The sequence below is a fragment of the Acanthochromis polyacanthus genome, chromosome 14 (genome assembly GCF_021347895.1).
Source record: "Acanthochromis polyacanthus isolate Apoly-LR-REF ecotype Palm Island chromosome 14, KAUST_Apoly_ChrSc, whole genome shotgun sequence".
NCBI lineage: Eukaryota > Metazoa > Chordata > Actinopteri > Pomacentridae > Acanthochromis > Acanthochromis polyacanthus.
Window position 1 is genome coordinate 8531330 of NC_067126.1, and position 116323 is coordinate 8647652.

At 39.2% G+C, this 116323-nt stretch overlaps 2 protein-coding genes across 2 annotated transcripts; both read right to left on the bottom strand.

Annotated features, from left to right (window-relative positions):
• Nucleotides 1-22491: 22491 nt before the first annotated feature.
• pde1a (phosphodiesterase 1A, calmodulin-dependent) lies at nucleotides 22492-76136 on the bottom strand. Its single transcript, XM_022202926.2, has 16 exons — nucleotides 74865-76136; nucleotides 60161-60187; nucleotides 52407-52520; nucleotides 52126-52308; nucleotides 46451-46517; nucleotides 44765-44881; nucleotides 43634-43774; nucleotides 42735-42835; nucleotides 40621-40746; nucleotides 39646-39747; nucleotides 35082-35202; nucleotides 28765-28846; nucleotides 28289-28409; nucleotides 27980-28164; nucleotides 25589-25768; nucleotides 22492-25503 (listed from the first exon to the last, which is right to left on the bottom strand). Exons 1-16 carry the CDS (start codon nucleotides 75458-75460, stop codon nucleotides 25448-25450), a joined length of 2319 nt encoding a protein of 772 aa, XP_022058618.1. The 5' UTR covers nucleotides 75461-76136; the 3' UTR covers nucleotides 22492-25447.
• Nucleotides 76137-93007: 16871 nt separating this feature from the next.
• Nucleotides 93008-106369, bottom strand: LOC110950545 (dual specificity protein phosphatase 19). Its single transcript, XM_022193171.2, has 5 exons — nucleotides 106104-106369; nucleotides 102223-102458; nucleotides 100015-100061; nucleotides 98596-98748; nucleotides 93008-93847 (listed from the first exon to the last, which is right to left on the bottom strand). The coding sequence occupies exons 2-5, from the start codon at nucleotides 102443-102445 to the stop codon at nucleotides 93641-93643; spliced, it is 630 nt and encodes a 209-aa protein (XP_022048863.2). The 5' UTR covers nucleotides 102446-102458; nucleotides 106104-106369; the 3' UTR covers nucleotides 93008-93640.
• Between the last annotated feature and the right edge of the window lie 9954 nt (nucleotides 106370-116323).

Genomic DNA, 116323 nt, shown 5'->3' on the forward strand with positions numbered 1-116323 from the left:
GCCACCACCATGCTTCACGTCTTGATGCTGCCACCACCGTGCTTCACACCATGATGCTGCCACCACTATGCTTCACATCATGATGATGCCACCACCATGCTTCTATTCATGATGCTGCCACCACCATGCTTTATATCAAGATGATGCCACTACCATGCTTGATATCATGATGCTGCCACCGCCATGCTTTCCATCACGATGCTGCCACCACCATGCTTCACATCATGATGCTGCCACCACCATGCTTTACAACATGATGCTGCCACCACCATGCTTCACATCTTGATGCTGCCACCACCGTGCTTCACATCATGATGCTGCCACCACTATGCTTCACATCATGATGATGCCACCACCATGCTTCTATTCATGATGCTGCCACCACCATGCTTTATATCAAGATGATGCCACTACCATGCTTGATATCATGATGCTGCCACCGCCATGCTTTCCATCATGATGCTGCCACCACCATGCTTCACATCATGATGATGCCACCACTATGCTTCACATCATGATGATGCCACTACCATCTTCATATCATGATGCTGCCACCGCCATGCTTTCCATCATGATGCTGCCACCGCCATGCTTTCCATCATAATGCTGCCACCACCTTTCTTTACATCATGATGCTGCCACCGCCATGCTTCACATCATGATGCTGCCACCACCATGTTTTCCATCATGATGCTGCCCCCACCATGCTTTCCATCATGATGCTGCCACCACCATGCTTCACATCATGATGATGCCACTACCATCTTCATATCATGATGCTGCCACCGCCATGCTTTCCATCATGATGCTGCCACCGCCATGCTTTCCATCATGATGCTGCCACCACCTTTCTTTACATCATGATGCTGCCACCACCATGCTTCACATCATGATGCTGCCCCCACCATGCTTTCCATCATGATGCTGCCACCACCTTTCTTTACATCATGATGCTTCCACAGCCATTCATAACATCTTTGCCTTTAAAAGAACTCCAGTCCTTCTCAGTATACCAGCACAGTTTTTCATGATTCTTTGAGAACTTTCCTCAGTTCTTTTATGGATTCAGTCTTCTCATATGATCCCAAACAGACTCCATGACGTGAAGATTAGTCACCATCTCCTAAATTGTTCTTCTCGAGGTTAAATATAGTTTTCTGCACATTCGTGCGGCTTAACAGTGTATCCAGGATGAGATACCTCTCTGTTGATGCTGCTCATGGATAAAACCAACAGAATCTTTTGCTCAACTTCTAAAAGCCGATGCATTTTATCAGGGAGGCGACTTCCACTGAATACAAACGAGGAGATTTTTATTCCTGCTGCTCACCATTTGCTCAGATGTTTCTCTGGATTTTCAGGGACAGAAACTTGGTAACTTTTTATACATAACATGAGTGATTATAAAACGTATATTAGCTGTCAGTTCGGCCGTGTGACTCTACTGTAGTTAATCTGGTTTCCTCGGCTGCCTGTTTATCTGTCAGGATGTTGGTGCCAGATATGAACCCAGATCTGATTAATTGTGGACAGCAGCCGCCGAGTCGATCAATTCCTGCATCTCCACTTCGTCGTCCATCACGCTAATTGAAGAGCTCGTGATAACAATATATAAGCAGGAATCAGTCACGCAGACTTTGTTTACCGTGTTTGTTTTTGGCCGCTCGGCTCTAATGTTGAGCCCAAACTGAAACCTCTGAGTCTCTGAGGAGATCCAGGCAAAAGGTTGTTATTCTGCTTCTGAACTTTTCACTGCAGATCATGAATTATTCTGTTAGACACTTGAAAGTGTGATTGAACCTCGCTCGCACGTCTCCATTCACTTACTTTTAATGTCAGACCTCCTTTAAATTCTGTGAATTTTGATTCTACATTTGCTGTTCAAAGTGAAGTTGTGTCTGCTTCCATCCACTGTGGGCTAAAAAAATAAAAATCATGAACAGTTACAGACTCGTGTGTTTTACATGAGGCTGGTTATCTCTAATTTCATTACATCAATCATTAAAGAGCTGTTGACATTTTGCTTAACAAATTTGTCTTTGGTGTTTGATGCAGCATCATGATGTGAAGCATGGTGGTGGCAGCATCATGATGGAAAGCATGGTGGGGGCAGCATCATGATGTGAAGCATGGTGGTGGCAGCATCATGATGGAAAGCATGGTGGGGGCAGCATCATGATGGAAAGCATGGTGGTGGCAGCATCATGAAGTGAAGCATGGTGGTGGCAGCATCATGAAGTGAAGCATGGTGGTGGCAGCATCGTGATGTGAAGCATGGTGGTGGCAGCATCATGATGTGAAGCATGGCGGTGGCAGCATCACAACCATGTTAACCTGCCATTAAAACTATTAGATATTATCTGCAATTTAACAAAACAGGGAAATTCTGTAAAATGAATTGGAAAAAGTTATTTAACTTTTTTTTAATCTTCAATATCTGTGTTGTATTTGTTTTCAAATAGCAACAATACACAAAATAAAAAATATTTCTTGGTTATTTTATTTTTTTATAAAGTTAAGGTCAAAAACTATGAAAGGAAAGAAAGTTTAATCGTTAACCGGTTGTTTAATCAAAAATAAATTTAAAACTCATTTAAACTTTACATACACGGGAAAAAAACTTCTGCACAGAACAGATTCTGCAAAAAAAAACAAAAATACTATGTACAGAAAAAATGCTGAACTGCAGGCAGCGTTTCCACAAAGCAGAGAGGAGACGTCAAAAGGCATATTTTACTTTTAAAAATGTAGTTTCTGCTTCATTTTCTATATCTAATGTTCATTTAGATGACTTAGAATCCAACAATACCACAGAAATTGTAATTCAAAAGAAGCAACCTGAAAGTATTTTGACAGAGTTTTGCAATAAAATGTCAAAAAAGAATCTGCCTGTCTTCTTGTTTCTAGTCATTCCTGATCACAGCCATGATTAAAATATTAAAACATTTTCCCCTGTGAGTTTTTGTGCTGTCCAGGATCATGATTCGTTTCTTCACCTATCAGAACAGTTTCCAGCTCCCAACAGTGAAGGAGACTCTGATTATTTTCCAAATGCTCGACCAGAGAAGAGAAAATTGGCAGAAAATGTGATTTAATTTGACAGCAGCAAACTGAAAAAGCAACATCCCGTTAACAGATAACACCGAGAGCATGACAGATTTCTGCTGCTGGGTTTGTTAACTGGAATTATTTTATGTGATGACTCTCAAACCGTGACTGACTTTGGAGTAAAACGGGTTCAGAATCTAAGTTTAGAAACAAACACAGCACCACAGCTGCAGGACAGACAGGGCTGTAAGTAAATACGGTGGATCAAAGTGCTGATTCCTGGGAGGAAGAACTTTCAGAGCAATAACCCTGCGGCTGGGAGGCTGCGTAAAAAAACTTTAATTGAGAAGACAGGACTGCGCCGAACCGGCTCGAACATCTGCATGAAAGGAAATGTGCTGAAAACAGCATCAAATATTTAACGAGCGATCCCTCAGCAATCACTGTTGTCGGGGAAGAGGACGAGTAAACACACTTTGAGACTCGCAGCTCGCCAAAAAGGCACACAAAAAATAAAAACGTCTCATGAATATTTAGTTGAAAAGCAAAAAACAACTAACGTTGATTTGAACTAGGCCCATTTAAAGTTCAGCTTCCTCACATTTGGACTCAAATACAGGTGAAGCTAACAACAAAACATCTTTAAAAGGAAATGAGATTCAGTTATCATTAATGTTAAACAGATTTACAAGTTCAGAGAGATTAGTTGTACCATTCTTGAGGCCTGTACACTAAAAAAAAATCTCTTCAGAAAATAACTTAATGAAATATTTTAACATTAAATACTATAAAATTCTTCAAGATAAAGCAAGTATAAGTAAAAACTATAATATTGTAGCTGATTTAAATACAGAAAAACAGTGGAAGTGTGTGGTCGCTTTGAGAAAGAATGAATTAATATTAAAAATACTGATTTTTCATGTTTGTTTTTGTTGTTTTGTTTTTATTGTTTGATGTTGATCTGTTGTTGCTTATTGTTGTTTTTATTGTTATTATCATTGTTATTATAATGTTATTGTTGTTGTTTATTGTTTTGTTTTATACTTTTTACTGTTATAATTGTTATTTTTATTGTTGTCATTATTGTTGTTGTTGTTCTTGTTGTTGTTGTTCTTGTTTTACAGCTTGCAAATTAATATTGTTTTTCTGCGTAATTTAACAAAAGAGGTCAAATTTGTTAACAAAGCTTTAAAAGTTATTTAGCACTTTTCAGTCTTTGAAATACCATTTATTTCTTTCTGTAAAATAATATTTTTTTTGCAGATTTAAATACAATAAAAATAATATTTTGTGGTCAAATGGTGGGGGGGGGGGACAGGAAAACTATGAATTGTTCAAATACATATTTTTTGGATGAATTTAGACTTTTCAGCCTGTTTTTTTTAATGTTTGTGATTTTATGAATTATCTGTAAAACTGTAAAGCGGTTCAAAAAATTTGTTTATAAAAAGTTCATTTTTTTCCAGTATACTATGATGAATGTTTGACACATCCAGGCTTTAACTATTAACCTAATTTAGGCTTAAAATTGTGACATTTCATCAAAAATAAAATAAAAACTGGTTTAAAATTGAAACACACTCAATAAAATATTTGCACAAAACAGATTTTGCAGGAGGGGGGGCAAAAATACTGTTTTCTTCTGTACAACTAAAAAACTGTTGAACTGCAGGGAGTGTTTCCACAAAGTGAAGGGAAAATAAAACATTCTAGATCAACAAAATACAAGCAGCATGGCTCCAAAATGATGAACAGAGGAGAGAGTTGTTTGAAGATACATCCAGCATGGTGAAACATCTTTACAGAGGAGCAGAGCAGAGAGAAAAATGCCAAATTTGTAGAGGTTGTAAAAGTGTAAAATGTAAAATGTCTATAATTTGTGAAGCCTCCATCTTTTCCATTGTTGGCAACACATGGAAAAATCCTATGTTAATGCAAATTTTTTTTTTAAATTTGGCATTTTGAGGGGGATTTAAATGCAAGAAATTCAACATTTGTCCAGCAAATGAGAGTTCTGTCAGATGTCAGCAGATCAACTGATTGTTAATGTCATTAGCTCCACCTGTGTTTGATGAATCCGGACACCTGCTGTGAGGAAATGTCTGGCTGCAGGTCGTACAAAACGATGAGGATGAGACAGTCCTGCCTGTCGAGACTCTCTCAAAAGGTCAGGAAGCCGCCAGCGCTCATCAGTGCTTCTGTAAAATTACAGCCTGCCGTTATTATCATGGTGATTACAACATTTTCAAAGGGTCGCTCTGCTGATTGTCTCTGCTGCAATGCATGAGGAGATGTTGACGTTTGAGATTTATGTGGCCTCAAAAAAAAAGAGCTTCCAGGGCTCAACTGTAACACATCAAAAATACCAATTATGAGCTGACAGGCAGCTGCAGTGGTTGTGAAAGTCGGAGATAAGAGTCTGGTATTTTAAAACACTGATAGTGGTGGAATCAGCTGACTTCAGGGCAGGTCTGAGTGAAGGAGGGAATGATGTGAATCGGTTCCTTGTGGAGGCTGCTGCAGACATGGGCGTCTCTAAGTAGCACGTACTGCAAAAAATGAATGTTTTTTTCACAGTTTTAACAGGGTTTTTTTTTTTTCACCATTTACTGATATTTAAGGAGACAGAACCTTGGCAGAGTTATGTGATGATTGGTCTAAGTCTGTCTCTCTGCCTGTCTGTCTGTCGGTCTGTCTGTCTGTTTGTCTGTCTGTCTGTCTGTCTGTCTGTATGTTCGCAACGTTACTCAAAAACAGACAAACAGATTTGGATGAAATTTTCAGCGAAGGTCAGAAATGACAGAAGGACCAAGTGATTAGATTTTGGCAGTGATGGGACGTATAGTCTGGATCCATGGATTTGTTAAAGATTTCTGTATCATTGCGAGATAGCGGCACAGCGTCACTGTAACCATGACAACAAATGAACACCAGCTGCCTGCTGACGATCACATGATTGAGATCCTACTACAAATCCACCACTGCAGAATTATCAGGACTGATCTGTCAGAAGTCGTACAAGGAACAATTGATTAAATTGTGGGAGTGTTTCTGAGTCCCATCAATTCCTGCTGCCCGCTACATATTTAGGTCACGTGATTCCGTATCCGTACATAACGTACACATGCATAGCACACCTGTGCTCAGCACAAGGTCATTTTGTTTGTGGGTACATCTGTATTAAATGGCCACACTCTACAGTGCCATGATTTCTGATCATTGATAACTAATAAATAAATGCTGTATTTCTAAGATAAAATGACAATGCTATATCGAGGAATGAGCAGCCTTGGTGGACTACTGCGCTCTCTGAGTGCTTTTCTACTTATATATGTTGTGTTGAGCTGCAAAAAAATGTTGTTTATATTCACTAAAAGTGTCATCAATCAGTTTTTATGGACGATCCATCCATTCATCCATTCTCTATACACCGCTTTATCTTCACTAGGGTCATGGGGGGTGTTGGAGCCTATCCCAGCTGACTCGGGTGAAGGCAGGGGACACCCTGGACAGGTCACCAGTCTGTCGCAGGGCTGTTTTTATGGAAGATTTGGGAATGATTTGCCGTGATTTCTGCCATAATTTATTTTTTTAAATTTCATCTGTCGGAAATGATACGACTGAGCAGCCATGGTGGAGTACTGCGCTCTCTGAGTGCTTTTGTTCTTTACAGATTTTTACCTGTTTCGTTAAATTACAGAAAACAACAGCATTATTTCCAGTTTTTGTAAATGTCAATTTGTTTTTCTACACTGCTTATCTTATTGTATTAGAATCAGCTTAAAAAATATTATTGTACAGATATTTGCTGTTATTTGAAAGGGAAATTTTGCTAATTCAGGACTGAAAAGTAAATATTTTTTATTGATATTTTACAGATTTTGACTGTTTTGTTGAATTACAGTTAATAACTAGTGAAGTCAAAACAAATCAAAGTAAAAATATATTCATTTGTTGACTGTGTAGAAAAAATAATAGCCCAAATATATAAATATCGTCCACATCAAAAATACTAATTTCATTCTTTTTCAAAATTGTACCATAAATTACACTTTTTAATGTTATCAGATTTTTTTAATCCTTATTTTGCAAATATTTCCTTTTATTTTAAAGAAATCATGTGTATATTGAAGTTTTTTTTTTCAAAAAAGGTAAATAAAACCTGTAAAATAACAGTTAAAATAATTACCAGTTTTGTTAAATTACAGAAAATATTCAGTAAAAAAAAATTGATAAATGGGGAAAAAGTATTAATTTACCTTTTGACTGTGAAAAAAACTGTTTAAAATGCCATATTGTAAATAATGTACACATTAAAAATGTGTATTTTTTTTAGTTAATCATGTATTGTTTTAAAATGTTTTGAATCATAAAATGACATTATTTTTAAAATTAAAAATTAATTTATATCAGCCAGAAATATAATTTTACAGTTTTGCTGCCATTATTTGAAAAAGAAAAAAAAACTATATATGGATGATTGAAAAACTGGTAACGGAATCATTATGTAACAGATAATATCTAATAAAATTACAACAAAAGTGTTAGTTTACATGTTGACTTTAAAAAAACAAAAAAACAATACTGTCCACATCAAAAATCTGTATTTTTACAAACAGTATGTCCTTATTTCACATTGTGTAACCTTATACTGCAGTTTTACTGTATTAAATTTAAATTGCTGTTATTTTCATACATTTCTTTGAACATTTACAGAATGCTTTGGGCCGAAAGCAACAATCACTCCAAGCTGTTCACTGGTAAGTGGCTCATAGGAGAGATTTAAAGAGCCTTTTCTTATTATACGAGGTTCATGACGAGAATATGAAGGAGCTCTCTATACGTTGGAGTCACTACAGAGACAGAAACCTGCTGGAAATGTTATTCAAGGTTGCTTTGGATCACAGTAGAAGCTGCTCTGCTGCTCCGAGACTTTTCACATTGCTTTTTCTTTTCTTTGCTCCTGTGAAGCTCCAGCATGTTTTTACAATCCTCCCCCACTTCCTCCTCCTCACTGTTGTTTCTTCACTTTTCTTTACATCTCACAATATTAACTCACCTGTTCTGTGGTTTATCAGACGTTCTCTGAAGCATCAATGTTCTGAAACAGCCAAACATTTCTCTTTCTTGACACCCAGTTCCAGTTATCTGTGAGCAGAGGGCGGGAAGAAGCCTCATAATTATCTCTGCCGTCTCCACAAATCAACCCTGCACTGTAACATCCAGCTCCCACTTTGTTTCTCCTCCTCTTTTGTAGCTTTAAAAATGAGACAACCCCCCTCATCCCACACTGTCTGACAGTATTAAATCAGCTGTGTCCCCTTCACTGACTCCACGTTTGCACCATTCATGGTCTACATGCCTGGAATTCAAGCTGACGTCGTGGTAACTCTGCAAACTTTGGCATCTTCACTAGCTTTTAAAATCGAGTTATTTCAGTTTGGACGCACAGTGTGTACTTGTAGAGACAAAATAGATCGTAAAAAAAGGCTTAAAATCCTAATATAACATGACAGAGATTAATTATGCAAACTATTGGTCTGTGGAGCTCTTTAATTCAGCTCTATAAAATGTGTTTCTGGTTTTTAAAAAGAGACATTGTACAGATTGAATACTAACTAGATGCAAAGAAGAGGCAGCAGTAGCTTGGGTTTAAAGGTCTAAAACAGCATATTTTAAATAAGTTTAAAGGTAGCTAACTGTGACTTAAAGCAGCCACACACTTATTTATTCATCATTTTAGGCTTTAATACAATTTAAACAGATGAGTTCTACAAAATTCATTCCCAGGATAGTTGTCCTGATTGGACAATTCAGCTACAGAGACCAAAACTGTTTCTTGCACCAAGTTGTAAATATGTTTATTTAAGTTGGACATTTTAACATGGAGGTCTGTGAGGATTGAGTCACTTTTGGAACTGCAGATGTTCCACTTTAGGTTTATTTTTAGGTTGCTGCTTGACTAGAACTTACAAAAATAGAAATTAAACATGTATTCTATGGCTAAATATTCACATTTTTCCAAAACATGTCGAGATTAAACATAGTAGCATACAGGTTTTTCAAATAGAGTGTTTTTTAACCCCTGAAGCAAGCCAATAAGATAACTTTTATCGCCAAGCAAAGTAGTTGTAATAATGTAGTTTACTAACTGAAAAAGAAATGTAACTTTTTCTAGTTTATTACTGTAGGTAGTACATTCGGCAGCCACAAATGCAAATTGCACTCAAATTGCAGATTTTCTAAACACACTTTTGTGCATTTATTTTTGGATAAAGTGTTACAAAAAAACCATAGATGTGATCCTTGACACTTCTTGAGATGTCTGCACAGAACTTTTCAGTGTTGAGGAACTAAGACCAACTCCAAGCTCTATGCAGTCTAAGCAGATTAGCGCTCAAGTCTGTGCATCAAAGTCTAATTAGTCAGATGTCGGCTTCAAGCATAACGCTGCCATTTCACTTGGCTTTGTCCTCTCTTTTTACTACATTCATATGATCATTTTCGAGATCCCTTTTGTTACAGAAAACAACAACAACAAGCTCTGAGCAGCAGTTGAAAATTATTTTAAGAAGATTTAGATCATGCAATAAAGCAGCTTGGTTCAACTGGGGCAGCATCACTACATCCTGGGCTAAACACCACCCAGGATGATTATGGCTTCATAAAATACAAAAAAGTGTTTTGGGTTGTTTTTTCCCTACTGTAGCAGAATGACGTGCATTCAGACATTCTTCAGTGCTGTACAGTTGTCCAATATTCAGGTACATTCATCAGGAACTGAGCGAACACCGGAACATCTTCTTTTGCTTATAATAGGGTTTATTTGTAGGGTACAATTTTGATAAAGCATTTTAATTCTTTTGAAACACCTGCATTTTGGATTGGGTTTAACTACGCTGTAGTATATTTCAATTAGTCTGGCTCACCAGATGAAGGCTTCCAGCAGAATTCCACCATTTCTTCTATGAGCACTTGACTTTCTTCTCCCTTTTTCGCTGTCTTTGTACTGTCATTTTCAAAATCCCTTTGGTTACAGGAAGCAACAACAACAACAACCTCTTACAGAAGATTTGGATTGTGCAATACAGTAAGCTAGTTCAATTGGGGCACCATCACTGCATCCTGGGCTAAACACCACACAGGATGATTGTGATTGATTCCAGATATACTGGAGTGATTCATTCTCCTTTAAAGTTGAATGAGGTGCAGTCAGACCATTCTCCACTGCTGAATAGATGTCCAATATTCAGGCACATTCGACTGGAACTGGGCAACGACTGGGAAATCTTATTTTGCCTATAAAAGTGTTTATTGTTGGGGTCAGATTTGAATAAAGGATTTAAAGTTTTCCTGGTCGACTACATTTTAGATCAAGCTTCATTGTGTTCGAGTACATTTCAGTTTTCAGTTTGTTTGATTCACCACATGAATGTTTCAAGGGAAATTTAGCCATTTTCACTACACATTTCATTTAGCTTTCCCCTCTCTCTTTACTGTCTTTGTACTATAATTTTCTAGATCCTTTTGTTACAGGAAGCAACAACCTCTGAACAGCAGCTGGAAAATGTTTTAAAGGTTTGGATGGTGCAGTAAAGCAGCTTGGTTCAGTTGGGGCACCATCACTGTATCCTGGGCTAAACCACCACTCAGGATGACTTTGATTGGTTTCAAGAAATACAAACAAACCAGAGTGTTTCTTTGAGGTGCAGTCAGACCATTCTCTACTGCTGTATGGATGTCCAAAACTCTCGATATCTTCTATTGCTCATTACCTGCTTTATTGTTGGGGAAGAATTTGGAAAAAGGATTTAAAGTATATTGGGTTGACTGCTTTTGTATAGGGTATAGCAGCTGCTGTAATACAAGTGGTGCTTTAAAGAAGAAAAGCAATAAGTTCTGGACACCAGGACAAGAAAGTTAAACTGATTTTCTCTGTCAAACTGCTAAATTTGACCTTAGATATTTCATATTTCACAGGTCACAGCAAAAACTACAAATAATATGAAAAGACAGGTATCCAGCACTCACTTTTTTCTTGGTTAATAAGGTTTTTTTTTTTTTATTACCAATACAATCTAAAATGAAATGGAAATGTACTATCCCTTTTGTCTCCATCCTCTGCTCTATATAGACGTCTGTGCAGGAGGATGAGGAAGACACGAAACGATAAAATCAAATCACATTTATTGTTGGCAGACTGAGAGACTCATCCTATCAACTGTTTCCTCCGGAGGCAGACAACAAGAAACAAACAGATCATCTATGTGAAGAGGAAGAAACACTCCGGAGAGCTGATTTTCATCACGCTTAACTTACTGCTCATCGAATCCACGAGATACAGACTTTCAATGACTCTCTTTCTGCTGAAGTCGTGTGGGACTCGAGCAAATACGAGGAAGACGGTAAATATTTGATGAAAGAGGAGATTAATGAGGAACTCCACTGTATTCTTGGAGAGTAGAACAGATGTGTTAGCGGCGTGTTAACGTCACACAGCCGTTGACATCAGCTGCCATCTCCTCCCATCAGAAATGCATTTCAGCGACGAAGAATCTCTCAGTGTGGGACCGAAGCACTTCAGAGCATCTCAGATCTCCATCACGTCCCCATTCCTCGCAGCGAAGCACTTCATTCTCTGCTCATGAGCGTGTTGAGTGGAGATACGACACACGTCTGCAGAGCATTAGAATGGAGCTCACAGGTGGAGCTGAAGAGCTGCAGAACCTCAGAGCTCAAGTGTTTCCATCAGAGGTTCTTATTTTCAGCAGGAACAACAGAGCAGATATTCTCACAGAATAATAACAGAGCTGCAATCAGTTTCATCAGCTAATAATTTACCTTCAGCTACTTTCAAAACCGATTAATTGGTTTGAATGAGTTTTTCTGTGCAAGAACAAACTGAAAATATCTGGATTCCAGCTTCTAAAATGTGAATATTTTCTGGTTTCTTTTCTTTTCTTTGACTGTAAACTGAATATCTTTGATTTGTGGACAAAATGAGATGTTTCAGTACGTCATCTGGGGCTTTGAGTGATATTTAATATCTGCGACAGAACGATCCACAAGCACTGTGTGATTCTGTATTATTTTATTTATTAATCTATCGTATTTTTTTTCTACGACTTAGGGTCATTTTGTTAAAATCAGATTTCTTTTATTGATGATGATTTTATTATTCTAATCTATTTTTTTAGTTTATTACATTTTGTTATACATTTTTGTCCACAACCAATGATGATTTCTTTTTATCATCATATTTTATGTCTATGATCTATTATAGCTTTATTATTTAAATCTGTTTTATTTTCTTAAATGTTTTTGGTCTATGATGATATTGATTGCATTATTATAATTTGTTTTTATTTTATTTTACCATCAATTTTTTTAGTTTACAAATGATGATAAGTTTATGATTTCAGTTTTCTATCACAATATTGTTTGTCTATGACAATAATTTTATTTTCATGGATTTTTTTATTTTATTTTATTTTGTCAAATATTTTTGTCTATGACCAATAATGATTTTATGATTTAAATTTTTTCATTACCATATTTTTGTTTATAATTATGATTTTGTTATTTTAATATATTTTCACTTTATTTTATTATATTTTTGTCTCCAATCGAGGATTTTATTATTTTAATCTATTTTTATTTTATTTTATTTTGTAATATATTTCTTGTCTATGACCAATGATGATTTTATTATTTCTATTTTTATTACTATAGTTTTTGTCTTTGATGACAATTTCATTATTTTAATCTTTTTTTGTTAGTTTTATCATCATATTTCATGTCTACAACTGATGATGATTGTATTATTTTAATTAAATTGTATTTTCTGTAATTTCATTTCATTTCATCATTTTTTTTTGTCTACAACCAATGATGATTTTATATTAGTCTATTTTTATTTTATTTCATTTTATTGTCGTCTTTTTATGACCAATATTGATTTGATTATTCAATCTATTTGTTTTATTTCATTTTAATTTATTTCATTGTTTATTGTCATTGTTTTTTTGGTTTACAACCGATGACTTTACAATTGAAATCTTTTTTAGTTTTATTTTATTATATTATCAAATTTTATGTGTACAACCGATGATTCTATTATTTTTATTTATTTTTATTTTATTTTATTTCATTTTATCATTTTTTCTGTCTATGAACGATTATGATTTTATTTTGATCCATTTTCATTTTATTTTACTATTGCATTTTCAAAGTGCGTTTACATTAGGTTTATTTATATTGTATTGCGTGTCCAATGTGCTCTTAAATAAATGTTTTTTCATGTGAAAATGTGCCAGCTTTTGTCAAATGATGACAAGAAGTGGTAAAAACAATGCAGAGGAACTTTTTGGGAACATTTTGGGAAACAGTTGTTTGCTTACAGATCAACTTGTCGATTAGTTCATTAATATTCTCATAATCTTTACTTTCACAAGAAGAAAAACTCCACATCAACTGCCTTCCAGGATTCATCACAGAATGTAAAACTGAATCATTTCCCCATGAATTTCATAATACTTGTGTCTCGTTTGGTTTCTCTTTATCGTTCAGATTCTGTGTGAAAATCTGATGCTCTTTTCGGTCACAGTTGAGCAGAAATATGTCAAATTTTGATCCCCACATGTCCGACTGGCACCAATAACTGTTTGTTTTTGTGCTAAACATCATGAGTTTCCTCGACAACGAGTTCAGCTCTGGTTTCTATGCAGCTGCGGCTCTCGTTGAGGTGACTGAACGTGGGTGATGAAACAAACACAGTTAATAAGGTTCCCTTTCAGCAGCAAACTAAATGACCGCATTCACAATCCAATTATTATGATCCTGAGTGTAGCGAGGCCTCTTCCTGCCGCTCGGTTTGATGGCATTAGTCACGCCGTCGGCCCGAATAAAGAACAGACACACTGAGAGTCAACAATGAGACAGAAGCTTCATTCACATCCAAACACAGAGATAAGTGGCAGCCGCTTTCCTCACAGCATCACATCGGCCTCTGAAGTCCAGCCATCCCTTTCTTTTTGCCTGTTTCTGGTCATCAGCTGTTACCTGCTCTGGGTTTTTACACTCTGGTTTAGATTGTGCAGCAGCTCAGTGATAAAGAAGGTTAACAAAGGAAGCAGGATTCATCTGAAGGCTGTAAAACCAGGAATGAGTCTGAAATCAGTCACTACTCACTACATAGTTCTTTCTGAATGGTAGGTTCCAATAGTTCCACCCTGTACAGTCACTCAAAGTTTCCCACAATGCAGCGTGAGAAGTAGAGAACAGCTGATGGTCACTAAGCAACAGCATGTCCCATCATACTTTGCACTGAACCAGAATAGAAAACAGACGAGAGATGATTGAAGACAGTTTTCTGACGGTTATTTGATATATTGACATATATTTCACAGTCTGTAAAAATGTATTTTCTCATGTCAGCACGTGTTTTCTAGTGTGGAAGACAAAGAAAGCATGTATTTTACAGTGTTAAGACATAATTTCTAGTGTTAAAACCTGTTTTCTAGAATTAAGACGCATATGAAAGTGTTAAATTTTTGTATTTGGTGTATTTTACAGTGTTAAGACATTTTTTTTAGTTTCTAACTTAAGAAGAATTTTATAGTGTTAAAAAAAGATTTCTAGTCTCAAGAAGTATTTTATAGTGTTAAGACATATTTTATAGAATTAAAATGAATTTAGTGTGAAGATGTACTTCCTCGTCTGTTAAGACATTTTTTTGGTATTAAGACGTATTTTTTAGCGTTACCACACATTTTATGCCGTCAACACATATTTTATGCCGCTGAGATGTATTTTATAGTGAAAAGCCATGATTCATAGTGTTAAGATATATTTTTTTAGTATCTAGAGGTAGTTTATAGTCTATTAAGGAACACGGCAGAGTCATGTGACAATCGGTGTCAGGGCCGGACTGGGAAGGAAATTCAGGCCGGGAGATTTCCAATCAGTCAGGCCACTTCCGCCACCACAAGGGTTGTGTCACGTGGGATAATGCACCAAAATTTTGTTTTTTTTCCTTCCAAAAATATGTCTTTTACAGTATGTTATAGCAATTACAACACTACTAAACAGACAGTAAGTCTATTAAACGCAACCATAACGACAGCTCCATACAGTCCAGTACTTTTCTCTTCTGTAATCTCTTCACTACCCTCACCAATTTTTCCAATGTTTTCCTTTTCCTATTATTTATATAACATGTGGAATTAAAAAAATATATATTATTTTGTCAGCAAATCATTTAGATGTCAGCTGGTCTTAGCTAATAGTATATGCAAACACCAATGTTCATTTTATAACTGAAAATTGTAAGTCAACTGCCTATCCTACCTGAAGAGGGGGTCTCAAACGTTTTCAGGCTTCCTGCAACCCACCTGACACCTGTGGAGCTTATTTGGGCCAGACATTTTTTATTATATTTTGGCCTTTGAAGTATGATGACGCAATCCTGAGAAGAACCGACCGTTTGTAAACTTACTTGAAGTAGCAGCATCATTTATTTTCAACTGTACACTGCTGGACCTGGGCGGGGGTTGATGAAACATGTGTGTTATTTTATAACACTTTGCCCCTTCCTCCTCGAGCAACCTTTTTTTCTTCTCCATCTCCCTCTCATGTCCACCTTTTCTCTTCGTCTTTTCTCGTTTTTTGCCGCCAGCTTTCTCAGGGTGTTCCATAATCTTCACTCCTTCCACTCTCTGGCCTCACTCATATCACCGCTCTGCAGTGCATGCTTCCCCGTTCTCGCTATGAAGGGGCGGGCCATAAAGCAACTAACCAATCATGGCATGTTTCTTCTAAAAAAATGTCACTTTGACCAATCCCTATCCTTCTGATTTAGAGCTCAGAGCACTTGCTTTGTGTGAGTGACAGGAGGGTGGGCGTGTACTCTGTAAGGCTTCTGGCGCTGCTGTCTCTGGCCTGTCTGCCAAAAAGCCGATCAACTTTTTTTCATTACCCTGTCCAGGCAGGCCAATAAGGAGGCAGGCCACCGGGAAAAGTCCCGCCTCTCCCGATTGCCAGTCCGGGCCTGATCGGTGTACATTTGTCTGTCTGTCTGTCCGTCTGTTAGCAACATTACTCAAAAACAGACTAACCGATTTGGATGAAATTTTCAGGGAAGGTCAGAAATTACACAAGGACCAAGTGATTAGATTTTGGCAGTGATGCAGCTTATCATCTGGATCCATGGATTTGTTACAGATTTCTGTATCATTGTGAGATAATAAGTGAACACTACATCAGCTGCCTGCTGACAATCACATGATTGCAATCCTACTACAGATCCACCACTGTCTGAGAAGTACCAGTCCAATTCTTTCTTCTTTCGACAAATCCATATTTAATCTGTGGATACAAAAAAAAATACAGTTAGTGAGATTTCCCATGTGTTCAGACTTTGGGGGCACCCTGCATTTAACTGCAGATAAAGTTATAGCATTCAGAAGCAAAACTTCACTTATCGGTAGGAAATCATACAAAGACTGAGCAGCCTTGGCAGAGTACTGCTCTCTGAGTGCTTTTCATGTTCATAGAGTAATGGAATTTTCTGGTATTAAAACATATTTTATGGTGTCAAGATGTATTCTGTAGTCTGTTAAGACAATTTTTTAGTATTAAGACACATTTTGTGCCATCAAGACATATTCTATGGTGTTAAGATGTGTTTTTTAGTATCTAGATGTAGTTTCTAGTAAATTAAAATGAATTTTAGTGTTAAAATGTATTTTATGGTGGTAAGTCATATTTTGGAATGTTAAGACATGTTTTTTGGTTTCCAAATGTAGATTATAGTCTGTTAAGATGTATTTTTCACAGAGTTATGATTTTATAATGTTAAGATGCATTTTATAACAAGAAGACATATTTCATAGGGAAAGGAAGTATTTTATAGTGTTAAGACTGTTGCAATTTAAACTACTGCAGGCTGTGTAAAAAGTCATATTTGTCAGAGAAGATTTTAATAAACCAGTGTGTGACAAAGATGAGGACATGTGCAGGACAGTTAAAATCATGGATTCCATCGACCCCTCATAAAATGAACCTTTTAATAATGAAAGCACTGAACTTGCTGAAGAAATTAGAGCAGAGTGCACTGTCAGTCACATTATCTCCTTTAGCGTTCACAGACTGAAGGCTGCTGGAAACTGCTTATCTTTACTGTCGATTTGTAACTCCACTTCCTGCACAGTTCACCTCAACAAGCCTGATGACAGAGTTCAATAAACGGTCAGTGGCAGGTTTATACCCTCAGTCAACATCCACAGAGTCAGAATAGCTGGTTAGTTAACTTTGAAAATAACAAAACAACTGACATCAAACATCCTCATGTACAATACAAGATGGTCAGATTTCCATTTTCTGATATCAAAGCAGTAAATAAACCTTTTTATTGGTCTTTGTTCCTGACGATATTTGACCTCACTGCTAAACTTATGGATTCCTTTCATCTTCTTCTATACAGCTGAGTGTTTCTGAGTCCTAAATAAACACCAGATCCGATCTGTCACTCACACATCCATGAAGGGAACATCAGTGCAGTGATGCAGACACATTTTCCTGTTTTATTGCACCTGCTCTAGATTTTGAAGGAGGCTCCGGCTTCGTCACTTCAGCTTTTGTTTAAATAAAGGGATTCCCAGCTGACAAAAGGCTTTTCAAACAGCTTAAACCTTTGAATCTGAGAGCGGAGAGGAAAAGACCCTTTTCAGAGGAGACATGTTTGCTCACTGGAGCTGAACGAGCGGCAACAACCTGGTTTTTCTTCTTTTTTCTTTTTTTCTACTCCGTCTGTTCAGAAACCACCTGAGTCGATTCTCATCCTGCTGCTCGAATGAAGCTTAAGGAGTTCTTGTTTTTGATCACATATTAAAAACTGGACTCACTTTCAAGTCTTTTTCTTGTTTTCCTTCTTGGCGACAAAGAATCAGCCGTTTAAAAGTTCAGAGCAGCTTTTAGGTTCGGGTTTCAGAACAGATTCAGCAGCTGGAAGCCAGAAAACATGCAGAATAAAAAATCAGAGTCACTGCACATTAGTGGACGTTACCTGCAGGTGTGTTAAAAATATGTCTGAATAAGTTTATTCTTGGGTTTTACAGACATTTGCTGAATGATTTATAGTTCAAAAACTAGTATTTCTTTTTAAATAATACTTGTTGGATCCACTTCTTTTTCTTGTTCTCTACAGAAAACGTCAGATTAACTGCATCTGGAGCCCAAAAACACTGACAACAAAAGGCTCCAGAACAGACACTTGTGGTGCTCCAACGTCATTTTGACCGTAAATTAAATCAAATCAAGTGTAAGCAGCATGTTTTAAAATAACCTGACTTGTCGAAGGTTCTGTACATGCTATCAGACAAGCCAAAAACTTTTAAAAACCCCTAAATACATGACACTAAGACATTAAGAACACTAAAAAAGCCTCTGAAAATGTGTTTGTCTTGAGATTTTCCTTTAAAATGTGAATGTTTGGTGAAAGAAGAAGGTTTTTCCAAAGATCTGGAACTAAAGAAGCAAAGGTTGGATCTTCTTTAACCAGCGGTCTCACTCGAGGAACATTTAAAGTAGCTTTCGTGTGTTCTTCAGTCGTTTTGCTTCTTGCATTCGTTCTCATGTGATGCAGCTTTGTTTCCTGGCAAAATAACTTATTTCAGGAGTTTAATGAAGTTTTATTTTGTGATTATTATTTATCTTTCTTTCTGGTTTCTTCTCTGGTCTCTTTCACCATTCTTTGCTTTAGACTTTAATATATTGACTTTCGGCCTTTTGGGTGAACTTTGAAATGATTTACAGCTCTTGATGAGCTGTAAAGGTCATTTCACACGTTTAAAGATTATGTGCTGATGAAATTTCTGCTTAATCAGAAAGAAAAATTTCTCCCAGGACAGAGTGTTGGTCCATTTCGATTGTTTTCTTCTACTGACTAAACCAAATTTTCTCAATAACGTTGGAAAACATCAGATCAAACATTTTACAGCGGTCAGAAGTACTTTAGGCTTGTTGTAAAAATTAGATTGTGATTAAATCACAGACATTTCCAACATCTGTTGCTGGATTTTTTCTGTTCTGAATGTACTTGCTTTTCTTGAATTTGATGTACATTTGTAATTTATGTATTGTGATCTTCTTGATGTACTTGTTATCTTTTGAATTGCTCGACATCATTGCAAATGAGGGTTCACCCTCAATGATTCTCGAGTCTAAATAAATGAATAAAAATCCTTGAAACCAGTTAGCATCAATGTGAACAGTTAAGATGTGCAAACTGATCAGAAAGGTTTCAGTCACATGGAAGAAATATTGTCTACAAGGTGTTCCTAAAGTCTGGACACACAGGAAATCTCAATAACTATAATTCTTTTGCCTAAACATGGTATGATATGATATGACTTTGTGAAAAGAAGAAAGAGTTGAACTGGTACTTGGATGGACATATGGAAAGACAGCAGATGAATTTAAAGTCGTCATCCAAGAAGGATTAAACTTGATTTGAGCATGGTGGCGAAGGTGCTTAAAAAGTTTTTAAAAACAGGCAGTGTCATGGACAAACCCTGTTCTGGACGACCATATGGCTGAAATTCACGTTAGCCCCAAAAATCACTTCCCTAACCCTAATCTCAGCCTCAGCCCTGTCTTTCCATCTGTCCATCCTTCACATCCATTGAGAAGTACCAGTTCAGTTTTTTCTTCTTTCGACAATTCCATATTTAATCTGTGGATGCAAAAAAATTATAGTCAGTGAGATTTCCTATGTGTTCAGACTTCAGGGGCATCCTGCATTTAACTGCAGTTAAAGTTATGTTAACATTCAGAACCAAAACTTTTAACGTGCAGAGTATTTTTCATCTGTTTACGTCAAGCATTCTCAATTTTGAACTCAATCTCTGACAATATTACAGTTTTATTACAAGATTTTTACAATAACCCCTTATTTTCATTCTTCTTTTGACATGAAATTTGAGTTTTATAAAAACTCCATTGAGAAGAAGTGACCCTCAGTATCTAGTCATTGTTGTTGGTTAAAGGTGCATTAAAAGGAAAAATCTAAAGATTTTGGGGTTTGTGCACCAATTGCTTGTGATGGACATCATGCATCAGCAGCTTTTATTTTAGCTGCAGAAAAATGGAATTAGATAGTAAACAGAGTCTATAAAAGAGCATAAAACAGACTTATTAAGTAGTCTACTTGTATATTGTTCACATACAACCATCACAGAATAATTCCATGGTTTTATATTTCTGTATTTGTCCCCCCTGTACTTGTATGTGCTTACGCTTGCTTTCTCCGAAGCTGCTGCAATAACTTGATTTCCGGATCAATAAATCGAGTCGATGTGTGGGACACTACTGAGGCAAAGCATACAGTAAATCGAAGAATTTTAAGAAAGTGATCAGGGCCCAGCCTTTGGTCGGGGCCGTGCCACTCGCTTAGATTAGGTTGGCAGAGCTGACGGCTTCTCTGCTGCTGACACAAGCTCAGCCTGCTGGCAAAACACTGACAATCAGAATTATAGTCTTAATTCTAACGAGCCTGGACAGACTTCACAGGACTCTGAACTCCCAGTGAAGCTCTGCTGAGTCAGGCTGAGATCTGATACGCTAACAAACGACTTAGTGACACTAACCGTGGAGTAAATCATGTTTAATCCAATGAACGAGCTACTTATGAGCTTTCATCGAACCAGATGGAGTCAGAAGTCTTGTGGTGAAAGTCATCTGTGGCTCAGGAATTATAATTATCTTTAGATTTGTTTTTGTGGTCAAATCAAGACAAACAAAACGTAAAATTAAAGCCACTTTGTGTAGAGTTTGAAGATGTCTAACTTTATGATTCCAGTTGGCACTATTTTAAGGGGGCACCATCACTGCATCCCGGGTTTAGCTCCTCTAAAAACAACCGTGACTGCGTTTAAAGAAATAGAAACAAGTCAGAGTGGGTTTTTCCCACTGTGGCAGAATGATAATGATGTGAGGTCAGAATATTCTGGACTGAAGAATAGTCTAACTTCCTGTAGGATCTACTGACTTTATTTTGTGGTGACATACTGTAAAATAAACAAACTGGAATGTTCACAGTCTTAGTTTTTTTCAAACTAAAGATCGACTGATTATCTGAGCATACACTTATTAGACTGAGATTTTTCTTGAATAAAAATTGTAAAATAAATGATTATGATGCATAGCTACTCAACACCAAAGGCTAAATATTACAAAAAAAAGTATTGTATTACAATAAAGGTATTTCCTACGAAGTTTAATGTTGGCATTTGTGTTATTTTACATTTTCACATCAAGATTTTTATTGTCAGACCCCAACTTCAAACTAAAACTTTGAATTAATTGAAAATGTTATAGTTTTGAGCCTGCAATAGCTGCTTTTGACCACTTGGGGGCAGAAACAAGCTGCAAACAATACATAAAAAGTGCAAGCTGAGGACTAAACTGTGAAGCTTTTTCAAAGGCATGAAAAAGACAGCATCTTACCTGTCAGTAAATGCCCCTAATACCAAACGTGATGTTGATTTTGTCTTCAGTGGCTTGTTTGTTGACAAAAAACAGCCAAAGACGCCTTTGTTGTGGAGATTTTTTGGCACATTGTAAACAACATATTCACTTCCTGCATAATCTGCAAGTTACAGGATTCTGCTTCACAACTTTAAGGTGTGATTTAAGATTGCAAAGATTCTCATTTCCTGGATTTTTGGCCCGAATCAAACTGGTTTGTCTTGAGTAACCTGACTGACCCTGGTCATCTACAGAGGTGCAGGACTTTATATTGCGATGAGAAATGATCTGACAGTGACTAAAAATGTGACACAAAAGGAAAAAACAGCCAGCTTGAAGTTCAGAAGGTCAACCTAAAAGTATAAGAATAATTTCAAGTTAAAACAACAACAGGATAATCATGTGTAAAACTATTAGCGCAGCATTAAACTTTCTGTTTTAACAATATGACTTTTATGTATGAAACTAAACTGGTTGCTGCTTGTGTTATTTTTATCCCAGTGAAACATATTTTCTTCATGTTGTTGATGAAAGTCCTGCTGATCATCTGTTTTTAGGTGAACAGAACAAAAAGTGTTTTCCTGTGTTGCTGCAGCTGTTAATCAGGAGCTGATTGGCTGTAATTGCAGGCACCTGAAATGCCTCCAAACTGGATTAATCGGTGGATAAAAAGAAACAACTCATAAATGAAAATAAGCCTCTGCTCCCCCCTGGTGGAAGGAACAAGAACCACACATTGACTGTTGCACATTTAAGGGGCTGTTTTCACTTAAACTGCACATTTATATGGAATATTGTTTTGTAAAATAGATGTTAGAGAGTCAAATACACGTTATAACTCAACTACCAAATGTGCTGTTACCGTGTTTTGCCTTTGCAGAGCAGTAAAAGCTGAATAAAACACTCACAGCAGACAACTGGAGTTCTGCATGTTTAATACAATAATACAGAAAACAGCTGTACAGAAAACAGTGCGCGCACACACACACACACACACTCTCTCTCTCTCTCTCTCTCTCTCTCTCTCTCTCTCTCTCTCTCTCACACACACACACACACATCCAAAACCTCACACACACATAGAGCCAAAGAGCACACAACGACTATAGCACACGTTGCATTAACGAACACAGTGCTCAGAGGACCTAAAAGAGTTTCCACCGTCGGCCATTTTGGTTCCACCCTGCAGCTCATTGGCCGTTGCTATAGAAACCGGTGTTGCCCTCGTCACCATGGTGATACTACGGGCAGGCGCTGTTCTTTTATTCACGGGAAATGTGACAGTACAGGAGCTCCCGGCGATTTACAGGAGAATTCTTTTTCTGATCTGATCTCCACAGTTTCTACAACGATGGCAGAGAGGACAACGCTAAGCTAACCGATGGTCATACCGGCCCAAAGTACAACGAGACAACCGGTGTTGTTTAAAAAAAAAAAACTTGCTTCCGAGCAGTCGTGTGTAAACGTGTAAAGAAATCCACACTGATGAAGCCGGTGCTCTGCTCTGCTCTCTGAGGGTTTAAACATCACTGCAGCTTTAGTTCGTGCACTTTGACAGGAACACATCTCTGAAAGTCACTGCGACACAATTGTCAGAGTATCTGACCACAACTTGGATACAAATTTGATTGCAACTTCAAAATAAACAGGTGTGTGTCGTGACAGAGCTGGAGGTGATAGAGGAGTGGTGATTACATTAAAGCAGGGATGTGCTCTGATAGCTACGATCATTTAGCCGTTGATAAAATACCTGAATTTGTGAAGCTCTGTTTACAGGACAGAAAATGTGCTGCATTCATCCTGGAACTCCTCATTTCTGACAGTTGTTTCGGCTGATTCTCCTCTCTGATCAGCTGACAAACAGGTTCAATAAGTGGATTTAAAAATGTATGATTAAATAAGTAAATGTCATACAGGAGTCACGTTAGAGGGGAAAGAGCTAAAATCTTACATTACAAGGTCTAAAATTAAGTTGATAGGCTGTGGGTGCAATAATCAAGCTTAACTGTGTAGTATATGTATTGTATTGTATGTTTAATGTTCAGTGTCAAAGTCCTTTGTTTAAATATTTAAACTAAAAACTCACGTTAGTTTAGATAAAGACCAGCGGTTCAGACTCAGCAGTAGTAACAGCTAGTTCGCCTCCAGGTAGTGACCTCCCATACTGGAAGTCTCAAGTTTTGCAGAGGATTCAGATAATATAGTAAGGCTGCCCTGCTTGTTTTTACGGTGAATTAGCCATTTTATTATAGTTCTCGCATCCTTCCGTAAAAACACTTCCAACCACGAGTATTTTGATTATCTGCACGACCAGACCATTCTCTGGCTATGCGGGACTACAATCCTGTTGTTAGTCTAGTCACCGGATATAGACTGCGAGTATAATCGGCCGTACATTTCATGTGGCTTCCAATATTTTTGTGTTACTATTTTCCAGTTTCCCTTCACTCCAGGAAACAACAACAATCTCCCTTCCACACTGAAAAATTCAAGTTTTATCCTGCTAATTTTTAAGTCGAATTACCCATTCTAATAATGACAGTTCTCACCTAAGAAACAATTCCATCTGTGAGTATTTTTGAGGGGGCACTGTCACTACATCCTGGGCTGAGCTCCAGTGAAATTCGCTGGATTTTGGTTGATTTCTATGCGAATGTTCTTAAATAAACATCCATCCATCCATCCTCTATACACCGCTTTATCCTCACTAGGGTCGTGGGGGGTGCTGGAGTCTATCCCAGCTGACTCGGGCGAAGGCAGGGGACACCCTGGACAGGTCGCCAGTCTGTCACAGGGCTACATAGACAAACAATCACACTCACATTCACACCTACGGACAATTTAGAGAAATCAATTAACCTCAGCATATTTTTAGACTGTGGGAGGAAGCCGGAGAACCCAGAGAAAACCCACGCATGCACAGGGAGAACATGCAAACTCCATGCAGAAAGATCCCAGGCCCACCCCGGGGTTTGAACCGGGGATCTTTTTGCTACAAGGCGAAATTGCTAACCACTACAACACTGTGCAGCCCCTAAATAAACATTTTTAACATTTCTTTTTTTCCACCAAAAAATGTTCAAAGATTTCCCAAAAATGTTGAAAATGCGGACATCAGTAGTTTCACTGTGAAAATACCTATTTTTTTCCCACATTTTCAAACTTTAAAATTGGTCAGTTTTCACCCGCAGGACGAAACAGGGGTTAAAGAAATGCAGACAAGTCAGAGTGTTTTTCCCCGCTGCAGCAGAATGATAACGAGGTGAGGTCAGATCATTCTGTATTGTAGAATGTTCTGACTAACATCCTGTAGGATCGACTGAATTTTGTTCGGCAGTGTTGGCATCACAGATTAGGGCCTGAAAATGCTCTATTAGCTGAAGCCAGAACAAAGAGCAGAGCAGCAGTCACTGTTCACACTCAGAACATACTATAAGAGGTGTATAACAACACGACTGTGCTCGGCTGCATCCACAAAACCTCCATGATGCCTCCTAACAGCTCCATGACTCATTCCTCCTGATAACATTGCATTGTCCGCTCTTTGGTTTCCACCTGCCTGATTTCTTCCTTTTTCAATGTGAACTGCTTCCTCTGAGTCTCTAATAAAATCACTAAACATGTTGACCACTGAGAATGAACAATGAAGCTGCTAAGAAGCTGTTATCTGATAAATGTGATATTTCTTGGTCGGTTGTAAACATAAGGTCTGCTGGCCCTCTGGGGACCGCTGAGGGACTGCTGAGGGCTCACTGAGTCAGCTGCTGTGTTTAAACTAAAGAGTTCGTCCCTCGTCGTCACCGCACCGTGCCACCTGTCGCCATGGTGATCTGCCACAGTCAGATACAGTGGGGGAGTTCACCACCGAGCGTCGTCAGGCGTTTTCAGGCACTTCATCGTCCTCCCCCTTCTCCTCGCCCGGCCCCGCCCCTGCAACGGTTACCACAGCAACAGGTGAGCTCACCCAGAGGTAAAGTATTACAAAGTGTTTGTGTTTTTAACGTCACGCTCGTACCGTTCCAGGTCAGGTGATCTACGGGGTCAGCTGCCTCTTCAACTTGTGTTTCAGGTGGAGGGGGGTCCTCGGAGTTCTGTGATTGGTCGGAAGCGTGTTCGGCGGCGGCAGTGTGGACGGGCGAGGCTTGTGATTGGACCTCAGTGTTCTCTTTCTCCTCCTGCTCTTTATCGGCCAGCTCTGTTCATGACAAACACACAGCAATTTTTACGTTTAAACAGCAAAGATTAGTCAATTAGTACACTTGAACGATTACATAAACAATTAGCAAATGTTTGGTTAACTCCTTGATCATTTTAATCCAAAAATTCCCCCAGATGTGATTATTTCTAGTTCCCAAAGACTTTACGCTTTTGCCAATCATTAATATTGCTGTTTAAATTACATTAATGTTATATTATAACTATATTGTAATTATATTCTAGAACAGGGGGGTCAAGCATGTGGGCCACCAGAGGGTCCAATGACGCGGGACAACTTTGTAAAATGTGAAAATTAGAGAGAAGACATTAACTGTAGATTGTAAATTTGTAAAACCATAAATTTAAAATCATTTCTAGACCATGACAAGTTGCTTTGATCATAAAGTAAAATACTAGATTGTTCTTTTGTCGTTTTGCGTCTCATTTCAGTAAAATTTTGTCTTGTTTTTGTTGTTTTTTTGTCTGATTTTTGTCATTTGTTTAAAGTTTTTGTCGTTTTGTGTTTCCTTTTTGTCTCGCTTGTGTTTTCTTGTATTATTTTTGTCATTTTGCACTTTGCTTTATTTGCTATTTGTTCATATTTTTGTCTTTTTTTCTAGTTTTTGTCACTTTTTGTCTCGTTTGTATCATTTATGTAACTTTGTATCTCGTTTTTGTCATTTGTCCTTTCTTTGTTGCTTTGTGACTTTTTTGTTTCTTTTTTGTTTTGTTTCGAGTCATTTGTTTAGTTTTTTGTCATTTTGCTTCTCACCTTGATCGTTCTGTGTCTTTTCTGTAATATTTCCTCGTTTTTGTTGTTTTTTGTCTGACTTTTGTCTAACTTTTGTCTCATGTTTTTGTGTTCCCTTTTTGTCTCATGTTTGTCTTTTTATGTTTTGCTTTATCTGTTGTTTTGAGCATCATTTTTGCTTTTTTGTGTTTTTTGTCTCGCTTGTGTTGTTAATTTTTTTGTCATTGTTTTTCTCACTTTTGTCATTTTTTGTCTCGTTTTTGTCATTTGTCCATTTCTTTGTTGCTTTGTGATTTGTTGGTCTCATTTTGTGTCTCATTTTTGTAATATTTTGTCTTGTTTTTATTGTTTTTGTTGTCAGATTTTTGTTATTTTGACAATAAAATAAAATACTATATCACCCAGTTCCAGATACCTGTGACTAAATGTTCTGTTCTTTTGTAGACACTCTGTGATCTGTAAGTTGTAATGTGTAAATGATGAACTGAAGCACAATATCGTTGAATTGAATTTATTTTTCTTAAGAATTTTCAGGTTGTTCATTATGTTTTGTAAAAAGATAATTCCTTAAATGTGAACATTTTTCCACTAAAACAAAGGAAAAATGTGGAATTGTGGTTATTTACAGGTTATTATGCTCTGATTTTACTGGTCTGGCCCACTTGAGATTAAAATGGACTGAATGTGATCCTTGAACTAAGATGAGTTTGACCCCACTGATGTAGAAGTATGTTTGTGGCCATCTAACAGGCTTCGTTGTTGGTTATGCAAGTTGAGACTTTAATTAGTTAGGCCCACTCCAATTCATTGATTTATTTTGCCTTTCCAGATTCCTGCTTAACATGGTTTTAGTTATGCAGAAATAATGTAGATTTTAGTGTGAAGGACAAAACTAACAAGATGAAAACGATAAATTGTGTTGAACAGAGTGCAAATTGGGGCGCAAAGAGACACAGTTCAATAAATTATGCAAACAAATGGACATTTTTCTATTCAAGGCTCTGCAGGGATTTCAACGTCTTTTGTTTTTCACACAGAATAACATCAGTGGAAGTTTAATAGGATGAAAAAGCAGAAAAAGTGTACAGAATCTTTGTGTTCAGATTCATCTATACTACAGGAAGGAACCTTTGAGTAGCAACCTCGAAATTTCAAGTTTTGCAGAGGACTTGGACCAGGCAACAAGGCAGGCCTGTGTTTCAACGAATTAGCCATTCGTATCAAAGTTCTTGCGTCCTTCCAGCGAAACAGTGGAAGTTTTTTAAGATGAAACATCAGAAAAATTGTGCTTTGCAATACAAAAAGTCACCTTTTTTCCTGTTTAAAGTAATTGCACAAACATTGCATCACACATCAAAGCTGATGTAGAAAGCAATTTACATGAATGGATTTTCAGTTTTGTGTGTGTGTGTGTGTGTGTGTGTGTGTGTGTGTGTGTGTGTGTGTGTGTGTGTGTACCGTGCACAGAAAGCTCCTTCCATCGGTCCTTGTTGCTGGCGATGACACCAGACAGGTGGAGCCTCAGAGTCGGCAGGTCGATGGCCGTCAGAGAGAAGTCTGTCTGTCCGTCATCACTGTTGCCGTGGCGACTGCTGCTGTGTCTCTGCACCGACTCCACGGTAACCGAACCGCTTCCTGTAAGACTGGAACAGAGCAGAGCATCTCAGCGCTGCTGGTCGTTAGCATTGAAAGTGGAAACAGATCTAATTTAAATTCACTGATTCTGAATTTCTTCTCCTCTAACGGCAGCATGAGGAGTCGTGGTACCTGGACCTCCTGTTTCCAGTCTCTCTGGCCTTCCTGTCCTCTTCTATCAGAGGACCAATCACCTTCTCTGTTGTGTCAATCAGAACACTGAAGGTCGGCTCCACGATGAAGTCTATGAAACCTGCAACCAGAGAACGATGGATGGAGACAAAAAGCAACAACATTAACGATAAACAGGAGTTTTTTTCTTCTTAAAACCTAACAACTCACCCACTGATTACAGATCAGGACCAGGTTGCAACAGCTATTTGTTTGCTAAGTTTGTGAGTCAAATCCATCCAAGGCTTTCCTGATTCTTCTGCTTAATTTGGTAAATTATTTAGCCTGGTTGCTAAGTCACACCTGTGGCACCGTCTAATCAAAGACTAAGTATAGATGTCTAGTGTAGCTGTTAAATGTTAAAATAACTTGATGTATTATTGTCTTTTACTCTGTTTTACTTCCTGGTGCTGTGATTGGCCGATGCTGATTCTTACCTATCTGTGATTGGGCGATCATGGTGGCTTTGCGGTCACACAGAGGAGAAAAAGGAAGGCCGAGTTGCACCTCTTTGTCTCCCTGGAAAACATAGAGTCACCAATACATTGTTATATTCACCTCTGAGTGCTATTTCTGTCCATTTTTTTCCACTTGAACCAGTTGTTTGTGCTTCCATCCACCTGTTTGCATGCACATTTTTGACTTGCATGTAAAAATACTCTTAAACCCAGCAAATAAATCGTACTCTTTGTGGTTAGTGGCTGTACAGCATTAGTTTTATTTTGCAAATGTTCTAAACATCAAGTTAAAGTTGGTTGTGAACTCAATTTCTGGTAAAATAAGTAAAGGAGATGGTCAAGACTGCTGGGGAAATTTCAAACGAACCAAAATAGTTTCAGAAACACAATTCAAGTTGTATTCAAGTGGACGACTGTACTTCTTCTTGGCTCTGTTTTCAGACTTTATTAAATGCAGCCAGTAACAGCAAATAATGGCATTTTTCACCCTAATCAGGTGAGATACTACAAACACCAATAAAGTTTGTGGAAGGACTTTTACTAGAGTGAGTGGAGTTGAACTTTGAAGCCACAATGGCGGCTTGTTTGGAGTTCAGCGAACTGTGTTTCTGAAAACAGTTGAAGCGAGAAACAAGTCCTGCAGGTGCTGAATCCATCTTCATTATGAATCGACAACAGCTCGTAAATGTTTTTTTAAAGAGTCTGAAGAGGCATCGAGTAGTGACTGGATGCCCCTCAACCTTACATAAAGGAGGAGCGGGCGATGCAGCGCCACAATTTATTGCTTGGATGCTTCCATTGACAACCAATGGGAAACACTGAAATGACTAATCTTGTTTCCATGTACCAGCAGTATAGACATTTGAAGTTTAAGTCTAGTGGGAGGTGCTTAGAACAGAAAGAGGTGCAAAAGAGATTGATTTCCTTTTGCTCTGCATGGAAACCTCTGCAGCCTAAAGACTCAGTTTTTTATCATTCCCTCATCAGGACTCCAGAACACGACCAAAATGGTCGCACTAAATCTTCCTTTTTGCGACAGTGTGAGTTGAAATTTCAAATGGTCACATTTATATATCAGTATATCCTAAGTTTCCAGTGACTCTGTCCACTTTGCCTTTTGGTTCTTTTCTAGAGTTATCATTAGGTCTTCTGGAAATATGACTGCTAACTATTGCAGCTCTACTAAATCTTACAGCATGGTTTATTTCCTTGGGTTTGGGAAAAGCTAAATAGAAGGGCAACAAAATCTTTAAATTTGGCTTAACTTAACCTTCACAAATACAAAAAACTGATGATTATATGGTTGCTTTAGTGTCCATCTGTCACGCCCTCCCACTCTGGTACTCTGACTCTAATTATGAACAGCTGTGAAGGAGCCCAGCTGCTGGTGATCAGCAATCACCGGCAGATAAAAGCCTGACTCTCCTCACAGCTCAATGCTGGGCCATTGACTGTGGAACTCTGTCATGCATACATCGCTGTTTGGATTACCACCTTATGGATTACCTTGCTGGCTTTTTCTTCCTTCACCACCTCGGAACTCCTCGGCTGCTTGTCTCTCGGTTCCCCGGACTTTTGTGCGAATCACCTTTCCCTGTTAGTTTTAGTTTGATCACCACCACGGCCCAGTGCCATTATCCTCAGTCACGTTTCAGTTTAGCCCTGTCTGTTTGGTTCCTGTGTCTTCCATATGGAGAGTTTTTGTGTTTTGTTTTATTATTAAACCCCTATTATTATCAATCTGTCTGCCTGCCTGCTGTTTGGGTTCCTCTCCGCCCGTTCTAACACCATCATTAATGCGATCTCTGAAAAGTAATAAACTTCACCTGTTTTCATACATTTAAGTCCATAGATACAACTTCTGATGGTGCATGATTATAAAACTGTTATTTTAACACCTATACATCTTGCCATCACACTACTCACAGCTCTGTTTTATCACCTCGTGGTACATCACAGATTTCTCGTAGATCTTTCTTTTTTTTTTTTTTAAGGGCTCAAGTGGGATGTATTTGCTGGATTTTCTCTGAAAAATGAACTGCTGCAATGAATATTATAGAATGAAGTGAGGGAAGAATAGTTTTCCTGAAGATTTTGGAGCCAAAATTGCCAGAAAATGATCAGAGTTTAAACTAAAAAGCAGGTGGATTTTATTGTAGCCAGTTTAGTTAATTAGGGTTTCATTTACTCAAGCTTGACCCTCCTGTTAGGTTTGTTTCTCATGAACAGCAATGATGTTTCACAGTCAACTAATTATCCAAAACTGTCAGAAACCAAAAAATCCCAACAGACATTGTTTATATCTCATTGGTAACTCCATTAATAACCATTGCTATCAATATTAGTGCAATGGTGTTCTTTCTCTCACAGATCATAGTTCAATGACTCATTAAAAAAAAGCATGTTAAAACTTTTGTTAATGCACATTACAAAGACTTGCATTTAAAGTACAATAGTTTTAGATGACATTGTCACACCTGCAGCCTCTCCTGGAGGCAGCAGGTGTTTCCAATTCCAATCAGCGACAGCCGGGCGCAAGCAGGTGTCAGTGTCAACCACTTCCTCAAGACATAAAAGCAGACTTCATTCACTACTTTACACCAAACTGTGAACAACCAACAGTTCTTGGTCTGTTTAGCTCTCTGTGCTTTTAATCCTGGCTAATTCTTGTTTGTGCTCTCTTTCAGTCTGGACTCCTGCCTGCTTGTGCTTTCCTGGACATTCTACCTCAGGACTCCACCATCTGCAGCCTTCTGGAATTCTGGACACCCCACCTCTGGTTCTGACACGCCACCGTCCACCTCTGCCACACCAACACCACTCCACTGTCACCCTCTCCCACCAGCCAAGTACCCCTCAGCTCAAACCCCTTTTCCCACCCAGCAAGTTCTTCTACCCCTGAGCCAGACTGCTAGTTAACTTACCAGACTGGTAGGTTAGTATTGTGCTTGACGTTTAGCCATCCATAGGTTTGTATTCTCATTGTTTCTAGCATGCATTTGCCGGTTAGTGATCCAAAGGTTTGTATAGTTCTATTTATTGCGTTGGTGTGTTTTCGTGTCCTATTTTCCTGCCTGGGTTTTACCATTTATGGGCTACTGTTTCATGTTCACATTTCCAGTCCTGGTGTTATTAATCTGCCAGCTCATTAGAGGACTTCCGTTTCCCTTGCTGCCTTTCGTGGTTGTGTTGTGACCCTTCGTCATTTTGTTAAATTTGTAGTTCATCTTGTTGTCATACCTTGTGGTGTAAATAAAAGCTTTTACACTTGTACTAACTTGTCATTTCTCGTACCCTGAGCCTCACTAGAGAACCGTAACAGACATTGTTTATTTTAAATTTGATTTTGTTTTATGGAGCTGATAAATTAACATGAGACCTCTTCTGTGTAGGGTGCAAATGTGTGAAATGAACCATTTCCATTTTATTTTGGTTACATTTATTAAGATAGACCTGCTGATCCAGGAGGTCTAGCTGCTGCTCTTAACTGTCTCAGTGACATCAAACATTGGATTTCTCCGAACTTTCTTCATGACTTTTTAACTCTCCAAATCTACACAACAATCTCATTGCCAATAACCTTGGTCCATTACCCACCAACGTAAAGCTTGTTGCCATAAACCTCAGCGTTTGATTTTTACCTTGACCTCAGTTTCACTCCTCACATCAAAGTTATCCAGTCTTGCTTCCTCCAAATCAGAACAAGTTACAGTCAATGCTCACGTACTCAGACCTGGACAAACTTATCCATATGCTCATCTTCTCCTGTCTTGATTATTGTAAGTCCCTCCTTTCTCGTATTCCTGTAAAGCTACTCTGTCGCCTCCAACTCGTCCAAAACATCCATCTTGGCTTCCCCCCACTGGCTCCCTGTTCGTTTTAGAATTAAGTTTAGGATTTTACTGATCAAGTTACAGCTTGACAGGATCTCACCCCAAGCTAGGTTTCTGATCTGTTAACGTATGGGCCGGCTGGCAGCCTTAGATCCTTGGGTGGATCCTTCTTGTTCCAAAGTTGAGGGTTAAATGTGAGGGTGACCAAGGCTGAATCCCAAACCGCCCCCTACACACTATCCCTACACACTACCCCTCCGTTTGCGCGTTCCCGCGGAGGGTCCTCCATATTAAGGGCCGTCCCAAACCGCGTAGTGCGGAGGGGGAGTGGACTGTTCAGCCCTTAAATAGCGAGTCTGCATTGATGCTCACTCTGGACAACTTTTTCAGGAAGTGCAACGTCGAAATGGAGGAGGAAACAACATATTGATGTGAGTTCCACATGCGTCCATTATTTCTCCCACGCCTTTTTCACACTGACAGAACATCACAAAAAGAGTGGTGAAAAAAGATAAAACAAAAGAAACAAATCTTCTTCTCTGCTGACGTTTGATTTAATTCTGCACCCCCTGACACCTTAAAATTTGAACACAACTGACAGAATTAATTTATTCATTCATTCATTTGTTGGATTTGAAATGCCAGATAATAGGATTGGAAAAAATGTGAGTGAAAAAAGTGGGATGCTTTCGTCTTCTGGAAGCAGCAGCGATCCTTGTTAGTTGCAACCTGTGCCACAGCGCTACAGCCATGCACAGTAGGCGTCTTTGTGTTACCATGGCGATGACGTCTTCTGTTTTCCGGTGAGGCAACAGGGCGTCCCATTCCTGACGATCGTATTTATACCCTCCCCCTTCAATAATAGGTGCCCTCCACAGCTGCGAGTGTGACTTCTTTTGGAGTGACACTCGGTAGTGGAGGGGGAGTGTGTAGGGGGCGGTTTGGGATTCAGCCCAAGTCTTCTCCATCAGGACCTCAACTTTGGAACGACCTGTCTGAGGAGATCAGACTTGCAGAGTCAGTAACTTCTTTTAAATCACTTCTTAAGACCCCCTTTTATGGAATTGCTTTTATGTGAAGTGTATTTTTACCTTTATTTAGTCTTAGTGTTTAATTTTGTATTATGTCCAGTTTACCTTGATGTTCTTTCTGTTAGTTGCCTGGTTCTTTGGTGTGATGAACCAGGCAGCTCTAATTCTTTATTTCTTGAATTTTTTGACTTTCAATTTTAAACCTCATTCTTATTCTTAAATTTTCAAACTGTCCCAGTTGCCTTGTTTGATTTGCGTGCTAATCCAGTTAATTATTAATTTAATTTGTCATTTTTACTATTTATTTTAACCCATAAGAACCCACGGTGACACCAGTGTAACAAGCACTTTGAGTGCCACAGTCTCTTCCTGTAAAGTTTTATGTCTGAACTTAACTCCATCCATCCATTCTCTATACACCACTTTATCCTCACTAGGGACGCGGGGGGTGCTGGAGTCTATCCCAGCTGACTCGGGCGAAGGGAGGGGACATCCTGGACAGGTCGCCAGTCTGTCACAGGGCTACATATACAGACAAACAATCACGCTCACATTCACACCTACGGGCAATTTAGAGTAACCAATTAACCTCAGCATATTTTTGGACTGTGGGAGGAAACTGGAGTACCCGGAGAAAACCCACGCATGCACAGGGAGAACATGCAAACTCCATGCAGAAAGATCCCAGGCCCACCCCGGGATTTGAACCAGGGATCTTCTTGCTGCAAGACAAAAGTGCAAACCAATATACCACTGTGCAGCCCTGACCTTAACTCATTAAGTCCTTTAAGGAGAAATGGGTCTGGGTTCTTATGGGTTAACTGAGTGCTCTGACTTCTCTCCTGTATCGTGCTTGATTGTCTGTGTTGCGTGTTTTGACAGTCAAAGCACTTTAAGAACGCTGTTCTTATGAGTGCTATAAAAACAGTTAGCATTATTATTATTAAAAAGAGCAATTAGATTTCTTTTTAGACAGTTCTGTTAATTAGGGTTTCATTTACTCAAGCTTAACGGATCCTTTGTTGACTTCTGTCAGGACTCACTGCTTTGACTGATATCCTGGTTACTGTCGTCTGAATCACCTCAAAAATTCTGAACAGAAAAGCCCTGCACAAGATGACTGCAATTTACCACCTCAAAAAAAAGCAGATTTAAAGTTGAGTCACTCTTTAAACGCAGAGCTCCACTCTTCATTGCCAGCAGGCCTCAATATGTGGAATCCTATTTTCTAACAGACCTGCCATACGGGAGCTAAGCTACGACGGGATGATCACAGTTTAGTGAGCGCTCACTTATTCTGCCGTTTGACGCTGATCTGAGTTTTCCATTATGAAGCTCTTTTACTAGACTTGATGGGCATCTTTGTGAGGACAAATAGGAGACTCGGACTGAGGATTCAGATGAGAGTCGGGTTTAGTAGAAACATGAGCACCTGTCTGAAGAACTCCTCCATCAGACTGTGAGTCCAGCGGTAGTGCAGCGGCCAGGCTTTGGCGGGATGACTGATGTCTGCAGCGTGAAGCATCAGAGACAACGCCTTCACTTTGTCGATACTGCGGAGAGAGAGACGATAAAATAACCTGATTAAAAAATGTGCTTATTATAGAAAAGCTCTCTTGTCTTGAGGCCCAAAAAGTCGAGCATCTCCTTATTTAATTGTGGAGTTGATTAATGACACACATCTCTAAATCAGAATTCTGCTCTCTGGTTTCTTCCTGCTGTGTTTTGAAGACAGTGCTTCTTAATTTCACAAAAATTTTCTGCCGAGGAGAGTTTCAACAACCAACTACTTAATGCATTCTCAAACTTAATGTTATTTGTATTTCATTTTATTTTTTTGCCATATGTAAACACTCTGAAGAACTTTGTGGTGGCTCTCGTCCTACAGTTGCATGTACAAAATCCTCTGCTGTTTCCTCATTTTATTTTATTTATTTTAAACCGAAGGGCTTTTTTTTTTTATCATAACACACACAAATAATGTCCAAATGGTCTTTTCTGGAGAACGCCTGAGGAAAAAAAAGCTAAATATTATGTTTTTTCATGTTTTAAAAGAGTAGAAGACACAACATGAAGGAAACATGCAGTCAGCACTATTATCAGTAATTCAAATAAAGTGCAAAGAACATGGATTAGTTTGCATGTTGACTGTAAAAAAAGAAGAAAAAAAGTCAAGATGGTAAAAAAAAATGTGCACATGCTGATGTCCACAGCTAAATTCCACCTTTACTGGATTTAAATCTAAAAAAATTTTAAATAAAACACTGTTTTCAGATATTTGCTGTTATTGTCACTGATTTTTCAGTTTCTGAACAACATGGTGTCCTCTTTTTTTCTTTATTAGATTTTTCAACAAAAAAAGTTTTCCATAGAAACTCTCACTTTTATTCATGTGCAAACATAATTCTACAAGGGTTTTCTAATCATCAGTTAGTCTTTCAACACCATCAGCTAACACAATGTAGCATTAGAACACAGGAGTGATGGCTGCTGGAAATGTTCCTCTGTACCCCTATGGAGATATTCCATTAAAAATCAGCTGTTTCCAGCTAGAATAGTCATTTACCACATTAACACATTACGTCGGAGTTCCGCTCCTACGGATCGACATAGGCCGATTTTCACTGTAAGTCGGAATTCCAGCAAAAATGTAAACACAGCCGTTATGTGCGTCCTGATATGAATCAATTAATCAGTTCATCGGAAAAGTTGTGAATACTAGTGACTTTCATGCATGTATGAGTCCGTTTACAAGAACATAACAGAATATGTTTTAGTTTTTACAACTTGAGCGTTTTATTGTATCAAAATTCAACTCCATGGAGATGGCTTTCCTTTTCTTCGAAGCACTGCCATCAGAGTGTCTGACTTTAGCTTGGGAGCTATAATCCATCCATTCATTGTCTATACTCCACTTAATCCTCACAGGGTCGTGGGGAGGCTGGAGCCGATCACTGCTGACTTGGGGTGAAGGCAGGGGACACCCTGGACAGGTCAACAGTCTGTCACAGGGCTACATATACAGACAAACAATCACACTCACATTCACATCACGGACAATTTAGAGTAATCAATTAACCTCAGCATATTTTTGAACTGTGGGAGGAAGCCGGAGTGCCCGGAGAAAACCCACGCATGCACAGGGAGAACATGCAAACTCCATGCAGAAAGACCTCAGAAGGTCAGGACGCAAACCAGGGATCGTCAAGCTACAAGGTGAAAGTACTAAACACCACCACACTGTGAAACTCTTGGAAGCCATAATGAAGGGCAAAACGTGAGTAAATATAGCACAATCCAAGGAGGTGTACAACCAGTGAATCTAAACAAAGTTGTCCTATAGCACCACATGACGACATATTGATCTGCACCAGTTCCACGTAACCAGTTCTGACGTCACGCTGAAATGCTGTACATCGGAAACCAGGGGCCCCCTGTACAATGCACACTCTTTATAAGGCTTAAATTACAGCTAAAAATGTCCCTGAGGCTGCACAGTGACGTACACAATCTGCTCTGCTACAGTCTCCTGTATGTTGGCTGAGCAGATGTGTGTCTTTTATCGTGTGTTTTGACGGCGGTGTGCAGAATGTACAGTCGTCCTCCTGCTGCTGCAGCAACACAAGCAGAACCAGCATGTTGACAGGCTGATGACAGCGTCTTCCCCAAAATCCCATCCAAGCGTGAGCTGAGAAGCGTGACAGCTCTCCCCCCTCCACCAGCTCCTGCACACCTCCAGCAGCTCTGACAAACAGAGACGGGGAGCTAAACTCTGCTCAGACTCTGTTCCTGTGAAAGCCCCAACAGGCCGATCTGCTCCAGCAGCCTGCAGGACCTTATGCTGGGCCGATTCACCAAACTCCCACTCCTTGTCTCCATCAGATGGACGAGCCTCCAACACTCTGCCAGAAAGCAGAGTTCAAGTCTGTACCGTGCTGCAGAAGATTCTGATTTTCCAAGTTTCAAAGGTTAAAAAGCCGTTTTTTTTGTTGATTTTTTGGTTGCGATGAATATAAAATAGTTGAAAGGATCTGCAGGTGTAGGCTGCAGGTGTTAAATGTGAGACTTTCTGAGACTGAATTTAAGACCTTACTTTTAGAAAACATGAAACACTCACGTAAAAAAAAAAAAAACAACATATTTTCACTGGAAGCCATTCTATTGAAACACCCACAACGGTGACTCAAAAAGAGTTCAGCCGGTTCAGGTCTGCTGTGGCTGCAAACACTGAGGCTTATGTTACAGGGAGCTTTTCTCCCACAAAGTCTAAGCCGAAGAACTGAACAAAATAACACAAAAAGCTTTTTCATCAGCATTCATGATACTATATCTACAAGTCTTTCGGGTTATCTTATCTCTGCGGCAGGGTGCGGTCAATCTAAGGCGGCTCCGGTTATCCTGATCCTGCTGGATTCGCTTCTGTCTCATGAAAACCACCAGAAAGACCAACATCCTCCATCTATTCTGCAGCAGGTCGCTCTTACAATACAACACAATTAAACATGAAACTAATCCACATTGTTTGCAGTTTTTTTAAGATGCGGAGAGTCATACTCAGTTTAGTTCAGAGGCCACATACAGCTCTCAAGTGGGCCGGACCAGTAAAATCACAGCATAATAACCTATCAGTAAAACAAACGACTCCAAAATTTCCCCTTAGTTTTAGTGCAAAAAGTACAATTCTGAAAATGTTCACATTTAGGGAACTGTCTTTTTACAAAACATTACAAACAATCTGAAATTTCTGAAGAAAAATAAGTGAAAATTCAACATTATGCCTCATTTTATCATTTACACAATACAACTTAGTGTATCTAGAACTCAACAGTTTGCTTTACCATCCAAACAACCTGTCAAGATCTAGATATTACTTTACATTTATAGTTTTACATATTTACAATTTGCAGCTGATGTCTTCTCTGTCATTTTTAAACTCTGATAAAAGACGTCCTGCAGGCTGGTTTTGGCCCGTGGGCCATATGTTTGACACCCCTGTTACAGACAATTAATATTTTTATTCTGAAAGCAAACACAAGGATCTGCAGACACTCTGTACTTTCTATGTGGAACATCTTATCAACTCTGCACAGTAAATTTAGTTTGTCATGTCCACAACATCTTGTTCCTGTCCATCTTTGCCAAGTCATGAAAACAGCTATTTTTGTACAAAATATCCAACTACCACTGCAAGAATAGTGAGAATAAATGAAAAATAAACACACAAATGTTCCTCTCTGTGCTCAGCCACTTAGGTTAATAAAATAAAAATGAAACAAGGTCTGAAAGTCTCCTTTGGGAAGTTTTTGGTTGACCTGGAGTACAGTTCTCATGTGAAAATAAATCAACAGAAGTGAAATAATTGAAGTCTAAAACTCTTGAGGACACATTTAGTAATTTTTTTTTACATAAATCTTAATTACCCGGGTATTAAGATGTAATGCAATAATGATTTCATCTGAATGTTAGAAGAGAAATATTCAATTAAATTTGAAGAAAATCACATAAAAGTCTGACAATGTGGTTTGAAACTCGAGTCCAACTCAGTAATTATGATAAAAATCAAACCGACTGGATGGATTAAAGCATGTTTTTCATGTTTGTACAAGACATTGTGATGTTATCATTTTATCAAATTAACCATTTTTTCCAAGAAATGTTTTCATAATATCACAAATGTTTCTGTTATGAGACAAAATCAAGATCTACTTTGAAAACAAGGAAATGTTCTCATTAAAACATAATTTTATTGTTCTATAATGAGAACACTTACATGCAAAATGAAATAATTTAGTATATTAGTAATAATGAGAAAATATGATATTATAGTTTATGATATGTTGTTAAACAATAAAAAGCAGGTTATCAAAATGAGCGAGGAACTGATTAATGCTTTTTAAATCACCGATATTCTGTTCAATGATAAGTAACTAATTTATAACCGATAAAGAATATATTTTACAAACACAGTAGCTGAAACCGGTTGTAGAAACACTGACCTGTGTGTCTGCGTCAGAGCGTTCCTCATGGTCTTGATCTGCTGGAAGTGGCATGACATGTCAGTGGACATCACCATCTCGATCACCAGAGACCTCAGCTCCCTGCCAATAATCAATACACACAATCACTGGTGATCGGTTCCCATGACGGACGCCTCAGCTCTGAGAACATCACATCAGTTTATCAGCGATCAGACAGTGTGGGTGAATTTAAAGGTAAATCTTCATGAAATAAGCATTAAAGTTTAGGATAAAAGCTTGATCTGAGGTTCAGAAATATCTAAAAGTCAACCTAATATTTTTGTATAACATGTTTTTGAGGACATTTAAGCTGATTCTCAGTTCCGGACAGACTGTCTGAAGGGACAAAGAAGGTTTCAGTTTCCAGTCCTTCAAAAACGCCAAACTTAGTTATGTGGACTTCTGCAGAAGCACCAAAGACCTTTCTAACCCCCTGGATGTCTATTGACCGATTTATAAAAAGATTCATAACCTTTTCGCCAGCTGTGAATCTGTTTATGAATCAAAACACAGATGTCAATCCGTCACCTACCGGGATATCAATCAATTAAACTTTTCAAACAAATCAAATGCAGTACAGACGTCACAAACCACGACAAAGCATAGGATGGTAAAAATAGAGGTAAAAAAAGAGATAAATGCCATCAAAACAGCTAAACCGCTTAAGACAAGACGGTCTAAAGTAAGAAAAAGGTAAAAGAGTCTTTGGGGATTCAGGAAATATCATCAGAACAGCAGTGAGTATTTTTAAATGGCCTCCTGGGTTTTTTAAAGATCACACGTTTATCATTCCTATTTAAAGAACCTCTGTGAGACAAAACTAGACTTTGACATTTAGTTGTGTTCGAAAAACTCCATTTATACTTCTGTGAGTACAAATAAACTTAAGTTTAGGGTGAGGGAGTGCATGGAAAGTTCTCACAGAAGAACTAAAACAAATGTGTGAAAACGAACCTCCAGTCGTCCTTGTTCAGGTTGACCAGGATGTTCATGTCCTCCTCGGCCATCAGCCTGTAGGCAGCGCTGACGTGATGGTTCTCCAGCACCGACCGGTCATTGTACAAGATGGCCACCTCCGACCTGACGGACAGACACGACGTCCAATCAGAAACGACGTGCAGTCAGCAGTTCATATACAGAAGCTTCAGTACATTTGTGTTCTTGTTAATCTCTCGCTTAACAGATTCATTTCTGTGCTTTTGCTGGTTTTTCTACGCTGTCAGTCAAATGTTTTTCATTGTTTTATTATTTTTAGACATGCTTGCATCTCCAGGTACAACAGCATTACAGTATTTCAACATTCATTCTAAAATTTAGTACAAAAGTCCAGCTGAACTTCACTGACTTTGGAGATAATCTGACTTTTCTGTCACGATTTCTGAGTCCACTATCTTGACATTTATTGGCTGAATCGCTGTAAAAATCCCTGCAGACATTCACATTCCCTTCAGGATGAATTAAAACATCTTTTATTATCCCTATCTGCCGCAGAGTTCAGCTTTGATCTGGCATTGTTAGAAGCAGCCCCTCGCTTGTTTTATCATGTAGGGAAGAGAAACACGTCCTGATTCATGAGCTGAATCCATTTTTAATGAGCTACTTCTGGATATATTTTAATTACCGCCACATCATTTGCCAAACATGAGGCATTTCTTTTTACTATCCTCTTTAATTATTAAATCACATGGATGTTTAACCAAGAGACAGCTTATGAAGATGAATAACTATGAGCAAGAACGCTGTGGCACTGATAAGAGAGTTCGTGAACCCAGGATGATTGAGTCAGTACTTTGGGGATCAACAGTTTAGCCTCCATCATGCTTATTAATGCTAGCATGCTAACATGCTAAGCTGAAATACTGAGAATTTTAACCATGTTAGCATTTAGCTTATGTAAAGGTCACAGATCTGTCCACACAGACTCTTGGTATTGTTTCTTTGTTATCGGCTGATATTTTTCAAACTTAGATTAAAGATTTCATTTAGAAAGGTGTGTGTGTGTGTGTGTGTGTGTGTGTGTGTGTGTGTGTGTGTGTGTGTGTGTGTGTGTGTGTGTGTGTGTGTGTGTGTGTAAGAAAAAACAACGCCTTTCCACAGCTTGGCCCCATAATTACCCATTTTAGCCTTTCTGTTGCTCAGAAGTACCTGCTCCGGAGCGGATACTTCTCCTACTTATCTCTTCCAAAAAAAAAAAAAAAAAAACAGCCCTGAAAGAGGTTCTACATGGCTGATCCTCAGAGCTTCAGCAGAGGGTTGTCCTGAACTGAAGAGGCCTCTTAGATGAGAAGATAAACATCTTTAGGAACCACAAAACGAAAGCTTGTAGGATTACCATGACCTGGATGACTGAGAACCTACATAGACATTTTAAAGTGGTTTGTTTAGGTTGTGCTAAAAGGTTCCTTCAGTATACACTGGGGAACACTCATTTTGTTGCATTTAAAAAAAGACTTTTCTATAGTCAATTTGAGTGTGCTGATTTCAAATCTGAAGTCGGTTTTTGTCTGCAAGCTACAGATTTAATGGAATTTGACATTTTTATTTATTTTTTAATTTAAAAGAACACACTGTAGACGGCGTTTTGAACTGTCTAAAAAAGTCTCCATTCAGCAGGACTATAGTAAGGTACACACAGTTCTTTGAGAAGCCCTGGGATGTCATGGCAATGAACAAACTGTCTGTCTTCTGAAAAGAAGGTCACAAAAAGCTGGTCACGCTTTCTGAAATATGGTACTTTAACAGAGTGATCAACAAGATTTCTGCCTTGTAATATTGATGCCAAAAGCTCTGCTGCTTGCTTTGAAAGACCTAAATCCCGCACTAAAGCATTCAGTTCAGCCTGGGGAAGAGGTTTACGCAAGTTCACATTTGTACAATTTCATTAATCTCAAATTGCATACAAACTAGAGCTTGTAGAGAAAAACTAATTTCAGATTTGAAATCAGCGCCTAAAACTCCTTCAGAATCAGTTAAAATATCCAATGCAACTCAAAGTTACTGAAAAAGTGTTCCCCTGTGTCAACTTAATATAGTATGGAATAATCTGGTTGTGCTGCTGTTTACATTACCTGGTGTGGATGTGGAAGTTGTTGGTGGTTCCTGTGTGTTCGAAGTCGTGAATGGCTGCAGCGAAAACCATCGCGAGGATCTCCAGCTCGCTGAGCCAGTGCTGCAAAAGCACATATGAAGTTAGCTGAGACAATAAATTAATAAATACCTGTTAATAAAGGACCTGACACTGACAAACTGATACCTGTTTATATGTTTCTGTTTGTACTTCTGTCTTTGTGATAACATTTTTGGAAAATTAGGACAATTTGGTCAGTTTTCAATTTGGGACAGACATTTGAGTGGACTGTTTAAGGGTTCAGACTTGGTTTTAAGGGTTAAGATAGTCTTGCATAGTCACACCATTCTCCATAGTGCTGTGACAGTGCTGGAGAATGGTCTGGCTGCTACTCATTATGACCAAAGAGGCTAAAGAAAGCTCTGGCTTGTTTGTGTCTCTTTAAACCAATCATAATAGTCTTGAGTGGTGAAAAGGCCTCGAATGTGGCAACAGTGTTTCTGCAAAACAGCTACGGGGGAAATAATTGATGGAACATTTGAATGAAGGGGGACAAGCACTTTCCTCAAATGGATAATTCAGGCCAAAAAAATGTCTGCTTTATTACACGTACCATAATGATGGATGGGTACACGGTTTAAAGTAGAGTTTCTGATGTGGTCAGAAGAATTTCACTGGTTGAACTTGTCAAATACTTCAAAACCAATGAAAAAGCGTCTTGCATTTGTCTGAGAGAGAGATTCATCTGGATATATTTTGGCTTTCTCAATGCTGCTATAGATGAACTTAACAAGCAATCTGTCGGTGTTTTGTGTTTTATTTTCTAACGTCATCAGAATCAGCTTAATTGGTGAAATATGTGAACAAATATAAAGAATGTGTTTCAGGTGTTTGCGTTACCATCAGTCCGGTGTGTAGCATCAGGAAGTGGGCAGTCTGAGTGACGTCGGCGGCGTGGATCAGGTTGTGGTAGGGGTTCCTGTGTTTGCTGTAGCCGTTCTCCAGAGCCTCAACAAACTGCACCAGAGCCTGCACTGGGATCTGAACACAGGACTGAAGGTAGTACAGGTACCACATATACACTGCATACAAAAGATGGATGTAGCCGCCATGACATCCCCAGCTGCTGTTTCAAAGCCCTCATTTTGGCATTTTTGCTGTTGCCATCTAGGTTACAAGTGGATGTGATTGAAACCCCAAAACATACTCGGCTTTACTGTTCATTTTTCACGAAATGGGACCAAAATTCACAAAATCAAAATCATACTGCACTGAAGGAGACTTTCAACTAGTTATTGAGACCAAAAATCCACTGGGAAAATGTTTACTGACATAGCAAACCAAGGGAGAAGCAGCATCATTTTCTCAGACTTCTAAACTGTGACACTGTCAGAGGAGTCGCCCCCTGCTGGCTGTTAGAAAGAATGCAGCTGTACAGTACATCTGCATTGGTAATCTTTGTACAGTCTACGCTGTTACATCATGACCTCAACTGTCTTTGACATTTTTTATATCCATGTGTTGAAACGTCCTTCCACCACCTGCTCTTTGAATGTCAAATGAATATTAAACAGCACATAAACAAGCAGCTGAAGGTGCAGTCAAAGTCAAACAGTGAATTAATATGAATGAACATATTTATGGAGGGTGAAACTTTAAAGCAGACTCATCAGTATATTGGGATTTGTTGACTTTATGTCAAATTTTGAAGGTTTTAGGCAGAACATTATGAAATAGGCATCATATTATTATGAGAAGTGGGTTCTTGACTATTTTTCTGTTTGTAATTTTTTTCAGAATTGCTCTATATTGTTTTCATTTTCACGTGTTGTACATATAGTCTCGTAATTAGTGAGCTTTAGAGATGCTGTTCAGCAGATTTAGTTATCAGTTCACGGTTAGTTTTGGATTTAAAAAATTTAATTGTAACTTCTGACCTTTCCACACTGAGATCTGCCTACCTTGGCTCCAGCCACATGGACATTAGGCCCCACCCACCCACAGGTGTTAACAATATTAAGCTGTGTGTACCCTGAACCTGTTGATGAGGTCATAGCGGGTCAGCAGGTCGTAGACCAGGAACTTGAGGGCGTGATCTCCGGTGGCCTCGTGGAAGGAAAAGACATCAAAGGACCACTGATCCACCTCCTGTGAAACATTAATCCACCGGATCATTGAATAATATGTGACAGAACAGTATAGATACAGCAGGATTATGTCAGATCAAGCTGCTCAGTCGGTGCAATGAAGACTTGTGCCAGTAGAGGGCAGCGTCCTAATAATGTTTGAGGAGGAGGTGAGTCTGCAATTAAATTAATGACTGTGATTATTCATAATTACATTTGAAGTTGGTCGCAACATGATTCATGTGCTTTTTATCATGAGAGAAGCAGAATATTTATAGACGTAATTAGATTTATTTCAAGGTTTGCACAGGAAGACCTGAGGACATATATCACAACACAAACCATCAATCTACATTTTCATTTTCTACCTCGTTGAGTCCTTATTTTCCTCCTCCTGTCCTTCCTCTATTTCTCATTTTCCTCATACATCTCCTGCTTCCTGTTATCTGTCTCTTCCTTTTCAATAGTCATTTTCTCTACCATCTCTTTTTCGTTTCTCTTTCAACATCCTTCTTCTCTCCATGAACCTTTTTCCCCTCATTCTTTTTATACCTCCATTTTTTCATTCCAATTCTTGTTTTCTTCTCTATTTTCCTTTCCAATCTGTTTCTTTTATCATTGTTTCTTCCCGTCTCTCTTCGTCTGCCTCTTCACATCCTTTGATACCTTTATATTCCTTTTAATGTTCTAATTTTCCACTACTCCACGTTACTTTTCTTTTCATATCTCCTCCAATTTTCCACATCTTTTCCTAACTTCTACACTCTTCTTTCATTTGTTTTTGTTAAATTTGCCTCCATTTTTTGCTCTCCTTTGTTCTTTTGAATCTTTTGTTGCATCTTATTTCTGGTTTCAACCTCCTCTTTTCCTTTCAAAGCTCCTTCTTTTCATTCTGCCTTTCCTTTCTTTCCGTACTACATTTTTACCTCATGCTCTTTCGTACTTCTTTACTCCTTTCTCTTATTCCTTACCTCCACCATACTTGTCTTCATATATCTCCTCCAATTTTCCATGTCTGATTCCTCTTTTTCTTTCTTTTCATACCTCCTTCCATAACTTTTACCGTCTTCTTTTTCATCCCTTACGGTGCCTCCTACTTTCATTTTCATCCCTTTCCTCTCCTTCTTTCTTCTTTTTTGGTCTCCAACATTTTTCCAGCATCCTTCTCCACTTCCCGTATCTATTTTTTACTTTTCGTCCTCCTTTCTTTCTTTTTATACCTTCCTCTTTTCATTCATACATTATTCATACATTCATTCATCTCTCCTCTCTCCTTTTCTTCTCTACTTTATTTTCCTTTTCTACCAATTTCTTTCCTCATTTTCCTTCATCTGCCTCCTCACTTCCTACCATACTTAATTTCTTTATTTTTCTTTTCTGCTACTTTTCTCTACATCTTTTCTGCCTTTACTTCCTCCTCCTTAACTTTCACGCTCCTCTTTCACCCATTATCTCATCTGCCTCCACTTTCGCCTTCAGGTTTCTGCAGAAAGCAGCGCTGAGCCCTGCCTGAAAAGGCTGGTTTTGATTGCTTTTTGACTCCTAATCAAATGTCACTTTGTGCTAAGTGGACTGCGACAACAGTTTTTACCTTGAGAGCTGTCAAAGCCGTGGGAGGGTAGGTCAGACCCGCCATATTGGACGTCCGTCTGTACATCCTGTTGTCACACAGACAGATAAAAATATCAAATCACTCTCAGATACAGACAGAAGCATGCAAACACACACTTCTTGCACAGACCCACCCTCTCCAGCCGCCCTCACCCACAGTTTGTGACCAGGAAGGATTGTTTGTTACCACGGTAACCACGTTATAAACACACACGCATAACACTCGGAGCGAGTGCTGCCTTGGCGCAGGAGATATTTTTTGATTTCATGCGTCATTAAGCCGCAGCAGATGAACTGATACTGTTCTGTCAGTGCAAGTCATTGAAACTCTAATGATGTTGGACCTCATAGTTCCCCTATATGATCTCCATCCACCAGCCCGCTCGCACGCTAACATCGTTACACTTGGTGTTCGACCTCGTAATCACATCTGCGGTGAAGTTGGACGGATGTTTTCTGTTGTTTATTTTGTAAGAAAACCAATGGCTGTTCCGTCTTCAGGTGCTCCAGATTCCAGCTCAAGATAAAAATAACTGACGTGACTCAACAACTGAGAGTCTAACTCATGTTTAAACCCATCATCTGACAGGACTCAGGAGGCACCTGTCTGCCTTTTTATCGCTAAAATACACTACATGGCTGTTAGTCCCAACATCTAAAAGTGGCACAAGACATAACAATACATAAACTGCTAAAATACATCTTGGTGGTGAATGTTTGAGTAAGTCTATGCACAAAACTACTTAGATAGGTTTTAAGAAGATATGTAATTTTGGGTTAAAATAAGTACTTGGTTGAGATCATAGCTACAACATCAGACACTCAGTTAAAGATCTCGTTAATGTTAGAAGACTTATCATGAGGGAAGCACACAGTAAACATCATTCCACTTTAAAACTCCTGTGCATTAAAGACAAAAACAAAGATTCAAACGTCCAGGTTTTCGTACGTAACAAAGCTAAAGAGCCAATCGTGCATGGTGAAGTTTTGTGTATCTTTTTTCTTCTACAGAATAATTTTTCAATTCAAACATGTATGGCTGAATTACTCCAATGCTAAACCTGACATTGTGTTTTTGAAAAGAGTTGTATGTGAGCTGGTTTGCTGGTTTGCTGGAGCTGCAGCGACAAAGACTGTCACGCCCTCTCTCTCTCTCCGGTGCTCTGGCTCCGCTGATCACGAGCAGCTGTGGACGAGCCCAGCTGCTCGTGATCAGCAATCAGCGGCTGATAAAAGCCTGGCTCTGCCACAGCTCTGATGCTGGGCCATTGCAAACTGCTCTCTACATGCTGCACCCTGCTTCACGCACGTCATTCCCTGGACTCTGTCTCCCCTTGGATTACCTCATTCTTTATTCTCTAACATATTAAACCTCATATTTATTCCACCTGCCTGTCTGTCTGCCTGCTGCTTGGGTTCAAACCACCTCATTCATAACAAAGACAAAAGTGGGAACTTCTGAGACCTGCACAATCTAGATGAAGAAACTTAAATCTCAACCATTGTAAGGCAGGAAAAGAATCCTTTTCATGGAAAAAATACTTCTCTATATTGATACACAGATTAATTTTTAGAGGTTTGAGATGAGGAAACAGAAGAAAAACTGACTTTTATATATATTGGTTCATCCAAGAAAATGTTTTAAATTGCTAAATATTGAGGCAAAGTTTCATGTCTTAGTAATTGTCAGTCAATGTTTTGATCAATAGGGTCCCCCACAGGCATTTTGCAGGAAGACAATTTAAAATATAAACAAGCAAATGAGAATCTAACTAATAAATAATGAGTTGCCAGTTGTTTCCACATAAGACTATATTTGAGTGCCTGATTATCTGCCTGATTGGTCTTCGCCCAGACCTCACGATCTGTAAGTCATTGTTAGTGTTGTTTATACACAGTTTGAAATTTAAAAATGCAATTGGTGCTGCAAAAAATGCCTGAAAAGATTGCAGCACTGCACAGCAATAATTAATATGAAGGGCTACAAACCGCAGCCTCCCATGTTAAAATTCAGTGTTTTGTTGACCCATCCATCCACCCCGGCCTCCTCCCTGCACTTACTTCATTGTTCGCTCCCATCATAGTTACTACAGCCTCCAGAAGGCGCTCTGCTGATTGCGGAAAACCACTGGCTCCATCTAAATTTGCTAGAAGGTCACTGCTTCACCATGAAAAATATGAATGAGCCTTAAAGCTGGTGGACAAACGGCCACAGATTCTGGATGTGAGTCACTGTTTGTGTTGCAGCTACTCCCAGAGGAGTTGGACGGTTTGAGGTCAGGACCTCTATGTCAGGGTGGGAAATCTAATTCCCTGTGGAGCTGCTTCGTGCACAGCAGGGTTGTCGTGTTGTAACTGCACAACAGAGACAAACACAAAGTGCTGACATGGAATTGGAGCCACACTGTTGTCGAAAATGCAACTGTATTTAGCATTGAAAAGAGTCTTCTTTTAGATTACCTCTTAAAATCCATTTCTACCACTTGTCTTATTATTAGTATTACTTCTAGCCTTGTCATTATTGTTCTACCATCTATTTTCTTTTATTCTTTTTCCTTACTTGGTTGTGAGATTATTGCTTCTTTCATTATTTTATCTGGTGTTGGTGTATTGATTTTGTCCTTCTGTTTAGACTCATCATCCTTATGTTCTTCCTGAATAGCCATCTTTTCTTTTTTGCCCTCTCTGGTGCTTTATAAATTAAGTTATAATTATAAAATGTACAGAGGTAGAGGCTAAATCAGGGTAAACAAAAGCGGCTACCTACACGACTGTCCTCCATTAAAAAATGACCGCTAAGCTTGTGTGAGAAATAAGGTTATTATCACGACCTTTTAGTAAAACAATGGCTTTAGTAATTAGAAACAGGACAGAGTGAGGTAATTATGGAGCTTAGGGAGGAGTTGATTTAGATTTTTTGCACTTTATAGGGACAATAAAGTTTAATATAGCTACAAAGCGTGTAATTGATGCACAAACAATTTATATTCATTGCTAATTTTCTACCCTAGTACGTAGTATCACTAAAATAAATAATGCACTACTGAAATGGAAATATAAAAATAATACTGTTCTCGATCTTATTTGTGTTCCAGAGTTGACAGCTGTTTTCAGAGTAAGCAGATTCTCCAATTTTAAACCTACAATGTGGTATTTTATAGTTTGGCATGCCCGTAGTCAATCTGTTACTGTCTTGTCTTTGGAGAAGGTCAGGGTGGATGGATGGGTTGACCAAACACTGGACTATAACAGACACTGCTTTTCTGTTCTGTTTTAAGCTTTTACTTGTAACCACGACTGTTTCATAATCTCAACTATGTGTCTATCAATGCAACCTTGATGACTAATGTCCATATCTGTAACCCAAACCTTGACCTTTACCTGTGCTTTGTATTAGAGTGGCCCATACAGTTGTTCAGGATGGAAGACTAAACCTAGAAGAGTTATGGTTATTTACAATTCTCAGCTTGTGTATAAAAAATAAGACTCTCTGTACTGAATGTCTGGATTGATCTGTATTCACATCTGACGGTCTATCCCTTGTATTTTTAATAATATCCCCCCCTTTTATTCATGCTTGTTTGTCTCTGTGAGGCTTCTTTTGTACTGGCTACACGCCAGAAAGTCCCTTAGAGATATTAAAATCCACCAGGGGTATGATTCACTAGAGTAGAGGCACATTATATAGCTTAATGAATTGGCCTGCAGGAGTTTCTGGAAGCAAAACATGTGCTGAAAATGTAAAGCACTTGATAATGCATGAGCGAATCCCATAATATATAATAAGGGAGTAATATGGTGTAAGTCACTTCAATGTGAGAACACCTGGGAGCACAAACAGAGGCTGTGTTTAATCCATGCTTTATGGTGTGCCATTATTTTAACCCGTGATTAGGTTAGTCTCACCAGTCAGTTATCTGCTAATGGAGCCTGAAGCAGCACGGTTGCCTGCAGTTTAACACACACCAGACACTGATTTACAGAGCTGAGCTGCTGCCTGGCATATTTAGTGGTCATTAGCATCAGTAAGAATGGGAGCCTGATTGCTGGTGTGGCTTGTGGTGGCGCCTCTTTGCACGTGCATTTATTTTCACTGCCTTAAAAACCGTCATTGCAAGCTTTTAGAGAAATTAAAATGAATGAGATTTGGGGATTTTCACCACCACCTCTGTGCAGTATTTCCCAGCTTGCTTTCTGGTAGAGCTGCAAGATTATGACTGAAATGTTAATCCTGACTGTTTCGATATATTTTGAGATTATTTGTCATGTTTAGTTATTGTAGGAACAAAATGTTGTATTGTATTTTCACATTTAATACACAGAGAACTGGTTTTACTTCCAACAACTCTGACAGGTGTGTGAGCAAAGATTACCCTGAAAAGAATTAAACATCAATATCAGTCAGAAAATGTACTGGGGATTAGCCATGGTATCTGTTTACACCACCAGATGTAGCCTCCTACTGGTAATGACCAGAAGAGACCATTACTTGAACTAAAAGCAGGGCTTAACTAGTAAAGGGGCACCATGACAAAGTCTTCTGCTATAGTTCATGTCAAACTAGAGCTTGTTTTTATAAGATAAGCAGGTTGGCACAAGCAATCAAGCTGTTACACCAACATATGCCACGTCTCCGCTATCAAAAAGAGCCATCAAGGGACGCCATGGTAACTCAAATGGCTGAGCAGGCGAACCATAAACAGGAGCTTTATTTCCCATTGCAGCTGTCATGGGTTCAAGATTGACCTATGGCCATTTGCGGTCCTTTCCCCTCTCTTCTCCCCGCATTTCCTGTCTCTCTCCACTTTCAAACTATAGTAAAACGCTAAAAAGCACAAAATAACTATAAAAACTATATAGCCATCAACATATGGAACAAGATTGCTCAGTTGTAACATTTTCGACAGCTTAAATCTTGAAAATAATTGTTTCAGAAATCACGGCATCATAGAATGTAGCCATGAAATATAGAAGTACCCACAAATATGACCTTGCACTGAGCACAGACATGTGGTATGCATGTGTATGTTATGTACGGATACCGAATCGCGTGACCTAAATATATAGCTGATGGTGGGAATTGATGGGACTCAGAAACACCTCCACAATTTAATCAATTGTTCCTTGTATCATTTCCGATGGATACGTCCCAATAAGTCCGCAGCAGTGGATTTGTAGTGGGATCACAATGATGTGATCGTTAGCAGGAAACTGACAGTGTTCACTTGTAGTCACAGTGCAGCTATCTCGCAATGATACAGCAATCTTTAACAAATCTGTGGATCCAGACTGTAAGTCGTATCTTTGCCAAAATCTAATCACTTGGTCCTTGTGTCATTCCTCACCTTCCCTGAAAATTTCATCCAAATTCGTTTGTCTGTTTTTGAGTTATATTGCAAACAGACGGACAAACAGACAAACGTACGCTGATTGTCACATAACTCCGCTGTTTCTTGGTGGAGTAATAATTTTGACTTTACTGATTTGTGTTCTTGATTTCTCAATTTCTATCTTGCCGTATATTTTTTTTTTAAATGTAATTGCAACATTTACATTCTGACAATCAATCAATCAATCAATCAACCAAAAACCAAAATCAAGATTAACATTTATATTAATTGTGCAGCCATACTTCCTGGCAAAAGCAACCTTTACCTCTCCACAAATATCCCAGCTTGCACCGCATGGACGATGCTCCTGAATCTCGGCTTCTCCTCGGGACGCCGCTTGGCCACGCCCATCTTCCTGCTGAAGGTGCACGCCAGCCAATCGCGTACTTCAGTGGGCACCGACTCCGCCTGCAGGTCACTGAGCTCGTCCTCGGTGTCCAACAGACGCCTGCAGAACGGAAAGACGCAGTCACAGATCAAACAACCAACGATGACGAGGATTTAAGTTCTATACGACGGTCCATCCTGCAGCCTCCTCAGCCCCACCTGGTCTCGTCGGTGTAAACAGCGTCCAGCATGGCGGCGGCCAGTTCCAAGTTCCTGCGGAGCTCCTGCAGGTCCACGACGCCACGGTCCATCTGCTCCAGGACCCCCTTGAGCCTGGAAACACACAGTCAGTTACTGGAACATACAGACGGCAAACAAGCAAACACAGCGGAAGATAAAGTAAATAAGACAACACAAGCACAGCTTTGTCTTCTTGTGCTTTTTTGTTAAATCTGTTACAATTATGCTGTTTGGACATCTTGATTTTATTTGGACATTTGGTGTAAGAGGACTAACTGAGCTCACAGAACATGATTCCTCTACATGGATTTACACAGATTGCAGCTTCAAAAATGGCACTATGATTTTTTTGTGATGTGATTCTTAGATTTAAGGTTAATAAGATTCTTTTCTGCGTAGTATTAGTCTGTTACTATCTTATTCTCATAACATCACTTTGAAAGCAGCTTTTAAATCTTCTATTGTTATATTCTACAGTGAAAGTATATGTTTTGTTGTACATTTTCTGCATTATTTTTACAGACAACTAGTCAATTGGTTGGTAGATAAGCTCTCATCTGAACTAATTCTCATCTGCTACATCAACAGTCTTTCAGGATTCATCCCTTATTATTGGTTGTAGGAGGAACATACTTATGCTTTTATGTCTAACTTTACGATTTAACATTTACTTAATGTTCACTCCAAACTAACTGACTCTGAGTCAAAGAAGTCATCAGTGCAGCTGGATTTTGTTCCAACAAATGGCCAAATACTCAAGTACCTGCAGTTTGCTTATCACAACTCAACAGCCAACATTGCACATCGTCTCTAAACTTGGGCTGCAACTAATGACGTGTCGACGAATCTTCTGAGCACGATACGTCATCAAAAGCGGAAGTGAGCGCGCAATGCAACAGAAATCAGCGTCCAACCGGAGCGCGGAACACGGACGGAAATCGGCGCTGCATCGTGCATGTATTATGTATGCACGATACATCCAAACATCCAAACATGTTGAATTATATTTCATTCAGGGTAGTAAGGCTGCAGGTTGAGTAAATTCTGTGCACTGTGGAACATTTGGTCTATTTCATCTAGAAATAAAGATGTTCAATTTTCCACCATGACCAATCGATTAGTTTAAGAGTAGGGTGAAGAGATTGTCTTTGGTTCACCCATGTGTTGATGAACACCATGTGTTGATGTTTAACTGTAAACACCAGATTATGCTCTTCACTTTGTACAGACAAAATGTGAACTGTGGTTGCTATATAATTTATATGCTCATTGTTACATCTTAGAGGGACTTGCGTGCAGCTTGTGGTGCACCATAAACTTAACATACAAAATGCTTTGTCTTGCATTTTAAGATTGGAGAAATCACTCTTGTGCTGAAATGTTAGCTAAGCTTGGTATTAATAGTTTGTTCTGGAGAACCATCAAAGTCCTCCTGCCTCTTCACAAGTGTTTGTTTCCTTCAGTGTTAACTTTTTTGTTATTTTTATCACAGTGGAGACAAATTTGTCAGCTGGTATGACTGAGCTGTCATCTTACAGGCGGCTGCACAGAGAAAATTTAGCTCAGCTTGACTCATTTTTTAAAATATCCAAAAACAAACATCAAGTTTGAGGTCCCAGAGGGAGGAGCATGTCTCTGAAGAATGGAGTTCTGCCTCTGCTTGGCTCAGGGTGGAGTCGGTTTGCTTCAGGTCTCCAAACTCTGTCTACCTCAATATTCCCAGCAGTATGTTTTACTGTGGGTTTGATCCACTGTGATACGATTATCTCTCCTTACATACACACTCCTGTTACTGCCACTAATCTCTTACAGGGAATTCATCAACAAATAGGACATTTTCCATCATCTGCTGTGAAATGCTGCTGTGCTTCGACCAACCTGAACTGCTTGTCCTTGTTTCCACTCCTGAGAGCTGGTTCAGAGGCGCTACTTGTCCTCTTAGATGAACAGCCTTCTTTTGACAGGACTTTTGCTGATTGGAGTCCTGTGTTCTTTATTTAGCAAATCCTATTTCTGTGCTAAAGCTGCGGTTCCATCACACATTTAACAATGTGTATTGATCTTCCGATGATGGGATAACTTTCTGTTTTAGAGGCACTTGTTCTAGTTTGTACAAGGTGTCCTAGAACTCCATGAACTGCCCACTTAGAGACCTCAAGTCTAGACATGACATGACAGAGAGAAAGCAGCTCTTTGCTCAAAATAACAATCTAACTTCTGACATTTTTACTTGAAGTCATGTTTCCTGATATTACAGAACCACTGGGAAACTAATATTTAGTTGATTTATTTGAGCGTGCTTCTGGTGGGTCGATCAAATCCATCCCAATGTCATCTGATTCAATGGAACTAATGGAAACGTACTGCTGTGATCTCTGCCACTAATTTGATGAAACTGGTGTGAAAACAGAGTAGAGTCTGAGATATTACCTCATGCTACATGTCAGAACTTGTTTTCTATGTTTTTAAATGTCTCTAAATCCTTTAAACCTTTTGTACATTTCCTTTATTTTCCTGCTTTTACAGTAGCGAACACGACACTCGACTGAATGTGACTCCACGTATATAATGTAATGCTGCCTCCTGTGATCTCCGACATTCTGTACCTCACAAGAGCAACGCCAGTCGCCATAAATCCTCTCTGCAGACTTCACACACCTGCTGACTGACTGATCTTCGTTCTGTGCACCCACACAGCTGCTGTCCTGTTCACAACGCAGAACCAGAACATGAAAATCTGTTTCCTCCAGATGGACCCATGACACTCTGCCTCCTGTCAATCAGCCGACACCCACAGCAAACGACGGGAGTCTCCTCCAGGAAACAAACACGCCGTCTTATAGGATTTATACTCGCTGGTTCTCTGCCAGCCGAGACTGCAGCTAAAGCCAGTTTGATAAGTTCTCAGACAGCCTAAACATGGAAGTCAGTTTTACTTCCTCTGCATGTCCAAATATCACAAACTGAGCAGCAGCATTCAATCAATTATGCTGCTTTATGAAGCCAAATTACAGTATATTTGCCAAATTTGGACCAGAATATAACTTTTGGATTTGTTGTTTTACCATTTAAAATGCAAGTTTAAAAAAAAAAATACTACAGGAATGACAAAGAATGCGTAAACCACAAAGTCTGAGCTCCAGCTTCCTACAAAGCGAGTCTGAGTGCAGTCTCAGCTCTTGTTAGCCTTAGATGTAGCTAATTATTGCCTCATTTAACCTGCTTTCTGTAATAAAACTATTAGTTTTGATGCTCCAACATTTAAGGAATCCACCACACAAAGAATACAGTAAATTAGTCTAATAACTACTGAGAAAAGTACACTATAATTAAATCCTAAAAGCCTCGCTAGATCTTAGCTTTAGCTTAAGAAGCATTTTCCGTTACTTTGTACTTCTACTCCAGTACATCTTAGAGGGAAATAATAAACATTAAACTCCAATAAAAATATCTGACAGCTGTAGGTACATTAGAAAGTGAGGATATTGCACATAAACAGATAAAAAATACGTAACCCTAACCCTCTGTTAAATATTAAACTAGGAAATGGTAACAAGAAATTAACTGAGATGCTATTTTTACAATCAGTAAAGTTTTTTTATGTAAAATCTCAACACTTCCATTTCTTTCACTAGTTGCTGTAATTTTGTAATTATGCCATTTAATTATTTTTTAGCCGGTCCAGCAGTTTGTGGTTTGGACAAAACAAACAATGTAACTATAGCTCTGGGAATTTTGCAATCCATAAAGTCAACTGACTGACTAATGGAGTCTTATGTAAAATACAGTAGCTAAACAGTGTCAGAAGGGACCATTTTAGGCACTGAGTACTTTCACTGTTGACACTTACTTCACTTGCATTTTTTGATTTTGCTTATATCTGGATGTATGAATGGATGGATTCGGTCATGATTACTGCAGTATGGACAGGTGAATGGTGCAAATTTTTACAATGGAGGAGGCATAAAGACTGCGGCTGCGGCCAGGCATCCTGCAGTTGTCATGACATCCAAACAATTACTGTAAACTGGATGAAATCTATTTTAGTTGCCATGGGTACAGCTGGAGTCAAAACGGGAGATGCAGCGGAAGAGAGAGAGAAAGGACGAAACTTCAAGACTGAGATTCAAGAGATTCAAACATGTCGTGATCGGTTTGATTCAATGCAGCATTTGCATAAAGTGGATTTCCTGCTGGTTCCTCCAAGTTTTCAGATCCTTTACTCAACTAAAAGTTTTAATACTGCACTGTTACACCTACACGTCCTGCACTGAAACAGTTACAATTACTTTTCGAAGTAAAAGTATGTGAGTATAGTGAGACAAATGTACTGAAAGCATCAACTGTCAAAGCAGAAACTGAACCATGAGACTGTTGCATTATTATATATCAATGGTCGTGCATTCATCCAAAACAATATCAGTATTAATATAATAGCACAATTTTACTGTCCTAGTTGGTTGAGGTGGAGATGTTATAGAGTTGCGCAACTAATCAAAAAATTTATCACAATCATGATCGTGGTTTTCCACTATTAAATGAACATGATCGATTTTAATATTGATGACGCGGAGTGGAGACTAGAAGCTTCTCTCTGTGCTGCTAGCTAGCTAGCTTCTTCCATAGCCTGCATGTGAGGCATTTGAGGAACATCGGTAAATTGTGGCGTCCGCTGACATGCAGATGTTCACCAAGTCAGGTGCTGTACTAGTCATTTTATTGAGATTTTCTGTGATGATTCATTTTGATTCAAAAATTAGTACATTAGCAGGAATGTAGCACGGCATGAAAGTAAAGTAAATATTTTGTTACAAAATTAATGCATATGTAATAAATAGTCATGACCTCAATATTGCTCAAAATGCTGAGCAAAATTTTGATTGTCAATTTGCTTGTAATTGTGCATCCCAGTAATTGAGTGTAGGACTTGAAGCACTGGTAATTTTTATAATGGCTCAACCTGCTCATTGTTTTCTCATTGAAGTAACTGCTTGGTTTGTAAGAATTCTGAAAATAGCAGTAATACACTCCACTGTGTTTTGTTTAACCAACAGTCCACACCTCCAAATTATTAAAATGAACTGGCAAATAATCATGTCTAAGAACCTGGAACCATGAAATGTTTGGCATTTGTCCCTGGACGTAATTCATTATTAACAGTTGCCAATTAATTTTCTGTCTATTGACAAATCATTTTAACTGTACCTATAAACAAAACGTGACAGTATTGACCATGATAGTGTTTGGAAGTGGAACTGGACTTATTCCGGTGCACCACAAAGATAATCAATTGGATTGGAATCTGGGGACTTTGGAGGCCAAGTCAATATCTTGGGCTCGTTGTCTTGTTCCTTAAGCAGTTTTGGTGATATGATGGGGTGCACTGTCTTGCCGTTGCCTTGTGAGGTGTACTGGACACCAACAATGTTTAAGTGGGAGGGTGTGTGTAAAAGTAACATCGACATGAATGCCAGGATCCAAGGTTTCCAAACAGAACATTGCTTTGGAAGAAGATAACCAACATGAATCACTTAAACTGTCAGTGGTTTTAATGTTGTGGCTCACAGGTGCACACTTTTAGAGAAATTAATATATAACAAAGCATCACATTCATAAGCTCTTTTGTATGCAAAAATCTGAATTTGTAAAGTATCCAATGCAGCCAAATAATTGTCGTGGAGCTGAGCGGCCATGAAGTAGAGAATGGCACGACAAGAAATCGGTGCTTCAGTGTAGGACGAAGTAAATGTTCTCGTTAGGCAGCGTCAGAATGGTATTTGAAGGCTCTGCTGAAAGTGACTGACATCCCGTCATGCTGCTACTGTCTGATTCTGAACTGTGTGGGTGAACGGGAGGTTGGTCTTCTTTTCTTCTATTGTTGACACCTACACATTGCTCCGGCTCGCGGAATATTTTCTTCATTTGTAAATACAGAGTCGTGCAATTAGAGTCATGCGCCGTCTTCTGTGGCAAATGTCAGAGTGAAAACACGAAGAGGACGTCGCTCGGGTGTCCTGTTGGGGATCATCAGCTGCATGGGAGGACTGTGTTTGAAACAGCAACGCAACCCCAAATTCAGTGTCATACAGCACATTTATAGACAGATTGTACGACTAGAGACAGACAGGTGAGGAGACAGACAGGTGTGCGTAGGAGGAGTGAGAGCCTCTTTAGCGCTGTATCTCAGACTGTCGGCTTCCTCTGTGTTTATTAGTCATGTCGTGAGGACACACACACCGAGCAGCCACAATATTAAAACCACCGGCAGGTGAGGTGAATAACACTGATTATCTCGTTACAGTGGCACCTGTCAGTGGGAGGGTTATATTAGGCAGCAAGTCATGTCAGTTCTTGAAGTTTGACATGTTGGAAACAGGGAAAATGGGCAGTGAAAGAATCTGAACAAAGGAAAACAACAGAGTCAGAACGTCTAGAAACTGCAGGGTTGAAGCTGCAGGTGTTGTGGGGTGTATACTGTATGTAGCGGTCCAAGGAAGGACAACTAGCAAACCGGAGATAGAGTCATGGGCATTGAAGACTCAATGATGTGGTCTAATGTGGTAAACAACAGACCCAGACTGTGGAAAAATGGAAGAAGATGGCCTATAATGAAGAATCACATGTTCCTTAACATGGAGCAAAACGTCAAAGAGTTAAAGGATCTGCTGCTAACATCTTGGTACCTGAACAACAGGACATTTTCAGAGGACTGTCGGGTCCAGACCCTTGCTGTCAGAGCATCCTTATGGAAACCTACACATTCTGAATATATATTGTGTTTATATCTGTTCACACAACCACATTGTGAGGACTTGACTTTCTTTGGGGAAGAAGAACTTTCTTCTCAGTATGTAAATCATTACATTTTGCAGTTAGGACAAGTCACCAGGACTTAAATGCAAGTACAGCTGGAATTAATGATTTTTTTTAAAAAATTGATTACGATCTTCCTGTAGTGCCCTCTGGTTTAAGATCATCTTCAGCTTGTTTACAAGAGAAACAAGTTACTTATAATCCAAAATTATTGGCTGTACCTTTACAAGTTAGTCTGAAACTTGCTGAACTTAGAGACAAGAAGTGTGGGAACCGGAATATATGAAGTGTTTTATTAAAACGAGTCTAGAAGGGTCACTGTTCAGTGCATTTTTTCTTACATTTTTTGGAGATTAATAAATGAATTGTTATTCTTAAAACAACTGTCTGACACTACTCCTAAGAGACCACAGCAACAACTTCAAATGTGTTGTTTTGTTCAACAAATAGTTCGAAATTGCATAGTTTATAGTGATAGAAAACAAAGAAAATAAAATCTTAAGACTTACATGCTTATGTTGGCTTTTCGTAGTTCCTAATGATCCTTTTTTAAAATGCATTTCTTTTAAACTTTAATTATTCTGCTTGTTATCCTGTTTGGCTTTGTTTTATTATTTTATATAAAAAATCTCTTTTCCAAATTGCTTTTTGCACTTATTTTGTTGCTGCTTGACTGTTAACACATACATCACTTTGGCCAACTTTGGTTGTGTTTAAATCTCTGATGTGTTTGTTAAATGAAATTGTAGAATTGCAGAAATTGTGTTACATGAATTATAAACTTGACGGGATTGATTTGACTCTGTGTGTGTGTGTGTGTGTGTGTGTGTGTGTGTGTGTGTGTGTGTGTGTGTGTGTGTGTGTGTGTGTGTGTGTGTATAAGAACCAGACGTGTGTGTGTGTGTGTGTGTGTGTCTTACCTCTGCGATGTACTTTTATATTTCTGCCTGTAAACAAATAAAGAAACAAAGGAGTTGGTCAAATGAGCCAATCACGTCCTGCATTCAGACAGTCATCATCATGAACTCATTAATTCATTAAATTCACAGGAAAACTTTGGCACAGTGGCCATATTTGTCAATGCAGGCCACATGAAGCTCGCAGACCTAAACTAACTTTTTCCCTCAAACACAATCATTATAGAACGAAATAAGGAAACACGTTGCAACTTCTGTCAACCAAATAAAACACAATGTTGATGTTAAAGGAAATGGATGGTCCATTAAACGAATTTGTGCTTAGTGCAAAGTCGCATTCTCTAACTACAGCTCCGAAAAAGGCCCAGGGTTCTGCTAAGGCATAGATTTATGGACTAAAATAGAATTAGACAAAAAGAAGAAATAAAACTTGCAGGCAGCACAGCAACGTTTACACATGATCTGGACGGTCTCACAGGTTGGAAAACTTGTTGCTCTTTGTGTTATCAGAAATTGAACCATTCGGTCCAACAAAATCCTCAAAGTCAGTAAATGATCTTCTGTTCGTGAGTCAGACGAGGATTCTGCTGCTGCTCAGAGGAAGGTGAGCCTCGCAGCAGGGCGACGGAGCGGAGGTGAAAAGAACAGGTGCGCGCAGTAAAAACAACCGGAAGCTATTTGTTGGGAGTTTGGCTGCAGATTTTGGCTGCTTATCAACAGGAGTCAGAAGTCGCAGCGGCGGCGGCGGCTCGTGGAGGCGATTCAGGTACTTTAAAGCCTTTAGAGCCTGATTGCTGCAATTTGCATCCAAATTCGTGCTTCCTCTCTGAGTCAGAGCTCAACCGAATACTTTCAGATTCGGTCCATTAGAGTATTACCAACAGGAACGGCTGAAAGCTCATGCAGCGTACTTTCTAATTTGCCACAATGTGCGGAAATACGGGAGCTCGAGTTAATTCACTGAATCCACCGTGACATTCATCTAATTCATGTTTACATCTCCCACATTATAGCAGCTCAGCTCTTACAACATTATTATCCCCCAAACAGGAGCAATAATAATCCTAATATGGCTGACAGGGTGTTGTGGGGTCACAGTGCTCTCACTCCACAGTGTCAGACTTTGCTTACAGCTGATCTGTGAGCAGCTATTTATAAACAACACCATCCACTTACATTTTATGGTGCCGCACGCCATTTCTGACTCCTTTTTTCCTTCATTCACTCCTCTATGCGTGACGACCGACACTGAACTCAGCGCCTCGAGCTCGACATTTGAATCCGCTGATTAGTCCTGCCTCATGCTGAAGGGGACGTTTGCAGATGTAAGCGTACAGACAACCTTCTCCCTTTTTCCCCACAAGCATGAAGGCTGAAATCTTTCGCCATCTCGGATATCAGTATCCACTGATTGACTTTTTCCTAATTTGGGGACAATGTGAAGCCGCTCGCGATGGTTTCCCGCTGATGTGCGCGGCGCGGGAAGCCGAGCGGAGCCACATTGTGCAGCGAGATCGACGCCACCGGCTGAAGACGTCTGCTGTGCCACGATAAAGACGGAGGACAAATTAATGAGCAGCATTTCTAAATATGACTTTGTAGTGACAAATGGCTCGCCGGGTGAAATGTCGGCCCTTTCAGCTGCAGAGGAGCCAACCTCCTCGCTTTGATCCGGGCCCTGCAGGATGAATGTGAGACAGATGTGAAGGAGCTGTCTGAGTGTGGTCACGACGTTCGCACACAGGAGAGCTCCACTCTCAGCGGAACTATCCTGATAAAATAAATCAAAGACAACACAGAACCAGTCTGGGGTCGTTTTGTACCTCTTTGCTGTCGCCTAATATCTTTTTGCAGTCACTATTTTACGTCTCTGTAGTTGTTTGGTATCTTTTTGCAGTTGTTTTCTGATCCTTTTAGGCTGTTTTTGTGCCTTTGTGGTCCTTTTGTATCTTCTTGTAGTCGTTTTTGCAGTCTCAGTAGTCATTTTGCGGGTTTTTTGCAGTTATTTTGTTCTCTGTAGTCATGTTGTGTCACTTTTTAGCTATTTTGTGTCACACTGTGGTGAATTTCCATCACCTTGTGCACATTTTGCATTTCTGTTTGGACATTTTGTGTCTCTCTATAGATGTTTTGGGTCACTTTGTCGTCATTTTGTCTGTCTTTACAGGTATTTTGTGTCTCTGTATTTGTTTTATGTCTTTTTGAGGTCATTTTGTGCCTCTTTGCAGTCGCCTAACATCATTTTGTAGTCGCTAGTTTGCTTCTCTGTAGTTGTTTGACAGCTTTTTACAGTTATTTCATTTCTCTCAGCAGTTTTGTTTGATTGCTTTTATGCCCCTTTTAGGCTGTTTGTGTGTCCTTGTGGTCATTTTGTATCTCCTTGTAGTCGTGGTGGCAGCATTTTGCAGTCTCAGTAGTCATTTTGTTATTTTTTTGCAGTTGTTTTGTTTCTGTAGTCATGTTTTGTCATTTTGTGGCCATTTTGTGCCACACTGTGGTCAATTTCCATCTCCTTGTGCACATTTTGAGTCTCTTTATAGTCATTTTGTGTCACTTTGTAGTCATTTTTATGTCTGTCTAGTCAATTTGTATCACAATGTGTTCAATTTCCAACTCTTCAAACACATTTTTAGTCTCTCTGCAGTCATTTTGTGTCCCTTTGTACTTGCTTTGTGTCTTTTCACAGTTGCTATTTGGCATCTCCGTGGTTGTTTTTTTTTTTTTTTTTTTTACAGTTGTTTCCTTTCTCTCAGCAGTTTTGCCTTATAGTGGAGGTTTGATTAATCTTTTAGGCTGTTTTGTGTGTCTTTGCGGTCACTTTGTATCTTTTTTACGTGTTCTGTGGCACTACGTTGCCATGACACATATCATTCAAGACATTTCATGTCTCTCTTCAGTAGTTACGACAGCTTATTTTAGTCTAAAGAGACTGCAATACGCTGTCTATAGAGACTGGAAGACATTCCTTTTTGTGTCCCGCTTAAGTTGTTTTGTCTCTGTAGTCCTGTTGTGTCTATTTGCCATCATTTTGAGTTACACTTTGGCCAATTTCGATTTCCTTGTTAGCATTTTGTGTTTCTCTTTGGTCATTTTGTGTCTTTTTGTAGATGTTTTGTGTCACTTTGGACTCATTTTGTATGTCATTACAGGTGCGTTGTGTCACTGCAGTCATTTTGTGTGTCTTTATAGTGTTGTGTGTTTCTTTGTCTTCATTTTGTGTCTCTATAGTCATTTTGTGTCTCTATAGTCATTTTGTGTCACATTGTGGTCAATTTCCAACTCTTCGACCACATTTTGAGTCTCTCTGTAGCCATTTTGTGCCTCTTTTTAGTTGTTCTGTCTCTTTATAGTGGTTTTGTGTCTTTTGTGGTCATTTTGTGTGTTTTTGTGCTTGTTCTGTTACTTTGTAGACATTTTGTGTCTCTTTATAGAAGTTTTGTGTCACTCTGTTGTCATTTTATATGACTATAGTTTTTTATGAGCGTTTTGTGTCTGTACTCACTTTGGGCCTCTGTGACTTCACCTTTTGTCTCTTTTTAGATGTTCTGTGTCAAATTTTGTGTCTCTTTATAGTCTTTTTGTGCCTCTGTAGTCATTCTGACCATTTTGTTGCATTTTGTTGCTTATGTGTTTCTGAAGTTTTTTTAATAGTTTTTCCATAATCTGTGTCCCTTTGTCTTCATTTTGTGCATCTTTGTAGTTGTTTTCTCTCACTTTGTAGTGTTTTTGGATCTTTTTATAGTACTTTTGTATTTCTTTTGTAGTTAGTTTGTGGACATCATACATCGATCTGTAGTCACTTTGTGATTCTGTAGTTGTTTGTCCTTTTGTGTCATTTTGTACTAATGTTGTATGACTTCATAGCCATTTTGCAATATTTTGTACTTGGTTTGAGCATATCTCAGGTCAGTTTTAACAAATCTTACCAGTCACTTCGTACAGAGTGGTTGATTCAGTAATCCTGCTTGTTAGTATGTAAAATGTGAAAGTAACTTGACGGCACAGACTCGCCACACGAAAGGTTTAAGTATGAATTTGAACTGTTAGATGTTTGCTACAGAGAGTTAGAGTTACCTTTGTTTGACTTCTGGACAATAAAAAATGCTTAAATGCGAGTCAATATTCATGAACCTTTAACCTGATAATCAATACTTTTTATGCAACACGAGTCTCAGATCAGAGGGTTTATGAGTCATACAAACAAACTGATGTAATAGTGACGCTTCATAGAAATCTCTGTAGTTTGTTACCATTAGTAAATGAAGGATTACTGTTTTTCATATCAGCTTTAATAAAGTCAGAAGAAGCAATTTGGTTGATTTTGCAACTACTACTCAAGCAATGTAAGCGTTAAGACATGCATCAGTGGACCAGTAAAAAAACGCTGCTGGAATGCAGTTTTGTATCTACATATATATATAAACCCCACAAGTAGAGGATGATCATGTGAACGCTCCACTTGGCCTGAAATTAGCCAATCACAGCTCTGGGATCTGACCCCAGCAGCTAATCACAGCTCTGACACGTCTCAGCTTCTAAATGTGACAGCAGGAACCTGTTATTTCATGGTCGAATGGTAATTGTACGCTGGCCTGCGTGGGCAGATCAGCGCTGAATTACAAAGCGGCACACGGCAGAGGGAGCAGCGGCAGGTTGCTGCATTGTTTTCGTGGTCAAAAGATTTTTCAAAAACACATTAAAAAAGCACGCAGCAGCATCAGTGACAGGTGAGGACAGAGATAGTTTCTGGAGAATGACTCACCGCTCTGTCATGACTTTTCCAGGCTGACACTTTCAGTAACTGTGTTTTTTTCTTACTGATTTGATTTTGTGAACTCATCCTTGTGCTGATGTTTTATAATTTCACCTCCACATTTTCTTTCTTGCATTAATGACACTGAGAATGTGAAACAGATTTTTATTCTTCTCTGCGTGGCTCTGATTATGATGCACCACCGCAGGGTGCGTTTCGTGCCTTTTTAATGGTTAACTCCATCTAAACCGCCTACGTGCAGCCCAAGCGTCCTGACATGAAGAAAAAGCTCCATTAAAACGAAGCAGTTTGATGATAAACCAACCCCTGCGGTGCAAACACACACACACATATGCTGTGCAGGCATTTCAGATGTTTAGATTCTTATCCGTCACATAATATTACAGGGAAGCAACTCCTTCTGCAGCAAAAGGAGCTCAAACACACAGCCAGAGTCTTCACGTTCTATCTGAAGTGGACAGACTCAGTGTTCCAGTCTTATTGTTTTAATTCATTTTCAGGTGGCTGGACATCACAAAACTATTTTTCTGTTGGAGCAACTGAACTTCTTCAGCTGATTTCTGATCTATTTTACGCTTCAGAAAGCAGTCTGATGAACTCTCCAAGGCACATTTTCCATCTCTCGGTTTTAAATCTCCTCCGATTTTCCGTCTCACGGCTTCATCGCTCTGTCGCCAAAGTCCATCAATAAAAAAACAGCCGATTAAAAGAAACACAAGGCGTATGAAAATAACTAGATTAAATATGTATCACAATTTGTACAAATAAAGAAATAAATGAAAAGCTGTCCTGTTCTCTTTCTGTCTCCTCAGCAGAGAGTTTGCTGCATCGGAGTGCTCTGCTGTTACCAAGGAAACTAGGGAGGACGACAAAAAAGAAAAACCTGAACCTCTACACTTATTTGTTTTCCCTCCAAACAGCAGAGACCTCTGTTGTTTGCTGATCACCATCTCAGGTTAGCGTCTGTCAGAAGATTTCATAGGACCAATCGAGATAAAAATAAATACACAAGAGGCTACTTAGGGGTTTAGGCCACAATCACCAAACACACACACAATGTGAAGCGGCTGATTTCGTGATGAGAATGATGATCTCACTGTGGTTTATTTGGCCGTAAACTTTGTCAATGCTGCCGTGCTCCTCCAGTTTTCATTAATTTGCTAATTCGATGCACTCAAATTACCAATTAACATTCAGAAAAGTTGCAACAATAGCTGTCGGTAGCTGCCGCCTGCAGGTGGGGCGAGTTAGAACAACACTTTTCTACTTAAGGAGGTTGAACTTGGCAAGGTCAACGACGATAGGAGGAATATTTGTAAACGGAACTGCAGCTCGGCTGTGATAATTAAACAAATGTACCTGAGTGTGCTGTGGCAGAATATTCCACCAACATACAGTTTTTAAAAAATGTTTTAAATAAAGCGGAGCATATGCAAAAGAAAAACTAGACAGACCACAATACAGCTCTTGATATTTAATTTGCATATATTAAATTAGCGACTTTATGGCAATGTGTTAATAACTGCATATATAAAGGCAACCACAGTAACAAATTCACCTCAGTTTTGGAGTCAAGGTTTTGGTTCAGCAAAGAAAACAAAAGAAAGTTCACTTTTCTGTCATTTTTATTCAATTTATTCTTTCTGTATGAATCAACACCCTTAAATGCTGCCTACCATTAATAATAAAAGCCTCTGACCTCTTCACCCTCAAGTATGACATATAAGAAAATTAACAGCGAAGGATAACAGTGCAGTTTCAGGTTTTTGCCCCAAGAAAAACGCTGCCTGTCTATCTTTCTGTCAACACTCAGTTTAAATAAACTTTACGAGAATTGTTTTATGTTTCAGTCGACTGATCGAAGAAGTCTCAGGTTTGGGGTACAGGAGGGCCAGTTAAAACATGGAATGTGAGTTGGCTGAAGCATCAAAGGCTGACACAGCTAGAACGTTATAGACGACAACTGTTGGATCTCTACTTCAGAATTATTATTTAACTGAGTGAGGACATGAACTTAAAAAGATTGACTGTAAATGTGTAGAGCACAGAGGGACTAAATTGAAGTTTCATACCAACAGCAACGATTTGGAATGAATACATGTACCATAATTCCCTTCATAATGTCCAAAAAAATTCAAAGCTTTCGATTATTCTGACTTGGCAGAAGTAGATTTCTGGCATAAGAATTTCCCTCCCTTTCTCGAGGCCTTCATCTGTTGGCATGTTTTCAAAGTTCCCTTTGCCACAGGAAACAACAGTTAAATTGTTCAAATTTTGCACAGGATTTGGAAGCCTGCTTGGTTCTTTCAGTGAACTATTCTATTTTTTATGGTTCTCATCCCCCCGCTTGAAAATTCTCCACTAAAACATTTCTCTTGTCTCGATTTTGCCGGGGTTCCATTACCACATCCTGGGCTTTGCATAAGCACTATCAAGATTTTTTGCCCCCATCTGCTGATACTGTTTCCCTAGATAATATACACTTGAATTGAAGTACTGTACATTAGTAGTAGCACCTGGGTCTTATTGTTAAATAATACAGTGACTAGAGGAGGCTGGACAGCTGTGTGTCAGCAAACAGAGACCGCTGTTGGGGTTTAGCTAGTAAAGGGACACCATGACAAAGTCTTCTGTGATGCTTAATGACCGTGCTTATGAGTTCAATCAAATTGGGATGAAAAAGTCACTTTTGCAGCCTATTCCAAATGCCCACGCTTGAAACAGAAAGAAAATGTGTTTAGCAATACCTGTGTGGCAGTGGACATAAACAAAGGATCAGACTGAGGTTTATGCCGATACCAGTCAAGTAAATATCCCCTTGATGTTCCCAAAACTCAATCTTAGGATCACTAAGGACCTCCCAAGGCAACTGCAATTGGTTCAAAGACATATAAACAAGACTACCTTCTGACAAATCAGCAGCAACAGATGTCAACTCTGAGTTTAAATTTTACCTTGCAGTAAAACTCATCTCACTCTACAGACTTCGGAGCCAGTGATAAATTACTGAAAAACTGAGACACTGATTGATCAGTCTTTCCATGTCTGAAAACACGGCACAATTTTCAAACAAAGGAACATCTGGATAAACTTGCAAAAAAATGTGTTATTTCAGCTAAAGAAACATCAAAACTCAAATGATACAATCATTCGAAAATATTATCTTCTCCAGTGACTTTGACAGTGGAGGACCAGTAGTCAATCAGTAGTCATCCCAAAGTGGTGCATTGTTTCTTTTCAAATGCGCCTCACTGTTTTGGTGATTTTTAACCTGGAAGGGGCTACAAGCACTGAGAACATCTGCTTACACACAAACAACACTGTTGTCCAACCTCAAATACAGACAACTATTACATTTACTCACCTACTGAATCAGAAAATAAATCTCAGCCTGGCTACGTTACCTAAAGGCCTTTTTTTTCCTCACTAAGCAGAAGGAACCAGTAGAAAACCAAACAAACGTTGGACTGTTGTCAGTCCCCAATGATGGAGTTCCCCTAACCTCCGAGTTCAGTCTTTTCAGGTTCGTAGACGAGCTTCTGTGTTGAATTCTGCGTCGTTATTTTACACCTCCAGTGTTTCTCTCTCATTGAATCACTGCTGACAGAGAACATGCTCGCTTGCCAATGTTTATTACAAGATTTGGCAAAAACTGAACACTTGTCTTGGCGTCAGTTTCTCCAACCAACACACCAACTTCTGCTGGTAAATTTCTGTTTGATTTTTTCTCCCCTGTGATCTTTAGCTCTGCTGCCAGATAGTAACTGATACAAGATGCTATATAGTAAGTAGGGTCTGTAAAGCAGAGCGAGAGTTGCCAAGGGGCATAAATTTGTGTGTGTGTTTAATGGAAATGACTCCACGCTCATTTGATCCCACTACTGATAAGAGAAACTTTCAGTAAAACAAACACTGACTAAGATGCACGGATCAGTCACAGCGGTAAAACCACTCATCAGCTAACTGAATAACGCTAATTATCTCTTGATGGTGGCACCTGACAATAAGAGGGGACACATCAGGCAGCAAGCAAACCATCAGTTCTCGGAGATGTTTGATGAACTGGGATGGTAGACGACGGGCTCAGAGTATCACCAGAACAGCAGGTGTTATGGAGCATGCGAGGGAAAACAACCAGTGAACAGATGAATCAGTTATAAAGTCATGGGTGTCCAAGGCTCATTGACGAACGTGGTGAGTGAAGGTGCACAGAAAGGCAGAAAACCTTGGAAAAGATGGCTGCATGATTGTGTCATTCTGCAACACTTCAAACATTGTTCAGGAATGATTTGAGAAACACGACAAAGGTGTTGACACAATTTCCAAACTCCGCAGATGTCAATCTAATCAACCTGTGAGATGTTGCAGAAAAACAAGTCCGATCCATCCACCCTGGTATGGTTGCAAGCACCATATTTCCACATCAGCATCAGCCTGAAAATGGACCAATGTCAGATGGTGAAATACACCATATGACCAAAAGTACATGGACACCTAAACATATACACTACCATTCAAAAGTTTTTGGTCACTTAACCACAATGAAGCAACAGCAAATAAACAAGAAATACAATCTAGACATTGCTAATGTGGTAAATGACTATTCTAGCTGGAAACGGCTGATTTTTAATGGAATATCTCCATAGGGGTACAGAGGAACATTTCCAGCAACCATCACTCCTGTGTTCTAATGCTACATTGTGTTAGCTAATGGTGCTGAAAGGCTAACTGATGATTAGAAAACCCTTGTGCAGCTATGTTAGCACATGAATAAAGCTGTGAGGAAAACAGGAAGTTGCCTGGGTGACCCCAAAGGTTTGAACAATCATGTATAGATAGACCGATCAGGCCTAACATTATGGCCACCTCCCTAATATTGTGCTGGTCTCCTTTATGCTGCTAAATCTCCTCTGACCCAGTAGGGGATGGACACAGGACCTCTGGCAGTGAATTCTGTAGGTTCTGAGGTTTTCAGGGTGGGACCTACATAGATCCGGCCTTATCCTGGCACATCCCACAGATGCTCAATAAGATTTGGATTTCGGTGCTGAGGGTAGCAACAGGTATCAAGGACTGCTATTGCCATAGGGAGTTGGGCAATACAATGTTTAGGTGAGTGGTACATGTCAAACATCCACATGAATGTCAGGACTCAAGGTTTCCAAGCAGAACATTGCATTATAACAAGAAGATCGATGTTATTCACTTAACCTGTCAGTGGCTGATCGGTGTATGTGTTGGTGGAAGAGCCAATCGATCTGTGTGAAAACAGCTTTCCACATTTGTGTTTTCTGGTGGGGGTTGTTTCGCAGAGGACTCTCTCTTGTGAAAACAGCTAAATCTTAGTCGGCAAACAACAAATCTGCATCACAGCAGAAACCCCGGCTCACCGCATCATTAGCCGCGCTGTGTCATCGACGTTTAAAATGCAGCCATTGAGGCGGTTACTCTGCAGGGATTCAGCCTATTCTATGTCCCCCTGCTCTCAGGGGTGATTGTCACTGTTTTAATGCAGCTGGATTCATTACACAGCTGTTTCTGCTTACGTAATGTCATGTTTTTGTTGTGCAATGACTCAAAGGGTATGAAATTGAGATTCGATTGCGGCCCAGAAACACTACATGTTCCCAAACAGCTGTGCCCCGAAGAAAATCCTTATTTTATAATCCCTATGTGTATGGAAAAAAAAATAATAATCACACTGTCAGAAATTTGCCCCACTTTGTCTCATAGACACTGAAAAACAAAGTTGGCATTTTCAGTTTTACACATTCTGGAGGCCATTTTGGGGAAAACTCCATTTCGTCGGTGAGGAAAAACGTCATCTAGGTTCGACTGAGGCTGAAACGGTTCATTTATCAATCTCGCCTTAATCTTCATGTGGATATTTCCTCCAGATGTTGAACCTGGCTGCTCCCATTCAATCAAATGCTCTCCAGTTGGACTATTGTTGGAGAACGTCTGGCTCGCTGTTGGCTTTGTGCAGGGGGCATTGTCATGTTGAAACTGGAAAGGGACTAACATGAACGGCTGCCAAAAAGCTGGAAGCAGAGTATTGTCTGAAATATCGCTCTGTGATAAAGAGGAGGACTGCAGTCATTTCACATTTCCAGACTCACAAGGGAGAGTTTAAAGAAAAGAACGAAAATCAATGCAGCAGAGGCAGAGATTTGGTCATTTTCTTCCTTGGGGCCGGCATTACCCACAATGCTTGTTAACCTTCTGTGTTTCAGTCTTGCAGCAGTTAATGTGTCTCATTTCTTATCAGCCTGGATTTTTCTATTTGTACTCCTGCAGTCTTCAGTTCCAGCTGAGACACAGCAGGGTTTTATACACCTTTTTTTTCCAGGTATGAAGCGATATGTAGAAATGAACTCATTATGATGTCAGCAGTTTTTTTTTAAATGACAGATAATATCTAGTAAAATCAATGGGAAAAAAAGGTTTCATTTGCATGTTTATCGTAAAAAAAAACGCCCCAAAAACTGTAGAGTCTACATCAAAAATCAATATTTTTATAAATCCTAATTTGTTCTTTTACAACATTTGCCTTATTTCTACAGAAAAATTATATATATTAGGATTTAGAAATGGTAAGTAGTTTTTTAAAGCTTTTTTTGCAGAATTTTCCTATTTTGTTCTGTTAATGTACAGAAAATAACTGGTAAGATCCCAGAAAATGTACATCCATCCATTCTCTATACACCACTTTATCCTTATTAGGGTCGCGGGGGTGCTGGAGCCTATCCCAGCGACAGACTGGTGACCTGTCCAGGGTGTCCCCTGCCTTCGCCCGAGTCAGCTGGGATAGACTCCAGCACCCCCCGCGACCCTAGTGAGGGTAAAGCGGTGTATAGAGAATGGATGGATATTTTTGGACTGTGGGAGGAAGCCGGAGTACCCGGAGAAAACCCACGCATGCATAGGGAGAACATGCAAACTCCATGCAGAAAGATCCCAGGCTCAGGCCGGGATTTGAACCGGGGATGTTCTTGCTGCAAGGCGAAAGTGCTAACCAGTACACCACTGTGCAGCCGAAAAGAGATTTTTTATACAAAAAAATAAAACATACCATCATAAATCCTAAAAGTGGAGCTGTTCTTTCAGCTGTGTGGAGGTTGCAGTGGTTTGTCAGAGAGCCACTGAGAAACCAAACTGATGCACAAAGCTTTACTCCTCTTTGACAATCTCACGTTTGTGTGTTTGCTTTGTCGCTTCGAGGATTAGTGTCGATCCCATTCATAAATACGGTCCGTGTGTATTTTAGATAAAGCCAAACACGTCTCATCGCAGCCAGTTTTCTGCTGATGCGCACACATTTATCCTGCAGAAACCATCCTCGAAGACGGAGGTTCTGCTCCCATCCGAGGGTCAGAGGATAAATCTGATGGGTCACAGCATGACAGCCGGGAGAGAAAAATAGAAATATGACACGTCTGTCTTCATGACTCCACTCCAGTAGTTGATTTTCTCATAACTAACAGGATGAGTTTATATTTTAAGGTCAGAAGAGAAAATCATTTTGGTGTAGGAAAGAGGTTTCTACTTCCTTTCTTGTCTGACGACCAGCTTATTTCTGTGTTTCCAGCAGTTACTTAGCTTAGCATAGTGTCAGAACAGGAAACAGGAAAACTCTTACAGACTACTAAGAAACTACGCAGCTGGTTTTAATGTTGTGGCTGATTGATGTTTGTTTTTAATGTTAAATAATCATGTAAATCTATATACAAAGGTAAATTGAAGGCTTTTTAGGACCTCAGTAAGTCAAATTTAGAATAGCAAACACAAAATAATAAATAATAATAATAAATCACATTAAAAATCAGATTTTTTTTTAAACTTTATTTTATGCATATTTAATTTTGATTTTACTTTTAAACCACTTGTTGGTGTAGGAGTTAAGACCAGAATTTGACTTGCTCGTGTCTTTTTTAGAGTTAAAAATGTTTAATTAATTAGAATTTTACAATTTTTACGACTTGTCTTGTAAATTTGTGCAATGAATAACACTGTAGATAAATCAGTCAGGTCAATTTCTGTAATACATGAGATTGTAGGGTCTTAAATTTAATATTTAAATTAATCAGTAGCATCTACACAATAAATAAGACTGTAGGGACATAAAATTAATATTTAAATCCGCAGTAAGGCTCGTATAATAAATAAGATTATAGGGTCTTAAACGTCATATTTGAATTAGTCAGGTACATTTTTAATATATAATATATCTACATTTTTATACCAAATATTTTAATTAGCCTGTGTAATAAATAATATTATAGGGCTGTAAAATTAATATTTAAATTAGGCAGTGACAATTGTATAATAAATAAAATTGTAGGGTCTTAAATTTAATATTGTCCTGAATCAGATAAATTTCCTTAATAAATAACATTAAAGGGTCTAATGTAAATATCAAAGAGTCAGGTATTTTTTAAAATAAATAGTACTCCTTATGTTTATCCCTGAAATTTGTAAATTTGAATCTTGTAAATTTGCATAATAAATAACATTGTAGGGCTGTAAATTTAATATTTAAATTGGGCAGTAAAGCTTGTATAATAAATAAGATTGTAGGGTCTTAAAGTTAATATTTTAACTAGTAAATTAGTTTTCTAAATAAACACCATTAAAAGGTCTGAACATAAATATTTAAGAGTCGGGTAAATTTGTACCTATATAATACTCTACATTTTAATCCCTAATATTTATATTAGTCTGGTAAATCTGTGCAATAATAACAGTGTGGGGTCTGAACCTTAATATGCCAGTGAGACAGATAAAGTTCCAATATATTCCAACACTGTAGGGTCAGAAATGTAATATTTAATTACGTAGGTACATTTCTTTTATTGTAGTTTTATCCCTGATATTTAAGTTAGTAGCTGAAATTGCTATATTATCATAATTATTAATATTTGTTGTTTTAGATGTGATTTATTAATAATCGTGACTTGGCTTGATATATTTGACATACTTTTCAAAGTAATGTTTATTATAAAAATAAAAACCAACCCTATACATATGCAGATTTACCTATAGATTTGTCAAAATATAAAACCTAAATGTGTCCTATGCATTGCAGGAACCAAGGATAATTTACACCTTCATAAACAAAACCTTATATGATGAATTTTGTTCACTTTTGAGTCGAGTTCATTTGAAATCCTTAATTAAGACAAAGGAAATGTGTAAAACTGTAACACGAGAGTTTTAAATCCACATGTGTCGGTGTGGTTTTACAAAATGTATCATTAAAACAAGACACTTTATGGTGGTAAATTCTGAAAGTGCTCAGATGTGAGACCTCTGAAGGCTCCTCAGAGACCCTGACTGATGATGTAATGAGGCCCGAGCATCAACTGGACACCGAATCAAACATTTTCTCTGCCTTCATCTCCCTCTCTCTCTCTCTCCCTCCGTCTCGCTGCTGATCCGTCTATCTTTGTCGAGAGTTTGCTGCATCGCAACGCTCTGCCGTTACCATGGCAACACTGGAGCATGAGAAAAAAGGCAAGCAATTTCTTTTTTTTCTAAAACACCTCCTGCCTTCGCTTCAAATTCAAGACAGATGTGGCGACGCTGCGACGTTAAAGAGTCCGTCGCTGAGGAGAAACCTGACAGACGGACAGACGGGAAGCTGTGAACTCCTCACACACACACACACACACACACACACACACAGTCTCTCTCTTTCTCGCTTATGTTCAGCGATGTCGCACGCCCACCGTTCTCAACTCATTTTCAGTCACTCTTCAATCCTCGCTCAGCGCCAGCATCACCACAGCAACCGGGGCGACCACTCTGATGTCCATCGGTCTCGCGGCACCTCGCTGATCCCCACGGCATGATCAATAATCATCAATAGTGCTATTACATCATCGGCAGCAAATGTTACATCACCGGCCACCAGCTGACTGTGTGTTTACTCACATTCCTCTCAGCCGGATCAGCACCTGGTTGTTGTGGTTCTGCTCCTCAGCGTCCACAAAGTCCTCCGTCTGCTGTGCCTCCTTCTGCTGCTGCTGCTGCTCAGTCTGCTGGTCCTCAGACTGTGGCATCTCCTCACTCTGCACCTCCTCCTCCTCCTTCTCCTGCCGCTGCTCCTCCTCCTCCTCGGGCTGCTGCAGCTCTTCACTCTCCTGCACCTCCTTCTCACTTTCTTGCACCTCCTCTTCTTGTTGCATCTCCTTCTCCTCTTCTTCTTCTTCTTGCAGCTGAAACTCCTCCTGCTCTTTCTTTAGCACCTCCTCAGACAGTCCATCCTCCTGTTGCTGCACCACCTCCTCCTCCTCCTCCTGTTGCATCTCCAATTGCTGCACCACCTCCTCCTCTTCTGGCTCTTCCACTTGCTGCTGCTGCGCCTCATCCAGTTTGCCCTCCTGTTGCTGCTCCTCCTGCAGCTCTTCCTCCTGTTGCTGCTCCTCCTGCAGCTCTTCCTCCTGTTGCTGCTCTTCCTCCACTTGCTGATGCACCTCCTCCTGCTCCTCAGCTTCCAGCAGCTGCGCCTCCTCCGCCTCCTCGCTCATCTCGCTCGGGTTTTGCACAAGTGTTCACGGAGCAGAGTTTGGTCCCTGTGGAGAGTCCCGACGTCTCTCGCACCGAAGGAGTCGTGAAAACATTGACGCCGATCGCAGAGGAGAGCGCTCGAGTTCGATGAAACTTCGTCCAACTTCCTGTGATGTCACCTGACGAAGCCCGGCCAATCCCGGTCGATGAACGATTCGTAAAGGAAGCGACGGGTGGGGGTTAAAGGTCACGAGAATCTGAAAGTTGCAAAAGCAAAGAGGAGAGAAAGAACGAGGTGATCCGCCGGCTGCGACTCACGCTTGAGCTCTGCGCTCCGGCACTGCGGCGGCAAAACGACGCCGCTGAATGTCCCAGAGCATCGCCGTAGCAACGCAAGGACGGGATGGAGTGAGAGAGAGACAGTATGAGAGAGAGAGGGGAAGAGGAGTGATGAAGGAGGACAAAGAAGCAGAGAATGTTGCAGAGCGTTACCGTGGTAACTCAACAACGGTTGCCAAGAGTGATGGAATCCTGCAGCCGACAGACCTCCTCTTCGTCCTCCTCTTCCTCCTCCTCCCAAATTCAAACGCACATAACTTTACGCTCCATTCAGATGCAAACAGGCGTCTCAGTCCATCCTCCCCTCGCTCACCCGCTGCATCTGAGAGAGAGAGAGAGTGTGTGTTTCCAGTGTGTGTGTGTGTGTGTGTGTGTGTGTGGGATTTTTAGACAATGATGATGTAATGTTCCTGAAAATGAGAGTCACAAATCCTCTCCAGTCAAGTGGCAACAATCACAGTCAGTGTGCAGAGCTGGCGCCCCCTACAGGCTACACCGCTCATCACAGCCATGGTCTGACCAGAGCAGATTCTCACCGACAGCTTTCTCACAGTATGCTGTCTGTTTGTGTGGGAGTCTCTCTTTAAAGATGCCATTGTTTCGTCAGTATCTTAGGTCTTTTTTTAGCAGCCTTGAACAAAGATAGTTTCCTTCAAGTAATGCTGTAAAGCCCAAGAAACTTTTGGCACACCTGAAGTTTTAAGTAAACTGACCATAGCAAACATAAGTATTGATCAATTCATTGTATTGTTCAGAGACAAGGATCAATAGTGTAACAAGAAATATATTCAGAGAGTGCAGTATTCCGCCAAGGCTGTTCATTCGGTCATATGGCGCTGTCAGAAATGCTGCATTTTTTTTATTAGTTATTGATGATCAGAAATCACGGCACTATAGAATGTGGCCATTTAATATAGATGTACCCACAAACAAAATGACCTTGCACTGAGGACAGACAAGTGTTATATATGTACATTATGTATGGATACCGAATCACATGACCTAAATATGTAGCGTGTGAATTGATGGGACTCAGAAACACCCCTAGCCTAGCCACGCTAGACAACCCACGGCAACGAATTTAATTCTCTGCCAGGGTGGGTCTAGTTACCCTCCATAAGGCTCGAGGCTGGATTCTCCTAAAACTGGCCGGACCAATCACCATGAAGTGTAGAGTCAGAAGGCGGACGTAACGAAGTGACGACAGAGGTGTGACGATTCTGACAGAAACAACCGGCGCACAATAAACAGTTATCTTTCGACTCGGCTTTGGCCACAGCCCTTAAAGATTTGAAGCTAAAATTCAACTTGAAAGATAAACAAAGGACGGCACTGAAGTGTTTCATTGAGAAGAAAGACGTATTTGGACTTATGCCGACGGGATATGGCAAATCCTTAATATACCAGTTGGCTCCGCGGCTCCGCTGGTTGGGAAGCTAATGGGACTTAGCCACAATCCGCCGGTGCTCTAGGAACTACGTCAGCCTATTCGTTGCGTTGATTGGTTGTACACCTACCCAATTGCTGCAGAGGGATTTGATAGACAACCTTTTAGCCCGCCTCCCTCCCTGTCGAGCTTCCCTAGACCCTTGTGCCGTCAGAAACATGGGTGTAGCATGGCTAGGCTAAAACACCCCCACAATTCAAGCAGTTGTTCCTTGTATCATTTAGGATGGATCAGTCCCGATAAGTCCGCAACGGTCGATTTGTAGTAGGATCACAATCCTGTGATAGTCAGTAGGCAGCTGATGTAGTGATCACTTGTTGTTATACTTACAGTGTTTGTTATGCCGCTATCTCGCAATGATACAGAAATCTTTAACAAATCCATGGATCCAGACTATAAGCTGCATCACTGCCAAAATCTAATCAGTTGGTCCTTGTGTCATTTCTGACCTTTCCCAAAGTTTCCATCCAAATTTGTTTGTCCGGTTTTGAGTACTGTTGCGAACAGACGGACAGACAGACAAACCAACACCAATTGTCACAAAACTCCACAATGTTCCATGGTGGGAAGTGGGACTCTTTTTTTCAGAGAGGATTTTTTTGATGCTGCCGAAAGAGGTTGAAGCCAAACAAAAATCACCAGTGCCAAAATAGTTGGGGTTACATTTAAACGTGCGAAACAGATACTTTCGTTTTTTAAATGGTCTGAAATAGCAGGAAAATGCACAGATTTCTGTCAATAAAGGTTACCTGGAGTGATTGTGCTTATTGTCGTGTGTTGTCACCCTAAAAGTCAGCCTCCAAGCCAGGATAAAAACTATACTTCCTCACATGTTAGGTACCAAATTTTAGATGGATTTTTAAGTTCTGTAACGTTTCTTCTCCAACAAGCAGGTAAACAGGAGAATTAGCTGGATAAAAAGATGGGAAACTGGCAAACAATTTCACTCTGATCGTGCAGCTTAAAGTGGTATAACTGTGGGAAACAAGCAACATGAGCTTTGTAATTTGGATAATGACAGATTCCTTCCTGTGCTGCTAAATAGCCTAATTTTATCTCCTCCGTTGAAGTCATTTGAGTTTTTTTCTAATGCTTGCCTCAAAGGTAAGAAGTTTTCAGAAGTCCCTCCTGCTGCATCACATCAGCAAACTTCCAGATATATGAAGACAAAAATCTAATTTATCTCTGCTGCTTCTGGATGTTCTAATGAGAAAAATGTCAAAACCCAGCAACAGGGAACAACATGACAGAAAGTAATCATTGTCGTTGACACACTACCAGGCACTTTTATTACAATTATGTCAGTTTTTCTTCTGCTTTTATCTTCAGTTGTATAAAACTATATTACCAGTTTATCAGAACTGTTGCATCACAACTCTACAAGCGTGATTTCATGTGAATAAAAGAGAAACTGTAAAAATATTTCTCTAGTTATGGACTGGCCTCTTTATTAGGTACACCTGTTCAACTGCTTGTTAACCCAAACAGCTAATCAGCCAATCACATGGCAACTCAGTGCATTTAGGCATGTAGACGTGGTGAAGAAGACCTGCTGAAGTTCAAACTGAGCATCAGAATGAGGAAGGAAGGGGGTTTAAGTGACTTTGAACATGGCATGGTTGTTGGTGCCAGACGGGCTGGTCTGAGTATTTCACAAACTGCTGAAAAACTGGGATTTTCACACACAACCATCTCTAGGGTTTACAGAGAATGGTCTGAAAAGGAGAAAATATTCAGTGAGCTATGTGGACCAGAATGCCTCGTTAATATGAGAGGTCAGAGGAGAATGAACAGATTGGTTGGAGATGATAGAAAGAAAACAGTAACTCAAATAATCACTGGTTACATCCAAGGAATGCAGAATACCATCTCTGAATACACAATAATCTTGAAGAAGATGGGCTACAGCAGCAGAAGACCACACCGGGCACCACTCCTGTCAGCTAAGATCAGGAAACTGAAGCTACAATTCACACAGGCTCACCAAATCTGGACAACAGAAGATTGGAAAAACATTGCCTGATCTGATGAGTCTCGATCTCTACTGTGATATGCAGATGGTCAGAATTTGGTGTAAACAACATGAAAGCATGGATCCATCCTGGCCCTGCAGTTCAGGCTGCTGGTGGTGTTATGGTGTGGGGGATATTTTCTTGGCACACTTTGGGCCCCTTAGTACCAACTGAACATCGTTTAAACTCCACAGCCTACATGAGTATTGTTGCTAACCATGTCCATCCCTTTACGACCACAGTGGACCATCTTCTGATGCTACTTCCAGCAGGATAATACTCCATGTCACAAAGCTCAAATCATGTCAGACTGGTTTCTTGAACATGACAATGAGTTCACTGGACCCCAACGGCCTCCACAGTCACCAGATCTCAAACCAATAGAACCTTTGGATGTAATGGAATGGGAGCTTGGCATCATGGATGAGCAGCAGACAAATCTGCAGCAACATAATGCTATCAAGTCAATATGGACCAAAATCTCTGAGGAATGTTTCCAACACCTTGTTGAAAATATGCCACAAAGAATGAAGGATGTTCTGAAGGCAAAGGGGATTCAACCTTTTACTAGCAAGGTGTCCCTAATAAAGTGGCCAGTGAGTCAGTGTTCACATTGAAATGCTGTAAAAATATTTGGCAGTTAATTGAACAGATCATGCACATCTTATATTATTACAACTAATATAGAAATTTAAGCTGTCTTGAAGCATAGCAGCTTTAAAACCTGCATTTTTAGTCAACCAGGTTTCTTGTATTATTACCTGGGATTTGAAATAAAACAGTCAGCTAGAAAATGTGTCGAAAATTCAGGGTCTCACTGACACGTCACTGCAAAGACCTGCAGCAGGCAGCAGTTTATGTTCCAGATAAGAGGTCAGCGCATATAAAAGCACTTTCTCCCGATCGGCTCTCTTTGGAAAATGTCATCAACATTACAAGATCCGGCTGAGCTCGGTGCACAGATAGTGAGACGGGGGAAATAACAATAAAATAGCGATTTCGAAGCCATTTCATTGTTCCATGTGCCTTTGTAGAGCGATACAATTCTAAAACAGGAACGGATTACAACATTAAAGCCTTATAGCCTGATAATTTACCATATAACACGTGCAATATTTATAGATTATAGACTCCCAAAATGTTTTAACACCAAACAGCATGAAACACTGAACTGTCTTACAGCCACACAGCCTTTCTTTAATCATAATTACAGCTGGATTTTATGACTTGATCATGCATTGTTAAATAATTTGTCTTCTTCTGAGTAGCAAGGACAGGAACTGTTATTCTGCTAGACAATCTTGGACAACAAAGTGATATTTAAACCGAACATCTGAGCAGCTTGTACACAAAAGGACAGTGATATTGACAAGCGTGTTCATTTCGCATTCACACACTTTATTGCAGCTTTTCCTTCCTGATTCTGGCTGCAGCAGCTGTGTTGCTTTTAGCCTGAATTACATTTTAAATTTTTCCTTTTAGGATTATAGCTTGTTCTTGCTTTGAGAAATACATATAGTTCTACACACTTCTTTACAGCTAGTGTCAGTCTACTTAGTAGCTTGAATTGTGTTTTTATGTTAATTTTTCATTTACTTTCTGACCATTGAACACTGCATGGCTGCAGCTAAAGCAATAAAAATGTCTTATAGGCCAGAAAAACACATATTAATTTAGGAAAATGTACAGTTAATTATCGTCAGATCTACTCATAACAATCTGGTAGCGATGTTGATAAGCCTGATAACATTCTGCAGCTTTTTGCAGCTTTCCTTCCTGTTGGGTGTTGTGATAATAAAGACGACCGGGTTCATCAGCAAGAGTTATTTACTGAACGGCCAGGCAGGAAGAGACACAGCATGTACATAGCGCAAGATAACACCGAGTGCGCATGTGCAGACCTACGGGTAAACCAAAGGGTCAAACTAGAAACATTTGTCAATATTCTACATCCCCTTTCCTTAGTTAGTGCCCTTAGTAGAAAAATAGGCAAACACTTAATAAACAAAAGTACAGTAGCAAACTCATACTATACTGAATTAGGCAATAGTTAGCAATAACCATATTCCAACATTTCTTCTAGTCAGTATAATAACCACAACATACTATATTAGCTATTACAGGATGAATGTGCTTAGCTTAGCAGATCTAAACTCTGTACTTAGGGTTAGGTTTACTGACACGACCTGAACGGGTTCTGTAAAGATTGTCATTCACATTAGTAGCTTGCTCAGAAATAGAAACTCGGGTCCTAGGGCATTCAGAGTCCATGTTCTGTTCTGCATGTCCATGCCCACATGCCTTTGAGGGTCAGAACTAGTGTCCTGAAAACAGTCCTGTTGGTTAGACTGTGTTGGGACAGGTTCAGCGACAGGTAAGAGGTGTTTTCTGTTTCTCCTGTAAGTTTGTCCTTCTGACTGGACCAGGTAAGATCTGGGCTCTTTGCATGTTTCTTTCACAATTCCTGTGCGGTCAAATCCTTTAGGTGTTTGAAGCCCGACTACTTGTCCTTCTGTTAGAGGTTGAAGAGGTCGGCTTGTTTTGTCATAGTAGGTCTTTTGAGTGAGTCTTTTAGAGAGAAGTTGAGCATGCACATCCTCGAGCTTGAGCATTTTGGGTTCAAGCAATTCTTTGGAGACAGGAAGAGTAGTGCGTGTCTGTCTTGACATTAGCCTTTGTGCTGGAGATCTGAGTTTCGTGTCATGAGGTATATTCCTTAAGTTGAGAAGGTTGAGAAAGACATCTGTTTTATCTCTGTGAGATTTCTCCATGAGGTTCTTAGCACTACGGACAGCTCTCTCTGCAAGTCCGTTTGATTGGGGATACTCAGGGCTACTTGTTACATGAGTGAAGTCCCATTGTTTTGCAAAGTCTTTGAAGCATTGGCTCGTAAACTGTCGTCCGTTGTCCGTTATGAGAGTGTGGGGCGCTCCATGGACAGAGAAGTGACGTTTCAGTTTGCCAATGACTGTAGCAGATGTTAGATTGTATAGCAGGTCAATCTCGAACCAGCCTGAGAAGGAATCCACAAGTACCAGGTACTGCTGGTTGCGCCAGTCGAAGATGTCAGCTGCTAAAGTTGACCAGGGCAGCTCTGGGACAGGGTGTAAGTGAAGCGGCTCCTTCTGTTGGTGTGGTTTTGTGCTGTTACACACTGAGCATACCTGTACTCCTTCTTCGATATCATTCGTCATTGTAGGCCAAAACACAATGCCTCTCGCTCTCCGTTTTGTAGCTTCTGCACCTGGGTGTCCTCTGTGTAGTATGTCCATGTATGTCTTTTATAGGGACAATGGAATCACCGTTTTCTGTCCTTTCATGACAATGCCATCTTCAATAGTCAGTTCATCTCTGAAGGGAAAGTAAGGATGCATTGCATGAGGAAGACTGTGCAGTTTGTTTGGCCAGCCATGTTTGATTGTGTGATTGTGTGACTGAGCATTTGGAGAGTCGGATCAGTGGCAGTGTGCTCTCTTAGTTCCTGTAGACGAGCAGATGACACATAGCAAATTGACATTACATCAAAATCATCCACTTCATCCGCGAGCTGAGTCTGTGTGCTCCTGGGAGCTCTCGACAAAGTGTCAGCCAGATGCATTTGCTTTCCACTTTTGTACACAAGGGTAATGCTGTACTTTTGAAGCCTTAACATCATGCGCTGTAGTCTGGCAGGTGCAGCATAGATTGGCTTTTTGATAATCATCACGAGAGGTTGGTGGTCAGTCTCAACAGTGATTGGTTTGCCATAGATGTAGTCGTGAAACTTTGAGCACGCAAACACAACAGCTAGTAGCTCTTTTTCTATTTGGGCATACCGTGTCTCTGTGTCCGTGAGGGTGCGTGAGGCATAGGCTACAGGTTTGCCTTCCTGCAAGCATGCAGCACCAAGTCCATATTGAGAGGCGCCACATGTAAGGGTGACGGGTTTGTTAACATCATAGTATGACAGCAATGGGGGGTTCGACATGTGCTCCTTTAAAGTGTCAAAAGCACGTTGCTGCTGTTCATGCCATGACCACTCGGTGTCCTTGTGTGTGAGTTGTCGGAGTGGAGCAGAGATTTCACTGAAGTTGGGGATAAATTTCCCGAGGTAGTTTACCATTCCAAGAAATCTTTGCAGGGCTGAAACGTCAGTTGGCACAGGCATGTTGCTGATTGCTTTGGTTTTAGAGGGGTCTGCTTTTAAACCGTGAGCAGTAAAAACATGACCGACGTGACTGACCTGGTGAAGCCTAAATTTGCATTTGAGAGGGTTGAGTCTCAACTTAACTTCTTTGGCTCTGTTTAGCACCTTTCTCAGATTTGCGTCGTGTTCCTCAATGTCCTTGCCTCCGATGAGTATGTCATCCAGAATGACTGCGCAGGGGTAACCAGCGAAGATCTGCTCCATGGAGCGCTGGAACACCTCGCGAGCAGAGCTGATTCCGAACGGCATCCGCAGGAACCTGTAACGACCAAAACAGGTGCTGAAAGTGGTTAACATTGAAGATTTGTGGTCTAGCGAAATCTGCCAGAATGAGTTCTTTGCATCCAGGACTGAGAAAACTGTAGCATTAGACATTTGCGATGCGACCTCATCCACTGTGCGCATTGGGTGATGTGGTCTTTTCAGAGCTGTATTTAAGTCCTTGGGATTGATGCAGATCCTAATTTCCTTTTTGTCCTTTTTATTTGTGGCGACCATTGATGATACCCAGTCAGTGGGCTCTGAGACTGGTGTGATGACACCTAACTCTTGCATCCTGTCCAGTTCAGCCTTGACTTGGTCTTTCATTGCAACCGGAATGCGGTGTGCAGGACGAACCACAGGTCTCACTTCCGGGTCAAGTGTCATTGAATATGTGACTGGCAGTTTTCCCAGCTCGTCAGTGAAAAGCTCACTATATTCACTTTTGATTTGCTGAGTGAAGTCTTGAACTGTGGTGATGTTCACCTGATGGACTTCTTTATTGAGAGATACAAGTCCCATCTGTAGTGATGCACTGAGTCCAAGCAGTGGCAAAACATTGTCCTTGATAATGAAAAATGGTAGTGTGTACTGTTTGGCCCCTAGGTGGCAGCACAAGTCAACAAATCCTAGAGTCTTTATCTTACTACCACCATAAGCAACAAGGTTAGTAGGTTTAGTGCAAGGCTTTATTTGTTCAACTGTTTTCACTTTCTCAAACATTTCTTCTGAGAGGACATTGCATCTAGCACCAGTGTCCACTTTCATCTCAACTGCATTGTCATTAATCTGTACAGTAGTGAAAGCCTCTTCTCTTTCCTGTGACTGAGCACAAACTGTATCCACTGTCTCGTCCAGGGTTATGCCATTTACATAGTAGGTTTCACTGTCACTGTCATCTGTGTTGTCCATTTCCACCTGGTGAACTGACTTTCTTTGTCTTTGCCTGTCAAACTGAGGTTTGGATTTGCAGCACCTTTTGAAGTGGTTCATTTTCTTTCATGAATTACATTGTTGGCCAAAAGCTGGGCATTTGTTTCTCTTTGCCACGTGACTACCACCACAATTATTACAGTCAGTAATGAGCTGTGATGAGGTTTGTTTACTGTTAAACTTGGCCATGTCGTAGTCTCGTCTTTTCACATGTTTAGTCCGAACAGCATCCACATTTGTAACAGAGCTATGTGGGGACATGAGCGTTTTGTTGTGCTCTTCTGTCATTTCATGAATCTGGCAAACTGAAATGGCCTTAGCTAAAGTCAGATCACTGTCACATAACAGAACTTTTCTGAGGTGGTCATTATTTATGCCACAGACCAGGCTGTCTCTAATAAGTTCTTCGCACAGCTCGCCAAAGTTGCAGCTCTTAGCTTTGATTCTCGAATCGCTCACATAGGATTCAATGGTCTCACCAACCTTTTGGTGACGTGTGTTGAACTTGTGTCTCTCCATCGTTATGTTTGTTTGAGGGTTGCACATCTCCCTAAACTTTCTCTTGAGGCACTCCGGGTCCTCCTTGGACTCCGCCGGTGTGCGAACACGTCCATTTTCGCGGGGTTCATGCATCTCCGCTGCGTAAACAAAAGATCTCTCGCACTCGATTGCTTCGGGACCGGCCAGGTTCAGGAGAATGTAGGCTCGAGTCCACGCTGGCTTATCCGAGTGCGTTGCGGCGATAAAAATGTCGTATTCCTGCTCAAATATGCGCCAGTTTTCCGCGATGTTGCCATCAAACACTAGCGGGTCGGGTCGTCTGAAGCCGTCCGCCATCTTACAAAATCAGCGAGGTAGCACAATGGTCCTGCTCGTAAAAAAAAAACGTACTCACAACACGCTGTCGATTGTGAAAAATAAGTCTGAGACTTCTGACACCATGTTGGGTGTTGTGATAATAAAGACGACCGGGTTCATCAGCAAGAGTTATTTACTGAACGGCCAGGCAGGAAGAGACACAGCATGTACATAGCACAAGATAACACCGAGTGCGCATGTGCAGACCTACGGGTAAACCAAAGGGTCAAACTAGAAACATTTGTCAATATTCTACACTTCCTAAATTTGTTGCCATGTTGGCTTGTGGATGCGACTTGCACTGCTGTTCAATCAAGTTCTTCTTATTGTTGTTGTTTTGATTGTCATTTCTTCCAGTTTCATGATACAACACAGCAAAGGGTGACAAATTCAAAGGAGGAACCTGTAGAAATCAGCGGAGAAACACATGTGCAGATGCTTCCACACAGGCGCACTGCATGGGAAAATTAAGCAATTAGCATCTCATCATGCTCTGTGGCATGAATAAAAATGCTAATCAGGCCTGGCTGATGCTAATTTTGCAGTAAGACGGCAAGAGGAAAAGACCTAAGTTACTTTATAAGAGGGTTTATGGTTTCGTCAAGAATATTAATTAAATCACTGCTGTCCATCAGTTAAAAGGTGTCAGATCTGTTTCTGTGTGTGGGGGTTGTCCGGTTTCAATCACTTGTTTTGACAATTGTTATGTTTTCTATTATTATTGTAATGAGGTAAATAATTGTTATTATTCATTGATCTCCTTATTTATATCACTATCATTATCAGCATATATATTATACATCATATATGGAATATGCGCGAACACACTCGCACACACACACACACACACACACACACACACTCCCTCCTTCATACACACAGAGAACAGCTATTTCTGCTTTCATTTCCATTTATTTTTTACCTTTCTTTTCTCCCTGTTTCGTCTTTGTTGTATATATAATCGTTATTACTCATTATTATTGTTTGCTCTCTACTTTAACACTATCTTCTATATTGTAAAAGTGACCTGTTTGTATGTCTTTAATGTTCACTGTTGTAACAATAAAATTAAAAAAAAAAAAAAAAAAAAAAAAAAAGGTGTCAGATCAGTGCCAGCTATGGTAGCAAGCCAATCCGCATTTTAGTGATAAATTCATTACTGACTAAGCACATTTTCCAAACATAATAAATTAAAATACCTTTTTCTTTGTCTGTGTTGCGAAACATTGCTCTGCTTCCGTTAAATATATTAATACGACTGATTATTTTTAATTTCCATACGATAACTCATTGATTTGTCTCATGGCTGGTGTCATTTCAACAAGCTACACATATAGAAACAAGAAAAGCACTCAGAGAGTGCAGTACTCCACCAAGGCTACACAGTCGTTGTATGATTTCCGATGGATGAAATCTTTAAAAAAAAAATCATTGTCCACAGTGGTTGATCTGTAGTAGGATTGCAATCATGTGATTGTCAGCAGGAAGCTGATGTAGTGTTCACTTGTTGTCATGGTTACAGTAACACCATGCCGCTATCTCGCAATGATACAGAAATCTTTAATAAATCCATGGATTCAGACTATAAGCTGCATCACTGCCAAAATCTAATCACTTGGTCCTTGTGTCATTTCTGACCTTCTCTGAAATTTTCATCCAAATCCGTTAATCCGTTTTTGAGTAATGTTGCTGACAGGAAGACAGAAAAACCAACGCTGATTGTCACATAACTCCGCTGGTGGGGTAAAGATAGATTCACCACTGTGGAGGAACTTCAGTGTACTGTGATATTTACGCTTAGAAATATGGCTTTCTCATGGAATGCAAAGTGCACCTACACTACTGTTCAAAAGCTTGGGGTCACTTAGAATTGTCCTTATTTTTCAAAGAAAAGCAGTTGTTTTTTTCAATAAAGATAACATTAAATGAATGAATGAATGAATCCAGTCTAGACATTGCTAATGTGGTAAATGACTATCTGGAAACGGCTGATTTTTAATGGAATATCTCCATAGGGGTACAGAGGAACATTTCCAGCAACCATCACTCCTGTGTTCTAATGCTACATTGTGTTAGCTAATGGTGTTGAAAGGCTCACTGATGATTAGAAAACCCTTGTGCAATTATAAAAGTGTGAGTTTTGATGGAAAACATGAAATTGTTTGGGTGACCCCAAACTTTTGAACTGTAGTGTACGTGCACAGTTTTTTCCACTCATAGAAAAGAGTGCATGCAAAAAAACAACACAAATCTGGCACAAATGTGACATTAGAATGCTTCCTCAGTATAGCTTTGCCTGCAATGTGGGGCATTTAGGGAACATTGGTAAATTGTAGTGCCTATCAGTAAGAAAATATTCAATCTCTCATGTGTTTTGACAACAGTAGGAGGCCCGACTGGTGGACAAGTTAGTCTGCAGCCCTGTATGTAGTGACTGAGTTCAGACATACTCTTAATCTATGTCATCGTGAAATACAGCATCTGTAATGCTGCAAAGAAACTGGAAACTTGGACCAGGTGTGAAAACTTCCAGCCTACGATTTAACTTACCAGGTCTTGTGGTTTTTCACAGCACAGTGTCTCTGAACTCTCCTCCCGATGCTGCACCGGTTCCTTATTGAATTCTGCAGCCGACTCACGGCTTTCTTTGGCGATAAAGAGTCACCTGATGGAGGGAGACGAAGGAAAAGTTAGCGTTATAAGCCACAAAAAACCCCATAAATGACAGAGTTCAGGCCTTTCACATGCCTGTGCCTGGCAGCTCATTGGTTTACAGTCCCTCCCTGCTGAACAGGATTAGCACAGTTTGTTAATGCGTGTCAGAGCCCATGTGTGTCCAAACGAGCAGCTCTTGTGGTTGTAAACAAACCATCACGGCAACAGCGGGGCATCTGATTGGTCAGCTGGCTAATTGACTGCTAATTGGTTCTTCATAATCAGCACCAACACTGAAGAGATAATTAAAGATGACCGCGTGGGCGGGCAGGGGAGTGTGTGTGTGTGTGTGTGTGTGTGTGTGTGTGTGTGTGTGTGTGTGTGTGTGTGTGTGTGTGTGTGTGTGTGTGTGTGTGTGTGTGTGTGTGTGTGTGTGTGTGTCTCAGTAATATATTCAGGTCAAGTAGAACAACAAGAGCAGAGCTGATAGACATGTTAATTACCTCCGCCAGGAGGTTATGTAATCATCGGAGTTTGTTTGTCTGTTTGTCTGTTAACAGCATAACTCAAAAAGTTATGGGTGGATTTTCACCAAATTTTTACAGAATGTCCGGAAGAGCAAAAGTAACAAGCGATTAGATTTTGGAGGTGATCCGGATCACCATCTGGATCCAGGATTTTTTTTGAAGGACTCTGTACAATTGAGAGAGATGGCAATCTCTCTCAACAAACTCCGATGATTACATAACCTCCTGGCGGAGGTAAAAAAATAAAAATAATCATAAAAAAATAGTTGGATTTTTATAGAAAAGTGTCCTTCTGATGCAAATAATGTGTAAAATTCTACCCCCATGTTGAAAAAACAATAAAATCAGTGACTATGCAAATACATAGCCTGAATTTTATGCTATGTCTTATAACTTTCTATGATTTTTTAAATATATTTTTATTGCTCTAATGTGTGCTCTCTATTTATCTATGATTTTGTATTGTTTTTAAGCATTTTTATTTTTCTCATATTGTGTGTTTTGTTTGTTTTAATGGTTATTTAATCTTTGAATGCCTTATTTTGTCATTAATTTTTCTTATTTTTCTTTATATTTCTAATTCTGCTCTAGTTTTTTAAAATCAATTAATTAAAATTCTGTGCTGTTCTGAAAGTGTCTGTTTGTCTATCTCATGCTTGTGAACATAATAAGTCAGAAATACCTGAAGAGAATTCCTTCACATTTGGCAGAAACGCTCACTTGGACTCAGGGACGAATGAACTAGAAGGTCAGAGGTCACTGTGACTTCGAAAACGAAGCTGTTGGTCATAATTCAAGAATTTCCCGCACTAATTATGAAAGAATGTCACACAAAGGTCTAATAGGATAAAATGATGATGTGATCCAAAGGCCAACTTCAACGTCACGTCATATTATTCTGCAGATATACCTTCCTGGCCACAATTCAACGTAATTATGACCATATTTCACATTTGATCAGATACTGAACTGGCAGCATTAACGCCGAATGTCCACCTTGAAGCCGCATCGATCATCTGTGGTTGTGAAGCTTTTAGAATTTGTCACTTCTTGGCAGCAGAACCCATGTTTCCGGTTTTGTCTGGAGCCGTGCTTAGAATCAGCTTTATTAGCCGAAAATGCCTCCACAGCACGGACATGATGCAAACTACAGCTTGAGTGGTTGGCAGAGGATACAACCACAAGGCGTTGATTGTAGTTTTTTCCTTGTTCCTCCGTGACAAATAGTCAATAAGTCGATATTTAGCATCGTGTCAGCCACTTGTAAAGCACTTTAAATCATCCAGCGCAGCATTAAATTAATGTTTTCATGCTGCATTAATGAAAAAAGGGCCTTCTGCCACTTATTTGGATTAATAATTCATTTATTTTGCGTGAATATTTTATTAGAAAATAATGCTTCCATGTAGCTCAAAGTCAATTCACTGGTAAAAAAAAAAAAAAAAAAAATTCACAATAGTTCTATACCTTTTTTCATGTTTTTTTTAGCAGCGTCCATGTTATGCAACCCAATGATTCCACGTCAGTACCTGAATATATTACTACACTAACCACACACAACATAGTGAGTTTCAGTCCTTTTTCTTTATTCTTATTTGATTTATATTTTTCTGCCTACTTGCACACCATCAATACAGTTTTTAGCTTTAACATAAACATTCTGTATGCAGTCATGCCTTCATATTTTTTATCTTCTAGGTGTTCTGTTTGGATACCTATCTACATATTTGAAAAGTTTTTATATTTTTTCCATTACCTTTCATGTTGTGTGACCCCAAATCAGTGACTAGATTGGAATCTTTCTGGTGTTTTATCTGTTTTTTTAATCAGATGAGGGTGAAAGTAAATTCTGCGCCAATCAGCAGTTCATTGCTAAGGAACACTGTGTCCACATCTGCACCAAAACTAAAAGTTACACAGACAAACACGCACAAAACAAACTGTAAATCCACTGAGAGAGGTGAGACAGCTGAGAGGAGGTGACTGTCTGACCTGTCACTGCCTGGACTGGCTGGTCCTCACGTGGCGTCGCCGTCACCACCGCCATCTTCCTGTCCAGAACCGAGCAGGAGGAGCCCATCGTCAGCAGGAGGAAGAGGAGGAGGAAGAAGGAGACTCCAAAAAGCAGGAGGACTGTGTACACTTCCGCACCAACATGCTGCTCTGAGCAGCTCTCCGTCGCTCTGAGGGTTGTTGTGTTGGCCGTCGCTCTCTCTCTCTCTGGAGGGTGTCGAGCTCTCTCACTCTTTCAAACAGGAGGGTTTTTCCTCCTGTTGTGGGGACACTGCAATGGAAAAAAGCTTTGTGTTCTCAGTATAACCCCTGTTCCAGTTAACTGTAGTATAACCTCTCAGTGGAACCGTTACTCCAGCTAACTACTGAACTCTTAGTCTTACTTCCGGGTTGCACAGTGGCTTGGTGGTTGGCATCGTCTTGTCGAATTGCAGCTAGAAGACTGTGTCATGGCCTTCCTGGGATCTTTCTGTATGGAGTTTGCATGTTCTCTCTGTGCATGAGTGGATTTTCTCCTTGTACTCCAGCTATCTCCCTCAGTCCAAAAACATGGTGAGGTTAATTGGTGATTCTAAATTGTCCGTAGGTGAGAATGTCAGTGGGATTGTTTGTCTCTATGTGTAGCCCTGCCCTTGCCTTCACCCTAAGTCAGCTGGGATGGACTCTAGCCACCACCTTAATGAGGATTAAGCTGTGTAAAGATAATGGATGGATGGAATTCTTACTTCCAGTTAGAGCTTCTGCTTCCTGTCAGGTGACGATAAAGTCATCACGTCCCCAGATGGACGATGTGGTTTCAATTAGAGAAATGTAAAACCACAAACTCGATACCAAGAACTATGTAAGTGACAAAACAACAATGCATTAAGTTTAAACTGTCTGGCAGCAGCAGGAGTTTGGCGTTGGTCATGTTTTCACCTTGAGCCAGAAAATTCCACAACAACATTTAAACTGAGAATATATGTGCAGAATAAAGTAAACAGGATTAAGTATAAAGTGTATGCCATATCCTGTTTGCTGTACTTTATTCTGTCCTGCTGCTGCTGACTAAACGACTGTTTGCTCTGAACTACACCTGACTAACTGACCAGGATTGTTGCTAATGCTAATGCTAATAAACGTGACGAATCAGATCACTACACTAAGCTAGCTAACTAAAGCTATGGGAGCTGAGCCGTTAAATAATAGATGCAGAGTTCTTTTATCTGTTACAGCGACTAAAACTGATTCAGTAACTTGCAGTAACATAAATAAAAATTTAATTTGTCTGACTCACTGTTTAACTAGTTGACTTCAAACCTCATTCGCTCTGGTCTAACAAAAACTAACTCACTAGCTAACAAGCTAACTGCACTTATATACTTATTATAAAAAATATAGTGATAACTATATAGGTGTTGTGTCATTTTTGGTATCAGTGCAGGTTTATTCAGACCGAGGTCCTTAAAGTTACTATGCCTGTTAAAATACGTTGAAAAAACGTTTCTTAGGAGCTTTAAACTGTAGTTTTTTGAAAATAATTTGCTGTTATTTTACATTTTTCCCCCATATTTTTGATAAATGACAGCTCACAGACAAAACTTTGAATTTCAAAAAAAATATGTATTAATAATAAACATATCTATACAGGACATAATGTCCATATTTGCATTTTTCAAACAAAAAAAATATATTTCAAAATATATATATAAAACACGCACACACACACACACACACACACACACATATATATATATATATATATATATCACAGTCTCTCTGTTTTATTAAAATACAGGTAGTCAGAGTCAGAACAGCAGTTTTGCACTATTTTCCTGTTTCATAATATATTTGTCTGGCACGCTTGCTGCCCGACTTTTACAGTTTTTTAATGATTTTTTTTTATTTTAAATGACTTCTAGCAGTTTAGGACTCGGTTTAAAGTTGGGAGTATGCCATTTGCGCATTAAAAACATTTTTTCCTCCAATTTTTGTCCAATCAAAAGTCATTTTTTTGTTTGCTTTATATCCAGTTAGTCAATTTATCAATCAGTTACTAAAATAATCAATTCATGACATAGATTTTTTAAAATTATTATTTGTTTATTACAAATGTTGGAATAACAAAAAAAAAACATCCTTGGATCTATTTATTAAAGTTACAGCCCTCAGACCTAACATGATATATACGATTTTTTAAAAACACTAGTGATATAAAAAGTATTTCCAACGCAGACCTTGTCTGTCATTATAACTATCTATATTATATGAGTAAGTCTAGTTCTAAAGCACATAATTTGAGAACAACCCATGGAAAGTTGGGCAAAGCACATTTTATATATTCATTTTCATCTAAAATAACTTGAAAATGGTCAAATTAGAGGTTAAAATTGAACCATCTGCTGGGTTGGGCCTCTAGATTTATCTTTTAAATATGTTTTTTACTCAAAACAACTTAAAACAATCACAACAAACATTTTTGCTTCTGTCGTTGACATTTTTTATTCGTTTTGATGTTTAGAAATAAGATTGTGGTGTTTGTGGCGGCTCCCCATCCTGATACAGTGAGAACGGGTCAGAATGGAGACTAAACTAAACACAAAACACAAAAAGGACATTGTCAATAATAACATGCAAGCAAAGAAAATTGTGCTTTTTGGAGTCACTAAGGTGATTTTATCTCAAAATCTTGCACAAACAGATTCCAGTAGAAGTTATAGGGACATATGTCGCACATTTGGATGAACAAATTTATCTTTAGAGCATCAGTTTTTAAGTGATGTGTAGTGTCTTATATCATGTTCATATTCTGCTATTACTTATTCTGACGATGCTGGATCATCAAACCTTCTCTGCTCTGTTATAATACACTATAATAACTCCCAATTATTTCAGTAAAATGCTTTTTCAGATCTTGGAATGACTTCAAAGTGTTCTTAATTGATAATATTTATGTTTTATTGCTGGTAACTCTCTTTTCTCTTCATGTTTCAGTGCTTGGATCCGTTCATCATCAATGTTTTGTAGCTCTTCAGCTGTTCCAGGAAGCCGGGGTTCGGCGAAGAGGCGGGTCGAGCTGATTTCACCAATGAGAGTGCAGCATCAAAGGACTGGCCGTCACATGACATCAGGTAGCCAATGACGACAGCCGGTGCTCGGGACACGCCGGCGTTGCAGTGGACCAACACCACACCTTTCTACAGCAAGAAACACATGAAAATGTTAGCATTAGAGCTGCTTTAACTGAGCTGTAGGGGGCAGAATATCTTCAGAAAAACTGCAAAAATGAACAAATCCAACATTTTATCTTTCAATAAAGCTTCCACGGTGGAAATATCGGCAGATAACTTCCTGTTAATACATTCAAAACACAGAAAGTCACCTGTTTCTGCTTTACTTTCATTATTCTCTGGGAAGTGTTCGTGTTTCCATTACATCTGCAGCACAACTCATGAAAGAAACACGGAATCACTGGGCAAAAGTTATTGGTTTGTGCAGTAATATATGTATTTGAAATATTATTACAGGTGTATTAGCATGTACTATGGCCTGCAACCAAGCAATTTTACCAGCTTCCTCTCTGGTGGGATTTTACTAGCTCATCATAGATCTACAAGTCCAGCTAACTCAGAACATTAAGTCAAAGTATTGTATAATTTAGAGGTACTTTTCCATTCTATGCTACTTCATCCTTCCATTCTACTACATTTCAGAAGGAGTTATTGCACTTTACACTCCACTACGTTAATCCAGCAGTACTTTCCAGCAATTTGTAGTTGTTCTCACATTTCAGATGTCCATAAGTCATTAACATCTCTGACAAAAAGTTTTTTGTTTCCTTGTCACATATTTCAATGAATGTCAAAAGTTTGTCAATATCCTAACAAAAATCAAAGATTAAAGGGCAAATTTGTCAAAGCTGGCATTGGTAGAGGACCCAAAGGCAATGTAAGCACAGACACCCACTACAGAAAGAATTTTTTTTTTAAATGCCAGGGTTTAAAGAAACAAAACAAACAATCCAAAGTCAGCTGAGGAATATTGGAAAAACCAGGCTGGTCAACATAAAATAAATAAACTGGAAACTAAACAGGATGAAGTTGGAAATACAACACTATTTATACTCTCAGAACTGACTGAGCTGACGAGATACAAGTGAAATTGAGCAGGAACATCAAAAAAGGAGGGAAACACACAAAAGGAGGAAGTAAAAACACAAGGAGTACACAAGGAAAGGTGATTTCAAAGTAAAGCAGGAAGTAAATAGATGACAAATTTGAAAGCAGATTTGTGCATCAGAATGGTGAGATTTATCCGCTGACACACAGATGCTTCAGTATTAATAATATAAAGATGGAATACATAATAATATATCAGTCAGAGAGACCAAACCTGCACTTTTACTGCAGCACCAATGAATTGCTGCTGTGCTGTAACTGAAACCTTTGAACTGAGAACAACAGAACATTTCCATATTTTTTTGCTTGAAAAAATATGAAACAGACCAATTAATTAAAAATACATATGAAGTTTGTAGAAATAATGTCACTGCATATGCATTTTTCATGCAGGACTTTTACTTTTACTTATCTGAATCTTTCTTACACCATTGATCACGTTTTATGATTTGTTTGTATGTTTTTTCATGTAAATGTATTGAAATCTGTAATGTAACTTGTAAATATTATTGTGAAATAACATTAGTGGGGTAAAAAGTCAAATATTTTACTCCCAAAATGGAGTGAATAAAATATAAAATGGAAGAACTCAAGTAAAATACCTCCGAACTACTGAAGAACACAGTTTGCATAAATGTGTATTTACCGTTAACCTAAAGAAACAATTTTTTAAAAAATCAAGAAAAACCAAACATATGTGACAGAAATTGGACATCTTTACATATTTATATGCTTTCATAATATACTACTGTAAAAAAAAATCAAGGCTTTAGGGAGTCTGTGCACCAAATGTGGAGCAGAAATTTGCAAACCCGCAGGATATATTCCTAAATAAATCATCTTTAATTATCTTTTACAGTGTGTTTACAGTCTGTAATCTAGAATAATTTATAGCGAAATGCACCAAATGAAAATAGTCATTTTTAGTCCTTTATTAGACTCAAACAAGAGCTGCAGTGCCGCTGTGTGAACACTGAACGTCTCCACTCTCCAACAGATCAGAGCAGTTTCTTTGACCCGAACCTGTCGAGCCGAGCGTCGCGTCACAACAAGCTGTTTAGTGAACAGATGCCTTGTTTGTTGCTGTCTCTGGATGCACATTAGCGTCTCAATTACAGCCCGTGTTTTCCTTCACATGAAATGTTTCCACCACAAGCCGCGTCCCAGTTATCGGGCGGCACGTCACGGCCTGATAACCAACATCAACAATAAGAACCTTTGCTGAAATATCACCGTTTTACATTAGCAGATGCTGTTAAAAGATTCAGGTGAGTAAAGCAATAACAAACTAAAGCAAGAAGTTGTACAATGTCAAGAGAATAAGCTTACAACTAGGCATAAAATTAGTTTTAAAATTTGAAAAACTGCAAGATTTTCTGCTCAAAATAAAATAAAATAAAACTGGAGTATGTTCGTACAGTTAAGTGTCATATTTGGTTCAGAACAGACACAAAAATTATGAGTAGATCTGAAAAATTGACGTGCAAACAACATTATAAATATAATAAAATAATCAAAGTACAGGCAAAACCTTTCTTAAACTTTGAGGTTTGGTTCAGATATTGTTAAAAAAAAAATAATGGGAAAATTTAAAAAAAATATGAACAAGGCAAGAAATTATTTAAAGCATCTCTGAAAATTTATGCAAAAATAGGAAAAAAATTTAGCACACAGTTTCTGTATCTGTGCTGCAGGCGTGAAGTCAGTCACATGACGCCGTTGTCATGACAGCGTCCATATCTCCCCGTCATTACCAGCCAGATGGCCTGCTGGGTAATCTGAGCTGGCTTTTCAGAGTAAAAGCATCAGTTTGATTATCAGGGCTGGAATTACCACAGATACACACACAGAAACATATCATAATGAACACACACACTTCCTGTAATCGTATACCTCAGTGTGTGTGTGTGTGTGTGTGTGTGTGTGTGTGTGTGTGTGTGTGTGTGTGTGTGTGTGTGTGTGGTGTGTGTGTGGTGTGTGTGTGTGTGTGGTGTCATGTTAAGGTGAGCTGCAGGCTTCGCTGCTAAAAGCTTGTATGACACTGAGATCTGATCTGCGTCCACCTTAATAAAACATGAACAAAACTAAGCATCCATTATTTAGAACAGCGGGAGAGAGGAGAGGGAACAAGGAGAGGGAACAAGGAGAGGAAGCAAGGAAAAGAGATGTGGAAACACGTCACATCTACCTCCACATTCCTGTAATCCCTTGGCATTGTGGGATTGTTTGTCATGGTTTCACCTGCTCTGCTCATTTAGTTTCATCTGTGCAACTCCTTAATTCAAGTCCAGTCAGATTTATCCATAAAGCATCATTAAAACATGAGGCATAAACAGTCAAATCTGAGTAGAAACACAACAAAATAAAGAAAATTTAAAAATGCAATCCAATAAAAGATGAAGTCAGGGTGTTGAGCTGGACTCGGCAGTAAATTAAACATTTCTAAAGTCTAAAGTCTGGTTCAGAATTTAGAAAAAGCTACTGCAAAGACTTGGAACATCTCAGAGCATCTGATTGGTCAACATCAGTGCTAAATTTGGGGCATGAAAATGTAGGTTTCCAGTCTTTTTAGTTGTTTTAAAGCAACTCATAGTTCAATTAAAATCTTAAAACTAAACTAGCCTTTCCTTGGAGTGACAAAAAATGTTTTTATTTACTAATAATGCTTGTTTTCTGTTCCATTGTCAAATCATCAAGTGGAAGAGGGACTTGATGTGGATTTTGCAATACTATGTTTGTGTTTTTTTAAACCAATCACAATCACTGAGCCCAGGATGCAGCAACAGTGTCCCTGCAAAATAACGACAGAGTCATTGTTTTCTTTGAATATTACTATTTCACCCAGCAGGCCGGCCGCATTGCATGAGCCAAATATTTGGCAAAATTTGGAATTTTCAGCATATAGGTTGTTGATTCCTGCAGCGAAGTGGATTTAGAAAACAGCAACACATAAATGGTGGAGAACAGAGGAGAAAGCCGTGTGAAACAATCATCAGGAATGGCAGATTGTACCAGACGTCTACATCCGCTAAGTCAGACTAATGCTGGTAAAACCTCCTCACAGTCTAGAAAAGTGGAATTAAACCTTCTACATCAAAACATTTTGCTTTGTTTTGCAGCTGAGCAGCTAATTAGCATCCAGCCTGCACACCGAGGTCGGCGGTGCAACGTTTGTTTGGCTGCTCGTTAAGCTGAGGTTCATGTTTCTGACTCAGATAAGAAGGAGACTTTAGCAGCAAAGATTATGTGCGTTGTAGTTCAGTGTAAGCGTCCAGCCGTCTGACAGGACGATGTTATTATCGCTTCATGCAAATGTGGTTTAAAACCGAGCCAACTGATTGGCTTAGAGACAAGTCACAGATAGTGAAGCTGTATTCTGAGAAATTAATGCAAAGAAAGGGGGATTTATTGAGAAACCCCAAACTATAAGCTACAAATATCTTCCTTTTGGTTTCGCTTTGTTGTCAGGGGTGGTTTAGAGCATTTTTGGTTGGACTTTATGATCATCAGTTTGGCTTTTTAGGTACAGAAATAGAGCAATTGTTGTTTTTCTGCAGTGTCAGACATCCTTAGCTGTGTTTGCCTGAAGATAGTAGAGCTATCATCACAAATTTTTCAACTGTGATCACTTCCTCTTGCTTTCAATTTTGTGGACAGCTCTTTAGTTTTATTTGAAGACCTTTCATAGGTGAAATGGTATGTTACTGAAATGATAAATGAATGACAGGTTGATGAATAAAGTCTGTGGTAATCAAATAATGCGTTACCTCACTGCAAGCCTGCTGGATGAAGTCACAACAGTCCTGGATATGAGGCAGCAGATCAGTATCAGGATGATCCAGAATACTGACGGTCTTATAGATGAACAGGTCCGGAAACACGTTCTCCACCCCGAAGGCCACGTTCAGGATGTGAGTTATCTGAAGAATAAATGACATTTTACACAATCATTATCACTACCATCCCAAAGGGAAGGTTGTTTTCGTTGCAGAAGCAAAACTAAAGACATCAAACCTATCGGATAAGACATTAGGATTCATGTACAGGAAAAAGAAGAAAGAAAACATCTGCTTTACAATTTACATTCTTCACAGGAGCTACATTTTGCTTTATTAACAGCAGTTAGAATGAAAGAAAATCCAGGTTTCTGCTGGTCTAACATCCATTCAGTGTGTCTCCTTGTTTTCTCAGTTTCCTTCAGTCGTGGTTTCTTTGCAACGGTTCCACCATAAAGGACTGATTCTCCTTTAACAGATGATTTTGTCATGTCTGCTGCTTCAACTCTGGAAAGCATCAACCTGGGCTGTTTCTCAAACTGTTCTGGATCGACTGATCTCCATGTCTTAAAGTAATGATGAAGACTTTTGTTGCTCTTTACTTAACAAAGGAGTTGTCGTCATAATATGGGTTACTACAGCGGCTGAAAAGTGTAGTTTGCTGTTGTATACCGAAATTGCTTCGACACAACACAAATGAAGGATCCACTGGTTGCTCTTGACGACCTGTAAACTGGAAACCACTCCATTTGATGACCTCATGAAAATGTTCTACAAGAAATTAGGGATTGCCCTTGAGTCACTTAATATTTAGTACCTGCCAATCCCTGGTGCCATTACTCTAGATAGCATATGCTCAAATTTTGGTTGATTACTACTCCAAGTGGAGCCTCTTATTGTTTGATACCGTAGCAGCCTGAGGAGGTTGCAGTTCCGTGTTGGCAAGCAGAGGGCATTGTGGGGGTTAGTGTCCCTGTAATGACACATTATTGTAATGCAGGGATGCTAAGTGAGATGATCCCAGCGTGATTTAACACATAGATTCCTGCCAGAGGTCATTAAACACCACGTAAGACTTGTCATGGTGCCCCTTTACTAGGTAAACCCTCTCAATGCTCTTTGCAGCCAACGTGGAGCTGCAGCCTCCTCCTTATTAGACAATAACAGTGCAGTCAATGTAAATTTCTATTAGGATAGTGTTATGTGTTAGGTTCAGCCTCAGCACTGTTTTTATTTATATTCCCTTGCTAATCTTGGTGATTTTTTCCTTTAAATGAGTCTCTGCTTGAAAATATGACATGTTTCATTGCTTGTCTTTGTGTGTGTTTATAAATTCAGTGACGAACTTTGTTGCTCTGCAAACACTGCTCTGCTCTGTTGTTTTGTTAGTTCAGTTGGAAGTAAATTCACCTTGTGTTTTCTCAGAGTGCCGAAGTCATGTGCAGCATCTTGAGAACCTGCACAGAAAAACAGAAACCTAGTTAATGAGATGTTTGGTTGAGGATTCGTCTTTAACCTGCTTGGACTCTGTCCTCGGTGATCATCCAAACAGTGTTGCATCTCCTGCAGGTCACAGGGTCATTCTTGTTCCAGTGATGAACCGGTGAGCCTTGTCGGTTCACGTCTGCCCCCAGTCCTCCCCCACAGTGGACTCATGTTACCCACCGCTCGAGTTCAGCAGCTACCTGTGGACTGAAGGTGACATCCAGGACAATCGAGGCAGGGGGACGACTGCATTATACGATGTTGTGTAAACATGTTAGGAGCTTAAATCCACGCCACGATTGTTGATTCAATGCCTAAAAATTCATCTTAATGCACCAAAGCTACATATCTAGAAGCTAACTCAAAAAAAATCCCAATCATTTCAATATCTGCAGCAGCTTACAGGCTGAAAATGATGAATTGTGTTTTTTTTATTATATTTTTGTGCACACCATGATCATCATTTCAGTCTTGAGTTTTCAGTGACTCCTATGATTGAATCATTGAAACATAGGCATCTTGATCACAAAAACACAATCATGCATTTTAATCGTTCATAGATTAATCATAGATCTTCTGGAAATATGGCAAAATCTACTAGGCCAAAAATATGCATAGAGCAACATTAATTATCAGCTTTGATGATGTGGAAATCTGTGTTAATCTGATATTCTTAGTGGCATGGCCTTTTAATTATTTGTGCATGATTATGAGTGACTACAGCTGGTGATTGTTCTGAGGAAATTTAATGTAATTAGGGCCTCTTTAATCCACTCATTAGATTCAGTCACAAACACTACATTAGGAAAGTCTGAGGAGCTCAGCAGCTATTTATGGAAGGAAATCATTGACTTGAACCAGTCAGAAAGTCACTGGGCACTATTTCAAATCAACTGTGTAAAGAATTGAGTATGAAGTTCATGGTACAGTTGTGTCCCTGTCACCATCAGGAAGAAAACACAAACTATCACTAGGTCAAGAATCAACCAAGAATCAGCAAATAGCAAGTCTGAATGAATGATTTGCTGCTGAAACACAGCTGTCAGTGTCCACAGAGTTTCACACTGGCATGAGCTGAAAGACTCCGTGAAGCAGGAAGTTCTTCCTCGAGAAGCAGAACCTTAAAGCTCCACTCAAGTTTGCTGATGATCACATGGACAAAGAAAAAGCCTTCTAGAAGAAAGTTCTGTGGACAGATTGAGGAGAAAAGGTGAGTTCTTCAACCCCAAGAACACCAAACCTATCTATCTATCTATCTATCTATCTATCTATCTATCTATCTATCTATCTATCTATCTATCTATCTATCTATCTATCTATCTATCTATCGTCAAGCATGGCGGTGGCAGTATTATACTCTGTGGATCTGGTGCTTTACACAAAGTAAATGGAATAATTAAGGCGGAGGATTACCTCCACATTCCTCTGGAAAACCTAAAATCATCATCCAGAAGGTTGACCTTGGATTTAGCTGGGTGTTTCGACAAGACGATGACTACAAATGTACATGAAAAGTGACAAAGTAATGACTATATCTGGCTAGAATTAAAGTTTTACACCCAAAGGCCTGACTCAAACCCTACCAAGAACCTGTGTGGGGTGATGAAGGATCAGGTCTGTATGAAGTGCACCAATTCTGTTTGGATGTTTAGCCAAATATTAGCATTTCTATATTTTCGGCAGAGCAGATTTTGTGATGTTTCCAGAAGACCGTTTATAAATTTAAAAAATGATCTAAAATGCATGATTGTTGTTTTGTGGCAAAGTTAGATAGTGAAGTCACTGGAAACTCAAGAACGCCATGGTCTTAACAGGCATATGGAAACTGTTGTGTCCGACCAAAAGCTCCATATTTGCAAAGAAGCCACATCTGTAAATATTCTTGGATTCTACGTCTCCTTATCTCCATCAGCAGGTCAAAGTGAGAAAACTCAACAAGGCACTTTAGTGAAGTGGCAGAAAACTAATCTTGAACTGAAGCACAACAATGTTACACTAGTTTTGATCGCGATAGCACCAGACAGCCAACTTTGAAAAACAATCACAATTTGCATTTTATAACAGCCTTGTTCTGGTGAAATATCCTTCAGGCTGGAGTTGGTGGTTTCGGTCAGTCGTGATTCGGTTTCTCACCCAGCAGCAGGAAGGGTTTGACGATGCCGACCTGGACGTCCCAGGAAGTGTCAGGAACGTATCCCAGCATCCTCTCTGGTGGGACGGGGTCTTCTACCACGGTGATCGTCGAACCCTTCCAGGTCTCGATAATGCGACGGCCGCTTAGCGACGTCACTCTGGTGCACTGCTTCCTCAGTCGCGTCCGAGAGAAACTCTGGATCTCTTCCGTCAAAGACTGCATGATCAGAACCAACCTGAAAGATAAAAGTAGTCAATTCATGTTTACCTGAAAAATCTAACCTGCAAAAAACATTTTATTAAACCACCAAAGATAAGATATACATAAAACATATTATTTAAAAAGTACATTTTTGTTTGTCCTAACAAATGCACAGCTTTGTCCTGATTGAGTAAGCTTTTCTGAAATCTACAGTAGCCAGATGTTTTGGGAAAGTCCTGAGTCTGAAACTGCTTTCATGAGAACTTCACATTCCACTGTAAAAAAAAAAAAAAAAAAAAAAAAAAAAATACAGAATATCCATAAAAAAAATTTTTTAAAAATAAAAGGTTAAAATCTGACAGCAAGGGTGCCAGCGAAAATATGTTTGAAAAATTGTGGAATATTGTCACATTCAAAAACTGTAATGATTGTCGAAATTATTTATCTGATTGACTGATTTCAATACAGTAAAATAGGGTAATTTTATTGTTTAAAAAAAGACAACAAATGACTAGTTGTAAAAATGCAGATTTTTGATGTGGACATTATGTTTTTATATTTTTTAATGCTATTTTTTTCTGTTGTTTCCTGACATTTTTCAGTCCTTTTTTTCTTTCAAATAAAGGCAAATATGTGTAAAATAGTAAATATTTGCTTTAGAACCGCTCACATGTTGTAAAAGAACAATTTTGTATCTCTGAAAATACACATTTTTGATTTGGACGTTATTCACATGTATGTAATTCTTCTTTCAGATAACTGCAACTGTCTGTAAAACAATGTTGTTTTCCTGAATTAGATCAAAATTGAAATTGTGTAATTTTACTCTCAAATATGTCAAAGAACAAATTAATATTTATAAAAATACAGATTTTTTATGTGAAATTTAAATATAGTTTTGGCCTGTTTTTGTTTGTTTTTTGTTTGTGTGGTTTTTGTTTAGGTTTGTTTTGTTTTGTTTGTTTTACCTCAAACACGTAAATTTTACTAGTTGTTATCCGTAATTTAGCAAAACTGGAAAATTTTGAAAAATATCAGTAAATTTGTCGGAAAAATGACAGCAAAAAATGTTTTAAAACCTTTAAAAATCTTTCTTTTCAATGTTTTTTTTACAGTGTTACGTTCCTGGTTCTCTCCTTTGAAGAGCAAGAACAAAGTTAAGCTCCTTGAATGTCAATTTTTAATGACTGTAATTCTCTTTGTGTCTGGCTTAACAAGAAATCTCTGGCTCACTTACAAGCGGTTTTGAACACTGCTGTTAAGCTTTCAATCAACTCTTGTAAAAGGTTTCAGGTGACGCTGATCTTGTTTTCTCTTCTGGCTTTTCATCAGATTCAGAATCCAGTCCAAGACCTTTAAAACCTCCACAACTGGTCTCTGAGGTTTTATGAACACTTGATGTAACTGTTTGGACTCAATTTTTGATTCTTTAATACATTTGTTCCAGAAAGATGCAGCAGGTATTGACTGATTTATTTCAACTTCACATTTTTCCTGCTATTGTCCAGCCCAGTAATAGGACTGATTCTCTGCAGCTCACTTCTGGTTCCTCTTTCGCTTTCGTCGGACTTGCATTTGAGATTTTGAACCTTCTGTGTAGATAGCATTCGATTATACATTTCTATGCAGATGACACCTAAATATACAGCTCTTTCAGCTATAAGATTATGGAAAAGTTGTCTGTTACATGAATATAATTTAAAAAAAAATAAAAGGTGGGTAATATTCTACAGTTTGATCCTAAAAAAAGCAAAAAAAACAGAAGTCCTTATTTGTGCTGGTGCTGGTGTTGTCTCTACAATATAGGAAAGATTGTTTGCATTTTCTTCATCTGTTAAACATTTGTTAAGTGCAGTTAGTTTGTTGTCATTTTAATGAAAAAAAATTGAAAACGGCAACAAAAACACATAAATTAGTTTTTAGGGGTTTAATCCATGAACATAGAAGGAGTTAAAATGTTTTAAAATGTTAAATATTTTAAATGTTTAAATATTTTACCATAAAAATGCACTTTCTTTAACTAGTAAAAAAATAGATATATTAAGGAATTTTAAAATGGTAAATATTCTTTACTGTTATTTTATAGATTTTCTCTGTTTAATGAAATTACAAATAAGAATTTACATGTCTAAAAAATGTAAATAATGTGATCAACATAATGGCTTTTGAGTGTTACAGTATTGCATTAGGTTTTTCCAACTCACCCCTGCTTGCAGATTTTCACTGATTTTTTGTTTTGTTTTGTTTTTTTGTTTTTAGAAATAGGGACAGAGGTTATTTTAATGGGAAAAATTCCACAGAGATGAGTTTTTAGGGGGTTCCGTTTTTAAAATTTCTATGGCTAGAGTGGGATGTTAAACTTCTCCTTTCATTATGGAGTGCAGCTGTGCTTGTAGTCTCACTAACAGCTAATCGAAACACCTTCATTTAGGTGTAGCAGCATGAATACAGCTGCAGGCTTTGGCAAGAACTCTCAAAACTGCCTAAAGTTTCTTGTTTAAGTGTCAGAAAACTTGCAGCTGATAGAGAATCACTGCAGGGGGTCTTTGGAGTTGGTAAAAACTGAACTAAACACTATTTGTAATTCTGGAACTTCCACCGTCAAAATGCTGCCAGACTTGACTTGAGTGTGTAAGCTGCTTTTGGGCAAAATACAAAATCTGTGCTGCAAGATGAGGAGAATCCAAATATGTCCATATTTACTGATATAGTGTGCATGGAAAATCCAAAACAAGCTGAAGGAGATTGGACTGCAGAGAGTTCATCACGATAAATGGACCGGCTTGTTAAGGTTGAACCTTAATGATTTTGACTGATCTGACTTTGGCGCCAAAGTTTTCGCTCATCCAGTTTAGTATCATAACGTGTGTAGGGTGGACGGTCATAAATTTTGGTTGTGAGATTCATATCCCCACTGAAACACACACATGATCATTTTACCCCCAAATTTATGCAAAAAAGTACCTTGGTGCATATAAACTGCAAGACTGTGGGAAAGAAAGAACTCGCACCTCGAAAATTCAAAATTCACTCAAAAACCAACACCCATGAACATCAGAATGAACTGCAATAACTTTAGGGGTCCATTAAATTTTCATCCGACACCATCATCAGGCCAAAGCTTGAGCTTGTTTAACTTAAATTGAAGAGAAATTTCACAGCTGCCCTTTGACTTTCAGTGCGAATTTAGCAAATATGAATTAAAGATTTGAAACTGCATCATCTAAATGCTTCTACAGACTATCACGGAGTACTGATATCCACCTCAACATTTGCAATATTCTGGTTTTTGCAGCTTTGTTTCCACTCCAGTTTTTACGGGTTTAAGTAGCAAAAATCCTACATTTTTATAAATGTATTCCTGTTTTTGATTCCTTTGACAATACCAACTTCGTCATGTATAGCTTGATGTTGATCTTGTCTTCATGATGTGTTTTCACAAATTATTGTGGTGCAATGATAACTCTAGGAAATTAAAATGAGTATTGCAATGGAGCTGATATAGAAGTGAGGCATTAAGTCGACTGAAGTTGGTTAAACTTTAATACAAGACAGTGCAGCACAAATTTACATATTTTGTTGGTGTTGCTTCATGAGCTACTTTAATTGATGTGAGACAACACAATAAGTACATTAAACGCTCTACCAGACGACGTGTGATGTAGACTTCACACAGTACCTGTTTCCTCACGTGTTCTGCTTTAGTCCTGCTTGGTTCAGAATGACTTCTAGCTCTGCTGATGGCAGATAGTCCACTTTAAACACCAGAAATCAGAGAAGACAGAAGATCCAGGTCAGTTTGCAGAGGAGAAGCACAGTTCTCCCATCATCCTCTTCTCATCTGGTAAACCTCCAGTCTGGTTCAGGTTCCTGGTGTTGAACTAAACCTGGTCCAGGACTAGTCCAGTCTGACCAGCTCCGGTCCTGCAGCCTGGACTGGACCGACTCTGCTGGAGGTGAGCTGCTGCTGTGTAACATGAAACCTGCTGCTGGTCTGAGTTTCACCAGAGCCCTGCAACACATCGACCCAGAATTTAATTCATAAAACAAAACCTGCAGTAAAGTCAAATTAAAATTCTTTAAGATTTATAATTATTTTGACATGTTTCGACCAGTTTTGTTTGTTTGATTTTAGTACAAAATCACACAGAAAAAAACATCCGTTTTTCAGTGTAATATTGTCATGAAAATAATAACAATAGCATCAGAATACTTGTACAGAAATAGATGAATTATGACTGAACCTGTTGGAGCTGGATGGTGTTATGAAAAAATCCACTAGAGGGAGCCACAGCTTTGCTTTCATTTATTTAAAACTGCATTTGGTAACTTTACAGCAGACACTGAAGCTGTTTACAAAATACATTTACTCTAAACAAAAGTTTCTAACATAAAATAGAACACTTTACCTCTTTGTTATTCATATTTGTGTATTGTGTTGCACTAAACCCTCTGTACATGTCTGTAATATAATACCAGACTTTAAATGTCTGTGACTTCTTTCACCAGATCTAATCAATTATCCTCAGAGACAAATAACAATGTCCATGTGATATCTTTCCATAGTGATTAAAACAGATCCAAACCAAATTCTGAAGTAGTCTAAAACCAGTTCAAACTCGTCTCAAATCAAGCATGAAACCAGTCAAACAACTGCACAAAATCAATCAAAAGTTAGTTCATAGATCAGGTCTGAAACAAGCTAAACACACAGTTGTAAACCAGTCTAAAACCAATAAAAAAACAGGTCCACAGCCAAGTTCGAAATGACTCTAGAACCAGTAAAATACCAGGGTCAAAAGCAAGTTCTTAACTAGTTTAAAACAAGTCCAAAATCCGATCCAAAACCAAGTTCTAAACCAGTATAAAAACAGCTACAAAAAAATGTTGAAAAATAAATAAAATAAAACTAAAAACCAAGTTCTAAACCAGTATAAAAACAGCTACAAAAAATGTTGAAAAATAAAAATAAATTTAAAAAAAAACTAAAAACCAAGTATACAAGCAGTAAAAACAAAAACAAAAAATAAATACATAAATAAACTAGTCCAAAACCAGATACTAAAACAATATAAAAACAGTAAAATAAATAAATAAATAAATAAACTGGTCCAATAGCAGATATTATTCCATTATGAAAACAGAAGAAAAAAAAATTCAAAACTTGTTTCAAAACCAGGTTCTAAACCAGTATAAATACAATTTTCATTTTTTTAAAAATAGATAAATAAACCAGGTCCCAAAGCAGTTTCTAAACCAGTGTTAAACTTTTTTTAAAATACAGGTTCACCTCAATAAGTTTTAAAGTAATTTAAAACTAGACCAAACTCAGTCTAGGAGAAGTCCACATATAAGGTCTAAAACAAATTCAAAATATTTTTTTAAATATATTTTTTTAAAAACAAACAACAACAACAAAAAGCACCCCAAAAACAAGTTCTAAACCAATCTAACATCTGAGCCTAAAACAAGTTCTTTAACAGTCTAAACCCAGTTCAAATTCACATTCTAAATCAGTCAGGCTGGTTCTGGCTTCCTTTCTGGTGTCACTACAGTAGCAGATAAGAAGAACATGTCCTGAAGCTGAGGCCTGCTGCTCATTATTAGCTGTATTAACACACCTAATCAAGTTGTTGGTAATACAATTGCATTGTGGGTAATGTAGGCAGCATGTGTGGAATATAACAGTTGATCATTCTGGTTCAGCTGCATCAACTTTTTCCAACTGCATCATTAATCTGATGGTGTTGAGTTAGTTGAAGCTCAGTGTGGTGGTCCTATGGCGGCATGGTCATTAATCTCCTCAACTTTAAGTCTTAATACAATTTAAACAGATGAATCATATAAAATTTTACCTTCTGTACAATTTTCATGAACAGTGAAACTAGCTACAGAGACCAAAACTGTTTTTCTACCACACTGTAAATATCATTATTTCTGCTGTCAAGTTGGTCATTTTAGCATGGAGGTCTGTGGGGACTGACTCGCTTTTGGAGTCTCTAGTGGACATGTCAGGTATTGCATGCTATTGGATGATATTTTGTGAGTAAATGGTAAATTGTTGTATTTATATAGCGCTTTTATCCAAAGCGCTTTACATGATATGTCACATTTACCCATTCACACACACATTCACACACTGATGGCGGAAGCTGCCATGCAAGGCGCTAACCATGACCCACCAGGAGCAATTAGGGGTTCGGTGTCTTGCTCAGGGACACCTCGACATGAGCACGACGGGCCGAGGATCAAACCGGCAACCTTCCAGTTACAAGACGGCCACTCTACCCACTGAGCCATGCCGCCCTGAGTTCCTATGAAAATACAGTAGCAATGAAGAAAAAAGTGTCCTGCAGCAGAAGCCTGCTGTGCATCATTAGCTGTAGTAATGCAAGCAATCATATTGTTGGCAGTGGAACTGCATTGTGGGTAATGTAGGCAGCACATGTGGAATATAAAATTGGTCTTTCTGGTTCAGCTGCATCAACTTTTTAAAACTCTGAAGGTTTCGTGGGAGTTCAAGTCTAAATCAGTCCTCTCTTACAGTAACGCCCCCTCGACTTTGCCCCAAACACCCCCTTCGGGGCAAAACTCACATTTGTAGCTGCACTTTAAGGCTCTGAAGCAAAATCAGTAATCGCTGCAGATTACATTCAGTACTGAGCGTGCGTGCGTGCGTGCGTGCGTGCGTGCGTGCGTGCGTGCGTGCGTGCGTGCGTGCGTGCGTGCGTGCGTGCGTGCGTGTGTGTGTGGAGACAGCTGCAGTCTTATTTATGTTGGAAATGATTCTGGTAGTTTCCAAGAATATTTCCACATACACAGAGAAACAGTTTTCTTTCTGGCTGAAATTGAAGCTTTTCATTCCTCCAGCACACAAACACACAGGTCTGGCTGTGCATCTTTGTGAGGACCCTCGGTTACATGGTGCTTTTAGGATACTAACATAAACTGTAAAACTATAAAACTGTAAATTATTCAAATCCAAACTGTCAAACAGAACTTTGAAGCTCCATCCAAAAACCCAAAGTGGTCCTCGCAAATCCTCGGGGTTGTTTGCCTCTCAGAAAGAGGACAGGAAACAAGGTGAGGAGGCCAGAATAAAAGAGGGGAGGAGAGGATATGAGAAGACGAAAATAGAAGAGAGGAGACAAGGACAGAAGAGTGATAGAAAGGAAAGGAAACATGGTAGACAAGAAGGAAAGGAAAGGAAAGGAAAGGAAAGGAAAGGAAAGGAAAGGAAAGGAAAGGAAAGGAAAGGAGGAGAGGAGACAAAGAAAGGAAAGGAAAGGAAAGGAAAGGAAAGGAAAGGAAAGGAAAGGAAAGGAAAGGATAGGAAAGGAAAGGAAAGGAAAGGAAAGGAAAGCAAAGCAAATGAGGAGAAGAGACAAGGAAAGGAAAGGAAAGGAAAGGAAAGGAAATTAGGAGAGGAGACAAGGAAAGGGAAGAGAGAAAAGGAAAGGAAAGGAAAGGAAAGGAAAGGAAAGGAAAGGAAAGGAAAGGAAAGGAAAGGAAAGGAAAGGAAAGGAAATTAGGAGAGGGGACAAGGAAATGAAAGGAAAGGAAAGGAAAGAAATGATAAAGAAAGGAAAGGAAATTAGGAGAGGAGACAAAGAAAGGAAAGATAAAGGAAGAAAATGAAAGATAAAGAAAAGAAAGGAAATGAGGAGAGGACACAAGGAAAGGAAAGGAAAGGAAAGGAAAGGAAAGGAAAGGAAAGGAAAGGAAAGGAAAGGAAAGGAAAGGAAAGGAAAGGAAAGGAAAGGAAATAAAGAAAGGAAAAGGAAGCAAGGACAAGGCAGGAAATTAGGAATGAAGACAAACTGAGGAAAAGAGTAGATGAAAGGAAACGAGGAGAGGAAAGAAGGAAATGAGATGACAAAAGAGGTCTGACACGGAAATCAAACAAGGAGACAAAAGGTGAGGAAAAAAGATAAGGAGACAAAAGACAAAAGTGTAAAAAGAAGGAAAAGTAAGATAGCAATAGAATAGCAAAGGAAAGGAGACAGGGAAAGGTGGGATGGAATTAAAGAAGATGATGAGGGAGGAAAGGAAGCAAGGAGATGAGTGTAGAGGGAAGGATACAAGGACTAATGAGGACTGATTGAAAATTAAACAATGAGATGGAAGAAGAAGTCGAGGTGAAGAGGAAAAGGAGTGAAGAGGGGAAAAGGAGATGAGACGGAAAGAAAGGAACCAAGGAGACAAAAGAGGAAGGAGAGGAAATAAACAAAAGAAGGAGACAAGGAGAGGAAAGGAAAGAAGAGGAGACAAGATAAAAAAAAGCAAAGGAGAAAGAGAAAAGCAGATGAGAAAAGAGGAAAGGAAACAAGGAGAGTAAAATGGTTTGCAGTTGGAATGTGTGTTTGTTCCTCCGATAAGACTTTTCTGCCAAACATGAGAAACTTTAACGTGAGAAAAAAACTTCACCCAGAGATGAAATCATGAGAACCCGAGTCAAGAAAAAAATAAAGAAGAAGGGAGGAGAGAAGGAGGAAAGGAAGGATGGAAGGGAAAGTGCTGACTCAGTTCTCTGCATGTTGATCCATGAGTCAGAAAACCCAGAGAGAGAGAGAGAGAGAGAGAGTGTGAGTGAGTGAGTGAGTGAGTGAGTGAGTGAGTGAGTGAGTGAGTGAGTGTGTGTGTGTGTGTGTGTGTGTGTGTGTGTGTGTGTGTGTGTGTTGGCTGCAAGTCAACCTTAACATGGGAAGCTCCTCCAACATCTGACAACCATTACTGCTATCAACACACACACTCTCACACACACACACTGCTGCAGTTTGCTGCGTCATATTGGTCTTTAATGGACCAATAACGAAGCTGTTAATCCAACAAGGCTGCAGGGTTCAAAGGTCAAACAAGTTCAGCTGAGGAACGTCTGAATCAGCTTCAGGTCCAGGACTTACTGAGGACTTATCCATCAGATTTGGCCGATTTAATCAACTTTTAACCCCAACAAAAACAAAAAAAGAAGTAAGTTTGAACCAAAAATAGAGCTGTTAATGAAACAGGAAGTAACCTAGATTACCTATATGACCTCTTTCAATGCTTTCTAAGGGCGGGAAACTAAACCTAAGTGATGAAACAGTAGCAGTATTTACCAGCAACACCAGCAGTTCTCTTGGTATGGTCGTCTTTCTGTTTTCCTTTCTCCATCAGATTTGACTAATTTAACCACCTATTAGCCCAAAGAAAAAACAAAAAGAAGCAAGTTTGGACCAAAAACAGAGCTGTTAATGCAACAGGAAGTAACCTAGATTACCTATACGACCTCTTGCAATGCTTTTTGAGGGCAGGAAATTGAACCTGAGCATTAAACGGTAGCAATATCCACCAGCGATACTAGTTTCTTGAGGTTTGGTCCGATTCTTTTACCTTCTCGGTCGGATTTGACTGATTTAACCAACTTTTAGCTCCAACAAAAACAAAAAAGTATGTTTGCTGGGCCATGCAGCTTTAATGGGTCAATAACAGAGCTGCTGATGCAACAGGAAGTATCCCAGGTTACCTGTTTGACATCTTGCAGTACTTTTTAAGGGTGTGCAACTTAACCTCAGTGATGAAACAGTAGTAGTCCTTTTTCTTTCTGTTTTCCCTTCTCCATCAGATTTGATCGATTTGACCAGTTTTTAGCCCAAACACAAAACAGTTAGCTTGTTACGTCATATTCAACTTCAATGGTCTAAAAACTGAGCATTTCATGCAACAAGCCTGCAGAGGTCAAAGGTCAGACAAATGCAACAGTAAGTAATCCAGGTTACCTATTTGACTTCTTGCAGTACTTTTTAAGGGCATGCAACTTAATCTAAGTGATGAACCAGCAGTAGTATCTACCAGCGCTATCAGCAATTCTTCTGGTATGGTCGTTTTTCTTTCTGTTTTCCCATTTCCATCAGATTTGACTGAACCAACTTTTAGCCCAAACTAACACAAAAAAGAAGTAAGTTTGCTGCTTCATATGCAGCTTTAAAGGACCTGTAACAGAGCTGTTAATACAACAACCATGCAGGGGTCAGAGGTCAACAAATTCAACAGCAAGTAATCCAGTTTACCTATTCGACTTCTTGCAAGGCTTTCTACTTGCATGCAATTTAACCTGAGCAATATCTACCAGCAATATATGCCAGGTTCTGCTCAAGGGTTTTTTTCCCTGTTAAAAGGGTGTTTTTCTTGCCACTGTCGCCTTGGGGCTTGCTCTGGGGGTCAAGCATATGGGTTCTGTAAAGCGTCTTGAGACAAATTGACTGTAACTGGCACTATATAATTAAAACTGAATTAAATTGAAATTGAATTGAATTCTTCTGATATTGTTGTTTTACTTGTTCGTTTCCCTTCTCCATCAGGTTTGACTTGTTTAACCAACTTTTAGCCCAAACAAAAACAAAAAGTAAGCAGTTATCAACTGTTACAGAGCATACCTTCATACTAAAGTGCAATGTGGCATCACACAAACCAAAGTTCAGAATTCATCATTTAAAATGTTGCAATTGAAGCAACTGTTGCTGGGCTTTGGAGGTGATGTGATTTCCTGTCCACTGATGAAGCCCACACACAGTGGGAAGTTCTAAAATCTCCAGATATCCTGTGCTGGCCATAATTAGTTTGTGGTGTTCAGGGAGATGGTGCTACTGTCCAGTCTGAAACATCTAGCCTCATGTCTTTATCCAAAGGGCAATGCGACTTTCTGTATTGGCAATGTAACAAACAACATTTACTCATTGTAGTATGAACTAGATGAGCCCTCAGTAGAGGGCAGAACCACGCCCTCTGCTGGCGAAAACTCTGTCCTCCCTATACAACTGATGCAATATTTATGAATTCTGATCATCGTACGTATCTCCCTCCCTACTTGATCTGCTGACCTGTAACTCCACAACTGAGCAGGGGACCTTAGACTGATCTTCAGTGCCAAGTTTGATTATCCTGACTTCAGCGGTTGCAGAGATATCGGACCGGACATAGTCACATACATGCATACATACTTACCCAGCCAGATACCGCACCAAATGCAATAACCCCGCCAACGTACCCGTCGGGCGTGGTTAATAAAGATGTATGAAAACTATGAATTAGCCTTTAGCCTAAACACGCACTTTTTCGGTGCTGTTATACCAGGAGTGGAAATGCTCCAATCCAACAGTCTTTTATATTTACCAGAGGAACCAGAGGATGAAATACATTTTGATATGAAAGTACCTTAAAAATTTATAATTTTTGACAAATATTAAGCATAATACAAGAGATATATAAAGTGCTAACCTAAGGACAAGGGATTCAAATTTGGAAAAACTTTCATTTTATTGGGAGTTCTCAAGGGACAACACTGGTGCAACTGCAAAATAAACGTCTTTAGAAACAACACATTACTTCAGAAATCTAGTCAAAATTTAGCAGTAGTAGAAACAGTAGTAGTACTACCAGCGGCACCAGCAATTCTTCTAGTGTGGTTGTTTTTCTTTCTGTTTTCCATTCTCTGTCAAATTTGACTGATTTAAACAACTTTTAGCCCAGAGATAAATGAAAAAAGGTACATTTGCTGCATCACGTTCAGTCTTAATGGACCAATAAGAGAGCTGTTAATGCAACAGGAAGTAACTTAGACTACCTAATCAACCTCTTGCAAAGCTTTTGAAGGGCATGCAATTTAATCTGGGTGATAAAATGGTAGTGATAGCTACCAGCGATATCGGCAATTCTTCTGGTGCGATCGTTTTTCTTTCTGTTTTTCCTTCTCCATCAGAAGTCACCATAGATCACAGATTTAACTGTAAAATAAGCATCTTTAGAAACAACACATTACTTTAGAAATCTAGTCAAAATTTTGTGTAAAACTGCAAAAAATGCTGCAACTACAGTTGTTAATAAGCCACAAAGCAATGGGAGAAGCAGCCGAGACAGAAAATGTAGTTGTATGAATGAATTTGGACGGGTGTAGCGAAGCCTCCTTGGCTGAGGAACAACAAAGTGAAAAACTGTAAATCACACAGAACTTTGGTGTCGCTGATGCTGCAACACAAAGTTTACGATGACCTCGAGAAGCTTTCGGCATCAAGAGAGCAGCTGCGTGCCAGATTCAACACGGCATATCTGTCGGCTGCAGAGGAAATGCCTTTTACTCAGGGTGTGTTTCCAGCTTGTTCCTCATCATCTTCACTAAACATTGCATTAAATAATGTGCTTCATGTGAGTCTCTCTCAGCCTAAAATTCATTACAAATGTGCTAAAAACGGATGGTAAAACAATTAAAACACCATGTGAGAGTGAGAAATTATAGCTTGGAGGCCTGTAAGAGATTTAAATACAACTGATTTCACTTTAAGCTTTCTCTTCATAAAACAAATGCCACCGTTTTCTCTATTTGACTGCAGAACCTGCAAGAAACAGTTGAACTCATCGCCAAACGTTACTTCCAGAACACAGCAGGTTTATCACATTCACTCCGTGGTTGATACAGTTGATGTAAGTTGCATCTAAAGCAAAAATAAGCAAGCAAAGAACAGCTGACTCCTCAAAAAGCAGCACAGAGGCTGTTAGAACTGTTTATTTAATTCATCCGAGTGACTAAGTACACTCAAGCACCGAATCTAAGTACGTTTTGAGGTACTTTAGGTCCATTTTATGTTACTTTACAGGACATACACAGTAAAAGAATCACATAAAACAAAAATGATCTTAAAAATACAAAATGTTTTTAAGGATTTAGCCAGTTTCTAATCTGTTTTGAATTTCGAAAGCCCTAAAAGTCTAAAATTAATTCCACTATCCAACAAGTTATTTAACTGTAGTTAATAAACTGTGGAAAGTCCACAGTTTGACCTGCTGTTAGAGCCTGATCCATGCTGTCTCCATGCTGGGAAAATGTATAATTATAAGCGTTTAATAAAGTTACTGCTGCTCATCTATCGTAGAAGACACTTGTATGGATGCTGCTGCTGTTTGATGCTGCAGATGTTTAGTAAACTCAGAGGATATATTCTTAAACCTCGGAAGTAACAAACTGAACTCCAGCTGGATAATGTTTATTGTCTATGAATCTCATTAATCTGTCCTGTTATAGTATGTGTCCTTATGGCAGTAATATTTTCTATGGACATTTCAGTTTGCCCATAAAACAATAGGAATCTTTAAAATACAACATGTTTTAAAACCTGTTTTCTGCATCTAAAGCCCATTTCAAACATGGGATACATAACAGTGCTGCTTCATCAGTCTGTTTAAGTGCAACTGCATTCTTTTATTCAGACATAGATCACTTTGTACAATAATTTTCTGAAACTAAAGCTAAACTAGACTAAATTTAATGCAACAAATGCTTTAACTACAGCCGATTACTGTGATTCTGTGTGACAGAAGTGAAAAAGGAAATCCACCAAGTCATCTGCTGTTAGAGCCTGATCCATCCTGTCTCCAAGCTGGGAAAGTTTATAATTATAAGTATTTAATGAAGTTACTGATGCTTCTCCATATCTTTGGAGACGCTCATATGGATCCCAATGCAACAGATATTTAATAAACTCAGAGGAAAGACTTCTAAACAACTGGAAGCAACAAACTCAGAGGAAAGGCTCTGAAACAGCTGGAAGCAACAAAGTTAACGTCGACTGATGTTGGTTAAAACCTGCATTATGTTTATTATCTTTGAATCCCACTAATCTGATGTGTTATAGAAGCTATTTTCATGACATTTCAGATTGTAATAGATGTGGAATTGTCAAGCAGCGTGAACGAGATTGGTGTTTTATGGGTGTTTTTGGCTCGAAATGTGGAAAAATATCTTCAGATGTCTTCGCACAACTCCAACTACACTGCCTGTGCATATCTACCTGCTAAGTTCAGATGTGTGCCATGTTGGATGTGAAAATGTTTAGCACTTTTTTGGTATTTTTTTATTGGTATCTCAGC

Bases quoted from the DNA above. Each gene is read 5' to 3' on its own strand.
- pde1a (XM_022202926.2), bottom strand. From the start codon at position 75,460: ATGAGCGAGGAGGCGGAGGAGGCGCAGCTGCTGGAAGCTGAGGAGCAG. The intron at 52,521-60,160 runs GTAAGACACACA...GTGTGTTTCCAG, and splicing joins TATAAAAGTACATCGCAGAG to GCTCAAGGGGGTCCTGGAGC. The intron at 46,518-52,125 runs GTAAAGGTTGCT...GTGTGACAACAG, and splicing joins GCTGGGATATTTGTGGAGAG to GATGTACAGACGGACGTCCA.
- LOC110950545 (XM_022193171.2), bottom strand. From the start codon at position 102,445: ATGCAGTCTTTGACGGAAGAGATCCAGAGTTTCTCTCGGACGCGACTG. The intron at 98,749-100,014 runs GTGAATTTACTT...TTTATTCTTCAG, and splicing joins GCACTCTGAGAAAACACAAG to ATAACTCACATCCTGAACGT. The intron at 93,848-98,595 runs GTAACGCATTAT...TTCTTGCTGTAG, and splicing joins TCCAGCAGGCTTGCAGTGAG to AAAGGTGTGGTGTTGGTCCA.